The sequence below is a fragment of the Mus caroli genome, unplaced genomic scaffold (genome assembly GCF_978045245.1).
Source record: "Mus caroli unplaced genomic scaffold, Mus_caroli_1 scaffold_12, whole genome shotgun sequence".
Taxonomy (NCBI): Eukaryota; Metazoa; Chordata; class Mammalia; order Rodentia; family Muridae; genus Mus; species Mus caroli.
The window spans coordinates 54,066,909-54,197,754 of NW_028227267.1; the positions used below are offsets into that span (position 1 = coordinate 54,066,909).

Genomic DNA, 130,846 nt, shown 5'->3' on the forward strand with positions numbered 1-130,846 from the left:
CTTACTGACTCACTCAGTCTGCTTTCTTATAGAACCCAGGATCACCTGCCCAGGGACAGCACCACACACGTGGGCCTGACACTCCTCCATGATCATTAATTGACAAAACACCCTTAAAGCTGGATCTTAAGGAGGCATTTTCTCAATTGAGGCTCCCTTCTTTCAGGTGACTCAAGCTTGTGTCAAGTTAACATAAGACTAGCCCAGCATACCCTCTCACACTTTTAGTGGTCGCCAAGAACTCAATCATATAATCTACTTATCCCTTTTCATGGTGCTGGATATTTATGTGGCTTCCAGATTTTAGTCTCTGAAATGATGCTGCAATGATAGTTGATAAAATTATGACTCAATATATTTGAGGAGAAAATAGTCATAGTTTGTCTTTTTCTGGGCCTTAGAATTAGTGTTTTTCTCACCATCAAATACTTCTCACAAATACTCTGCAAACCTGAATGCTGTAAGCAAAGCTGTCATCTCTCACTTCACTCTCGCGGAAGGAGGATCGATTCCACCAAAACAAAGGCACACCGCGATCAGAAAAGCTCTGGTGCTGAAGACGGAAGGAACTGCCCCGGGCTTCATTTCCTTCCTCTTCAAATACAGCCCGTTGCCAGCCAACCGGCAGCAGGCGCACAGTCTTCTGAGCGCTGGTAAATACTCACCAGGGCGTGGCAGTCCATGCTGCCTGCAGTGTTTTCTTTCGGACTGGCCTTTGAGACAGACCTTGCCTTGCTCCTACGTTCTTCCATGCGGGTGCCTGGACATGGTTTTGGGATGCAAGGGCGCCATCTTGTGGGACTTTCGTGTTGAACTCTAGTTCTTTGAAAGCGACCTCACTGATACTGCGATCTTTTTGTCTCAATTATCCTACGGTGCTGACGAGGTTGTTCTGTCTTTTTTTTTTTTTTTTTTTTTTCCGAGACAGGGTTTCTCTGTATAGCCCTGGCTGTCCTGGAACTCACTCTGTAGACCAGGCTGGCCTTGAACTCAGAAATCCGCCTGCCTCTGCCTCTTGAGTGCAGAGGCCCGGCTGAGGTTGTACTATCAATTTGAACTCCACATTTTGAGAACATGCATTCTTTCTTATGATGATTCTTAATGTGCCTACATTAAAAAGTAATTTAAATTAAATATTTATTTATTTATTTTTACTTATTTTTACTTATTTATGGGTGCGAGGGCCATGTGAAGATTACAAGGCAACTTTTGGAAGTCAAGTCCTTTCTTTCCTGAGGACTGAAATCAGGTCATCAGCCTTGACAGCAAGTGCCTTTAGTCACTGAGCTAGCTCATAGGCTCTTGAAGTTTTATTTATTGGAGACAGGGTTTCTTTATGTAGCCCCGGCTGTCTTGGAGCTCTCTATGTAGGCCAGGATGGCCTTGAACTCAAAGAGATCCATAGTGCACATGTATGTAGCAGTCAGGGGACAACTTGTAGGACCATATTCTATCCTCCCATCAGGTGGGTTCCAGGGCTTGAACTCAGATGGTCAAGCTTGGTGGCAAGCACCTTTATCTGTTGGGCCACGTCAGTAGCTCTAGTTGCCGATTTACATAAACTGTGGTCAGTCTAGGTCTCACACCCTGTGTCTTCAGCTTACTACATGGACTCATCTTCCTGCTGTTCAGTCTAACTCAGTGCCATCTTCCTTGGCACAATTTATTTCCTTAGTGGTGGACACTGGTGCAGGCAGTCCTGACAGGAAGCCCTTGGAGCCACCCTCTGACCATTAGCATGTCTCTCTGGGGACATCTGGCCAGGAGGCAGGCTTGCTCTAAGTTTCCTTAAGATTGTCAGTGTGTAGGCAGCAGACACAGGGATCTTGTTTCCTGAGTCCACGCTAACACTCCTAGATCACATTCTACTTTTTGCCAATCTGGTAAGTATGGGTTGGTGTCTTGTCTTAATTTGTACACTGCTCAGAGCTTTCTTGGGGACTCAGGCCAATCTTTGTGCTCTCTCCCCTCTCAAGCGGAATGCAGTCATCAGCTGCTTCTTCCCTCTTCCCCCTCCTTCTGCTCCTCCCCTCCTTCTGCTCCTCCCCCTCCTTTTGCTCCTCCCCTCCTTCTGCTCCTCCCCTCCTTCTGCTCCTCCCCTCCTTCTGCTCCTCCCGTTTCCACCCCCCCCATTCCCTCTGCTTCTCCTTGTTTCTCCCCTCCCTTTTCCTTTCCCACCTAGAATCTCACTTTTGCCCAGGTTTGCCTCAAACCCTTGAACACAAGTGTATCTTCCCCCAGCTTCCCACATAGCTGGAGTTATAGAAGCCTCTGACTGCCCAGCCTCTTTGCTTGTTTTTCTACCAAGTTGTTACATAGTCTAAAGGTCAGTCACCCAAGAGTGTTTCAGAAATGTTAATTTATCCGGGGAAACGCTTCCAATAGGACTGTGCCTGAGCTACTGGTTACATGTTATTTTTTTATTATTATTATTATTATTTGGTTTTTTTGAGACAGGGTTTCTCTGTGTAGCCCTGGATGTCCTGGAACTCACCTTGTAGACCAGGCTGGCCTCAAACTCAGAAATCCCCCTGCCTCCGCCTCCCAAGTGCTGGGATTAAAGGCGTGCGCCACCACAGGTTATTACTATTATCATTGCAATTCATCTGCATTAGTTTTTTAAAAAAGCATTCTTAGCTATTTCATTTTATCTTTAGTATCCATTTTGTAGTGAGGTGTCAGATGCATTTTATCCTATGATATACTTATTCGAAGTGTTGCTTTTTTTTTTTTTTTAAGATTTATTTATTTCATTTTATGAGTACACTGTAGCTGTCTTCAGACACACCAGAAGAGAGCATTGGTTCTCATCACAGATGGTTGTGAGCCACCATGTGGTTGCTGGGAATTGAACTCAGGACCTTTGGAAGAACAGTCAATGCTCAGCAGAGCCATCTCTCCAACTCTGTATTAGAGTTTTATCTTAAAAGATAAATGTGTGGTATTAGCCTTTAATCCCAACACCTGGGAGGCAGCGGCAGGTGGATCTCTGTGAAATTGAAGCTAGCCTAGTTGGAATACTGAGTTCCAGGACAGCCAGAACTGCTTAATGAGACCTGTCTGGGGGGGGGGGGGAACCAAACAAATAAAACACATATGTAGGAGTCAGTTCTCTCCTTCACTTGGGGTGAGATTTGTCTCTCACTATGTTACAAGAGTGAAGTCCTGTCTTTGCCTCCTGTCTCATGGGGGGAATGGCTGGCATTAGAGATGAGCCACCATATCCCATCCTGTATGTGGGTTCCAGAGAGCAAACCCATGGTATCAAAAGCAAATGCTTTTACCTGCTAACTTGCCTCACTGGTTCCTGTCCATGGGATCATAAATGTCCCCCAAACATCCACATGTTTAAGGGTTTGGTCATCATCTAGGTGCTGTTAGGATGCAATGAAGCCTTTTGAAGCTACCTTCATGATGGACTGTGATCTACAGGACACATAAGCTGAATTCAACCCTTTCCCCTCCAAGTTGATTTCAGTCATGTTGTGTGAGACCCCGACTTAGAGCGTTTTTCCCTGGAAGGTAAAGCCCCAAGCTTGTTTTCCCTGATCTCTAAATATGCAGCCAGAAAGAAGCTCTTTGTTCTCTATAGCCAGCAAAAAACCTTTTTTGTTTCTGTGCCTTACAGCCAGAGATGTGATAATTGTAGGAAGACCTACAAGGACATGGAGATAGACACTGGAGAGGAGGCTGCAGCTCACTCCCCTCCCCCTCCTCCCTCGCCAGAAAAGAGATGTAACCAACTCTCTTCCCAACTCCTCCCAATTCCTCAGCTAGCTGTTAAAAGCCCCCTACTGTTACCACTCAGGGTCGAACTCCCCTGCCCTGCACGGTGGCAGAGGGACTTCATCCTCAGCTAACTGATAATAAAACCTCTTGCAGTTTGCATCAGGTGTGGTTTTCTCTCGAGTCATTGGGGTGCTGGCCAGCTCATCCCGGGACTTGAGCGGAGGCCCAGCTTTGGGGGTCTTACAGTTGTTTGTCACAGCACAGGAAACAAACTAGAAGAGAGGTTGGCACAGGATCATGGAGTACTGTTCTCACAGATCTGACCATGGTGTTTTTGGAAGGACTGTGGAAGATATTTGGGGTTTTGAGATAGAAAACAATTCTGTGCTCAGAGTTCAATGAGCTGTCACAGGAGCTTGGAAGACAGGAATATGGGAGGCAGTGCAGACAACAAAGGTCTGGTTTGGGGAGTTCCAGAGGGGAAGCAGAGACTTTATAGAGCCATCTTTGTGCTATTTTGAATTAAGAATCTGGGGTTTCAGCCGGGCGTGGTGGTGCACGCCTTTAATCCCAGCACTCGGGAGGCAGAGGCAGGCGGATTTCTGAGTTCGAGGACAGCCTGGTCTACAGAGTGAGTGCCAGGACAGCCAGAGCTACACAGAGAAACCCTGTCTCGAAAAAACCAAAAAAAAAAAAAAAAAAAAAAAAAAGAATCTGGGGTTTCTCATTAGCTGGGGCTGTGATTAGTAAGAGACCAGCACCACTGAGGTGTGGTCTGGGAAGTGTTTCCTCATGGTCAGCACCCCAAGAGGGACCAAAGCTGCATCTCAAGCCGGGTGCACAACTTCAGAGTGATCCACATAGCACTGGTTTTGGTGGCGTGAGAGCTGCAGGACAGGGATGTCTACAGAGAGGCATGGCACCAACCCTGAGAGACCAGGGTGCCACCATGCCTTCTCAGGTGCATGGTTCCACTTACACAACTTCAAAGAGTCATCCGTTCACATCTTTTCCATTTTGCCTGTGTGTGCATGAGAAGTTCTTGCTGCTCTCTAACTGGTGGTCTTCCTGCTTCTGCCTCCTGGGTTCTGGGGTTACAGGTATAAGCCAGCAAGCCTGCTTTAAACAGCTGTTACTAAGTTGTAGGAATGATATTTTCTAGATGTCAGTCCTCCTGGGCTCTATGATTTGTAACCGTTTCCTCTAATCTAAGAATTATGGTTCCTCTTTCTTGCTATGTAGTCCAGGATCTCCATTGAGTTCACAGAGATGTAGTCCACTGAGCTGAGCTCTAACTCCGAGGAAGATCCCTTTGCATACTCGTTGTCTTGCTTCTACCGTCTTTTCTTGTGCTTTGGGAATTGTAGCTAGGAAACCAGAAATAGTCCCAGTACCATGGAGCTTTGTGGCTTCTTCCATTCAGCCCATTGATGTGTTTGGAGTACATGTTTTTTTTTTTTTTTTTTGCATATGGTAAAAGGATTCAGCTTCACTCTTTTTCATGTGGATATCTAGTTTTCCTAGCACAATTGGTTGAAAAAAAAAACCCAGTAGTTTCTTTATTTAATATTCTGGGCAGTCTTGTTGAAAATTATTTGACACATCTGTGAGGGGTCTCTACTGTAGTCCTTCGGTCTTGCAGGTGTGGCCAACCCTTTGGTATTGAGATACTTTACTGTCATGTCTTTAGTCCCAGCACTTGGGAGACAGAGGCAGGTGGATCTCTGTGAACTCAATGGAGATCCTGGACTACATATTAAGGTGTAGGCCAGGCAGAGTAACATAGTGAGACCCTGTCTCAAAACAACCTAAGACCCCTACAACAAGCCCCCCAAAATCTCGTAATGTTTTGTGATTTTGTTGTTGCGCACTGTTTCCATGGAGACATGGACAAATGTTTCACCAGATAAAGGACAGAGTACTGGAGAGAGAGCTCAAAAACTTAAAGCACTTGCTATTCTTGCAAAGAAGCTGGGTTTGGTTCCTAGCACCACATGGTGTCTCACCATCTACAGGTACACACAAGGTATACATACGTACGTGTAGGTAAGACACTTGTACACATAAGATAAATAAATCTGAAAAAAAAAAAAAAAGAATGGATGAGAGACCAAACTAGCAATATCACCCAAGTCTAGCTTGGTGAGCTCATGGGTTTATTGGGATCACTTCAGAAACATGGGGGTATTTGCAGGAGCAGGAGCTTCCACATACACATGTATGTCCACCTGTATACATACACATACACATGTACATCTTCACATAACATCATTTCATATTTATTTTATTGCAAGCTACTTTATAGTGCCATATTTCCCACAACCCAAGATACTGTAGCTTAAGAAAACTTGCTATTATGATCACTGTATGTGTGTGATGTGTGTATCTGTGTGTGTATGAGTGGTTTTAGATGGAACTCTGTGTGCTGCTTGTTAGGAAAGCATGGTACACAGCTGTGTCCTTTGCTGGCTGAGCCCTCTCCCCTCTGTGTCTGGGAGAGGAGACTGTATTTATATTTCAAAAGCATAGAACATTTAAAAAAGAAAAATTTTTTTGTATCAATGTAAATACTTCATCCTGCTGCCAGACAGGACACTGCCATTATGTGCTATTTCAAGGCAGGGAGCAAAGAACACTGGAGCAAGCCTTTAACTGCACGTATTCCCTAAGCTACCATGGCTTCTGGGATCCGTACCTGTCTTGGGAATGAAGTTCCTCCCCTGACTTGTTTAGCCCTCCAGAAAGCACACTTTGTACATAAGTCTTTAATAGAGCAGTGTGGATTTCCATAAAGGAATACTTTGTGTAATGAAAAGTCACCAAGAAATGATGGAGTCGGAGCTGGTGAGATGGCTTATCAGGTAAAGGCACTTGATGTCAAAGCTCGTGACCTGAGTTCAATCTCTGGGACTCCCACGGTAGACAGAGAGAACCAGCTCCTACAGGCTGACCTCTGACTTCCCACTGTGGCACACACTTATTCACCTCCCCTTCATCCCTCCCAAATCCCCCAAATCAGAAAGTGAGTCTTCACATCTTCACACTCAAAAGAAACTCAATGAAGACACAGAAACAGTCAGCTCTTGGAAAAACCACTTTCTGGCTCCTGGAGCTCCATCAGCTTCCCCTTAGAAGGCGCCTTTGCCAGCTTGTTGTCTCCAGGCTTCCTTTACTCCCTTGATGCTTTCCTTCTTCACACACTTCCAGTATTCTTGCACACTCTGCTGCTGTGACACCTGTGCTCGGAAAGAAAGAGGAGCAGTCACTGGTGCTCTGGTGAGGCATGGCTCCATGCCCCTTACAGCCTTGTTTATCGCCTTCCCACACTGCTCTAAAGAAAGCTGAGGGTGGCCTATGCTGCCAAATGCATGAAATGAAAACCGTAGTTATTAATTTCCCTCAGATTATATGTGCTGTGGGAATTCTTGCAGATGAATTGTTTTCTAAGTTGTCATGAATACAAGCATCACATTCTCGATCACCACTCCTTCCTGTCTCTCATCCTAACTCCCTACCATCTGTGTAGACGCTAATGCAAACAAAATTCTGGGCTGTGCTTGTCCCTCAGTCAGAGCACTGACTGCGAGCAGCCATGATGGGTGCTGAGAGTTCTGTGTAGTTCCTAATGTAGCTATTGTTGGTTGAATTTATTAGTTTGCTTAATTATATAGATGAGGTATCTGAGGCACAGAAAAACTAAGTAGCTTTTCTTTTTTTTTTTTTTTTGCTTTTTTTTTTCAAGACAGGGTTTCTCTGTGTAGCCCTGGCTGAACTGGAACTCACTCTGTAGACCAGGCTGGCCTCTAACTCAGAAATCTGCCTGTCTCTGCCTCCCAAGTGCTGGGATTAAAGGCGTGTGCCACTACCGCCCGGCCTAAGTGGCTTTTCAAGATTCATTAGTTAATACACAGCAGAGCAGGACTTGAAACTGGAGATGGGTATTGAGTCCAAGGTCAGATCCAAAGTCAGATCCTAGGCTGATTTCTGAATTTAAATTCAGATTTTTGTATGTGTGTGTGTGCACATGAATATACAAGTTTGTGTGTATGCACATATGTCCAAAGTGTATGTGCATGCATGTGCGCAGTGACAGAAGTCGGAGGATAGCCTTGGGTGTCATTCTCTGGCCTGAAGTTCACAAAGCAGGCTAGTCAGTCTAGCGGCCCCACTGTCTGTCTCCCCAGAACTGAGACTCTCGGCACCTGCCACGGAGCACATGCTGACTAGCCTAGCATATGCATGGGGCCTGCGGTGGAACCCAGGTCCTCCTGATGTTTTCTCCAGACTCAGGTTATTTTTAAAGCAAAGAAAATACTAGCTGGGCATGGTGGCACACGCCTTTAATCCCAGCACTCGGGAGGCAGAGGCAGGCAGATTTCTGAGTTCGAGGCCAGCCTGGTCTACAAAGTGAGTGCCAGGACAGCCAGGGCTACACAGAGAAACCCTGTCTCGAAAAACCAAAAAAAAAAAAAAAAAAAACCAAAAAACAAAACAAAACAAAACCCAAGATGTTTTACCCATAAGCCTCGGTGCATCCTATTTTTCAGTACCCCAAGGAACTCGCCGTGGCTGAGGCACTCGTCCCCGTCCAGGTCAAAGATCTTGAAGACGGTGTCCAGAAGATTGTCCGAGAGCTCCTGTCCAGTCGCCACCTTCACGGCTCTCTTGAACTCTGCTAAAAAGCGAACGAGAAACTGCCAATCAACCAGGTGATTCAGTTCAAGTGGATCTAATCCATACTTCCATTGCTTGAGAAGTAAACACAAGCATACCCACGTGAGTGTATTCAAACCCCACATTTGGCTAAGACACATCAGGAAAGCCAAGGAAGTCATTTCACCTTAATCACGGCTCCCAGGAACATGGTCAACTCCCACTCCCTTCCCCCTTCTTGAGAACAAAAAAGTAAAGAAGCAAGTAAAGTAACTCTTGAGTGAGTGAACTGAGAACACCAGAGGCGTCATCACCGCCTGATCCGTGAAACTACTTACAGACAAGAGAAAGTAAAGGACACACATCTTACCCAGCCTCACAGGGCGATGAGCTAAACTAAACATTTGCATGGCGATAGCAAAATCTTCCAAATGCGTTGTAAAATGGCAAAAGGACTTGAACTCATCCAAACTAATGCTCTAATAAAAACAAAAGGGTTTTAAAGTTACAATTTTGTAGATACATCAAAATCGTATTAATGATAAGTCTTCTACCCTAAAGCCTCTGACCTTATCTCTAGGCAAGTTGATAAGTACTGAAGACAGAGAATACGATCTAGACTCTAGAGCTGCGGTGGGTCCATGCGCCTGTGTGGACCAGTCCTAGTTCCCTTCCTCATTCTCATGTTGAAGATGAGAATCTTCTAGCCCTCTTGTAAGGAGGCTGCGGAGTAAAGTGAGGTCATGGGTGGGCTGTATTCCTGAAAGGCTGATGTCTAAGGGAGTGCACATTAGTGTCCATTGCTGTTCTGTGGACGTGTGCACACACCCACAGAACAGCAGTCACAGAAGGACAGAGGACACACACCGTGTTAGCTGAGAGGCATTTCACTAAGAACAATGTAAACCCAGCTTTGCCAGCACTTGGATCTCAGGCCAGAGAGAAGGCAGGTTTCTGTGCTTTGTGACTGTGGCCAAGGAGCCTAACACACCCTGGCCAGTGGGCCTCTCTTCCTTATGCAGGTTGCAGGGCACGGAGCAAGAGGGCCTATGCTGAAACTTCAGCTCTGCCATCTATGAGGTGTACGATCTAACCCTAAATCTCAGAGAAGCAACACTTAGGTTCTTAGTCCAAGGTCTATGGATATGAACCTTGGTTTATCTGACTTTATTATCTATGTAGTTAAAAACAAACAAAACCCAGGTTAAAAAAGCTTTTTCCAGTAAAAAGAAATCAGAGAGAAAAATTTCCTCCTTCAGGTGATGTTGCCCGGACTGATTTCTACCTCATCACCCCTCTCTCCTCAGTCTCAGGAGTGGCTGGGTTCCAGATCCACACAGCCGCGTTCAAAGCTCTTAATCTGAAGGTAAGGTCTTCCAGGTTTTGTCTTTGCAGGGCCCTAGCGCCCTCCAGTTTGTGCGCATGCGTCTACTCAGGCTGCACTGCTCTCAGCCTCTGTGGGTCTTTGTGGAATAACCAAAGATTTATTTGTAAAACTGCAACAAATGAAAAAATTCTTTTCCCTATGTGTATGGTGTTGTCTGTGCACCACTTGCATGCCTGGTGTCCACCGAGGCCAGAAGGTATCAGATTCTCTGGATGATGTTGGCAGGAAGGGTGACCCCTCTTCTGATCTCACTGCAAAGGCACCGACAATGCCTCTGTGCTTCCTGAAATACACAGCTCCCACAAAAGCGGCCGTGCATCCACACCACACAAACTGCCAGGCTGAACTCGGGAACAAGCTCTTCACAGTTCTGCACGTTGCTTTCTTTTTTTTTCCACAGTGAATTTGTCAGCACAGTTGTGAAACAAGGAGAATTTCTTTGTGTATCATTCATGATCTTAAAACAGGCATGGAATACAACCCTTCTGATGTCTCCTTCATTTTGTTCACCACACTGAGGGCAAACTCAGGAGCTTGTGCACTGCGCTCTTCTGATCGGTAAAAATGGCGTCTCATTACCACTTGACCTTGGACCACCTCAAAATGAGGTTCGACACTGTTGATATGTGATTTCTCTCCTTGTGACTTCATGTCCTGCCCTGGCAAGGGTTACCCTTGCTGTGATGCAGCACTACGACCAAAGCAACTTCGGGAGGAAAGAAAGGGTTTACTGGCTTGGTTCTCATGGCTTGCTCAGCCTGCTCTCCTATAGAACCCAGGACCACCAGCCCAGGGATGGCACCACTCACAATGGGCTGGGCCCTTCCCCAACAATCACTGATGAAGTAAATGCCCTATGGACTTGCTTACAGCCTGATCTTATGGAGGCATTTTCTTACTTGAGGCTCTCTCCTCTCAGATGACTTTAGCTTGTGTCAAGCTGATATGAAACTATCCAGCACTGATACTTTCCTCACGTGTCTGGTGGGCTGCTGGGTGGTGCTGCTCCCTCTTGCTGTGGGAGACAACACTTCTTAATTATCTTTTCAACAGAGGCACAACTGCCTTGTTTGGTTCCTGAACATCTTTCCATAGATGGATGTATCATGGGCAGCCTTGAATACACAGTGTTTTCCCCAGACAGAGGACGGCTTTGTTTCCTGCCACACACTGAAAACAATGCTTCCTTCTGCAGCACAGGTCAGGACACCCTGCTTCCTGCCTCTTCTGAAAGACAGCGGGTTGGGCTGTGTATGACCACACAGAAGTTTTCCTCTGGGACTCACAGAGTAGCTGTTATGGGCAAGGGGAAACCTTCCCAAACAGGACGCTCATACTACTGTTGTGTTATGAGTATTAGTTTTTTTGTTGTGTTTTGTTTTGTTTGTTTTTGGTTTTTGGCTCTGACCCAATAATCCTGCATCTTCTGTAAGCATCCATTAAATTGTGCAGGGTGATTTGGAAACAGATGGAAGTTTCAGATACTTTATAGAGATCAACAGACTGGCCTGGAAAGCTCTCAGATACTGAACAGAGAAGTCTTGGGTCCTTTAAGTGTTTTGTAGTCACAGATTTAAAAGAATCCATTACATCCTAATTTGCCCCAGCTGTCAACCTGACACAGCCCAGGAGAAACATTTATATGTATAATATCTGAGTTCCTATTCTCCAAAATAGGAACATCTCTGAGATTACATAAGTTTTCTTTGTATCTAAGCAAAGTTGTAAAATTTCCTTGTTTTTAATTTTAAAATTTTTGTTTTTTGAGACAGGGTTTCTCTGTATAACCCTGGCTGTTCTGGAACTTGCTCTGTAGACCAGGCTGGCACTGAACTCAAGATCTATCTGCCTCTGCCACTGGAATGCTGGGATTAAAGAAATGCACCATCTTTGTAAACACTGTTGTTTTTTGTTTTTTGAGACAGGGTTTCTCTCTGTAGCCCTGGTTGTCCTGGAACTCACTTTGTAGACCAGGCTGGCCTCGAACTCAGAAATCCGCCTGCCTCTGCAGAAATCCGCCTGCCTCTGCCTCTCGAGTGCTGGGACTAAAGGTATGCACCACCACGCCCGGCCTTTGTAAACACTTTTTAATTTTAAAATTAAATTCATTTGTAATTATGTATTTCTGTTGCAATTATCAGTGGTATTACCTTTCTGGGTATGGTGGCACACTGGAGGCTGAGGCAGGAGAATTAGGAATTCAGGCCTGAGTGGACTACATCGTGAGACCGTGTCTCCAGAGGAGAAAAAAAGATCACTCATATTTTATCTTCTCCCTTTTGTTAGAAATAGCTTTTGAAGGCTAGAGAGATGGCCTAGGAGTTACTGATAATGGCTGCGAGTCATATGAGAGGAGTCATATTCGATTCCTAACACCTACATAAAGGGGTTGCATCTTCCTGAAACTCCAGTTCCAAGGGATCTGACACCATTCTCTGGCCTCTGTAAGCATTTACACACATGTGATTCAGACATATACACACTCACACACACATACATGGGCATACACATAAATAAATCAAAAACAAAGAAAAAGGGGTTCATAATTAAAAAAAATAGAAATAGTTTTAAAGACCTTATATAAACATAGTTGTTCACACAAAAACATTTTGCTTACATACAATTACAAAGGGGGAAAAGATAGTGTGGCAACACATGCCTGAGGTCCCAGCTGCTTTGGGAAGCTGAGCATAGTAGTATCTAATTAAATGTTTAAATTGATCTCAGGGGTGTTTCTTGCTATCCACCCTGTTCTGGGTTCTCAAATGAAAGACACACATAGACTTTATGTTTTGATATTGTTAAAACAGCTCAATGGGTGGGCCATTCCCTAACCTCTATGTGGCTAATCCACCTCCCTCTGATAATCCTGAGTTATTATTTATTAAATGTTATATTTCATCTTTGCTGCCCTGGACCCAGTTGGATAGCATTCCCCTCCACTTACATGGGCTACTGCCTCTGTCTGTGCTGTCCAGCCATTGGCTGCCAGCATCTTTATTTACCAATGAGAACCAATTTGGGGCAGGGTCCCTCAATGTCTCATGTGTGGATGTAAAAATTCCTATGCAAACAATTCTGGGGATCCAAGTTAACATAAGAATAGAAACAGCCACAGCTGAGGTGAAAGGTCACTTGAGCTCCCAAGTATAAGATCAGTCCACACAGTATGGCAAGGCACTTATTCAAAACAAACATAAATAAAACAAACACACACCACTTGAAATCCACACACAGTTTGTAGAACTATTTGAGAAGGGTTAGGAGGCGTGGCTTATTGGAGGAGGTGTGTCATACTTTGAGGTTTCAAAGACTGCAATGTCCTATGTGCTTCTCTGTCTCCTGCCTGTGGATTAAGATGTGAGCTCTCAGTTGTTCTTTACCCCATGCCTTTTCTTTGTTGTCAGGAGCCATTCTGCCTGCTTCTGTGAAAGCCTACCTGTCAGGCAGAGTTTCCTGGCAGATTTCCTGGTCTGCTGACCCATGGAATGATAAGAGGAGATGCACTTGAAGCTCAAGGCAAGGGGCTGAGCTCTGTTAATCTTGGAGGAAGGAACAGGGAGGAATAGGGAGGCCTCTGGATTGGTACAGATATCAAATGTACATCAGCCACCGTCTCTGCTGGCTTGTGACTTTGCTTCCCTCCATACTGTAAAGTATTTAAAGCCTAGGAGAATTAAACTCGAGGCTGCTGCAGTACTGACTGGACAGCCCTCCTAATTTCTAACCTTTGTCTCTGAGTCTTCTTTTCTGTTTTTTCCTGTAATCCTCCCTCCCCCCTCAGAGGACTGCTTGACTTTGTACATTTTGTCACCATGGACTCTAATTCTCGGAAACCATAAGCCCAAATCAAACGCTTTCCTTTATGAGTTGCCTTAGGCATGGTGTTTTATCACAGCAACAGAAAAGTAAGTAAGACACGTACAAAACCCAGAGTGCCAGCTTGGTCATGATCATTTTGCATCACACACATCATATTTTCTCACTTAAAATGGGCACACAGGGTAGTCTGAGTTCCTTTGGAAGTTAATTTACTTGGTTATTTGGAATTTCTAGTTTTTTTCATTTCTATCACATGTGTAAGAAAAGGAATACCAACCTCTCCGACTGACAACTTTTCTCTCACGTTTCTCCAGTAAATATCTTTATTTTCAGTGTTAGTGAAGAAAAGTAGCCACTCTGCAAAGTCTTCTTTTCTCATGAAATTCAGACCTTTAGAGAACTGAAGGAATTCCATTTCTTGAACTTCTGTTTGTAAATTTTCCATAAATCTAAATATTAAAATAAGAAATTAGTATAAGCAGCTAGTGTTATTCCATCTTAACATTGTAAGTGTGTCTGCAAGTCGGTTCCTTCTGCACCGAGCGGCAGCCTCTGCAGGGAGCAGAAGGATGAAGCCTCAGGACTGTGGGAGAGAGAGAAGCTGGCCGAGTCCAGTCCTGTCCACTCTGTCCAGCCTGCTTGTGCAGATCGTATCTGACAACCAAAGCTGTAATCACTGTGAGAAAAATCATGCAAACTGTCGCTTTAATAGAACCACAGAGAGTAACATCTTGTGGAAAGTATTTTTCCCAATGTAGCAATATATCAGTAACTGGGAAAATTGAAATACAGGAGAGAACACTACTTTTAGAATCTTAATAATTAATGGTTCCTACTGTTTATAGACACCAAATAGAAACAGTGACGTTGAATTGCAAGCTTAGATCTGCGTGACATTATCTGTAGTCTTTTGGGCAACAGTGTGAATCTATAGACTCAACATTCCCCTTTGCCTTTTAAAAATAAAGACAGCATAGTCCTTTGATTAAAGTCACAGCCATAGCTCCGTGGGAAGGTACGGTTGAACAGATGTGAGGCTGACTTTGACTTTCTTGAACAAGAATCTCAAAAGGTCGCCCCAGGGTTTATTGCCTGAGTCATGTGGAAGCATTATGAGAACCCAAAGTTTTCATGTGCTGCAATCTCCTTTAACACACACACACACACACACACACACACACACACACAGAGCAAATCTTAGTACAAATGCAGTGAGCTGAGGAAGGTACAGGTCCATGTTTGTGCTGTTCTCATCTTCTTTTTAGTACCTGTTTTAAGACTGTGTTTGAGAGTGCTACAGGGAGGCCCCCTCTTATAATCACAGTGAGTAAGGAGAGGACAAGCAGGGCTCCACTATGTTATTATCTACAATAATTAGATAACCCACGAATTACTGGCCCAATTTTACAAAGAAATGAGTGGAGGGCAGTTACCTGCCTAAGGTCCGTGTTAGCATCCAGCTTTACCTGCGACATGGAGCTGTCTGCTTCACTGGGCACTGCCCTGGTGCTGTCACAGGCCTGATGTGGGGATGTGCATATTTACTGCTGGGCCTCTGCACACCACAGCTGAGGCCCCACATCTCAGATTGGTTTCAATGCAGAGTAAATCCAGCTGAGATCAGCCAGTGCTGGCCCCAGCAGAGCTGTACTCGGGGAAACAGGGCATGACCCTTGTTGGGCTGGTTTGTTCTATATTGAGAACAATATGGCAGGGTGGTGGTAGTGGTGACACACACCTTTAATCCCAGCCCTCAGACAGGAAGCAGAGGCAGGTCTCTGTGAGTTCAAGGCTAGCCTGGTTTACAGAGTCAGTTCTAGGATTGCTAGGGTACACAAAGAAATCCTGTCTCAAAACAACCAACCAACCAACCAACAGCAAAGTGAAACCAACCAACCAACAGCAAAGTGAAACTTAGCTGATAGTATCAAATCACCAAAAGGAAACATTACATTTTATAAGTCAGACATTATATTTTAAAATAGGCTAGAATATTTTGAGAACAGGAATGTTACATTTTTAGGTTAACTTGGGAAATAAGTATATGCAGTTTCTTCACTTATTACATATAGAAATTTCCCAAATAAATATCTTTATGTTTACCTTCGAAATTCTTTATAATGGAGTTTTTTTTCTCCTCTTTTTCCAAAGAAACGCACTTGAAGGGTTGTGTTAACTCCAGGCTCTTTCACTGTTGGGTCCTATAAAAAAAAAAAAAACCAAAACAAAAAGGAACTTGTGGGCAGGGGCTTGGGGAAATAGTCACAAGTGTGTCCCGTAAGACAGATGGGAAAGAGGGCAGGCACTCTTTTTGCTTATTACTTTTGCCTAATAGGACACCTTCCCTCTCCCTCCCTTCCACTTAACATCCTTTGTCATTAAGCCCCGAAGAAATTGGGAACAGAAAGAACATGCCTAACAGGAAAAACCCATAGCAAACATTTTAAATGGATAAGAAAATAAAAAGTCTAGAAAGAGTCAAAGGTACCTACCCCTCTCCCTGCTTCACGACAGCTTAGATTACAGGTATGTGTTACCTCAGCTGGCTTTATGGAGTAAGCCCCTTCTAATGCTCCTTGAAATGCTTTGGACACAGCTGCCAGAGGTTCGCTCTGCAGCCCACAGCACACTGGTCTGGAGTCTAGTGCCTAACGCTGCTTCCATCTCTAACCCTGTCTAACGCTCCTTCCATCTCTAACCCTGTCTAACGCTCCTTCCATCTCTAACCCTGTCTAACGCTCTTTCCTTCCATCTCTCACCCTGTCTAACGCTCCTTCCTTCCATCTCTCACCCTGTCTAACGCTCCTTCCATCTCTCACCCTGTCTAATGCTCCCTCCATCTCTAACCCTGTCTAACGCTCCTTTCATCTCTCACCCTGTCTAACGCTCCTTCCATCTCTAACCCTGTCTAATGCTCCTTCTTTCTCTAACCCTGTCTAACGCTCCTTCCTTCCATCTCTCACCCTGTCTAACGCTCCTTCCTTCCATCTCTCACCCTGTCTAACGCTCCTTCCTTCCATCTCTCACCCTGTCTAACGCTCCTTCCATCTCTAACCCTGTCTTCTTCTTTTGCTGACTTTCCCTGAACTCAGTGGCCGTTCAGACAGGACTATTATTGGGCTCTGTCACCTCAGAAAACTTTTCTCCAGAGCCCACCTGTTTAAAACAGGGGCTGCCTGACTTAGGCAGGTGAAAACCTGTAGGGAACTCTCTGGTGCCTTCTTAGCAAAGGTCTGTATGTGCCCAGTGCCCAGAGACACCATTCTCTGCGAAAGTGTTTTTATTCTTTCTTTTACTCAATTTGGTTATGAACTAGAAATTTTAATTTTTAGATGCAAATTACCATAGTGTTAAGGTTCTACAGACCTAATGAAGCTAAGGGTATCTGCCTCAGGATTACAGAGGCAATCAACTAAATGCTAAATAGTGAGAGGCCAAATCAACTAAATAGCCAAATGTCCTCAAATTTAAGCTAAGAAAAAAAGCTGTCTTATTCCAAAATTAGATAGTATTTACTGATGAGCTATTTGGTAGTAGCTATTATGATTGTCCCAGGAATCTGAAATAATAATTCAACTTTATAAAAATATTATCGTTACTAATTTTGAAGTCTGTAAGCTGTCTATTTATTCAGACAGAATGTTATACTTCGACATTTCCTTTAGGATAGCTTTTATTTTTGGCATTTACTAAATATCAGACCAAATGTCAAAGCATAAATAATAAGTTTGTGGTAGCCAAAATATTTTTTTTTATTAATTCTTTGAGAATTTTTTTTTTCTTTTTTCCCTACTTTCCAAGACAGGGATTGTGTGTGTAACAGCCTGTCCTGGAACTTGCTTTGTAGACCAGGCTGGTCTCGAATTCAGAGACCTACCTGCCTCTGCTCCTAATGCTGAGACTAAATGTGTCTGCCACCACACCTGGCTTGAGAATTCCATGCGATGTATTTTGATCATATTTGCCAACTCCTCTCCTTGGCACTCTGGTAATGTTTTTCTAATTAGATTTAGATTTAAGTCACTTTGGCTCAATATCTGCTTAGAGTCCCCGATTTCAGTTTACAAGTCTATTTTAGCTTTTGCTCTTTTGAGAGAGGGTTTTCTATAGTGAGGGTAACCTCCCCGGTGTGGGAGTGCTATGCTTTCTACGCCTGCTCTCTGTGGGGCTTCGGACTGAAGCCAGGGTCCTGGGCATGCTCTGTTTGTCCCACCACTGAGCTGCATTTCCAGTCTCCTTGCTCATTCTCCTTCTTTTTTTTTTTTTTTTTTTTCCGAGACAGGGTTTCTCTGTATAGCCCTGGCTGTCCTGGAACTCACTTTGTAGTCCAGGCTGGCCTCGAACTCAGAAATCCGCCTGCCTCTGGCTCCCAAGTGCTGGGATTAAAGGCGTGCGCCACCACCGCCCGGCTTCATTCTCCTTCTTTAAAGATCTGTTTATGTATATGGGTGTTATGAATACATGTATGTATACCACAAGAGGGCATAACTCTCATAGGCCTATAGTTATGGTTATGAGCTGTCATGTGGGTGCTGGGAATTGAACTCAGGACTCTGGAAGAGCAGCCAGTGCTTTTAACTACTGAGCCATCTCTCAAGCACTCCTCCCCAACCCCTGTACCATCCTTGAGGTAAGGATCTCACCATAGCCCAAACTGGCCTTGAACTAACAAATCTACCCCAGAGTCCCAAATCTGAGATTTCTAGAGTGTAGCACTATTTTAACAATTAAATATATTTTCTTCTAAGCAAACAGTTATTTCTAAGTTTCCACTCCTGTTTCAAGGGGTTTCTTACTCATGTATTAATGCCTTTGGGTATATGTGGTGTGTGCATGTGTATATGCACATTCACATGTGTGGACATAGGTGAATCTGTTGTGCATGTGTGGAAGCCCAAGGCTGATGCATGACAGAAGTTCTTCTTGATTACTCTCCACTGCACTGAGGCAGGGTCTCTAACTGGGCCCTGAGCTGTCAGAACCCCTGTATCTGCAAAGCTTTGATCACTGAGGACTCTCCAGGTACCCAGTATTTATATAAGTTCAGTTCTCAGGTTTGCACAAAAGTGCTTTAGCACTGAGCCATTTCCCCAGCTGTTATTTTTAACAGTGAGTGTGTGTGTGTGTGTGTGTGTGTGTGAGTGTGTGTGTGTGTGTGTGTGTGTGTGTGTGTGTGTGTATGTGTGAGACATCCTATCGTCATCCTCAGGAACACGGTCCACCTCTTTGGAAACAAGTTCTCTCACTGGCCCAGAGTTTACCAACTAGGCTAGATTAGCTTGCCAGAGAACCCCAAGGACACCGCTGTCTGCCTTCCCATGCTAGGATTAGAGGCATGCACTACCGATTCTATATAGGTTCTGGGGACTCAGTTGATGTTCTTGAGCTTCCAATGCAAATGCTTTACCAAGTGAGCAATCCTCCAGTCTGAACTAACTTAATTAAAATAAAAATTTCTTCTTAAAAAGACAACTTTGGTATCAGGTATTAAATTTTCTTCCATGGACTGGAGAGATGGCTCAAAGATTAAGAGCTCTGGCTGCTCTTCCAGAAGACCTTAGTCCAATTCCCAGCAACCACATGGTGGCTCACAGCCACTGCAGACATACATGCAGGGCAGAACTCTGTATAGATAATAAATAATTTAAAAATCCTATTTTATTGTGCTGTCTAGACACACAATGCTCCACATGGTGCCTATGGAGGGGAGGTTGTTTTGGTTTTTGTGAGGATCGTATTAACTATCCCTGGCTGGCCCAGAACTTGCTTTGTAGACCAGGCTGGCCTTGAACTCACAGAGATCCACCTGCCTTTGCCTTCTCAGTGCTCTTGACAGAGGTTGTGAGTTTTACTAATGTACACAATTTGAAATAGATGTGTTCTAAAGATGGAGTGATTCAGAAGTTTAAGAAAGACTCATAAGTGCCGGGCGTGGTGGCGCACGCCTTTAATCCTAGCACTCGGGAGGAAGAGGCAGGCGGATTTCTGAGTTCGAGGCCAGCCTGGTCTACAAAGTGAGTTCCAGGATAGCCAGGGCCACACAGAGAAACCCTGTCTCAACACTCCCCCCCAACCCCCCAAAAAAAGAAAGACTCACAAGACAGAGGTATAATTAATAGAATGTTGTCAGTTGAAATCTATTGGTATACAGTACTGGCAGGACTGAAAATTCATTTGTGTCTTATATAACACACTGGTTAATATTTGTCAGTCTGATAACTTTATCAATAGTCACACTCTTTGATTCAGCAATTGAATTTCTGGTAGGTCATCCCTAAAACATAGTCATATGTATATAAAATAGTGTAATCTTAGTATTATTCCTTGCAGCCTTATGAACATGATAGACATCTGGTAAATATTTCCTAGAAGATGAATGACAGCATTAATGTCACAGCCATACAACAATGTACTTGAAGCCACGATGAGAATGGGATTCTGAGCTAGGGAGATGGCTTGGTGTGCAAAGCACTTGCCACATGAGTGTGAGGACCTGAGTTTAGATCCCCAGACCTACAGAGCCAGAAGCAGCAGCCCGTTTGTAATCTCAGTGTTCGCTGGGGAGGTGGGAGCTGGACAAGGAGACCTGAACCAAGGCCAGCAAGGACAGACACCTGAAGTTGTATCTGACGTCCACACCTGTGCTGTGTGCACACAACCCCCGCCCCCACTGCCCCACAAATTAAGAATGTGGTCTTGAGATACACTATGAAAATGAAAAATGTGGAATAATACAAAGCATACTATAGCTTATATAAGAACAAAAATCAATCTAGGTGTGTGGCTGTGACACAGATGTAAACCTCACACTAGGGAGGCTGACAGAGGATCGCTACAAGTTTGAGGGTGGCCTGAGCTACAGAGTGAGAGCTTGACTCAAAGAAACACAAAAGAAAACAGACCTCCACATATCCATAGGAACAGCACAGCACTCACTGCCCAGGGGCTGGGCTGGGAGTGGGGCACTGGCAGGACAGCCCTGTGCATCTGCATGTGCCTTTGTAGCTTAGTAAGTGTGTGCCCAGGTACCAAGTTCTTCATAAATCCCACCGTGAGCTGGGAAGATGGCAGCTATTTCCATCACCATGCGTTTGGAGATGTGTACTTACATACCTGGTATTCTGTCTCATTAGTCTTCACTGTCTTGAAGCCATCTTGTTTACTTATGATCTTCTGCAGCTGAAAAGATCACAGACACGACTTTACAAGTCTGTCTAATGGAGTTTTCAAAATAACCTGAGAACAGATGCTAGGCTGTAATTACAGGACATCTGCTAGTTGTCTGTGGGCTGACTGGACATGTAAGACTACAGGGGGAAGAGACGGAAAGGCCACTGTGGCCAGAGTCTCCTGCTCAGCAGCAGCTCCAACAGCCAGGCACTAAAGTCTGTGAGGCTCTGTCTTTCTCTCAGTGACTTTTATTCAGGCTTGTTTCTTAGACCACTGAGAGTTTACAGCCACAATGCAAAATACACACTGCATACACCCTTCCTTTTTTTTTTTTTTTTTTTTGTAACACTTTGAAAGACTTATGTTTTTATTATTATAAAACTGTAACAGTTTCTTAAAACTGAGTATGTTAAATAACCTACCTACCTTTCAGAGTCATTTGTACCAGTCTTCAGATGGAAAGCAAATTAAAAGAAAAGGATTTAAAAAAAAATGAGATGTGCACAAAATCTCAAACCATGGCTTAAACCAATTAGGAAACAAACCATCAGGACTTATTTTTTAAATGTAATTTGTTAGTAATTTACAAACTACTGACATTAAATCACAAAATATCAATCTATACTTGACGCCTCCTCCTGTGTTTGCTCATGGTGGGCTAACTCCCTCCCTCCCTCCTGCCCGCCTCACAGAGCTCAGGGTTCCTCCTGACTTAAGCCTCTACACTGGTTTGACCTTTTGGGCCTACCACTGCAAACCCAACGGCAGTGCCAGGCTCAGCACTCGAGTTTCCTATTCTTCCCTTTGCTCAACACCTTAACTTTTTTCGTGCGAGAATGAGCAAAATCCCAGGAAGAGAAAGAAGCACCTTCTACAGGACTACCCAGTAAGAGCACACACTAACACTAATGTGATTAGCTTATCTATGCGTCTCCTGGTGGTTCCTGCTTGGTTTCTGTTCACATAGTTAAATGCAGAGTGTAGCCTTGTCCACTTGGTAGCAGTTCTCACTGCATCCATCTGGTCTTCCTGAATGTCTATGGAAGCAGTCCTAGTTTTTCTTCTAAATTAAGCCCACCTCGTTTTTAAGTGGAACTGGATAATGCATATTGTTTTGCATGTGCCTTTTTTCTTTCAGCGTGCTGTCTCCAGATTCATCCCTGTGGCTTGTTTCTATTCACTGGTGAATTGTGTCACACTGTCTGACTACACTATTAAACTATTTATCTGACTTGTGGTCCTTGTCTGCTATTTTGGCTACTATAAATCAAACTGTCATGATCACTTTTTGTGCAGCTTAATTTAATGGACACTGGTTTAACTTTTCCTTGACTAGATATGCGGCAGGGGAACTGGACTGTTGAACTTTATTTAAAAACAAAACCAAAATGGTCAAAGTTTACTTTTCCAAAGTGAACTGAAGCTCTGGCTATCCCAAAACTTGCTCTGTAGACCAGGCTTGAAGTCACAGAGATCCATCTGGCTCTGCCTCCCAAATATGAGATAAAAGACGTGCATGCCTGACCTCTGGAGCACTGGCTGTCATGGGCCTCTTTAATAGCCGCTATTCTTCTGGGAGTGTGCTATATATCACTATAGCTTTTACACTTGCATTTCCTTAATGTAAGGATACCTTCTCCCATGCTTATGACTCATTTGTGTACTTTTTTTTTCTTGTAAAATGTCAACTATAGTCTTACCATAAAAAAAGTTACTAACCAGTAAAACTTCATTACATATTTTAGCTATAACAGTTCCTTTGTTAGACAAGTGTCTGGAAATATTCTATTCCCAATCTCTTTCCTGTCCATCTATTTTCTCACCATGTATCCTGGGCTGGCCTTGGACCTGAAGTCCTCTTGCCTTAGCCTCTGAAGCATCAGTGTTAGGGATGTGCACCCATATGCCTGGGTATAATCCCCATGGCATTCTTCAGCACAAATTCTTCATTGTGGGGAAGGAACCCATCATGACTGCCTTTTGTGGATGCCCTAAGAGACTGCCTTGGGCTGGGGCTGAAGTTCAGAGGTAGAGCATTTACCTATCATGGAGGAGACCTTGGGGCTGCATCCCCCAAGCTGTGAGCAAAACCACAAGGACCACACCACACCACACCACACCACACCACACCACACCACACCAAATGACTCTGCCGCCTCTAGATTCTGAAGATATCTGATAATATTCTCAACCTGGAAGTTTAACTATTTTTGTGTCCGGCTAATTTTCTTTATACACATCAGTTGTTCTAGCACAATTTGTTAATTAAAAAAGTTTCTTAGCCGGGCGTGGTGGCACAACAAAAACAAAAACAAAAAACAAAAAAGCTTCAAGTCAAGAAACTTTATTTTTAGCCGGGCGTGGTGGCGCACGCCTTTAATCCCAGCACTCGGGAGGCAGAGGCAGGCGGATTTCTGAGTTCGAGGCCAGCCTGGTCTACAGAGTGAGTTCCAGGACAGCCGTTTCTCTGTGTAGCCCTGGCTGTCCTGGAGCTCACTCTGTAGACCAGGCTGGCCTCGAACTCAGAAATCCGCCTGCCTCTGCCTCCCGAGTGCTGGGATTAAAGGCGTGCGCCACCACGCCTGGCTGACTTGAAGCTTTTAAGGAAAAGTAAGTGAATGCACAGTATGTACCCTGTCGTTTTCCACGGATCGACTCCACGTTAGTACCCACGGTGCACTGGGCCCTGATATCAGCTGCTGCCTCAGCCATCTTTGCGTGATTCTCAGAACCCACATGCCCTAGCTCTCTACGTTGACTTTTACATTTAATTATTTTTAATTTTTTAAATTAAACCTTCTTTTTGCAGAACTAGGGATCAGAACCCAGAGCTTTGTGCATGCTAGCTAACCCACACATGCATTTCAAAAATAATTTTGTCAGTTTCTATAAAAACATCTGCTTGTCATTTGCAACCTGAGGTTTGTCTTGACACATCCAAACTCATTAACATCTGTATCTCTACCTATATACCTTCTAGTGCTTTTATCAGCAACACTTTGCTTTTTTTTTTAAAAAAGATTTATTTATTTATTATATTTTAAGTACACTGTAGCTGTCTTCAGACACTCCAGAAGAGGGCACCAGATCTCATTACAGATGGTTGTGAGCCACCATGTGGTTGCTGGGAATTGAATTCAGGACCTTTGGAAGAGCAGTCAGTGCTCTTAACTGCTGAGCCATCTCTCCAGCCCCCTTTCTTTGCTTTTTAAAGAGATTTATTTAGAGTGCTTTGCCTATATGTTTCTATGTGTACCACATGGCTGACTGGTGCCCATGGAGGTCAGAAGGGGTTGGACCCCCTGGAACTGGAGTGGTGGGTGGTTGTGAACCATCATGTGGTTGCTGGGAACTGAACCCTAGCCCTCTTCAAGAGCAACAAGTGTTCTTAATGCTGAATCAGCTTTCCAGATCCTACAACAACACGTGAAGTTTCAGGGCAAGGTTTCTGTTAAACTTATTAGTTCATATTGTCCTAAGTAGAACTGACTTTCTATCTATTTCTACCACAGGAATCTACTTAATTTCTGCATACTGACCTTCTATCTGGGGCTCACTTTAACCTCACTTGTTTGAATGGGCTATGCTTTTGTTGATGGGACCTTTTTCTGTGGAGTTCTGTCAGCTGGCAATAAAAGCCAGATTTGACTTCTTCATTCTAACCTTTACATGTGTGTTTTATTTTTCTCTTCTTGAGTGGCTGCTATCACTGGAATGTCCAGCAAGATGCTGAACACAAGAGTTAAAAAGATGGAGAGATGGCTCAGTGGTTAAGAGCACTGTCTGCTCTTCCCAAAGTCCTGAGTTCAAATCCCAGCGACCACATGGTGGCTCACAACCATCTGCAATGAGATCTGACGCCCCCTTCTGGTGTGTCTGGAGACGGCTACAGTGAACGTACATTGCCTTGCTCCTGATTCTGCAGGGAAGCCCTCAGGATCCTTCACCTCTCCAGCAAGATGCTAGGTTTGCTTGTTAGTTTTTAGTGCCGAGGACTGAACTCAGAGTCGGATGTAGTTTAGCATGCGAGCTCCTGAGCTATCCTGTAGCCTCTAGGCATTTGTAAATGCTCTTTATCAGAATGAAGATATTATTTTCCTATTTCACTGACTTTTTTTTTTTTTTTTTTTTTTTTTTGGTTTTTCGAGACAGGGTTTCTCTGTATAGCCCTGGCTGTCCTGGAACTCACTTTGTAGACCAGGCTGGCCTCGAACTCAGAAATCTGCCTGCCTCTGCCTCCTGAGTCAGCACTCAGGATTAAAGGCGTGCGCCACCAACGCCCGGCTTTCACTGACTTTTAACCATGATTCATTTGGTTAAGGGCCTGGTGGTGCATGCACTTGGATCTGTGGCATTTGGAGGGAGAGGCAGAAGGATCATAGCCAGGCTGGGTGTTATATAAGAGCTGTGTCATAAAGCCAAAGGTCAGCACAGAGAACAGACAGCATGCGCACACATGGCCTCTTCTGCTCTGTGACCATGACATATGTTGGACTGCATGAACTGATTTCTTACCTATGGAACTCACTGTATTTATATCTCGACCTCATTCTGCACTTCACATAAAGATTGGTTTGCCCTTTCTGGGTAAGTGCTTCTGCATTTTGGCTTATGAGAATAGGACTAGAATTTACTTCTTGGCAGGCCTTCCCCTAGGCTTGCTTTCTTTTGTCTTGTGTTTCTGAAGGGTTTGCAGAAGTTTGGCACTACGTCCTTTTTAATCCCAGCTGCACTTGAATGTCTCTTTGTGGGAAGATTTTTGGGATAGTGATTTCTAGGCTTCTGATAGAAGCTGTTCAGTTAGATGCCATGTTTTGTTAGTTTTGTTTAAGAAATGTGTGCATTTCATCTGAACACACAGGAGCTGCTGTCAGAGCACCCCATGTCTGCACCTGGCTATGTGTGGCATCTGTGGTACTGTTTCCTTTGAGCCAAAGTATTGTTACTGTACCTTCCTTTACTTGTAGATTATTTATTAATACTGGTGGAAGCGTATCATGGGGTTAAGAGCACTTGCTGCTCTTGTAGATGCTGCATACAAGAGCAGTGGTTCTGAGCCTTCCTAATGCCGTGGCCCTTTAATACAGTTCCTCATGTTGTGGTGACCCCCAGCCATAAAATTATGTCATTGCTACTTCATAACTGTAGTTTTGGTACTGTTATGAATTGTAATGTAAATATCTGATATGCAAGATATCTGATATGTGGCTCCCAGGTTGAGAACCACTGTGAGAATCTGGATTTGGTTTGCTCACCCAAGTGATTCTAAGGGAGGTGAAGCTCTCTTCTGGCCTTCATGGGTAGTTATGCATGTGGTACACAGAAAATAGGACAAAACACCCATATGCAAAAATTTTTTTTCTCAGAAGTTATTGTATAAATAAGTAATTTTTAAAACACCATACAAAGGATGTTTTGCCCGAGTGTATGACTGTGCACTACTGTATTCCTGCTGCTTATAGAGATAAGAAGAGGGTGCTGGAGGCCTTGAAGCTATAGCTGCAGCCTGTTGTGAGCTGCCATGTGATGCTGGGGATTAGATATGGGTCCAGTGTGACACAGACACACAAACACACTAAATGTGACTTTGGAGTGCTTGTATTCAGCTTTGTATTGACACACTTTCATTTGAGAATATGAACCTAAACACCTCAGTTCAACACTTAGGCCAGAGGGTCTTTCTTTTCCTCTTGACTCTCTTTAACATAGTAGCAAAGGACTGGCTCATGTAACAAGCCCTATGTGCCTGCTTTATGAGAATGGCACTGCTGGACGAGCTAGGGAGACTGCAGTGAGGGACAGGAAGCACCCTAGCCATCACTGAACTTCCATTCTAACGAGCAGAAGAGAATAGACGAGAGAAGAGAAGAGAAGAGAAGAGAAGAGAAGAGAAGAGAAGAGAAGAGAAGAGAAGAGAAGAGAAGAGAGTAATGGCAGGTGCTGAGCTAACCCATTGGAGCAGGGGTGGGAGAGAGACTGCTGCGGTTTTGGGAGGCTTCCTCCAGGCAGCACTCCTTGATCACACTTGAGATAAGGAGATCCAAGCTCAGGGAAGAGCAAGGATTTGGGCATAGGGATGCTATGCCAAACAAACAGATAGGTAAAGCTAAAGCAAAGAAGCTGTAAAAGACCCTCCAGTGCCCAACTGCTGGGTATGAATTCTGAAAGATCAAGAATGAGTCAATTATCTGAACCTCCGCTCATCAACACCTTCAATGCCAGGCTGAAGTGAGTCATGCACGGTCAGTTTTGCCTCTCTTTGCTCCCAGGACAGTTTACACTCGGGAATGGGAGACTCACTCAAGACCACGGAGGATAAACTTTCCCCGAAGGCTTTCTTACTTAGTTAGCAGCAACTCTAGCAGGTGTATGTTAGCTGGACAAACTGCTAACACTCCTATTTTAAGAGCACAGTGCTTGCCACTGGTGTGAAAGCAATTCGGAATGAAAGGACCACCTAAGGAGTGGTTTCTCCCAGCGAACAGACTGGTCATTAATCTACCGTCTAGGAGCTGCTTCAAAACCCTGGCACTTAGCCCACAAGCAGATGTATCATCTATCAAGGTGAAGATTACACGGATTAACTATTACTGGCTTTGATCACTGTCTACACTGTTTATTTCACCTGACAGAGAACAAGTCATGTAGACTCTTTCACCAGCACTCAGGGGAAGGAGTGAGCGCAGCACTTCTAACACAGTGTTTTCATCCAGATGGTAATAAAACACAAACGGTCACAAACTGAGGCAATTTAAATTTTAGGACACTTTCAAAAGATATTACAGAAATCTTATCACTGCATCATCATACCTGGCTCTTTCAAGAAAAAATATATTTATATAAAATATCATATCTTTAATATCTATATATACAATACTATATTTATATAGGATTATTAATACAATGGAAATAAATAGATAAAATATAAATATAGTTTTCTTCCTTGAAATACTTTCGTCAAAAATTAACATACATATAAGTCTCCTTGACTATTAAGTTCTAGCACCAAGAACCCTTTACAAGGTTAGCTTAATATCCTCAACCTTTAACCAATTGGTGCTATTTTCTGTCCTCTCTGTCTCTCTCTCTCTGTGTACACACATGTAGAAGTCACAGACCACCTTGGGTATTCTGCCGATAGTCTTCACTGTCTTGAAGGCATCTTGAATATCTAAGATCTTCTGTAGCTGCAAAGATTCTATCTACAGCTTTGTGATCTTTGCCTCATGTTACCCCCAAACATTGCTGAAATGCAACCAATTCTGCAAGCCTGCTGGTGACATCTGCAGGGACTCCTGTTCAGTCTGTCTTAGAAAGTCACCTCTACTTCACTACTGTAAAGATACATACCTTATGACCACACAAAGGTTTTTCCAGGTTTTGAGAATCACACATGTGCAAATTCTAACAGCTTGATTAACCCGACAGCTCAACTCTATACCTCACAGCCTCTCCACCTGAATGTCTGTCATTAATCCATGTGGTTCTTGGCTCTGAGGTAGATGAGGTATCTTGTAAACTACAGTACTGACTCTCAGGTTCTATGTGTGCAACCATATTTCCTTCCTTAAGTTTAAGGCCCTTCTTTAGTTATCACTTGTCCCCCAAGCATCCATCCGCCACTCTACAGCCTACTCGGGGGTCACATCATCTACCCTGTCTCCTCATATGCATAGGTGGGTTTGTCTATTCTAGATCACTGCTAAGATTGTGAAGCATTGGCAAACCTACTTTTGGAGGGGTTCAACTGTTTTATAGTTCATTCTCTATTTAGGATCTTTTCGGCTCTTCCTCTGTTCCAAGGCTTTGTGATAGTTTCTTGTATAAAACAAACCATTTCCAAAGCTATGGTATTGAACAGTGTCAAAAAGATTTACTGGGTGAATTTTTATAGAGAACAACATACACCTTACAGAGCCACATAACCGTACTGATCAAGACTTGAAGTATTTTCAGTATTTCAGCCTTTTTTCTCTCTCCCTCCCTTTTCTCTTGGAGGCAATCAACCCTGCATTCCTCTCGGGCTCCAGACAACCAATGGCCTGCTTTCCTTTAGTACTAACACGAAGAACACACAATTTATACTTTTTTCATTTGGATTCATTCTTACTGTTGTGATTGCTTAACTCTTTGTCCCCTTCTGCTGCTGAGTAGAATTCTACTGCACACATAACATTTATTTACCTAATCTCTGTTGACAAACATTTTGGTTGCTCCCAGGTTGGAGTTATTATGGACAGAACTGTGATGCACATTCATATCCAGGCCCTAACATATGCTTTCTACCTTTGAGGCATTTGTTTGAGGCAGGGTCTCATTATGTAGCCTTGGCTGGCCAGGAACTCGATGTATAGACCAGGCTGGCCTTCAACTTACAGATATTCACTTGCCAGCTATTTTGTGTTTTTGAGATAGGGTTTCTCTCTGTGGCCCAGGCTAGCTTAGAACTCACTCTATAGCTTTGACTGGTCTAGAACTCAGGGCAATCCTCCAAAATGATACAAGTACTGGGATTACCAGCTTGAGCCAGCACACCTACCTATATATTCTCTTTTCTTTGACTACTAATCTTGGAATAAAATTCCCAAGTCATATGCAAAACATGTATTTAACTTTGAAAGCAGATAGAAATGTGTTTTTCAACTCAGCATCATCTTATTTCTAATGCGCGTGTGTGTGCATTAGAACACACACACACACTCTCGCTCATTAAAGAGAGTGTTATGTGTTTCACATCTCAAGGCTTAAGAAAAAAAGAACTGGGAAGAGAAAGGTAGGTGGCTCTCTGTGAGTTTGAGGCCAACCTGGTCTATATAGTGACTTCAGGATAGCCAGAGCTATATAAAGACACCCTGTCTTGGAAAACAAAAATCAAAATTCCACCAAACCTAAACCCCCAAACCCAACCAACCAACCAACCAACCAAAGTGCTACAAAATCAGTCATGTATGTACACAAATGCCAGTCACATATCCCCATTAGCTTACCAATGGTGCCCACAGTCAACTAAGTTATGGGCTGTGCATCCACATACCCTTCTGCATGTAACTACAGAGCACACCAAACAGTTTACACTGAAGTATTTCTTTCATATATTTACCTACTTTTAAGAAACAGAATGGGGGGGCTGGAGAGATGGCTCAGAGGTTAAGAGCACTGACTGTTCTTCCAGAGGTCCTGAGTTCAATTCCCAGCAACCACATGGTGGCTCACAACCATTTGTAGTGAGATCTGATGCCCTCTTCTGCTATGTCTGAAGACAGCTACAGTGTATATGCTAAATAGATAAACAATTAGAAATTAAAAAAAAAAAGAAACAGAATGGATTTCTTTGTTTGGAGATTTGGAAAACATTAAACACTTCAGATGTATTTGCATCTTTTCAAATATTAGCTGTATCTGGTTCCTAAAAAAGTTGCACCAATTTATTCTTTTTGGCTTTATTATTCTTCATGAAGGTTTACATTTCTATTCTTTTTTGATATGAGAGTAATTTAAAACATATGGTTAACAGGCATTCTTTAAAGCATATGGTTTATGAATCCCTTTTTACTTTATAATTATACATTGAAGTCATGAATAAAAATGCAGATGTTCAAAGCTCATTTCTCTTTTTAGAATTTTACGTTTTAGTCACTTGTCAATGTCCCCAAGACTGTATTTCAGAAAGTATCTTTAAAAATGTATTATTTTATTTATATGACTGTTTTGCATGCATGCAGGTTTGTGCACAATGTGCGTGTCTGAGGCTGCAGGGGTCAAAAGAGGGTATCAGATCTCTTGGAACTAGAGTCAGAGACAGTTGTAAGCTGTTACATGGATGCTGGGAACTAAACCCATGTCCTCTATAAGAGCTGCAAGTGCCCTGGACTGCTGAGCCATTAGAAAATAGTTTTGAATATGAAAGTGGTTTGATGTCGCATAGGTAAAGAGTGAAGATGGTTTTGATTTTTAAGGAAATGTACAATGACTACGCAAGCACCAGGTGCTTTACAATAACCCAACAACAAGTATGTGCTCACCTTAACAAACTCCTTTCTCTCAATCATCTCATTACCATCCACATCCAGCATTTTAAAAGCAACATGGAACCCAGAGTGAGGTTCTGCAAGGAGATGAACAAGGAACAATTATTTAGTTGTTAGGTGAAAGCTAAGTATTTGTAGCTAGAAAAACTTTCAAACTTGAAATAGAGGACCAGAAAGTATGTGAGCAAGAGCTGGACAGAGAAAAGAAGGATCAGGTTTCCTTTCTTTCCTTTTGTTTTTGAGACACTACTGTCTTTGATGTTAGAGCTCCTGAGTCGTGGCATCTCCCAGGAGCTGTGGCTGTGCTGCTCGCCCTTGCCAGGAAAGCACTGTGGGAACTTGTTTCCTCACCTCCACCCTGGCCTCTCTCTGTCCTCACAGCACTCCTGGCAGTTTCAGAGCAATTCTTCTTCTTCTTCTTCTTCTTCTTCTTCTTCTTCTTCTTCTTCTTCTTCTCATAATCATCATCATTATTTACTTTCTTAGTTTTTTTAACTTTTAATTTTGCCATTTTTTGGACATAATATAATAATGTATAGTGGCAGGCCAATATACCTCTAATAGAATATGTAAAACTTTACACATCTACAGAACACTTAGCAAGACTAAGATATTAACACTGGTACAGCATTATGAACTATGAACAGCAGATTCTATATTTTTCACTAACGCTGTGTTTTGTTTTAGAATGCAGCAAAGTATGCTGCATTAAGTCACCAAGTCTACTTAGTGTCACCTACATCTGGGATTCCCTTGGTCTTTTCCTAGTTTTCACCACTAGAAAACTTTTGAAGGACAAGAATATTGTTCAATGTGAATTAAGGTTGTTTTTTAAAAAAAAATCCCCAAGAGGCCAAACATGGTGGCCCATTCTTTAATCCCAGAGACAGAGGCACGTAGATCTCTGGGAGCTCAAGAGAACGCCAAGCCAGTCTGGGTCACACTGTGAGACTCTCTCTCAACAAAACAAAACCAAGGCCCCCAAAATAAAACAACAAAATTCTCTCTCTCTGAGGAGGCTTTCTCAGAAAACATTAACCACGATTTTTTTTCTCCCATTTTTTCAGATAATACTAGCCATGATCTTTCTCTCTAACTCTCTGAGAAAACTAGCCATGATTTCTCTCACCCCGTTCTGTCTCAGACACAAAATTTCTGGGTATGGAGAGAGAGGAGATCTCAGAACACACTTTAACATTATTTTGTTAAGGTTCCTGTGTGTGTGTGCGCGCGTGCGCATACGTGTGCACATGTGTGTGAGCACATGGAAGCCAGTACTTTGGATGGCTCCCGTATTGCTCTGTACCCTCCTGCCCTCACAGAATCTGGGGGTTTTCCGCTGTTTGACTAGCCTGCCTAGCCAGTGAGCTCCCGTCTCTCTCATCTCTCTCACCTTCATGCCTGGCTTTCCCTGAGTGCTGGGCACCTAAACTCATGCTCTCACGTTTGTATAGTAAGCACTTTACCTTAACCCACTGAGCCATCTCCTCAGCCCTATTGCCAACGTGTTTAGTGATAAAGAGGTAAATTCCAAATTTCAAAAGTCCTGTTTGTTAAGGACATGATGCCACATGCTGGCTGTAAAGAGAAGTGGCACGATATACTCACTTGTGAGGATTGTAAGCAAGAAAAGATACTCGGTATATGAAATTACCCCTGGAGGAGAAAAAGAAGAACAAATCAGGAGATACATTTTAGATGAGAACCACAAAATAATACTGAAACATCACCTCTGTAAAAATAGACATTTTAAAACTGCATCTCTCTGGTCCAGTGGAAACCACTGTATAACAAGAACTGAAATACAGCCTGGGTTTAAAAAAAAAAGACCCATGCTTCATCAAGTTTTAGGAGGGCATGACAGTGTAACTGGGCCATGGACTGGACATTATTTTTGGGTGTGTCTAGGAGGGTTCTCCAGTTGAAACCAGCCTGTGGATGGGTAGGTGCAGTATAGCGGGCTGATCTCTCACACATGGGCATCACCTCGTCTGTCCAGCAGGATGATGGAGAAGGTGGAATTCTCCCTTTCCTTGCCTGCTAGGCATCTCACTTCATCCTCTACCCTGACACTGGGGCTTCCAGTCCTGGCTCAGTTAAGATTCCCTTTTCTCCAATGAGTCTAGCTAGTGTCAAGTTGACAAAACACTGGCCAGCACAGACGGGCAGTGGCTTGAGCCCAGCTGGTGAACAGGCTGCAGGGGTGTGGCTCTAGGCACTGGTTCAGGGACAATTCATGACTGAAGTTGGGCTACTATGAATAGCACTACATGATTTCTACTGAGAATGCTGGGTCACTGACTTCTTTTGTGGGGAGGGTGTGTGTGGACTTGATGACTTGAGAGTTATACTTAGAAATATGAGGCCACAGGCAAGTGACTGGAGTTGACACAAGGTAGTATTCAGCGCCTGAGAGCCCATATTTAACTGCAGGGCTTGAAAAATGGGTCCTGGGTATGTCTGAGCTCCAAATCAAGCTAGCTTTGGAACTAGCTCTATATTTGGTCACTTAACAAACGTTCTTGTTGAGTTTTTTGCTGCTGTAATTAGAATGTCAACAGTAAACACACACTGTATCAACAATTCAGTGACAGACAAAAGCACACAGAATGACGCTCACTTATATATTCTTATGTTAGATGAGACTCAAGTTCACTGTCCACTCCTCAGTCTTACTTCTCCTTTGAGTCTCACCTCTCACTGTATTATTCTGAAACAAACCCTCCAGATCACATCACTCTTTGAAGCCTCCCAAGTAAATGCTCTGAATGTTGGGCACTGACTTCCTAGTCGGTCAGCAGCTCTCTGCTCCCTTGATTTTAGAGCGGCTGTGCTTTCTTAGACAAGTGAGGACATAGAGAAATCTTCAGGTGCCCTATGAGGACTATTCAGCGTTTATATGAAGGGAGAATCAATTCTATGTGTTTGTCATGTCTTGCTCCTGGCAGAGGTGATCTACTGCTAGCTTGAGGATCAAAGCATTTCAGCCCTTGGCAGCCTGAAAAAAAAAGGTGGAAAATAGTGTTTTTCTATATTTCAAAGGAATACAGCAAAGAAAAAAAAATGAAAGAAAAAAAGCCCAACTTGTAGATTGTACTGGGCTTGGTGCCAAAGGAGATCTCCTTTCTTTAAACACAGGTAAATGTCCTTTAAGCATAGACAATTTTTAAAAGGAAAATTCCAGTGTCTTTCTCTGAAACACTGAATTAAAGTAAAAGGTTTAAACAAACCCTGTGAGAAGGTAAAGACACAAGCCTGTGCTCACAACGTGTTACAACATCAGAGAGGCAGCAGTGGCCAGCATCTGCCTCAGAAAGTGGCTCTAAGAGCCCGACCTGGGGCACTCAGGAGAGCTGTGCAGTGCCCGTTTGTTCCCCTGGAAGGCACACGGAGCACTGCTAACTGGCAGTTTCAAAGCCGCACAATGAACAGGGAGATCTCTTCATTATTTACTTATTTAATATGTTTTGGTGGTTTGCCTGCATATGTCTTTGCGCCATATGAATGAGTTACAGACAGGTGTGAGCTGCCATGTGGGAATTGAACCTGGGTCCTCTGAAAGAATAGTCAGTGCTCTCAACCACAAAGTCATCTTTCCAGCCCAAATATGGAAATGTTTTTTAAAAAACATATTGTTAAAATTTTAATAAAGATTTTGAAAGGGGCATTTGGAGAGATAAGCCAACAATTCTTACACCTCCAGAAACATTTTGAAGTTGGAACCATGTTCAAACACGAGTATATTCAGATAACAGCAACAACATGTCTTAAAATTCATGGTCAGAAGATCCTTGAGCAAAGTGTGATATTGAGAACCTAGCTGAGTTAAAAAAAGCAGAATAATCATAACTTATAATTTACTTTTCTTTGTAATGCATAGTGAATTATTTTTATTTTATCTCAAGGACATTCTACCTTTTGCTGGTTATGCTATCAATTCTGATAAATCTTATATAGGGTGAAATGGAGCAATGTAAACTGTTATTTACACAGTTTTATTAACATTGATAATGTACACGTGAATAAAACAGCTGTTGAATCTTTCCTTTTTCCCTAGAAATTTATATTTCAATGGAAAACTAAAACCAACAAAAATTCCTGTTAAGTCCTTCCTTAAAGTTTTTTTATTTGTTAAAGTCCATTATGAATTAGCTTGGCTGACTTTGGAATCCCTGTTAAGATAAGGCCATGGTATGGCAGGAAGGCATCCGCAGAGAGGTGTAGCTGAGAGGGATGGCCCTGTCCAATGGCTGGGTCTAGACTGACTGAAAAGGGACCATGGAGAAGGCATGGATGCCAGAATTGATCTTTCTCTGCCTCCTCCTTGCCATAAATACAGGGAAATGTCTGAGTCTCTCGACTTCAGAACACATACATTCCTGCAAATCCCCAATATGAAAATTGTAGATTATCATCTCTTAAAGCACATAGGTTTAGTCTGGTGTTTTGGTTTGGAAGGATCCACTAGAGCAGAGGTTCTCAGCCTTCCTTATGCTGCAGCCCTTTAATACAGTTCCTCATGTTCTGGTGACCCCAACCATAGAATTATTTTGTTGTTACTTCATAACTGTAATTTGCTACTGTTATGAATCGTAACATAAATGTCTAATATGCAAGAAAGCGGATATGGGACTCATTTGTGAGGTACAGGTTGAGATCCCCTGCTACAGGGGTTACTGCAGTGTAAAGATCACTGGGTAATTTAGTATATGCAATATAGTGAAATTCTGTGCTCTCCACTGTATATTGACATACTGAGAGGTGAACAGAAACTGACAAAACAGCTACTGGTTAATATTTACTAATATACAGAATTATGTATATATATGTATTTATTTGGAATAGGCCCTGGAGATCAAACTCAGGACCTTACCTGTTAGCCAGGGGCTCTATACCACTGAGCCATTCCCCTAGAGCTTTTTTGAAGTTTCCTAAATGTTTATTTTTCTTTTTTTTATTAGGTATTTTCCTCATTTACATTTCCAATGCTATCCCAAAAGTCCCCCATACCCTCCCCCCCACCTCCCTACCCACCCACTCCCACTTTTTGGCCCTGGCGTTCCCCTGTACTGAGGCATATAAAGTTTGCAAGTCCAATGGGCCTCTTTCCAGTGATGGCCAACTAGGCCATCTTTTGATACATATGCAGCTAGAGACACAAGCTCCAGGGGGTACTGATTACTTCATATTGTTGTTCCACCTATAGGGTTGCAGATCCCTTTAGCTCCTTGGGTACTTTCTCTAGCTCCTCCATTGGGGGCCTTGTGATCCATCCAATAGCTGACTGTGAGCATCCACTTATGTGTTTGCTAGGCCCCGGCGTAGCCTCACTAGAGACAGCTATATCAGGGTCCTATCAGCAAAATCTTGCTAGTGTATGTAATGGTGATGTTTATTTTTCAAACGAACTCTTTCTCCACTGTGTTTACTTCCCAACTTCACTGGCAGCTTTCTCTTGACTTTCTATTTGTTTTCCTCTTTCATCCTATCTGACTTCCTTCTCTATTGTCCTGTTTAGGATCCATGAATAATTAATCAAACTTTTTCTAAGTAGTCAATATTCTTAGTGGCTTCCTCCAGGACTGTCCTCTACTTGCCCAACATAACCCCAGCTTAATTCAACTGCAGCATTCTACTGCTCCATGTGAGATGCAGGAGGATAGTCAACTGCTGACCATTGACTCTATGCTTCATGAACTATGTCTCTGCTTAAGGCTTCTCAAAATTCTTGCATTATTTCCTTACCATAGAAGTTTCTTCCAACCTCCTTCCTCTACACATAAGCCTTACTATTCTGTTTTGTCTAGGCTGTTCCCCAATACTTGCTACTAATTTGCAAACACAGTATGCCAGATGGGCATCATCTATTCATTCTTCCTCCTGGCACAACAGAAAACCTAGCAGCTGATGGCACGGCAGTCCTTTTGGCTTTCAAAGAACCCTCTTTCCCTACTTTCCAGGATTTTGTCTTGCTTAAACCCCAAACCCTTCTCTTTCATCAATAAGAAATATGCTCTCCACCCTAACGAAACTAACATGCCCTCAACTCTATGTCTTCACTCTCAGCTTCCTCCTCCTAACTCCTCTGCTTGTGTGTAGGTCTTTCAACCAGATTTCACATACTTTTCTCATGATGACACCCAGTTCTCAAAAATTTGCAACATGGCTACAGATCTCATTTCCTCACTAACCTATATCACTCCAAGAACCAAGTACTCAGGACAAAAATGGTAGCCTAGTAGCTGGTTTATGTGACTGATAGAGGCGAAGAGCCAGGATCAAATATGGCAGACGGGATTCCAGAGGGAGAAAGGGACCAGCAGTGGACACGACAAAGGAGTGACTGGAGAGCTTGTCCACTGGGGATTCAAAGCCATAGTTCTGGTGGTGCAGCTCCAGTGCGTGGGGGTGGGGAGCAGAGCCTATCCAAATGGAAACACAGGTGGCCACGGTGAAGAGCAATGCTGCTCAGCACACACGCTCACAGTTGTAGGAAACCTCAGGACCATTTGGGTTTGGTGAGAAAGCATGGTCCACAGTGCTGAGCAGTTCCATACTGTGTGTATGGACAGTAAAGACCTACATACAAGTATGTAAAGCATTCCTCATGACTTGGAGGGCTATAGCTGGGTGCCATCTTCACTAGGAACCTACTATTTAAGACTGATACCTTGGGGGCCTGAGAACAAAAGATAATTACAAATCAAGGACTCAGAAATCAACTGACCACAGACCCAGGGTGAGGCAGCTGTGAAGAATTTGCAGGTGTCTGGAGGCTGGGGTCAGGATTACAGGAGGAAGACACCCTGCTCTTTGTGGCTAGGGGCAGATCTCTTCAACCGAGAGGAAAATGGAGTCTGATAGCCCTAAGCTTGAGGCCAGTGGGTAGTTCATCCTCAAGAGGCATCTATTTGCCAGGAAATCCTTTTGTAAAGACTCAGAATTCTTAAGCTATAGGGAATGCTGTCTCCTCAGCTGCAGCCCTCCAGCAGGGTCACTTAGCGAGTTTTGAACATAAAGGGACAGACAGGCCTGTCTATAGAGATCTCTGCGCTGTGTTTTTCTTCCCTTACTCCCAACACACTTGGGAGACGCCCTCAAGTATGAGGCTCTTGTGGATAACAACTCCTAAGTCTCCAGAGGATGGGAAAACCTGTCAGGCCCACAGTCTGCAAAGCTAACTGTGGCCAACAGAGGGCCCCTACACTCAAAGAAGGGAAGTTACTCAAGTGAAAACTGCTCTGGCTGACTTCTAACCCGTGTCCAGTTCAGGCTCACAGCAGTGTAAATCATGGCAAGACATAAGTCTGCAAGTTCAACTGACAGTGCTCCTTATCGCCCACTGCAGAATTTAGTCCTAGAGAACTCAGAAAGAGCTTCTCTGATACTTCATCTGTTACTGCCATTTCTCTTTTTTCCTTTATACTACTTTTTATTAGTATTTTGCCTTTACTTTAAAATTTTTTATGTGTATGAGTGTTTTTTTCTGCATAGGTGAATACATGTGTACCACTTGGATGGCTGGGGCACTCAGAGGTCAGAAAAGGGCACTGGATCCTTGGAACTGGAGTTATGGATGGGTGCTGGGAATAGAAACCTGGTTATCTGCAAAAGCAAATTAATTCTGAAGATTCTTTAATGGATTTCAAGCCTCACAGATCAAATGGACTCAATAAGGCAGTTACAGAGTACTCTATCCAACTTTCTTCTGAGATCACATCACAGGCCAGAAAGCCAGTCTTAATACATATAGAAAGAAGTGAAATAATTCCTCTATCTCTTTAGATCACACTCAATAAAAGCAGAAATCAACAGCTAAAAAACCCATTGAAACAAAGCATGTATTTCTATATTGTGCAATGTAATCTTATATTGTGTGATGCACTTTAGGTAACCAATTAGTGGATCACTGCAGAAACTGACAACTTCCTCAAATCAAAGAAAAGTGGAAGCACAACTTACCAGAACCTCTGGGATACAGGTAAGACATCGGTTGAGTTTATAACTATGACTGCTGTGTTTAAAAACCACAGAGGGGCTGGTGTTGGAGAACCCTGCTATTAAGGTTGTAGTCTACCACGTCCAGAGGGCTCCCTTTCTCAGCAGGGCTTCCCTTTCTCTGCCTAACCATCCTTGGAGAGGGCCTCTGAGCACGGATGCCTGAGCTTTTCTCAAGACTGACCCTGTGCAGAGCTCTCTGACTCAGCACACAAGCACCTCTCTAGCTTTCCACGCTTCTGATAATTAGTGACTGTGTCATAACCAGTCACCCTTTCCACCCTTACCCCTAAGAGCCCTATATACCCGAACACTGGAACAATAAACTGGAGGTGTCTCACGGAAGCTGTCTCCGACTGTCCTTCCATCATACTCAGTTGTCTGAACTCTGCTTGCTGCTTCTGCTCCCTCTGACCTGGAGGGCCGGTGGCCAACAACAGCCAAGGAGAAGGAAGACCCACAGGTGGGATGGCTTGGTTAGTAAAGTACCTCCTTTGCAAGCACAAGGATGGGAGTTCAAACACTGCCAGCTACATACAAACCCAGCCTCCTCCAGAGCATGCTGTGAGCACAGCACTGGGCTTGGTGAAGAGGACCACTGGGATTCACAGACTAGTCTGGACTAACTGGTAAGATCCAGGCCCTCGAGAAGTCCTGTCTGAAGGGGGTGGACAGGGTTCCTGAGGACGGCACCATGGGCTGTTTTCAGGTCTTCCTACGGAACTGCACATATCAGCATATGCACATATACTGAAAAACACTGGTCTCATATCTGAGTAACTCAAAGGTGCATCTAAGTATTAGAAAAACAAGAACAAGGTGAACCTCAAAGCAGAAGACAGCAAGAAAAATGAGGGCAGAAATTATGAATTAATGAAATGGACATTAAAAGAACAATACAAAGACTTAATGAAACAAAGTAAGTTTTTAGAAAATGAACAAGACAGAAAAACTGTTAGTCAAACTAAAAGAGAGGGAGGATGCAATGAATCAAATAAAAGATAAAAATGGTGACAGTGATATCACAGCAGACCTCAATGGCATCCAGAGGATCATTAGGAGGACTGCCTTGAACATTTATATCCAATAAACCCAGACAATCCTAAAGAGGATTCACAGACACAGGTACCCCACCAAAGTTAAACCAAGAGGGTATCATTAATTTAGACATATCTACGATGATACTAAAGTTGTAAGGGTCTCACACTAACACCACCAAGACCAGATTCCTTCCCTCATTCTACTGAACCTACCCAGGAAGAGACAATGTTAATGTTCTTCAAACTGCTGCATAAAATAAAAAGGTGAGAAAACTACAAACTCATTGTGAGAAGCTGGTGTTAACCCTGATACCAAAACAACGTAAGAATATAGCAGCAACAGAAAGCTGCAGACTGGAGCTGGTGAGATGGCTCAGTGGTTAAGAGTGCCGACTGCTCTTCTGAAGGTCCTGAGTTCAAATCCCAGCAACCACATGGTGGCTTACAACCATCCATAACAAAATCTGATGCCCTCTTCTGGAGGTCTGAAGACAGATACAGTGTACTTACATATAATAAATAATAAATAAATAAATCTTAAAAAAAAAAAAGAGAGCTGCAGACTGATTTTCCTGATAAACAGACACAACTTCTCAGTAATTGGCAAATTAAATTTAAGAATGCATTAGGGAGCACAAGCACTGCGACCATGTTGGTTATGTTCCAGGGATGCAAAGACGGTTTAATCTATGTCAATCGAGAGATGTAATACAGACTTACATCACCATTTCAGTCTGTGCAGGAAAAGCCGCATAGACATTGGGGCACAGCCTTCCAAAGGCAAGGGTTCCAGGGTTCTGCCTGCATGCCCAGCCTAACTCGCCTCTTTAACATGTTCCTTCAGCCTCTGTGAAGCATTCTCTCTCTCATGGTTTCCCTCTGGCCATTCTGCCTGGCCTCTTTATGGGCTCTCCTCTCATCTACTTCTTTGCATGGTGATCTTCAGGGTTTTCTGACTCTTGCCAACTCCTCACTCCACAGGCTCCTCATTCCTTTTCTAGGGCTTCATCACTGAGGTGCTAGTGACTTATCTTTAATCCCTTAAAAAACTTGAGAAAGTTAACTCCTACACAATCAATCATTTATTATGCCATGAAACACCTATTGTATCACATGGTATAAGTATCCCAGTTTAGTTATCTAATACTGCTTAGTTAAAAATACACAGACACACACACACACACAGACAGAGACACACACACAGACACAGACACAGACACACAGACACACACACAGACACAGACACACACACACACAGACACACACACAGACACAGACACACAGACACACACACAGACACACACACACACAGACACACACACACACATACAGACACACACATACACACATACACAGACACACACATACACACACACAGACACACACATGAAATCTAACAATGACTGACAATTACCTTTATCACCCAGATCTCTAAAAAATGTTGATCCACAGCGTGCTGTTTGGATTCCTGACAGTACATCCTCGATATCCTTTGAATACACAAATTAAAATCTTTCAATTTAAGGTATACAAGACCATCTTCCATATCACTCTAAACAGACAAATGAAAGCCCCTGTAGGGGGAGATGCTGATATTAAAGTATGGTTCCCTAATTGGTTCTTGATTTGGTCAATAAAGGAGGCTGGGAGTCAATTGCTGGGTAGAAGGGATAGGTGGGGCTTCTGGGTCCCAGGACGAAAAGGAGACTAAGGGAAAGAGGGGAGGGGGTTGCGGGGGGGGGCTTTTTCAGTTAGGTTTTGGAATGAGAACCATGTAGCTATCATTTATGATCTCGGGGAAGCTAGAACTAGCAGATAGGCAATGAGGTTGGCGGAGGCTGGCTGAAACAGGCTAGCTGATAAGTTTAGGGCAGGAGATTCTATGCCCAGCAATTGTGTTAGTAGGCAAATTCTAAAATAATAAAACTGAGCAAAGGTGGGTAGAGAGAAGCCAGGTTGGTGATGGAGGCTTGGTGAAGCTAAGAGGGGAGGAACAAAAGGGAGGGGCCAGGTCGTAGACAGCAGCTCCAGGGTCAAAGCTCCCAGGCAAAGGCAGTAAGTAGCGGGAGGCTTGGGGAAGCCAAGCCAGAGGAACAAAAGAGAAGCCAGGCCTGGGGCTGGGGCTGGCAGCAGCTGATCTCCACCTCAGTGCTAGGTGCTACGGCTAAGCCAGGAGGGGCCTGAGCACAGGAGCACAGGCCACGCTCAGTGCTCACCCGCAAAGGCAAAGGCATGTTTGTAGAGATTACACACAGCAGCCCCCCACATCGCTTACCTTTTTTGCCAGCTTCTTGACCAGTGTTTTACCTGCAACAAAGAACCATGACTTAGGAGTCACATTCCTCTCAAAACTCAGAAGAAACTAAGGAAGAAAACCCTTTCTAAAACAAACACCTCAACTGAGGTAAGAAAGGAAGTTGGCAGTTTTAGTCAGTATCTTTAACCAGGAGCCAGAGTTCTGAATCTGAGCACCACGGTGCTACAGTGTCTGCAAGGTCATGAGCACCAGGGTGCTACAGTGTCTGCAAGGTCATGAGCATGAGGGTGCTACAGTGTCTGCAAGGTCATGAGCACGAGGGTGCTACAGTGTCTGCAAGGTCATGAGCATGAGGGTGCTACAGTGTCTGCAAGGTCATGAGCACCAGGGTGCTACAGTGTCTGCAAGGTCATGAGTACCAGGGTGCTACAGTGTCTGCAAGGTCATGAGCACCAGGGTGCTACAGTGTCTGTAAGGTCATGAGCACCAGGGTGCTACAGTGTCTGCAAGGTCATGAGCACCAGGGTGCTACAGTGTCTGCAAGGTCATGAGCACCAGGGTGCTACAGTGTCTGCAAGGTCATGAGCACCAGGGTGCTACAGTGTCTGCAAGGTCATGAGCACCAGGGTGCTACAGTGTCTGCAAGGTCATGAGCACCAGGGTGCTACAGTGTCTGCAAGGTCATGAGCACCAGGGTGCTACAGTGTCTGCAAGGTCATGAGCACCAGGGTGCTACAGTGTCTGCAAGGGCATGAGCACCACGGTGCTACAGTGTCTGCAAGGTCATGAGCACCAGGGTGCTACAGTGTCTGCAAGGTCATGAGCACCAGGGTGCTACAGTGTCTGCAAGGTCATGAGCACCAGGGTGCTACAGTGTCTGCAAGGTCAACTTTCAGTCATACACATCTGAATTCTTACAGTCTTTCTTCCCTGTGGGCACTGGACATTGGTTTGTTCTGCATGATTCCTGTCTAGTCTTGTTTGTTAAAATTAGTCTTGGTTTTACTGCAAGCAGCTCCACCCATGTTTTGGAAAGCTATGCTATTCTGAACCTAAAACACTGAGTTTGAGAGGCGATGGAGACTGTCCATTCTCAGGTGGTACTGCTCTTCATAATGCCTCATTAGAAAGCAGAGATCTGAACTTCTTTCAAGTTTGCAGACCCCTTTCTCTTAAAACCTTTTTATCCTTATTGTTACGTGCGTGCGTGTTGTCCTATGCAGGCCACAGCACGTGTAGGACCATCAACTTTCAAGAGCCCCTTCTCCTTTCCCTCTTGGTTAGGAGGCAGGTCTCTCATGATCTTACTAATGTGTTTTTGTTAAGGCCAGCTGGCCTGAAAGTTTCTGGGCAATTTTCCTGCCTCTGCCTCTCATCTGAAAGTAGAAGTGCTGGGATTACATACGTGTGCCACTGCATTTGTCTTCTTATGTGGGTTCGAGGGACTGAACTCAGATCCTCAGGCTTGTACAAGAGTGTTTTTTATCTCCCGAGCCATCTCACTGGCCCCTCAGCCTACTTTATCACTCACATGATTTTCTTACCGTTCACTATAATTCGAAAGCAATAACACTGCTTCCTTTGCTGGAGTTTATTCTGATGAATCAATCCTGAGCAGCACAGACTTTACTTCTTCCCTCTCATGAACTCCTTGTACAGCTACAGGCATGGTCTGTGCCACACTGAGAGGCCAAGTGCTTTCAGATAGGCTTTCTTGGACTCTGAGGCTCTTAAGTCAGGCTATAAGCCGACCACGGGCAAATTCTATTATTTGTTCATGAAATGTCAAGATTAAGAAGTATTAATGAAGCCGGGCGTGGTGGCGCACGCCTTTAGTCCCAGTACTTGGGAGGCAGAGGCAGGCGGATCTCTGAGTTCGAGGCCAGTCTGGTCTACAAAGTGAGTTCCAGGACAGCCAAGGCTACACAGAGAAACCCTGTCTTGAAAAAACCAAAAAAAAAAAAAAAAAAGAAGTATTAACGAAAGTTAATTGTGACTACTGATTTCTTACTTGCTTTGAGGACATTTTTGTTATCATTACTTTATAGCTGCAGTTCTCAAAAGTGACAGGACTTTAAAAATCTTTGCTTGAGCTCCATTCTAGAGATTCTCTTTAGCTATCTGAAAGGGGCTTTACACAGAACTTTTTAAAAGCACCGATTCTCCGCCTCTACCCTGTCCTGTGCAGAAAGGGTTGAGATCCACAAAACTAAGGAGATCACAAATTCAAGGCGAAGCAATGCTTGTTAATTAGTTTTGTTCTAATGTTATTATTGCCTTTGCCATAACAAAGTTATTGTGTTACTATTACTATTTTATTGTTCAAAAAAAGGAGGAAAATTTTTGAGTTGACACACAATTTTTGGCAGACAGTATGTTTGTGTTACATATCAATCACTAATTATTTTTGTATTGCAATGTTGGCTTTGAGCTGAATAATTTATTCTTAGATGTATATTTTTTAACATTAAACCTCAAATTTTAATGAACTTTTTCCCCAAAGATTTATTTATTATTATACATAAGAACATTGTAGCTGTCTTCAGATGCACCAGGAAGGGCACCCGATCTCATTTATGGGTGGTTGCTGGGATTTGAACTCAGGACCTTTGGAAGAACAGTCTTACCTGCTGAGCCATCTCACCAGCCCCAAACACCAAATTTAAAAAAGATAATAAATGTTAATGAGAATGCTGGGCAGTGGTGGTGTACGTCTTTAATCCCAGCACTCAGGAGGCAGAGGCAGGCAGACTTCTGAGTTCGAGGCCAGCCTGGTCTACAGAGTGAGTTCCAGGACAGCCAGGGCTACACAGAGAAACCCTGTCTCAAAAAACAAAACAAAACAAAACAAAATGTTAATGAAAGGGGAAAAGCCTAGAAGTACTAAAGAGTGCGCACTTCACAATTGGTGCTGAATGTCACTGTGCAGCTGGAGACGCTGCTGCGACCACGTCGGGGTTACAGGCTACTACCCTGATTTCCACCAAGTATTATGTGCCTGTAGTGACAGTTCTTGGTTATTGCTGCCGTCATAGGTGATACCAGCTAGGTAAGTGACTATATTATTTACAACTATAAGTGTCTGTAAAGTGTATAAAATATAGTCATCCAATGCTGACTACATACTCTAGAAAGCGATGTAATATGTACATTTTAACTTTTGGGTTGTTTCTGAGACAGGCTATGTTATATAGTCCAGACTGTCCTGACGCTTGCTTGGTAGTATAGGTACACCTGAGACCAGCCATCCATCTTCTGCCTTACTTCAGGAGTTTGTGTGGCAACATGCCCAGGAGTAGTTTAACTTTTTAATCTAACAGCTTAATTATGCATATAATTGTAGAGACAGTTTTATCACTTTTAATTAAAATTCAAAATATTAGGTTAAATGTTGATTTAAAAATTTTCATAATGCTTTTCATTTTTGTTTCTTGAGGGTAGTCTTGTTACGCATCGCAGGCTGGTCTGGGACTTGTGACTCCATCCCCTCGCCCCCACTTGGTGTGTGCCATCAAGCTTGGTCTCCTAATGGCTCTCTAAAGTTTATGCAAGATATCATTATTAGATATCATTAGACAGTAAGGTTACCCCTACCAGTTTCTGAAAGAGACTGTACACTATAAGAAAGCATGTGGTGTAGCATTAACAGAGTGTGAAGGTAGAAGAGGATCAAGAAGCTGAGGTGGCCTCTTATATGTCATGGTTACATCCTGTGTTTGGACTAAAAAAAAATCATGTGCTTTAAAAAAATCTACTTGAAACTGAATGAGTTAAAAGTAATGTCTGCTTGCTTGCAGCTAAAAGTTGGGAGGTGAACCAGGAACATTCAATACCAGAGAAGTGGCAATAAACAATAAACAGTGGAGCCATAACTATAAATATAAGCAGTATGCTACCAGAACTACAGGCAAGCAGCCCATTCTGAAGCCTCCTGAAGAAGGGGCGCCTCATGGCTTCTTAATTGTGTAGGTGAGTGATTACCATGGAAGTGCGGAATAATAACTGAGTACAAAGTTAGATTTCATACTATTTTTTTCTAGATCCTGGACTTTTGGATATAGTATTATTTTCCTCTTACATATAAAACTAACAAGTAAGAGGACTTAGGCCATAATACTGGTACTGGAAAATTTGTATTCTCAATCAGGTTTTTAAAAAATCAGGTACTGGACAACTTGAGCCAAGTGAAGAGAGCAGTGGGAACTGTGGACCCTTCCCAGAACTAATTCGTCATGTAGTGTATGGCTGTGAGGACAGTTTTGTTGTGAAGAAAAATTAAAACAGAAACACAGCTTATTTCATATTAATTGCAAAGTCTGTTGATTTGTAAATAGGAATCTAATCATGAAACGAGTGGGCGTTGTAAGTGTCAGACTGATCTGGTGGCTTATACGTCAGTCACAGGAGCATGGACGTGGGACCTGGTTCCAGCCTTAGCTTTATATACATGATAGAATTAACAAGGAACTCAATGAAATGCTTCAACTGTCAGAGGGGAGGTATGTTCTGAGCACTAAGCAAGTCTTGCAGACTAACGGTTCTTGCTGTCATTTTTCAAAACAACACAAACTCATGCTGAGAAATGAGCTTTAAAAATGAACAGTAGGGCCGGGCATGGTGGTGCATGCCTTTAATCTGAGCACTCGGGAGGCAGAGGCAGGCGGATTTCTGAGTTCAAGGCCAGCCTGGTCTATAGAGTGAGTTCTAGGACAGCCAGTGCTATACAGAGAAACCCTGTCTCGAAAAACAAAACAAACAAACAAACAAAAAAGAACAGTAAAACTCTGTTTTGTTTCCCATTAAAATAAACACAAGAGTGAAACAGAGATTATGTGTGTGTGCGCGTACACAGTAGCTTTTTATGCAGCCTGAAAGGCATCAGTGGGTGCAACAATGAGTAGATAGATGAGCAGAAGAAATGTCTCAGAATTTAGAGAGAAAGGTGGCAAGCTTTCTGCATCTGAGGGGTGCAGTCTGTCCCAAATTTTACAGTGGACAAGCAGGCAGTGCAGCCAGTCCCCAGTGGGGGTGGGGGAGGCTGGTGACGAGTCAGGGACAAGTAACTTTTCAGGTATTTGCTATCTTGCTGGGTGACAATTAAGAACATCCTTGTTGGTCTCCATGTCAAGTAAGTATGTGCTTGTGGGTGTTTGTGTGTGTGTGTGTGTGTGTGGTATGTATCTAGACTGGGTGATATAAACCTGGCTACTCTTGTACCATCTTCAAGTGCCCTGAGAATATTGATTTTTGGTTCAGCTGGAGTTCAACTTAGAGTCTTTGGAGTCTTCACAGCTTATATATTTTTGAATAGTGACTTTAGCATCCTGTGCTTTGAAAACGTTCACATTTCCATGTTCAACACTGCGTTACAGTACAGAATCAGCAGAGCTGTCCAGATACAAAGGGAAAGGAAATGTGCTCTGTCCATTCTATTCAGCCATAAAGAAGTTGTACGATCTGCAGGAAAATGGAAGGAACTGGACATCATATTAGGTCAGTAGAGCAGGTTCAGAAAGACAAACACATCTTCTCTCATATGTAGAACCTTAGTGAAGAGACATAAAAGAAAGGGGGGGAGGGAAAGCATGGGTGGGGAAGAGAGAAGGATGGGGCGAACATGCTCAAGCGCCATGACAGGAGGATATGGAAACACCATGCTGTAGCTCACTGCCCTGCACACTGAGTATGCTACACAGGAAGGAGAGGACAATGTTCTCCATCCATCTTGGTAACTTGAGCATAAAATTTTGCTCTTGAAATCTAAAAATAGTGCTTCCTGATAAATGTAATGAAATAGAACAATTTACTATTGAAAAGTTTATGAGAAAATTTTCAGTTAGGCAGGAAATCAAAATCATTAGGTCCTTTATTTCAGCAGATAATTTGATAATAGTCTTAAAAAGTCTTTGTGTTTACATTTCAGGACTACCAGTTCAGAAAATTATTTTAGAACCAGTTAAGCAAAGACTTATAAAAACCATACTCACTATGAAATTATTCATATTAGTAAAATAACTGTAGGAAATGTAAATGCTCCAATATAAGGGAACTCATTAAATTATAACATACTAACGAAACAATCAGAATATCTTCAGACAACGCCAGTGAAAGGGAACTACTCTGCACGGAACAGAAAATGCTAGGTTGTCAGGCACAGATTAGGCAGTGTGTGGTACAAAGCGTCTCACCTCTGGAAGGGTGCTTTAAAGGGCAAATGTATGGCATATGAATTATATCTCTGTAAAAAATTTACTGGCCAAAAAGAAAAAAAAAGGTGTGTGCTAATAATGCTCCCGAGTACTAGGTGGCGGCCACTGGCTCTAGCTGACTGTATTTTCTGCTCTACAGATTGTAATGCTTTAGTTTTTAAAATGTACGCCATCATCCCCACAACACTATTTTCTAATGATCTAGAAACAGTCAGGAGAGACTTTGGCACTAACCAGCGACTAATGGGATTAACTCCTGTTGCGGGATATTTGATCATGGTTCAGAGAAAACCCAACTGTTAGCAAAATATAAAAACTTAAATAGGTATTGTGTGTGTCAGATGCATTCAGACATGTCCTGTAGAGATGCAGCTTGGGTGTGCCTCTAAAAGCCTCCATAGGTAAGAATGCTAAAGAATGGAAAGCTCTTACCTGTTTTAAGGCAAGTTGCTTGGGAGAGGTCTTGTGGTCTTTGCTCTATGACCCAAGGAAAAGTCAGTTGGATGGCTCTGAGCTGCCTCACCACAAAGTTAAAATGGTTTGGCTCTCTACTGGTTTGGCTTATTGCTCTCCACCATGATGGTGACGTGGTTGAGCCTGCTAAGGGTGTAGGGGAAGACCTAGAGACTTCTTTTGCAGAAATGGACCTCTGAGGTCTCTCGATTTTTTTGGTCACTCTCTTTGGGCCTCTCTCTTTTGGCTTGGAAGAACTTCATGGAAGGAGCTCTGGGTATGAGACAAGGATTTTGTTTTTTATCTCAGGGCTTGCAGAAATCATAGAGAAGCAGCTGGCAGGACACAGGTAAAACACTATAGTAGGAAAGAGAGCTAAGGAGCCCTCTTGGGTTTGGAGGAGCTCAAGAGAAAGATAGACTAGCTTGGCAGACTGACACAGATAGGAAGATTTCTACAGAGCTAGCAGCTTAGTTGCTGAATCAGGCTTGTAATTAGATACTTTGCATATAGTTAAGACAATAAAGTTACTTTGCTGAGCTAGCAGGTTTTTACCACAGCTCCCTCCTCACATGTCATTATGGTATGAATATTAGATAAAAGGACAAATACAGACCCTAGGTCTGTGTGACTCACATGTACTACCCTGTGCCCTAGTATAATGACACGTGCCACGGTAAGTCACCTCACACATGTTCAAATATTTCTCAAACGTAACTGATCTTGATAAAAGTACAGAAGCATAAAGACTGGTACCCAGAGGGAAGGAAGTGATGGCCACTTCTGTGCCTCTAGCCCTGATCTCTTGAATGATGGATACCTGGAGCTCAAAGAGCCTAACCAGAAGCTGAGCACATTCCAGCAGGTGGGAGTGGCACCAGTTTCCTTTGCCCTGAGCTCCACCCACAGTGACTGAAGGTCAGCTGCATTCCCAGAGCTGCAGACACCAGCTTGCAGAAAAGTTAAGGCAGAACACGCTCCAGCACTGTGATTTCCAAAACTACCCCAGTAACCTCTTTCTCAGTTTCAGCCCCTGACACAAGCTGGGCTGATCTTAAAAATGCTTCTCCTATGTATCCTCCCTCACTGTAAGATCTTTTAAAACCATAGAAAACACTGAAAAATCCCTCTAAAATCATTAAAACAAACAAACAACAACAACAAAAACCCTGGAAGGTTCAAATGTAACAAGTGTCTATATTTTTGCCTTTCCCCTAACAGGAGCCAATATATGCAGAAGGAGCTACAGCTGCAGAGCTCCCACATGCTGGGCTCTCCATGCCCTACTCTTATATGCCTGACTCTTTACTACTAGTATTCTCAACTTACTGAGGTGGGAACAGAGGCCCATGGGGCTAGTGTTGAAGCCAATATTCAAAGTCAGGCATTGACTTACTCCTCCAGCATCCTGTGTGTGCTGCCTGTGGCTACCCTTCCGTTCTGGTGAGCCCTACAATCAGACTCCTCCACCTGTCTATCACATTCCTCATTTGCATAAGTGTGACTTCCCACCAGGCTCAGCATCCACCACCAACCATCATAGCCTGCCAGTCTGTCATACACAGCAGCCCCCTCTTCTTTTACTTTATCACAGGCTCGTGGTGACCCCCAGCCCTGGTTAGATCCGATTCTACCTAATCCACACCAGAACATGTAGGGTTCAATAGAGAAAAGTAGTCATAACATTTCTGCAAGACTCATCTCAAAAACTGGGCGTGGTGGCGCAAGCCTTTAATCCCAGCACTCGGGAGGCAGAGGCAGGCAGATTTCTGAGTTCTACAGCCTGGTCTACAAAGTGAGTTCCAGGACAGCTAGGGGTATACAGAGAAACCCTGTCTTGAAAAACAAAACAAAACAAAACAAAACAAAACAAGACTTATCTCAAATCCATTGTTAATACCCACTGGAATGACTTCATTCTCAAATGTTAAAAAGCTCATTTTATTCTGGGCTTTACATCTGAGCACATATGCAGGAAGGCTGGAGGACAACACTGGGGAGTCAGTTCTCTCCTCACAGCATGTAGGCTCAGGGGGTCCAAGGCACCCTTACCTGCTGACTCATGGCACTGCCTGCACACGGAACTCTATAAAGCCACTGGCATTTACACAGTCTTTCTTATTCCATTATCTCTTACTATTGAGGCTACTTCTGTAAGTCCCAATATCCCCCCTTTCTTACAGCCTGTAACTGCCTTCTTTTCCTGGAGAGCAGAGAGAGATAGTAACTATCCCTTTGCTGCTGTTACGGAAGGCCTTTCTAAGATCCCATCTTCCACTGTGCTCCTCACCCGTGCTCTCAGGATCTTAGTTCTAGAAGAATCCTCTGCTCTACCTCACTGTGCCTCAATCGTCCCCCTCAGCCCAAGGTGAAAGCTCTTCTATTGGGTACACTTCCACCCCACCTCTCACATCAGTCCTCTCCTTCCCTTAGGCAAAGACCTCAGTGTTTACTTCTCCTTTATGTACCCCACCTACTGTACTCAGACTCCCATGTTGACACTACTTCACCAACACCCCTCATGTTGCCAGCCAGTGATGAACTAATTCTTGGTCCTCATCTTGCTTGCTTCTCAATTGTACTTTCTGTGACTATTCCTTCTTCCTCAAAACCGCATTTGAATCTACTCCTGCTTTTCCTCCTTGTTCTGAACTGCTGTTCCCTCTCCTATGGGTTCCCATCTCTCCACCTCTAAATGCTGAAGTAGCCTGGAGTTCAGTTCTCTGACTTGTCTTTCTTGTTTGAATGTACATTTGAGATCGTCCAATAATCCTGCACACTCTTATTGCTGGTATCTCTAATGTCTAAGAATATATCATGGTGAACATGAGAATACCTGAAGGTTTTAAAAAGGAGACATCAGAGATCAAGAGCAACAGAGCACAAAGGGTGGAGGGACCAGCTAAAGGGAGACACACCCTTCCTGGCAAACAGGAGAGGGCGGGAAGAGGCTCCAGCTAGAGCAGTATCTGAGAAATCTAAAGGACTTTTAGCCTTCATTCCGTCAATTAAAAATGGGTACATACATCTTATCATCAGCAAGAAGGAAGGGTGTGACAAGAAGGAGAGAGAAGAAGGTGGGGATTTGGGCAGGTGGGTGAAGGAAGCTGGAGAATATGAACAGACACATGACAGGTGTGACTTGGAGGATTAGGCAAAGCTGAGGTTGAATTTAGGGGCTCCAACCTGTACAAGTGCCTGTCTTCCCAGCAGTTCAGGAGAGACAAAAGGGATATGGGCAAGTCGTTATCAGAGTGACAGTCACAAACCCCTGGCTACACGGAAAAGGAGAAGGGGACCTTGGGATGACAGGACACTGGACACTAGACATTTTTATGAGGTTTCAGAATAAACATACTGGGTAGCAGGTAAAGTGGAGGATAATGAATTAGTTGTCACAGATGGAGGTTCTGAAATCTGAGAAAATCTGTGAAATTGGGACAATTCTAGGTAGTAGTGTGGGTTGTGAATGGTGAAGCCAAAGTCACTGAAAGGAGTGCAGCAGGAAAGAATCTAGAAAGAGATGGTGTGTGTTGCAAGGGCACGCACAGCAGAGACCCAAGCTAGATACAGGGAGTTACTGGAGTCTATTTGGAAGTCCTATGATGCTTACATAAGTCTCATCAATTGTTATTAATAAAGTGTAGTATTTACCAAAAGGCCAAAAAGTTAATGCCAGGTAAATGAGATTAAAATCTAATAAGTCTTAGATTGCTTCATATCATTTCATTTACCCAGAGCACGGGTCAGTGGTTTTGCTTAGTTTTTCTTTGTTTTGCTGTTCATCACGATCTGTAGGAATGTAACCAAGATGATCTTATCCACGATGAAAAATGAGGATGAAGGACATCATATGCATAAAGGATGTATTATTTGGTCTGCAAAATTACTCAACTCTTGATTTGGCTCAGTGCCCTCTGATCATTTAACTGCATTCCAATGAATAATAAAAGTGGAAATGTCACAGTCTTTAATTATAGTTTACTGCAGCTCTTTGAACATATTTTAGGGGCTATTTTGATGTCTTTTCTGTTAAACCTGTTATCTGGTTGCAATTCACAAGCAATTTCTGTTGCTGATTTTGTCCAGTGATGCTACAGGCTCTTGCATTTTTGTAGTCTTTGACTTTTGCTGTTGGGCTCTGGATACTTTAGATAATATATTGCAGAGGTCTGGGTTCTAGTTCCTTCCCCACACTGAGAATCTGGGTACTAGCTCCCTTTGTCATCCATTGATTGTGAGCGTGCCCAGTGTCTGGCTGCACAGCACTTAGTAGAGACCATGTGTGCCCCTGCCCTCCCCGACAAGGCCTATTGGAAGTCAGTCACGGACAAGGTGCGGTTTGGGGGTCTGGAGCTCCTTTCTGACCTTGCAAGGTGCCGAGTGTGGACATTCTCATGCTGACCGATGAGAAATCTGGACACACACTGCTCTACAGGCCATCTTTCTAATTTACGCTGCCATGAAGGAACAACTCCCAGTGGGGTGATTAATATTTGTTAGGACCCCTGGAGGCTCCCCATTTTTTTCTCTTTCCTAAGTGTGCTTCGGCAAAGGAGCTAGCACATAGTTTAGCCTGTCTTCTTCACGGACTCTATCCCTCACCTCTCAACTTCCTACCACAACCTCTATCTATCTATCTATCTATCTATCTATCTATCTATCTATCTATCTATCTATCTATCTCTATTTGGAGACAGGATTTTGCTTGCTATGGAGTTCATCTGGCCTCACACTAGCAATCCTCCAGCCGCAGCCTCCAGCACGTTGAGATTACAAGCATGTGCTAGTATGCCTAGCTCACCCATTCTGTTTCTGGTGGTGCTTCAAAGTCTGCACTTTATGTTAAAGTCAGGTTACTATCATCAGAGAGACCAGACTACTTTTTTTTTTTCTTTTTTCTTTTTTGAGACAGGGTTTCTCTGTGTAGCCCTGGCTGTCCTGGAACTCACTCTGTAGACCAGGCTGTAGAACTCAGAAATCCACCTGCCTCTGCCTCCCGAGTGCTGGGATCAAAGGCGTGTGCCACCACGCCCGGCCAGAAGCTACTTTTTAAACCAGCTTCTGTCACCCAGGAAGAAACAACTTTGGAGGCCAGAGTTCTGCAGCCAACATAAGGACAATGGTGCTGCTCTTTCTGAGTAGTAATAGCCTGGTCCAGCAAGTGGACCTCAGGTCTTCCATCTCTTTTTCCTGGATACTCTCTCTGCCTTTCAAGCCAGAACAAGAGCAGCCAGGTCTCCCGTGTTCCCAGTGGAAGAGCATGCAAGGCATAAGGAGTGTGTGGGAGAGGATGCCCCACCCTTCATCCTCCCAGTAGTCAAGTACTAAAGTACAGCACCTTCCCACTAGTCCTCTGAGAACTAAAGTACAGCACCTTCCCACTAGTCCTCTGAGAACCGTGCTCCTGTTGGAGCAGTCTAGAATGAGTTTCTATCTCACTGAGTTGTAACAGGTAGGTGAAGGGGCCGGTGTTAAAGTACTCTAGATTTGAATATTTTCTTATTCATTTTAGTAGCTTTACTTGAATAGGTATTTCTATATTTCCTATAAAACCTCAGACTTATATCCAGACACTTTTTTCTATTAGTTTCAGTGAACCGTGGAGCTATGGGTTCTTTCCATTGCCATGACAGACACTGTACAGACACTGTTCATTCACTCTTATTGAATGGAATTCCCCAGTGTGAACATGCCCTGCTTTATCCGTTCTCTCCAGAAGGCGTGGGTGGTTTCCAGCTTTTCTGCTAACATAACACTACAGCTATAAATACTCTTTTGCATATATCCTATGGCACACCAGTAAATGCTCCTATCAGGTGTGTATGTATGTGTATATATGTATGTATGTGTGTGTGTATATATATATATATATATATATATACCTAGGAATGCAAATTTTGGTCAAATTATGTTTAATTTTCCAAAGCAATTAAAGTTGTTTTCCAAAGTAGTTGGAGTTTTCCATTTCCAATTCCAACCAAGAGTACATAAAGGTAAAGTCCTGGGAGCCCTCCACCTCTGATCTACAGCCTCCTCAACCTCTGTGAAGGGACTTGCCAATACAGCAAGTATAAACTTTTCTTTCACTACAGTTACAAACAAGGGAAGTACTTATATTCATTTTCTTGCTTCTTCCTCTGTGAATATCTATTCTTCCATTTTTAATAGCTGTACAGAGGGAGGAAGGGGGAGAGGAAAAGACCAAGAGGGAAAACTCTCTTCCCTGCCTAGTCTTCTTGTGGCAGCTCTAGGGATGGAAGCTGGGGCCTCACACAGCCTAGGTAAGTACACTGTCACCCTCAGCCCTGTGCAGGCTCTTCGTTGGATCTCCTGAGTGTTAAAGAGAGCCTGCTTTATTAAACTGTCCTGTGTGTGGAGAACCTCACCAGAAAGTGAAGCCAGAACAACCAACGGAAGATGCTTTGATAGTTAGACAACAGTCAATTTGTGAAGACAGACAGGACAGATGGATCTCTGGACTAAGGTAAATTCTAAGGACATCATTAAGAGATATCTGGGAGGCCGGGTGTGGTGGCACACGCCTTTATTCCCAGCATTTGGGAGGCAGAGGCAGGTGGATTTATGAGTTTGAGGCCAGCCTGGTCTACAGAGTGAGTTCCAGGACAGCCAGGGCTACACAGAGAAACCCTGTCTCGAAAAAAAAACCAAAAAAAAAAAAAAAAAAAAAAAAAAAAGATATCTGGAGCAGGGGTAGGGAGGGTAGGTAGAAGCTAATGGACACTAAAGGTTACTTCAAAGAACTTGTTAATTGGGGCTGTGATGAATTACTGCAGTCACCAGTCTGGTGATCAAGGCTGTTTTTCTGGCTTTGCTTTGTGAAGGATGTCCCTCTCAAAAGAATCTTTATGGCTTGCTGCATTCAGGAAGACAGGCCAAATGGCCCCTTCTGAAGTGACAGTTTCTCCAGTGATGCCACTTTGCAGTAATTACCATGTCACTTGGCACACCCGGAGATGACCCAGCCCTCACTCTTCCATGTGCAATCCTCCTTTAAAACTGTAACTTCCCATGTAAATACTGACTCTTGTCCTGTTTATGTGCTATAAATAAATTCTGCCAGCTTTTCGTCATGCCATTCAATTTCTTTAAGGTAACGTTTGAGAACAAAGTTCTATTTGAAGATGGCTGAATCTCATTCTTCTGGTTAGTACTTTTGTTTAAGATGTGTCTCTATCTTGGGGTAACGCACACAGACACACACCCTGTCATAAGGAGGAATGCTGCACATGTGCATCTCTGGAGTCTCAGATGCCCTGGCATCAGTTACTGATGGGCGATCAAGCAGGGTGCAGCTCGGCAGAACAGTGCCCTCATTGAAATCTACTAACTAACTCTCACAAGAAATCAATCCACTCTGAGAGCAAACCCTGTCTGGCTATAACAGTCTATTTAATAGAACTGGCACTGGCTGGGAGAGGCAGGCTCTTTTTTAAAAGCTGTATTTATTTTATGTTATGTGTGAGTATCCTGTCTACATGTATGTGTGCTTGGTGCCTGTGGCAGTCAGAAGAAGGCACTGAATTCCCTGAACAGGAATTATAGATAGCTGGTGAGCTGCCATGTAGGTGCTGGGACTTGAACCTGGGCCTTCTAAAAGCACGTCAAATGCTCTTAACTGCTAAGCCATTTCTTCAACCCTGAGTTTGGTTCCTAGCACCTATGCTGGGCAGCTCAAAACCATCTGTACTCAGGTGCACATACCCACACAGAGACATAGACACATAATCAAAGATAAATCTCTATTGATTGTGTGTGCCCACACATGCCATGGCACATGCCTTCAGGTATTGAAGAGCTGAGCACTCTTGCTTTTTTTTTTTTTTTTTTTTTTTTTTGGTTTTTCGAGACAGGGTTTCTCTGTGTAGTCGTGGCTGTCCTGGAACTCACTCTGTAGCCCAGGCTGGCCTCGAACTCAGAAATCCGCCTGCCTCTGCCTCCCGAGTGCTGGGATTAAAGGCGTGCGCCACCATGCCCGGCGCACTCTTGCTTTTTGAGCCACGTTACCCCTCCTCTTCAGGAGCTCTCATTCTTAAGCTGGTTTATACTCAGATTCTAGCAGGTAACAGATTATTCTTTAAAATATTTCTGACACAGGATCCTGGTAGCTGCTGGGAAGCTTCTGACCCAAGCAAGCCCTGACTGACCCTCTGCCTTTACTTGCCTCCAGGTTTTGGGTCAAGGTGTCCTGTGACCCCAATTCTGTGGTGACCCCTGATGGACCTGAATGGCTGATTTTATACTTTTCACCATTTTTTCTTTTTCCTTTTCCTGCTGTGAGGACAGGAGTGAGAATGTCCAAGTTATGCTCATGTCAGAGGTTAAACTACTCTATTTATTTCGAGTTTTTGAGGCTGGGTTTGAACTATATAGCCCTGACTGCCCTGGAACTATGTAGATCACAAATATTCCCCTGCCTCTGCCTCCTGTTTTTTGGGATTAAAAGTGTATGCCACTATATCTGGCCCAAACTACTGTACCAATGTAGGTCAACATTTTTAAAGTTTTGCCACATACTGCTAAATTTCCCTCCATAGATCTAGATTAAAGTAATCTAAACATGTTTTTATTACTTTATTTTTCTAATTCTGAAACCTTCATTGTTCCCTCAAGTTGAAGTCCACACAGCTCTGCCAGTTGTACCTTCTCGCTCTCATTTGTTCTTCAGTGATCCCCAAGTCCCCAGTCTCCAGTGTCCCGTGGATGTCCTGTCTCTGGGACGCTCCATCATGTTCACTCTGCTTTTGCCCTGCTCAGCTGTTCCCCGTGCACCCGATCCTGCTCTGACCACTTGCCTTGACCTCTGCCTTCTGTGGTACCAAAGTTACTTACAGTGAATCCAGCACTTTGTAGAGTGTCAGCATGACAGTCCTTACTGAACTATGGTGCATACACGCACAGTGAGAAGGGCTGGCTCAGGAGATAAACCTGGGGGTTCCTGCCACCATGGAATAATTATGAGTTTGCCATTTATAAAGTAATTGCACTTTGTTATTTTAATGTTTGGTTACATTGTTTCCTTCGGGATTTTTCTACTTACAACAAGATAACATAATAACATTGTGACTCTGATAAATGTTTCTCTTTAATAATTAGTCTACTATATTTTCTTCTCAATTTAAAACCTCAATTCCACTAAAAACTAATAGCCAGTTAAATAACATTTTTAGGTATCTGTACTGGCTGGTTTTGTGTGTCAACTTGACACAGGCTGGAGTTATCACTGAGAAAGGAGCTTCAGTTGGGGAAGTGCCTCCATGAGATCCAGCTGTGGGGCATTTTCTCAATTAGTGATCAAGCAGGGAGGTCCCCTTTGTGGGTGGTGCCATCTCTGGGCTGGTAGTCTTGGTTCTATAAGAAAGGAAGCTGAGCAAACCAGGGGAAGCAAGCCAGTAAGTAACATCCCTCTATGGCCTCTGCATCAGCTCCTGCTTCCTGACCAGCTTGAGTTCCAGGCCTGACTTCCTTTAGTGATAAACAGCAGTTTGAAGGTATAAGCTGAATAAACCCTTTCCTCTCCAACTTGCTTCTTGGTCATGATGTTTGTGCAGGAACAGAAACCCTGACTAAGAGTCACTGTTTTTTTTTTTTCTCATTTAGAAAAAGCCATATACAATAACTACTTTTAAGCGGATACACATGAAAGTTTATAACTGTCACATTACAACAAGAAGATGCCCAATACAAGGAATAGGGATCATTCAAATGCAAAAAAGCTGTCACAAATTTTTTTTTTTTTTTTTTTGGTTTTTCAAGACAGGGTTTCTCTGTATAGCCCTGGCTGTCCTGGAACTCACTCTGTAGACCAGGCTGGCCTTGAACTCAGAAATCCACCTGCCTCTGCCTCCTGAGTGCTGGGATTAAAGGTGTGCGCCACCACGCCTGGCTCAAGCTGTCACAAATTTTGAAAACAAGCTTCCCAACCCTCATGTTTAAGATTTGAAAACAAACCAAAACAAACAACATAAAATAGCACAGCACTCACGCTCCACTTGCTCAAACATGACTGAGAAGAGGAAGTCTCGGGGTGTCATGTAATACTCTCCGTCGTGCTCCAGGGATGAAAACTGCATGAACCGCTGTTTGCGGAGAGAAAGTTTCTCTATTGGTCCCAAATAATTTTTCTAAAAGAAAAAGAAATAATAATTTAAGTTTTTCAGTATGATTTCCAAACTTAAGTATCTCCAGAATTATCTTTAAAGGAAGTTAGGACTGACAACCACCAAAGTTTACATTACTCATGTAACAAGTATCAGCTAAGTCCCTACATTTGTAGGCACCAATTATGACTAATTGGAGCAAAGTTACTCTGAAGCATAAGAATGACACTCACAAGTATGTGAAGTCACAGAGACAGGGGGAACTGACACAGAGAGCACAGATGGGGGTGGGCAGTCTCCTAGGTGAGACAGGGCTGTTTTTTGAAGGGATGACATTCACAGAGGTCATGTAAGGGGTTAGTGAGTTGTGCTTTCCCAAGGAAGGAACAAGGAGGCGCAGAAAGCCACTGCCACCACAAGAGAGTGGCGGATGCTCACACCAGACAGATGTGGGTAGTAGGGCACGCACAGCTGCACTCTCATACAACTAAGAAAGGATGCGCATGGGCCAACATTACTGGTGCTGGAGTTTTCCAGGCTTTAGGACCCAGCTTTCCCAACAGCTGGATGACAGCGCTGACATCTCTAACTAAGCTTTCTGCTCCACTAAAGTCACAGTCTGTGACACCGCAGTAGACAACAACACTGAAGCCTAGGTGGAGCTCTTTCCATATGCTTTCGTCAACCTCCAACTCAGAACCACATTCTGAAGAGACAACTCTTGAGGAGGTGCCATTTTATGAAGCTGGATGGTTGATTGTGTTGTTTGCATGCATTTACATTTTGGCAAAGTATCTTAGTTTCTAGTGAACAACAACAAAAAGATAGAGGAAATAAGGATCCTTTTTACTAGTAATTTCTGAGCTTGACATTTGCATAGAATTGTAGGTTACTGCCACATAAATAACTCCTAAATGTGACTGAGCTACAGGCGTGACTCTCCACCAGCAGATGGTTTGAAACCCTTCAATACCCTCTACTAGCACCCTTGCAATTTAGTTTGCTATGGTAGCTTTCTAAATTTCTGTTACTCCCCAGGATAAACAAGTCCACTGTACTAGACCAAGGCCTTTAAATCCCCATTCTGAGCACCCATGCTCTATGCTCACCTCTCACTGAGGCTGAGTTCTCCGTCATCACTAGTCAGCAGCTCTTTTCTAGTTCCTTTATGAAGGATACAGTGGATGCTCCCACCCACAGCTTACTGCCAGGCCTCCCTTTCCTCATCGCTGCTTTACCTTCTCTGAAGTAAACACTTAATTGAGCCTGTGCTAATTTCAGAAAAGTCCTAGAAGAGTCAGAATACATATGAACCAAGTGCATGATTGTGTAGCAGAAAATATCTGCAGCAAGAAGCCCATTAAGCGAATGGTGTGTCTATGTCAGGCCGTGAGCACCATAAGCATGTCCTCTAACCCTCAGAATGCCCGGCTGTAACCTATTTTTAAAAAGAAGGAGTCTAGGCTTGTTAAGGTCAACAAGCTCGTTTAGATGAATGCAGTAGGCACTGATGGCACAGGCCATATGCCACCAACCTCTCAATGTCCAACACGTTCCCATAGCAGCTCCTATGAGAGAAAAATGCAGTATGATGATAAGACTTCACGAGAGAGAGGACAGAAGCCAGATTCTAGAGACTCACAAAGAAAAGGATTAGAATTAGCCATTCTCCAAGCCCCAGGCTAAATGCTGCCCATTTCCTAACTAGCATGCATTACTTTCCTGGTTGTATCAAATTTGAGTAGAATGTCCTGAATAGATCGGTTTGCTGTTACACATTTAAGCAGAGGGGAAAGAAGGCCTTTGAAATGATCACTTTGCAAGCTAATGTACCAACACAGTTTTGTTTGGGATATTTTTTTCCTATCAAACAGTAGTCAACTTTTAAAAGTACAGTTTGAAGGTTCACAGTGACACGTTTATCTTATATAAGGAGCCCTGGCTTGTAAACGCCAGCTCGAGGGCTTTAGTCTTTATTTGGTCGGCTTTACTTGCTTTACCTCACGTTCAAAACTATTTTGGCCAGATCTCAAACCTACTACAAGGTTTCAATGGTCAAGAAAGCATTATTAAGAGGAGAAAAATGCTTTACTGTGTGACTTTCTAAGGATGTACTATTGCAACTCCCAAGCTCTTTCTGCCTAGCTTTCAAGTAGACCATTGGGTCTGAAGTGATGCTTCAGCCTGTCTCACTCTGATGTGTAGCATATTAGCTGTGTATGCAGGAGTACAGTTGTGTATAAGCCATCTCTCCACCCCAAGACAAATGCCTTAAGTGCCTGTCAGTGACCCTCAGGGCCAGAGCCTCAGAAGAAGTTCATCCTCAAGACATAAAGGTCAGCTGAAAAACCAAGAGCAAACAAAAACCAACAACTTTGTGAGCGGTTCTGATTTCTTCCTCACATCTTCATTGGCTGAACTATGGGTGTCTTGAGGTCTGCTTCTGCTGATGAAAAGGTCTGTCTCAAGCAAGGCATACATGGTGGCATATGCCTGTGACCCCCGCTCTAGAAAGGCTGACACAAGACTATGAGCCTGTCTGAGGAACCATGGGTAGGAAACCATGCAAGAAAGTGATTGCTCACAGTTGTTCATATACAAACACTAGTGATGGTCAGGAGCAGCACATTCAGTTATAGAATTCAGACACACACACACACACACACACACACACACACACACACACACACAGTCTTGAACCACAGGGGATAGGAAGCCCAGAGTTCCCTAGTCACACAAAGCTTTCCACAATAGCTTTAATTTTCCAACATGGTAGGCAAAATTAGTGATAAAAAGTTGGCATTCTGTCTGCCTGTTTACTTTTGGGTAGCTACTGGCTACCCAAAACAGCTAGTCAGGCTGTTCGCACACTCTCATGTGCAGTGATAAAAAGATGTAAATTCTCAGTATTAAGTCTGTGTGATTATAACTGCCCCATATTTCTAGTTTTGTGCTATTCTGAATTCGGGTAGTTATTCTATATATAATTCCTAGACAAATATTCAATCTCTATGAAGTTCCCATAAGTGAGGTCCTGGGAAGATAAAAGGCAGACTGATGCTGAGACACTTAATTTTTACAAGAAGACAGACTAAGCCAGAGTGATAGCTGATACATCATATCTGAGGTAGATAAGGAACCAGTGGAAAATTTTAATTGTTCAGACTTTATACAAAGTCTAACTCCATACTTTTTATTTTGATAAGGGTGTGACATGGTTGTTAAATCCTTTTAAACTTCTAAATTCATTTAAAGGTATGGAATAGTTAAAAATTTCTTACACCAAGTTTGAACCATTTGCGAAGTATTCATTAATGTTATATATTATATACTCCATTTTAAGCTTCTTAAAATTTTTGTTTTTGTCTTTTTTACAACTAAATTAAATTAATTTTAATTAAAAACACTTCTGTAAATTTGTATTTTACTATAATTATTTTAAAACCTTATTATAAAAAACACTGTAAATAAAAAAATCATACAAAGACTAAACAATATATATGTAAATACCACAAACATCTATTGGGTCACAGGCTTATCAGCATGACAGTTCATTTTTACTAAGCACAATGCATGTGTAAATGGATCATTTCAAATGTTTTCTCTCTTGTTTGTTTTAATCAACTGTGTATTTTACACTGAAAAACCACATAAATGCTAGAGTTCAGTACACTAAACAGCTGTAGGGAGGCCAGTGAGGTAGGAAAGAATATAAAACACAGGGCTGAAAAGGTTTGGGCCAACCAAGGTTACCACAGCCAACCAATGGCCCCTATGTACATACATGAATAACTTTCAGAAGCCACTTAGAAAATGTTGCTCAAAATGAAGGCAGATGAAGTATTGCTTAAAAGCATTTAACACAAATCTTTTATGAGAAAAATACCTTCTAACAAATGCAACCTGAGTTATCTGGGAGATTCACTGACATGACAGACCTCACACTTTACTGTGCTGTATAAGCCAGCATCGCTGTCTGACTCACTAGACATCCAAAGCACTTTGTAGAATGTATGCTGTAGACAAATATCAGGGCTTTGTTTATATAAACTGCAAATGATTAGAGCTATGAGTGAAACCAGAGCGTCTTTTGGAAAAGTACAAGTAGACAGAGTTCTACATTGCCGTGAATACTGTTACACGTCAAATAAAACGAAATCACAAGGTTCTCATGCTTTCATCTTCCCAATAATGTCAACACACACGTTTTAGGAGCTCACTATTAGTTCATTCTTTGTCATAACGAGGCACCAGGAAAAGAATCTATGTGAGCAAAAAATTCAGTGCACTGACACATCGATTTGGGATTTCAAGACATTGAGAAAAATGTGTCCGAAGTCATATTCTAAGATTAAATCAATTGCTTACAAAAATAGTAAGTTATCCTAAGGCAAATGATTAAGGCTGCTGCTCATACCTAAAGTCCTTGTAAGCACCAGGGTCGCTTCAGTGCTAATGGCTCTGATCAGCACCTGAGGAAGCTGGAGGCACCGGGTGTACTGGTCCCACTTCCTATCCACGCTGGGTTCTGTGTTTTACTCTCATTTTATAGAAGAATCCAGGAAATAAAATCTGGAGTCACTGGATCCAAATGCTAGTTTTCTTCAACCCAAACAAAACAAAAAATCAGCGCAATGCACCTCCTGAAGACAACTCTTGCTTAAAGCCAAAGTCATCTAAAAAATTTACAAAGTCATGAGCTCAGGAAGCAAAAGTTCTTAGTTGTTTCTAACTTCCCAAAAAACCTAATACCCAAAGTTAAACAGCCATGCTAAAATGTAAGGTTTTAAGCTTGCCTTAAAGGATTTCCATACAGTACACTTGTGTCTGAAAGTGCAGGGTAACCCAGGCAGACCCGGTCTCCTCTTGCAGGGGGAACAGTGTGGTGCATGAATTCACCAGTGACCTCCTGAGCCACCGCAGATGATGGAGTTGCCAGGCACAGGCTACCGTTGCTTGACTTGGCGGGCCACCCCTCCTGCAGCTTGCACTTGTGAGGTGGTGAGGGGCAGATGAAGGGGTGTCTGCTTCTGGTTTGTACAAAGCCAAGGAAAGACAAGTACTTCCTATTCCTACATCATGTCCCCATCACTGTGCCCACCAAAGGCCCAAAGTCAGCCTTTTCCTCCCATGTCCTGTCCAGGCAAGGGCCAGCATCATTGTGGCCAGAATAATTGTGACCTAGGAACTATGAAGCTAAACTGGCAGGTACCCCAAAATGATGGAACAGATGAAACAAAAGGCACCCCCCAATACACTATGGATATAACTCCCAACCTGAGCACAGGGAGAACTTCCAAGCATATTTAGGCCATAGGTTATGTCCCAGTGTCGTCAGCTGCACTGTACATGTACTCAGGTACTATACAGCAGATGCCACCAACACTGCTGTGTTCTTCAACTGAGAGCATAATGCAAAGAGAAAAGTACTTAGGTCAGGGCGGATAGGATCAGGAAATACAGTCACATCATTTTTTGGTAAATAACATAATTAGCTAGAATGTCTGTTTAAAATCTAAGATAAGGCCTATATAAAATTCTGTGGGGGAAAAACTAAGGCAAAGGCAGCAGGGATCAATGAAAACCACATTTCAAAAGAAAATGGGAGATTCTGAAGTCAGTGAGGCAAATGGATGTCTAGAGAGCACAGCAGTCATACTGGAAAACAGATCTGTCTGGTCAAGCTAAATAAAAACAGAGAAAAAGACCACTACAAATCGAATGGAAAACTATTTGTTCTCACTGCCCTGTATGTGTGCATGCATGTTTTACATCTCATGAGAGACTGATCAATTTTAGTCTTTTAAAATAGGCTTTCAAATATGATATCCTTATTGCTGGATTCAACCTTGTAAAGCTTGTTTAAACACACACACACACACACACACCCCTCAAAAAGCTATAGTACAGGGTTAGATAGAATTAGCTCTAAGAATTCTTAAAATGGCCAGCAAGATGGCTGTGCAGGCAAAACTGCTTGCTGCCAACTCTTATGACCTGATTAAATCTGCAAAGCCTACACTGCAGAGGGAAAAAGCTGTCTCCTGCTAGCTCTCCTCTGGCCTCCATGAGAGTATATCCTTCTCAAGCCCATAGAACAAAATGTTAACCAAACAACCCAGAGCCATATTGTCCTTGTACTGTAATGTGTGGCACTGAGGGTGGCGGTGGCAGCAGCAGCAGCAGCAGGAGGAGGAGGAGGAGGTGGTGGTGGTGGTGTGGGCTCTGTCTGTACACCCACCCATTGTGTATCAGCACTAAACTTATTTAACCTGGGAGACTGGAAATTTTTGTCTCTTCTTACTTCAACCTGTTCGTTATAAACAGAACTATTCCAGAAGGAATGGATAAACACTACTAACCTTACCCTTTATCTGAACAAGGTTTCACAAGGTGCTTCTACAAATCGACTCTGTTGGCTAGTGTATACAGTTACATATAAATAGGAGGACTCTACTGCAAAGCAGCTGTCTGAGGAGCCAGCTCCTAGGGAAGGAAGAGGGAGGGATAGAATGCAGGGCTGAGATCAAAGGGCTGCTCAGGGCCTGCTGGAGGCTGCTACCCTAAACCTAGGGAGAACGTCAGAGACTTTCTAGGTGGGAGATGGTGAGTGGGGGAAACTCTTCCCATCACCCCCAGGACTGCTCCTCAAACCTGCATCTAAGACTAAATATGTGGGAAAGAAGGAACCAAAAAGAAAAAAAAAATGCTGGGATTTGGGGCAATACTGCCCATGTGAGAACTGCCCACATGGTTCTAGTTATATACAAAATGCGCCATGGATTTCAAGGATTACGTGTAATGCAGTAAAAAATGTGACAAAGGAATTAAGAGCAGTGAGTGATGGGAAGCGGATGAAAGAGATCTTTGAAAGCTGATGACTTCTGTTAAAACATTTCACTCATTTATTGCCTTTAAAGCAACAGGTGCTTCACCCTTCTGTCTCTACTTTTTATCCATGAAGTGACAAATTACAAAAAGTAAGTTCTCTGCTCTTTGTTGAACATTCTTTGGCCTCTGCTTTTCTCAAGAATAAAGTGGGAACAGGAAGGGCCTTTCTTACAGTATTACAGCTTTCAGAATGTCCAACACACACACACTGCGTTAGACAAAATATAGTAAGAAAGACCTATTCATTTGGGGCCCTTATTTTGGAATTGGTAATAATCTGGATGAAATAAAATTGCTTTGCCTCTGAACATTCTGTACCATGACTGAATGTCTTCTCTTAAAGAAAACTTTACGATTGGAAATTTTCACTCATTACAAATTTTCTACTTTGTTCCGGATGAAGGAGACTTTATTGTATATGAAACAAAATACTCCAGACTAAATTAGAAATCTTCACTGCATGAGTTATGTCTCATGGTAAATTCTACAGTGACAGAGCCTTGGCCAAGGAGACAAGGCTATTCTCAGAACCCTGGGGCATGGGGCGCCTCTGGTGCTTCGCTGCTGATTGTCTAGTGATGGCATTCCAGACTTCTCTTGAAGTAGGAGAGTGAAGGTGGCTTTCCGTAGACAGGCACAGTAAGAAGAAATGGCTATGTGTTATACATTGTTATATTTTATTCCTATTGGTGTAACACGCACATTCTCATGTACTTCATCCCCACCCCACCAAAAGGCGCTGATGAGAAAAGAAAACACACCTTCTCTTTTATTGTTTTTTCCTAGCACAGTACTCACTTTCCTTCTCCACTACTGCCTTCTAAGAGCCGCACTGTAACTTTTGTGATCTAAACAAAGAGTGCATGGCTTAGGTTAAAAATCTCAACATGACCCTAAAATATGACCAGTGTCATTCATTTCAATTTAATTAAATAACCTTTTCCTTAAGAAACAGTTGAATTACCTTGGCTTCTTCCCTATAGAACAGCAGGTAAACACTAATGTGTGAACGTTTCCTACAATTACTAACACCAACCTACTGAACAAGCCGCACGTCTCCTGCGACAGAGCACCAAGCAGAGATTCAGAAGGCTCTCCACTTCCTAGGGACTGCAGTGGACAGCAGCAGCAGCATCTACCTGGTGCGTGTACCGTAAGAATAACAGTTAACTCCAATCATTATTTTTACAGGTTAGTCAATTAATTAATTAATTAATTAATTAATCAATCAATCAATCAATCATGGCATTTTGGCTTTCTGTTTTTTATAAGATACACACTGGACTAGGACTAGTATATTTAAATATTTTTGCAAATAGATTTATGAATAAAGCTAGTAACAGGTTTGGTATCAGGACATTTGTGTGAGGTGTGGGCCCTTTTCCCTAGGCATCTAAGGAGATGCTGAGCAGTTAAGAAGAAACTTTTGTGACAGAGATTCTGATCTAATAGACGAACCACAGGTAGTCACACAAACAGCTCTTGGGAAGTAGAGCTTAGGGGAGCTGGGAATGTTGTGGGGACTAAGTCAGGAACAGAAGCCTCAGGTGGGGACCACAGCACTCGGGATAGTGTGTCCTGCAGTGTGTGACACAGTTTGGAGCAAGGAAGGGCTGGATTAAAGGATTCCCTCTTTGCTTCCCACCCCTTCCTGGAACAGCTGCAGTCTGGCCATGGCATCTCCTAGCTGGGGCTGCAGAAGGAGAGTGACTCATTCGGAGGTTATTTTGCCGTGTGTTCCCCGTGCTCCCACATTCTCAGTACTCCCTCATCCCTCACACCCTGTATCCTGACCCTTGGCCAACGGCTGTGGGCTTCATTTTCTCCCTCAGCTTAAGAGGAAACAGTGAGGTGGCTTTTCAGAGTTCACTGCTGACTAGTGACAGCGATCTCTCAGTACCCACACCTAATTCCATAAAACCCTGAAATTATTAAAAAACAACAAGCAACCTGGTATGTACGTTGACTGCATATAAATGAGCACCCATTCAAAACAAAACAAGAGTAGAAGTTCTAAAACACTTCCAGGTAAATGGCAAGATTATGAAAGCTTAAATGTATTCAGTCTAAGTTTCACTAAAGAAGTACACACATGAAGAAAAAGAGAAAAAACAAAGACAAAGCCCACGTTTTCACTGATAGTGCATTCTTTAATGAGTTGGCTTCCATGTAAGAAGCTAACCTATAAGGCACTGTGGGTCGCAGTTCTGACTGCTGCTGTCAGGACTGCTGGATAACTGATCTGGATTGCTGGCGTGTCCTTTGCCAACACTCAAACCACTGCCTTTGATCGACTGCAGTGATCCTTTCCAGAAGACACATTGACCATTTATTTGCTTCTGACTGTAATGAAATGCGTGACAAAGTTAGTTAGGCACGCAATACAGTCTCTTGTTCCTCGTCTTTCCCCCACACTGGGTAACTTCCTTGTTAGGAATTAATTTACTTCCTCCAAGAGTCCTTCCTGGGGTAAGCACCTGGGCTAGGTGTCCTTGTGAGGACATTTTTTTTTTTTTATGTAAATCAGTGCTCCAATGCCCTATATTGGAACTGTCTGCCCTTACTGGAGTACTCCAAGAACAGGAAATGCCTTGTTTCTCTTGCCCCCACTGTCCAGTACACAGTTAACACTGTTTGTGCTATGACGATACATACCACGAACCAATGGATCTTTGTGAATTGTAACCAGTTAAATTTAAAGTTGCTATTAAAAATAACTTTAAGAAAGAGTTTAGTTGGGCTGGAGAGATGGCTCAGTGGTTAAGAGCACTGACTGCTCTTCCAGAGGTCTCGAGTTCATTTCCCAGCAACCACATGGTGGCTCACAACCATCTGTAACGAGATCTGACACCCTCTTCTGCAGTGTCAGAAGACAGCTACAGTGTACTTAACATATAATAAATTAAATCTTAAAAAAAGAGAGTTTAGTTTCAGAACCAATATAGTAAAATCTGTTTTTATGTATAATTCTTAACATTTATAATGTATTAAATTTATAATGTATTAAAAGTTTTAGCTACCTGTGTGTTCTGCCACGTGGAATTTCACTAAATATCCACACAGAAATAAAGGCTCTTTGTATTCATTTTATTACAAACACAAATTATGCATTCTTAGTACTGCAGATTTTCAAATGCTTTCATAAAAGGAAAAGAGGAAAGGCAGCCATGGACAGGTGGTGGCTGTGCTGACGACCCCAGAGGGTACCGCCTTGGTTCTGTTTAGCATAGGGGCCATGAAATGACCCTCTCGGAAACAGGGCACTTGGAACCTGGATTACACCAGCTGTCTCACACCCCCGTAAATCTCAATGAATGATCTGATGGATTTCAGGCCTGCTACCATGCTTAGTTTAGGCCTTAATGGATTTTTCCCACTGCTTCATCTTTGAGTCTTCGGTAGCCTGAAATACAATTTTCCTGAAACAGCTCTATGAGGACACATCTGCAGGAAATGCTGAGCAGAGGAGCAGCACCAGCAGTACCGAGACGCTGTTCACATTCTGTGGACTCATAGCAGAGTCCCCAGCCATGCAAAGGCTACATGAACCACAGGCTACACGTGTGCAATGCAAATAGCAAAGAACAGGATTTTACCGCACATTGGTGAATTATTTCTTGTTCAGGCAAAGACTTCTCGGGACCTGCTGTGCACAAATGCAGTAAAGTCTCCTAAGTCTACCAATACTCCCTTTCTGCTTCCCATCACCTTTTCAACAGAGTTCATGATGACATATGAATGCTTTTAGTAATTTTGAAGATACTTTGATAAGGATTGTTTTAAAACTCTGTAATAGAATTTGCTGTATAATCCCTGAAAAGAAAAAAAAAACCTTTTTGGTTTTAAGCAAAACAAAAATAAAACTGCTCAGCAAGTGAGCCAGCTTCCTTTAACAGGCACTACCACAGCTAGGATTCAGTCTCTGCAGCTTTTATAAATGAGGTCACATGGGCATATGTGAGCTCTTTACCTTAAGTGCAAACACAAGGAAGCAGCAGCATAAAATTGCCAGAGAAGCTGAGCTATGTCTCACAACTGCATCTTAGTACTTGGGATACTGAGGTAGCTGGTCAGCTATGAGTTCCAGACCAACCTGGGCTACAGTGGGATTCTGTTTCAAATAACTGTTTCAAACCAAAGTAATCCCAAACAACACACACACACACACACACACACAGATACACACACCAAAACAAAACAAAACAAAACAACAAACATCTGCCAGTGATTCAAGAACCAAGTTTGGGGAGTTGGTCACATGCAGTCAGGAGCCTGGGCCAAATGAAGCTCTTCAGAGGTATGCCAATCACAAGAAAACCAAGAACAATTCCCCGAAATGCTTCAAAATTAAAAACAAAACTATTTCTTTCCTTTCTTTCTGGAGACAGGGTTTCTTTGTGTAACAGCCCTGACTGTCCTGGAATTCGATTTATAGTCCAGGCTGGCCTCGAACTCACAGAGACCTGCCTGTCTCTGTTTCTGCCTTCCAAATGCTGGCAGACATGCCAGCACGTACCACAACTGCCTGGCTAAAGCCTATATTTTTTAACAGTTTATTTTTAATTACATACGCGCATGTGTGTGTGTGTGTGTGTGTGTGTGTGTGTGAACATGTAACCTGAGTCAGGTGTAGGCTCCTGAACTCTTACATTAGAAACAAAGCCAGTGGGGTGGAAAGATGCCCAGTGGTTAAGAGCTCTTGCTGTCTCAAAAAACCAACAATAAAAAGCAAAAGCAAACATGTAAGTTGTTACAAACTGAAAGGGTAGAATGTGGACAGAGCCGGCATGTGGGTCATCTTTCTCAAGTGTTGTGAGTATAGAGTTGCATTACTACCCCTGGCTTTCTTCTACAATAACAGGCAATAATTCATTTGTTATCATTTTTTCCAATCTTTCGACTATTTGTGAAGTCTCTGGAAAAAAAAAAAAAAGCAAACCCTTTCCACATGATCTCATGGACTCAGAACATGGTCCAGTCTGCATACAGTAACACACTTGAGGTTCACGGTTTCTGCTCTGAAGTCTTAGGACATATCTTTGCTCCTTCCTGGTTCTTAAAAGTCTTGTCAGGTTTTAAATAAATTAAAAGAAACCTTTCTATTTAAGGTATAGTTCCTAAAGTTTAAGAGTAACTAGTCTTTTCAAGTTATGGCTGGAGGTGGAATTTATTTTTTCATTCCTCCTAAATTCTCTATAATATACACATATGCCAATCAAAGAGGAGATGTAAGGAATTTTTAAGGAAAGAATCCAACATCTCTAGATCTTTTCCTAACATATTTCAAGAATTGTCAGTAATTATAATATTATTTTAGTGTTCCAAAAAATAACTGTCATGGCTGTAACATAAATTTGCCTAATCACTGCTAATGGTCAAATCTACTGACAAAACACCAAGCCCTAATTTAAAAAGGAAAAAAGTTGTAGTGTTGAATATGAAGTTTCTATCACTGATAGGATAGGATTAGTCAGCACAGAGTTTCTGAGAAAGTGTCTTTCTGGAACGTATTATCCTGATTGTCCTTGCCACCCCAACCCATGTTGTTTCTTTTACGTGTAAGAGTGTCTCCATCTACTGTAACTGGAGTTACAGGTGGCTCTGAGCTGAGCTGTGGGTGCTGAGAACTAAGCCCAGTTCCTCTGTAAGAGCAGTGAGTACTCTTGACTGCTGACCCATCTCTCTAGCCTCTTGACTGTTCTCTCTTGATCCCAGTGTCTAAATTCCAATGCTTCCTTCTTACTTTTTCTGCTTGTCACTAAACTATCTTTTACACCTAGTACATCTGTGTGAGACCTACCAGAGGGGCTAAGGAAGCCTTTCCACACAGGTAGGATGCTGGCCTGGCTAACCACATGATGCTAATCAGATGAGCCTTTTGGCACTCAGCTGGTTACTGCTTTCCCTTGGCAGTATAGCAGTTACAGCTCCACCTCTGGGGCACCCACTATGCTACCCATAGACAGAGGAGTGCTGCTATACCACCAAATAGCGGTACACGGATCAGACTTCAATCCTGGAGCAATTCCTAGAACCATGTAAACCCCAGGGCTGTAGGTTTAAACATAGCAGAGATGCCTTCCTAAGAATCTGTTTTGATTTAAGCAGGACTCTTAATTCAGTGATTATGGTTAAGTGAAACTGAAAAAGACTCTGCTTTAAAAATACAAAGATGTGACTTAATCTCTTGATATCTGTACTGCATAAAGCACAGAAAGCAACCCATGTGCAGTTTCTGGTACATAATCCCAGAGTAGACAGCCAAGCTTTAGGTTGTGCCTGGCATACCTGGAGCAATGTGTTGACATACCCCTATTCTTTCCACTTAGATTTACCTAACTTAAAAGCTGATTTCCATTTCCTAGGCACATAGCAACTAAGAGATTGAGGACAAAGACACCTGGAATCTTAAGGCATGACACTCCTAGTATATAACATTATGAAGCATATAATGTGGGTAAAGGTAAGATTGGATAAGGCCTTATTCATAGGAATTCCAACTTTTACTCTACCTATCATAGACTTATGGAACTTTCATAGATGGAAATGAACATTTTTGTATCACCAGATGTACTAAAATAAGATTCACAAAATATTAAAGTTGTACTGAAATCCAGACACATTAATAATGTTACATATAGAACTGGGTTATTATAGACTTGTTGCTCCTGATATGACAAGCATCTGAGCCTTAAGCGCCTACACTGTCACATTAGTGGTTCAGGATGTGTCTATGCACTGGAAGCCCTGACATACGCAGTCCGTGAAACGCGCTACAGCAAAGCAGGAACAACTTCTTTCTTGGGCTCAGTGAGACAAACTGAGCTGTGAAAGGAAAGGGGATACCTTCTGCTTTTATCACTATCATTTGCTCTTCTCTTTTCCTTGGTCCCACAGGAAATATCCTCCAGAGACGTACAGTAAGACAAACCAGCATGGCTCTATAACGATGCAGGGAAGACAGGCTTTGATTCATGCAGGACGACCAGCTATGCCAAATCACAGATTGCCTCTAATTACAGGACGAGCTGTGCCATCTTTCTTTTCATAGTCTAGCCATTTACACTCTGATTTTTTTGACTTTCATTTGGGCTTATTAACATCAAAGGTTGTCAGCATTTATCTGTTTCCAGTCATTCTTACCTGAGGCAGTAAGATAAAAACAAAAACCCAAAGCCGCCCCAAACTTCTCTGCACTCATTAGAAAGATTTATACATTCTCTGGCCTTGTAATGTTTCATGGTTATCAAGCTTCTATATGTTGCTGTAAATTTTGTTACCAGTGGCACAGTAGTTTAAATGAACACAAATACACCCCAGCCAGGGCAGCAAGTCTCAGTTCTACTCACTGTTAATGTCTTACCATCTTTTTACTCCTTTGCACAAAAGCACATACTACAAATATAAGCACTCCTTCACTCTTGCTGTCCTGTGCTCCTGTCCTCTGCTGACTGCACATGTCTGTGGCCCTGACCTTATGCTTTTTGGTGAGACAAGCATTCTGCTTCAGCAAAGACGAGAGACTGTCACTCAGGGGACCACCGTATTTATTAGAGGAACCCGACAGTAAACTCCAGTCACAGGATCAGTTATGTTTCTACGTGAAGTGTATACCAAGCCTGTTTCCCTCTCACCTTGCTGAGTTGTGGCTCACTTGAAGCACAACCCAGGGTCTCATAGCATTAGCCGTTTTGACCTGTATTTCTTCTCCCTTAGAGCCCATACCCAGCAACAGTACTTTTCTAAGTCACTGCAGATCCTTCCAGGATCAAGTCAGCATAAGCAATATCTAAACTTAGCATCAGCACCCGTGGGATGATGCTTAGTACTGCCTTCTGAGATAGGGAGGGATCTTTGGCTTATGACAAAAGTAAATTGGACTTTCTCTTTATTTTAATGCCCAATGAAGCCTTGAAGTAGCTCCCCATAGAACTTTACTATTTAATGAGAATGTAACACTTTTTAACTCTACAGTGAAGAAACCTGACAGATACTACCTCACCATATGACGAATATTACCAGGAGACAGCTAGATTCTGTACATCCTGATCTGAGGCACTGTAAGGACAGTGTGGTTTACAGGTATTCCTGACAAAAGTACATAAACCAAAGGAAACAGTGACCAATTCTAATAGTGACATTCTAAGCATTAGCCACCACTCAGTGACAGGAGAAAATGTTTTAAGAACAGAGGAGGTCTGAAGCTAGACGGCTAGCCCACTAACTCTGAACTAAGTATAGCCTTTTTTGTTCTTTTTGTTTGCTTTTCAAGACAGGTTCCTGGTTGTTCTCAAACTCACTCTGTAGACCAGGCTATCCTCAAACTCAAGGATCCACCTGCCTCTGTGTCCTGAGTGCTGGGATTACAAGAGTGCACCGCCATGCCCGGCTGAAGTTCAGCTATTTAAGTACAGGGTAAGCAAGGCCTCTACTTATCTAGCTACTCATTTATCTATTTAACAAGTACTAAAAACAAAACAAAACAAAACAAAACAAGTACTTACTGAGCTGGGCGTGGTGGCGCACGCCTTTAATCCCAGCACTCGGGAGGCAGAGGCAGGCGGATTTCTGGGTTCGAGGCCAGCCTGGTCTACAGAGTGAGTTCCAGGACAGTCAGGGCTACACAGAGAAACCCTGTCTCGAAAAAAACAAAACAAAACAAAAGTACTTATTGAATTCCTACTATTAATCAGGATCCCCTCTAAGTACTGTTAGTAAGATGATGAATGAAAGTAAGGCAGTTATATGTAAATACTGCTGTGGTATGGCTATCAAGTATTCTGTCATAAGGCTCATATGCTAAAGGCTTCATTGTCAGCTGATGGGCTTTGAGAAGGGATTGGGTGGCTCCACTGATGAGTTCATAGGAAACTGGGGTATTAGAAAGTGGAGCCTAGGTAGAGGAAGTAGGTTACTGGAGGTGTGACTTTAGTTTTTCTTTTGCTATCAATTCCAGTCTGTATTGCCCAGCTAGTTTTGGGAGTGGGGTGTGCTCTGACATGTGGTCAGCCTACCAGAGGTCACAGGATAAAAGAAAAATGACTGTGTATAAATTGTCAATAGCTCCTAGATGGGGTGGGATTTTGTCTAGAGGCAGCCCTGCCCTCCTAACCCCCCACTGGGCTTTTGTGTAGGTGGAGCTTGCAGAGGTCTTGTGTACGCTGTCATAACTGCTGTAAAGCCACTTGTGCAATTGACCTATTGTTTGAGAAAACACTGATTCTGATATTTTCCACCATTTCTGGCCATTACAATCGTTTGAACCCCTCTTCTGAGAAGATCCCTTAGCCTTATGGGGAGGGATGTGTCAGTCATGCCCAATAAAGGTCTTAGAACTTCACAATCTCTTACTCTTTGTACATTGACCAGTCAAAGGTCTCTGCAATCTACTGCAAGAGGCTTCTTTGACGAGAGCTGAGAAAGGCTGACTTATGGGTATGACAATAAATCATCAGGAGTCATTTTAGTACTATCCATACAGCAGAACAATAGTATTGGGTTCTCCCCTAGAACCTATTTAGCCAGAGATTCTCGGTCCTTTTCAGGGCCAGGTATGAGTTTCATCCATGGAGTGGACTTCAGACCCAACCAGAAAAGAGGTGGTCACTCCCATAACCCTTGTACACTATTGCACCAGTGGGCATATCCAGTCAGGCTGGTTGGAAGAAAAACTTAAAGGGGAAATCCTGTCATCACACTGACCTAGACTGGCAGGTCATTCTTCAGGGACAGATTCCTGAGGGTGGACCAGGTGATGAGAAACAAAGAAGACAGGAAAGAAGGTCTTGTACAAGCTATGACTTAGCCAAGCAAGTTAATTAAGAAGAACAGGATCTTATACTTTCCACAGGGAGAAATGGAACAGAATCAGCAGAAAGCTACCATACAATGGGATGGAGTGAGCAGGAATCGAATCAAGCAATGTTGCATAAAGGGAACACAGGGCATCTTAAGCACATCACAGACAAAGTGCTCAGTGACCTTGGGACTGAGAACCATAGCATTTAAAGGGGGAGAAAATCAAGTTCTCAGGAGTCAAAACTGCAGTTTCCTCAAGGCCCTGGCGCCAGGCCAATACTAGCTTTTCTAAGCACACTCCCAGTTTTAGACAAGATTCTTTCTCCATAGATCAGGGCCTCAGGAAAGGCCTTGGATCCTAACATCAAACTTGCTCTTGTCCCATGAACCTACTACTACAATGCTCTGCCTCACTATAGGCCCATGGCAATGGGCTCAATGACCAGAGTGAAACCTCTGAAACTGTAAGCCAAGATAAGGCCATTCTCCTTTGCTTTTTCCTGGTGACAAAAACTGATGGACACACTTTGGAAGACACTAATAACTAAATGAGAGTGTAGGCTGGATAGAATTTTAGCAAGTATTGGATCTTGACTTTCTTTTTTAGCAAAGTCTTGCTATATAACCTAGACTGACTTGGAATCTGAGATCCTCCTAAGTTCTCTGCCTCCCAATCCTGGTATTAGTAGACTCCTCCTGCCTGTGCCTCTTGAGTGCTGGGCAAGAGACCCTTCTGACAGACAACAGTGAGAAGGACTGACACAACAGAAACTAAGTGTCACTGTGGGTGCCAACATTTTAAAATTAAAAGTCAGGTGGTGGGGGTTAATATCTTTAATCCCAGCACTCTCAAGAAAGAGGCAGGAGGATCTCTGAGTTCAAGGCCAACATGGTCTACAAAGAGAGTTCCAGGACAGCCAGGACTATACGAATTAATCCTGTCTTGAAAAAAAAACAAAACAAAAAAATCAAGAGTAATTCAAGCGTCCTACTACTGCTGCAGCCCATCTTGATGCCACTAAAATGCTCAATCATAGTAAAGAGAGAAGTGATACTGAAAATTAAAATATATGTCTAAAGATATGAGTCATGGAGGTGGCTGTAGGGGCACAGATGCAAAGATCATACTAGTACATCATTGGTAAGGGATGCTGACATTGGGTAATTTTATTATGCCTGCCAGATATTTACAAAGGTCTACCTTAAAGGTGTTTGTTGCAGGACGTAAGAGGGCAATTGCACATACGAACTCACAGCAACTCTACAGTATGCATAAGAACCAGGCAAGCTCAAGCCAGACCAAATCCCCGAAGAGATGGGGAAAAGGGCATGGAGGGAGCTGCTGGCATCTGGCTGCTGCTGAAGAGGGAGAGTCAGTTTTCTTTCCTGTTTTTGTCTTTTTTAGACAGAGTCTCTTTACATAACCCTGCCTATTCTGGAACTATGTAGAACAGCCTGTCTAGAACTCAGAGAAGCCTCTGCCTTCTGTGTGCCACTATGCCTAGTGACAGTCAGTTTTCTTTAATGGTGTGACACCTTGTCTATCAACTACACTCCAATCCAGGCCCCATAGTGCAGCCATCTCTATCTGAAGCAGAGCAGCTGTGACTACCTGTCTTAGGAGACCCTCAGAATATTGAGACCGTTGAGTTCTCTCACGGGGAAGGAAGATCACCAGATTGCCCTGGGACTCCAGGCACACCCTCCCATAGCCTCACACACTAGCTATATTTGATTCTGCCCCAGCTGCGCCTGGCCTTGGGAGATGCTCAGAGTATATACAGAAGGTAGGAAGTTAAGTGAAGTAGGAAACTCCATCTGCAGCCTTTAGGAGGTTGATGTCCATGCTAAGGTAGGACTTTTCAGCTATATGACTATTCTGTCACCACCAGTGCTTCTGCAACTGAGCAAAACAAATTTACTAACTCATTAGGCTGGACTGATGGAACTCTTCCTTTGGTTTTCTGTGCTCTATCTAGGGTGAATAGGCACTTGTTCACATCCCTCCATAAGCTCACATATTAAATCCTTTGCTATATGTAGTCAACTAAGAGCTTGGTCTCCTGAACTCTGGGGAGCTGTCTTCATTCTACACCAGTTATTTATGCATTGTTTCTCAGCTCCTCAGCCACTCTTCCCAGGTCTGGTTCATGACACTGGGGCTGGACTTAGTGAATTCTTCTCCTTTGCCATCTGGAAAAACTTTAGTCTGTCAACAGAGGACAGTTGACAGACTGAAAGACACCAGAAATAGAAAGGCATTTGTTCCTATGTCCCAGTCTATCTTATTTATTCAGAGATGGAGCCCAAAGGCCCACATCAAAGGTCAAGGCCACTTCCGATGGGTAGGTGGCTTTGGCTACACCTTCAGGAAAACATCCTTTGCACCCTGGGATTTCCAAACAGCTGTACCGAGCATCTTCTACAGCAAATCCAGAGACACCTTATGTTACACACAATTCAACTGTAGTGATTATGAAACACTGTGGAGCTAAATGACTGTATAGATCAGTTAGCCCACTCACCCTTTCTGGACATGGCAGGTGCCTATTGGTAGAAGGCTTACTATCCATGTGGTATCTATCCATGACTGCTGCAGAGGCTGACTTTCAGCTTTACGTGCCCCAACACCTTCTTCCTCTAGTGTCCACTCTTCCTTGCCTAAAGGTAGATAGTTATTTTTCAGCCCTGCTACTTTTCTGGGCTTCTTTCTCCTAACAAATTTTTAAGGGCATTGCAAAGATACAGATTTTATTCTATAACCTTCAGTTGAGGTGAGCAGTGTCACACAAACATAAGCATTTAACAAGAAATTAGACAAAAACTCCATTCATTGATTGTGTTCTGTGTGTATATGTGTGTATGTCTGTGGGGGTCAGAGAATAACTTGTAGGAACCCCATTCATTGATTGTGTTCTGTGTGTATATGTGTGCATGTCTGTGGGGGTCAGAGAATAACTTGTAGGAACTGGTTGTCTTCTTTTGCCATGTCTGTTGCAGGAATTGAGCTTAGGTTGTTAGGCTTAGTAAATGCTCCTTTACCTAGAGCCATCTTGCCAGTTCCCAGATTTAACCATTATACGACACCAAAATCTATTATCCAGCTGGCTTTTGCCATATGCCAGGACTATTTAAATGAAAAAGTGCCGGTTGTGGTGGAGGTTTGCTGAAGGAGGCAGAGGCAGGAGGATAACGAGTTCAAGGCCAGTTTAGGCTACACATGGACTGGGGAGATGGCTCATCAGTTAAGAGCACTGACTGTTCTTCCAGAGGTCCTGAGTTCAATTCCCAGCAACCACATGGTGGCTCACAACCATCTGTAATGGGATCTGGTGCCCTCTTCTGGTGTATCTGAAGATAGCTACAATGTACTTACATATAATAATAAATAAATCTTTTTAAAAAGTTAAAAAGTAATCTAATCGGTCTGAGGTTTATCAGTGGAAGCCTCTCAATTTAGTTAGAGTGAAGTCACTGACTTTACTTGAATTCTTTAGTTGGTATTTGCTATATTAAATGTGATAGCAAAAGACAGAATCTTGTAAAAAGACACATATAAATGCTAATAATATGATGTTAAAATCTCAAGAGATGAATTTTAGACTTTTGAGAAATTACATATTTATTAGGAGTGAGGCCTTATCAATTTATCTGCATATTCAGTTAAGTATTTGTAGTATTTCTATTCCAGTCACAATACACTGAGGACAACAGCAGAAAAGGGCACAGTGTCCTCCTTATTGTTTTCTAGTGTAAACATGGCATGGCACGTCTGTGGAGCTCCAAGAGTGTAACTGAGTCTATATGGGGACAATGGGGGAATTGCTCTATGCTGCTGTCTGACTTTTCTATCAATGCTAGCCCAACCAAAGCCCTTTATTAAGCAGCGCAGTTCAGTTCATTCCATCACTGTTCTATGTATCAATATGCAGAGATGAAACAGACAAATGGCCATTCCACTAGAAGACAAAATACATGCATAAGGGAAGAAAAGAAAATACTGATTCATGGAGCAGAAGTTTGTAAGGATTCATAAATAGAAATACAACTAAATCTACTAAGGGGAATAAAACACCAATGAATCTATATAATAAGGGATGTGGACTTACCCTTACTTAGAATATAGAAATACAGTAATGTCCACTGTTAAACCAAATAACTTGACTATTTAAATAGTAGAAGGCAAGTGTTTTCATTGAAAACCAAATAAAACAAAACAATACAAAAAACTGAAATGAAGCCAAGGAAACATCTAGTATCTAATATTCTATATAACCTGACAAAATTTAGAAGCAACTCACATACTGAAGAACCCTAAAGCAAATTCTACCACAAACTTCTGGCAGGAGCAGCACTGTTAGCCTATGGTACTCACTGTATGTTTTGAAACAGCAGACCCACACTTAGATAACACACATGGAGTTCAGACTCTGCACAGCTTCTTCTGTACCTCAGTCTCCTGATTAAGGTGCCACCATTCCCCAGTTACTGTGAGAACGCTGTAACTCGCTTTCAGTTCACTCATTTTCCTAAGGTCTCGATACTCTTCGCACAGAGGCCACCAAACAATATACAGCTTGAGAGGATGGCGGGCAGGGCAGGAATTGCAAGGTAACACTCTGAGATGCTGTAACGCTTATAATAGGAAAGGAACATGTCTATCATGACAGAGTTGGAGACTGTAAAAGGCTCCTGATAGGCTTCTTAAACCTTTCCAGTCCTGATCCTTTTTCACTGAAACTGTTTTTTACAAGACCCTACCTAGGTATAGAGGTATGTAAAACAGGTAGATAAACCATCTACTGACAATGTTATCAAACTGTCTTATAACAACTATCTTTTTTTTAAAGGGTTTATTTGTTTTGCTTTTTTAAGATCTATTTATTTAATGTATGTGAGTACACTGTGGCTTTCTTCACAGATACCAGAAGAGGCACAGATCCCATTACAGATGGTTGTGAGCCACCATGTGGTTGCTGGGAATTAAACTCAGAACCTCTGGAAGAGCAGTCAGTGCTCTTAACCACTGAGCCATCTCTCCAGCCTCTAACAACTGTTTTTTATACATTTTTATGATTTATTCAAGAGGAAAGCGAATCTTTGGGTAGGGATGGGAAGATGGCTCGGTTGTTAGAAGTACTTGCAGCAAGCAAGAGGACCGAAGTTCAGATCCCCCGAGTCCATCCAGATGCCATAAATGTCAGGTCAATTGGATGTGGCAGCCTGTACTTCCAGATAGAAAGGCAGATGGGTTTCTCAGAGCAATCTGGCTAGCAAGATCAGACAGAGACCCTGCTTCAAAGAATAAGGTGCAAGAGTGACTGAGGAAGATTCCTGAAATCACTTCAGACTTCTACATACACACCCATAAACACATGCACACATAAATGCAAACTACACACACACACACACACACACACACACACACACACACACACGGGGGAGGGCGGGGGGAGAGGCACAGAGAGAGACAGAGAGAGAAAACAAGAAAAATAACTTAAAACAATGGACCTTCGATATGGCGCACTGGGTAAGGGCACTTGCTACTCAGACTGAAGACCAGAGTTTCAATCACTAGACTCCCATGATGAAGGAAAGAACAGACTACAACATAACTCTATACACGCAGAGCAGTTGGACTCACACATATGAACACAAATGAATGGAATAAAAAAATTTAAAAGTAGTTAATAAGATAGATGTGGTCCTTAAATCTTGGCTGGAGATCTGGCCCTGCAGGGTGTAGTCTATTTCCAATGTTTTTCTGAAGCTGACTGATAGATACTTTGCTTTTTTAGTTATCAATGCAAACATACAACACACACACGCACACACACACACACAAGTATTTAGGGATGCTTCAGAAATTGTTGGAAATTATGTCCTAATTACAAGCAAGATTCATGTAAAGACTTTCTAAGATCAGTAACTTAAAAATTTCAAATCAAATATTTAAACACAATACAATGAACAATATAGTAATTTGATACACAATGAAAAATGATGGTAGAAACACAGTAGGTTTGTTTGTTTGTTTTTTGTTTTTGGTTCTTAAACCACTATGTTTCTGTAAGAGCAGAAATCTTTGTATGTATAGTAAAAAAAGCCACTGCAATTCATTATACACAATTGTCTGGAATCAAAGCCAGAGTGTTCAGGCCCTGGATACTGTGTGTTTAGAACAAGGTTCCAGGGAAGTTACAGATAACACCAGCGAGTACTGCTACAAACACCTGCGATGCAGTGTGTTTTATGTTTGGTTTCCCCCTCATTGGGTGCTTAGGAACCTTTTATTCTTGGCTTTTGCTTTTCTTTTCTATAATCGCACACCCAGTTATGGCCTCATATGCAAGCCAGTATGAGGGCGCCACCCGCCGTTAAACAGCTGCTCTAGTGTGCCTTGTTTGTACTCCTAATTAGATAAGTTTAAATCACTGGGTACTGGAAACAAAGTTACCTCTTCTACCTAGAATGCTTTCTGTGGGACTGGGGGTGAGGGTGAGGGTGAGAGTGAGGGTGGAGGTTCCAGTGGAAGCTGTCCAAGACTACAGAACTCCTGCAATGGCTTTTTATAGTCCTTAAGAAGTCCCACTAATATGGCTTAGGTGATTTAATGACACTCCAGGTCCCTGCACACACTGGTCTCATAGCTCACGCTTTTGCTGAATTAAACTTCCTTGTAGATCTCTGAGCAGATATTCCAATTATCTACATTCTCTTTCTGCCAAACGACTCCCACGCCGCTCCAGGATGACATTTATTTCTCATCCCTTCAGGAAACCAGGAGTGTGTTGGGTGCTCTTCTAGGACCCTCCAACGGCAGCCAGCAGTACAATATTGGATTAAAATTGCCCTCTGCTGTTAGACTTAAGTAAGCTGCCTTTCTAACACTCCCTGCACATGCCTTGGTATACAGGACTTCAATAGTTATGATGGAAAGATGGGTTACAACCTGTCAGCTGCCCTATGATCTGGATGTCTACTGCTGACCCACACAAACCACCACAGGGGGAAACAGAAAAGAGCAGGGCACCATTAACACAAGCTCTCCATGTTTACTGGAAAAGTCATTTCATGTGATGAAAGAAAATGAAAGCTAGTCTCATTATTATACTAGATCCACATATATGCAGTAAAATAAACATAAAATAAAGCTGTGTGCACTCATGTGACCAAATGGTGTCAAAGGATTAATAGGTGCCCCCTTTTGGGAAAATACATTCAAATTACTGCCCTAGAGGGGGAGATTTCAAAACACAGTAATGCTGACTGCAGTAGTTCTCAGCCACTGTAGAGGAAGGGATGCTCACTATAGGAGAGAAAGCAGAAAAGCCCGGGGTTTCAATTAGTCCAAAGAGCAGACCAAGCAGACTTGTGCCAGCAGAACTTAGAAAACAAGTGATAACGAGTCTGGGTTTCTTTAGTTAGGTGGAAGGTTACAAAGAAAATGAGCAGGCTAAGTGAGGAAAGACTCAAAATGCCACATTGGTGTGAATGATAAGCTGAAGTTCCTAATTTAAAGGGAAACAGGCTAGAAGGGAGCCAGAACACAAAGGAAACCAGAGAAAAATCTTAGAACTCAAAGGAGGTGAAATCAGCTTATAAACTGTGGAGGGAACATGGGTGGGAAGTAAATTTGGTTCCTAGACAGTGAGTGAGTCACTGGCTGAAGTTTTTTGAGTTAATAACAAGTCATGGAATGTGATTAAGGTGGCTCTATATTACAAAAATTTAAATGTGGAGGGCTGGGATGTAGTTCAGTAGTAGAGCACTTGCCTACTATATTGAAAACTCAACACCAGCAAAAAACAAAACAAAACAAAACGTGAGTTTATTATCCTAGGCACTAGTAGTTTTGGATGTTAAAGTAAAATACCACAGGGGGACTAACCTAAGGTTCTGAATAGGATGGAATTGAATATGCAAACAGAAAAACCAATAATGAACAATAAATTTGGCTGACATAGAATGAACAAAAATGTTGGGGCTGGAATGATGGCTCAGTGGTTAAGGGCACTGGCTGCTCTTATAGAGGGCCCAGGTTCAGTTCCCAGCACTCATGTGGTCCCTTAGGATCACCTGTAACTCTAGTTCTAGGGGCCCAATGCAGACTTATGGCATTTGGGCATCAGGTCTGCATTCAGTGTGCACACATACACACAGGCAAAACACTTATACATATAAAATGAAAATAAATCATAGAAAACATTAAAAAGAAGTCTATAATGCTTGTGTAGTTTTGTCCACCTCTGATGTGGTATGAGGCTGGAGTCAATGTTTGTATAAACTGTTCAATAATCAAACACTTGCCAACCTTTAATCTGTAAGGTATGCTTTTCTTTTTGTTGTATTTTAATGCTTGAGTTTTCCCACTAGAACTAGGTAACAGAAACCTAGCAAATAAGGAAAATAAAACACTGCTTTTAATTTTAAAAGCCTTAAAACCCAAAATACTGAAATGCTTCTCTCTATAAAAATCTTAGAGAGTACATTCAAACTTTCCAAGGTTTTACAAGACCAGGTTCATCTTGAAGTAGGGTACTTAACATTTGCATCCTGACAGCTCAGGTTTAAGAAAACTTGTTTTGCCGCGTAGGCGGGGTCCATTAAAACATTACGGTTTCGACTTATGTAACAGCTGTCATTGGAATTGATAAAATCTGCAACTATCAGCTGTTTAACTTTTAGAGTTGATATTCTCTAGACTGGGGGGTGTGTGTGGATCACACAGTAGGGCGACGCCACCCTTTTCAACAAAGAAGCGACCAGGGAACCCTTTAACGATGCAGGTTAACTAAGGAATGCCCAGCCCCCGCAGACGTCAAGGACCCTTCTCCATCCACCAGGTGGGCAGAGGCGTGCCCCAGCCACGCCCACACGCATCCCGGGCGGGGCCTCCCGCCGCCTCCTCCCCGACCCCCCAACCCCAGGCCCTCCAGGCTCGCGCTAGGCGCCTGGGGTCTCCCGTGCCTCCGCCTCCCTCCCAGGGGCGCCTGAGGGCGGGGCCGGGCTGAGCCGTACCTGCGCCGACACCGTAAGGGAGCCCTCGCGCTCGGCTGCTTTCACGCGGCCGTGATGCCATGCCGCTCCTGCGCCTGCCAGGGCTACCCCGGCCACAGCCGCTGCGAGAGGGCCGCGAGTCGGCACAGTTCGTCGTCCGGCCGCGAGCCCGCGCCGCAGCCTTTCGCCCCAGGCCGCCAGCCGAGCGCTTCTTCCCGCAGCCGCCGCCATCTTTGCGGAAGCGCCCGAGTGTCGCGCCCCGCCCTCACTGTCTGTTGCCCGAGAACAGAGTTGGGCTCTCGCGAGAGCTCATCAGCCTCCACCGTGCTCTGCGCGTGTGTTGCTAGGTGTGGCTGCTTCCTCGACGTTCAAGCGTGGTTTTGAGGTGACCCTCGGCTCGGGTGACAGTTTCCAAGGCAAAAGATATGAGTTAGCTGGTTAACTGTCCAAACAGGTCAGGGCACCACTGTGGTCCAAGAAGGGGCTGCAGGGATGGCTCAGGGGTGAAGGGTGCTTGATGCCCTTCCAGAGTACTACAGCTGGATTCCGGAGACTTAATGCCACAGATAAGTCCAGCTCCAGGGCATCCAGCGCCCCCTTCTGGCCTCTAACATCGCCCCTCATGAAATTAAACTAAAGGAAGGATAATAGGTTCTGGGTGGAATATATCGGACAAACTAGATTAAGAATAGGGACTAAGTCAGAAGGGTGTTGATGATAAATGAGGAATCAAATTAGATTTAGCATGTTTTTTTCAGTCGATAGACTTAAACACAGCATCTTTAGCTCTCTAGGGAAAGCCTATGTCAGTTGTAAGTGGGCACATTTAGAGCTGGAGAGGGAAACACTTGGGTGCTGGGTATAACCACTGTGGGTGTGATGCAACAGTAGAATTTCATCCTCAAAGAGACTGGGGTAAGGGGCTGAAAATATTGACGATATTATATTTGCCCCAATTGTCACATGCCTGGTTATAGTGAGCCACTTGAGACAGTTGGTTCAGTGGATAAAGGCACTTCATGCCAAGCCTGCCTACCTGAGTTGGAAGTCAGAGAAGAGAGTCGTATAAGTTGTTTTCTGACCTCTGGTCTGTGCAGTGAGTTCCAGGCCACCCATAACTACATAGCGAAATCCTGTATCAAAAGGAAAAAAAAATATGTGTACATGCTCATCCTTACAGATCTCCGTTTTTTATAGTTAAGTGCCCTTTATATTTATTTATCGAGACTTATTTTTTTATGTGTATGCCTCTGTGTATTTATACCACATATGGGTGGGTGCCCCGAGAGTCCAGAAGAGGGTGTTGTAGCTGGAAATAGAGGCAGTTGTGATCAGCCTGATGTGGGTGCTGAGAATGGACCTCTGGTGCTCTGGTAGAGCAGAGAACACTCTTAACTGATGAGCTGTCTACTCAGCCCCTAAAATTTGGTGTTTGAATGAAGTAAAATGTACAGGACGCTAGCATTTTGACATTTGCATGTAAAGGTCAGTGCTGTCAGGCCCTATGCATGTCATTTAGCAACAGCCATTATTTTTCTTTGGATTTTTTTTTTTTTTTTGTAATCTTGCAAAGCTGGCCAACACTTTTCAAGGGCCTATCTCTGTTTGTCTGCTCCTCCCGAGCGCCTGGTCTTTCATTTCTGTTAAACAATATCTGATCCAGACTTCTGACAATGATTTTCTTCAGATCTCCCAGACAAAGCCACTGTATTGTAAACAATTGCTATTTACTGTATGTTTCCTTTACATTTTGTTCTTACAAAACATTGACTGGTAGCTGTGATCCCACATGGGACTAACAGTAGGTGCACACCTGCTCCATGCCCCTGTCACCAGCCCCCTCTCCCCACCCCCCGCTTGTCTTCTCTATGGCAGATGTGGAACAGGACCTCAGGGCTGGTTGTTCTTTTGGTGGTAGAAAGGATTTCATCCTGGCAGGAAGCTTGGCTTCCTTCTGTAGCCTGGGGTCCTCAATTCTTCCTTACCCCTACTGAGTAAACTTAACCTTCCTCCTGTTCAACCTCTGAACTGGCCTCAGACTTAGAACCTTTACTTGGGTGTTTATCAGTCTGATGCCCACGTCAGAGGTGCCAGAACTCCTGATGTACAACAATGGCCATTTTGATGGGTTAACAAAATAAAAATAAAGAAATAGTGAAAGCTGCCATACCAAATCTAATTTGAGAAGTTAGAGGAAGCCACCTGGGTTGTTGTTATCCTTTCCTAGTCTGTGCTTGCTCCACCCCAGCCAGTATGTTCTAACGTGAAGTCAGAACCTTCTCACTTTGTCTCAGGTACCGAAACCTTTCCACCGTGCCTTCCTAGCAGGGAAGTAAGCGGACTTACTGTGCATAGACCTCTCAGCCAGGCCTCACTGTGTTCTGGCCCTGCCAGTGACATCACTGTGATTTAGGGCACCGAGGCTCAGTTTCCCATCTGTAAACAGCCCTCTCAGCTTCAGATGGGAAATGAAATGGGATAACTTAGAGGAAGTGATTAGCCAAATGCCTGGCACATGGTGCACTCTCGACAGATGGGAATTCATCTTCCTTAAGATTTGGCTTCCTCTGCTCCGTCATCACAAATGAGCTTGACTGCATGCCCATGATCCCAGATCACTAACCCATGTTAATCCGCCCAGACTTCCTGCCTTTCTGTATCTCACCTGATGTGTTTCTGCAGGCTTATTCGCATGGCTGCTAGATTTACTGGATCTTGACATGCATACTGTTGTTCTGGATTGCTGATGTGTGGCTGGTTTCTGACTCTTATGTGTTGAGACACAGTGGATATCTTATCTTATAGCTTAGTCTCACTTTCCAGAAGCTGCTGCTTTATCTGCTTCAAGCTGTCTAATTTGCATAGTTCCACCACCTACTTATTGGAGTCCATATCTATTACTCTGTCATGGCCCCAAGTCCGAGATAGGTGCATACTCCTGATACATCACTCAACATATTTAAAATATCCTTCCCCCCCACATTTTGACATCCTCATAGCCGAGAATGTCTTTTGTTTTTCTGGAACCTAACAGTGTCCAGCACACACTAGACATTCAGTTAACAGACGTGGATAAATGAGTGGGTACGAAAGCCACTGATGAGATGTTGGGGAACTCATTTCTCAGTCTGGGAGACATGCAGACAGTCTATTGCTCTTTTGCTCTAATTATTTTTTCAAAACAAAAGCCTGGTTAGATTTGCAGATTTTACTTTAAGGTGGAAATCTTTGACCTTACTTGGAAAACTGCTTTGTTATTAATTTGTTTTCATGTTATAGGTCCAGCTCTCTAAAGCTTCTAGTTAAGAATTAATGGATTCAAACTTTACTTTTGCAGAGGAAACCAAGTCTTTTAATAGACCCGATCTCTAGCCAGCTAACCATTCTAAGTATGAAACTGTCCCTGGCAGCTGCTGACTATATTGGTCTTTTGGGGCCCTGGCTTTGTTCATTTCTTCATCCCCAGCTATAGAAAAAGCCCTGAGCTGGGGTGTATTTTCAACCCTGCAGTTTATAAACCAGTCCCCAAATAAGGAACTGCTGCTGCTTCAGCTGTAACACCCAGTCTGTTTTAAAATGATAATTGGAGAGAAACAGAATGGTACCATGGATGGTTTGAAAATATTGTTCTCAACTCACTCACTCAGGGCTCTTTCTCTGGGGGAGGGACAAAAGTGATATGGCAGAATAGACTATCATGGGTACCCTTTGCTTCTGCCACTGGCAAGGCTAGGCAGATTCTACAATAGTGCCAGATGGTCCTTTACCATTGGGCTGCATGCAGAGGAAGGGTGAGGGGTAAAATGTAAGGTGACTACATACAGTGTGTGTTTATGAGGCTTGCAGTAGAAGGGCTGGGTTGGAGTTGACCTAAGTGGGTGGGGTGGGTGGACAGGATGCAACAGTTTCCACAGTGTGTACATTCATGTGCTACTTAAAAATTCCACAGATCTGACTGAGGACTGGAGAGAGAGCTAAGTGATGAAGAGCACTGGACGCTTTTGCAAACGACCTGGGTTCAATTTGCAGCACCTGCATGATGGCTCACACATTTCTATCATGGCAGTCCTTCTGACCTCTGCAGGCACAGCATACATGTGATACCCAGACATACATACAAGCAAAACACCCATAAACAAAAATACACCCCCAAGTTAAAAATATGACACATTCCTAAAGGCAGTTCCACTGTCTGAGTCTCCTGAATACTGGCAGTACAGACTTGTGCCACCATGCTCAATGCCATTACCAGCTTAAATGACCATGGTTGTACATGTGGCCTCCGAAGTCCGCAGTGTTTTCATGCTGCACATGGCCCTCTTGGAAACAGTTGTCAGCCCTCTTGACCTTGAGCACCTTGGACTGTGCCTTCATGTCCTCTCACCTGCCCTGAGGCTGACCTCTGCAGCTCACACTTTTCACCCCATGCCTGTCTGTTGCCTGCCCAGGCCACATTGACTTTTCTCACCAATGACTTTCTGTAAATTATCTTCCTAACTCCTGACAGCTGGTAATGTAACTTCCTATGAATTGCTGGTCCTGAACAGAGAAACCAACCAGTTCTAACTGAGGAGGGCATTGTACTTGTGTAACATCTTAAAAGGAACTATGAATTCAAGTTTTGCTTTGATCTTAGCATGCTCGGGATAAATAAAGATTATGATCTGATTCTGCAAGACTGTTTACTGTTACATTACAGAAGAATGTGCATTAAGATTGATTATCTTTGGTGGAGGAGAAAAATACGGGGGATTCTTAAAAGATAAGTAAAGAGGTCGGGCTCAGTCCAATGTTAATGGAGAAACCAGTCCTTGAATGGACGTTATAAAGAACCATTGCTTAGAATAGTTGGAGGTTGAACTATGTTTATGGTAGATAATTGGGTGGTGGAGGGTATGATTCACTCCCAGAGGCCCTAGATGAGTCAAAAGGATTGCTAATTATGTCTTCTGTGCAGTTTGGGGCATGGGTAAAAATATCTGGGGATCATGATTGATACCAGCATGTGTAGAAATAGGTCAAGATGACATCTCACTGACAGCAAGACAGCCCTGCGGAGAGGAGCCTTTTCTGTGTCTTTCAGGCCCTCCCCTGGTTCTCATTCCACTCCCTTCATCCCAGTTTACGCTCTCATTACCTCGTCGTGCTGTGATGATTGCAAGCGTCTCTTAACGCATGCCTTTGCTCCCAGTCTCTCTCTCCTCCCCAGCATTCCATAGATGGATGTCAGCTCAATCTCCCTAAAACATTTCTTTCAGCATGCATCCATTAGCCGTGTGCTTTAACCTCCTAGGCCTCCATCTCCTTGTCAGAAAGTGAGAAGATGGTTTTCAGTTTATTTTTCCAGTTTGAAAATTTGTGTTCTGTGCTACTCCAAAGGGCTATTTGTTTTTCATTTGACAAGTTGTATTGAGTGTGAAATATGTGCCAGGCATGGTACCATGCCCCCAGGGGTGAAAAGAGAATGAAGGCTGAGCTCCCACTGTGGTGCCCAGGCCTCTTACAGTGGGCTGTGTCTTCTCTGCTCAATACCGTAAACGTATCACTCCCATCTATGTGTGTTTATTTGTTTCTGAAGTCTTCACATTTATAACTTAAAGTTTAAAAATACACAGAAAAATTTAAGTTTGGGTGCTGAGGAGAAGACTGTATTAGAAAATGAGATTGAGGACTTGAGTCTGGTACCCAGAACCAATATTTTTATTGCAGCATGCAACTGAATCAACATGGTAAGCTTTAGGGAGCAGATCTCTGAGGCTTATTGGCCAGCCAGCCTAGCCAATCAGTGACTTCCGGGTTTAGTGAGACACCCTGTCTTGGGTAAGGTGCATAGGGACTGACTGAGAAACACACTTTAGCCTCCATACATACATATGTATACATACATATATACATATATATATATATGTATATATGAGCATACATATATATATTCCCATATGCAAACTTGCACACTCACATGAACATATATACCACACACATGTTAAAAGATTAAAAATTTAAAATTTTGATACATAGATGAAGTCATTTTTACTAAATAAAATTTAAATTTTATTCAGAGGTTCAACAAATGTTTGTTTTGTCTAAAAATAGTAATACTATTTAGTGAAACGAATTTGGCTTGAGGTTTTTTTAGTATGTGTGTGTGTGAATTGTATGTGCATGTTTATGTGTGTTAGTTCAGATGTGTTCATGCCACAGTGCATATGTGTTGTAGGTCAGAGGAAAACTTCAGGTCCTAGATTTTAACCTTGTTATGCCAGGTGTGGTGGTCTGAATGGGAATGGGCCCCATAGGCTTATATGCTTGAATACTTGGTCCCCAGTTTGTGGAACTATTTGGGAAGGATTAGGAGGTGTGGCCTTGCTGGAGGAGGTGGTGTGGCACTGCAGGAAGGCTTTGGGGTTCCATAGGCTTGTGCCATTGCTCATGCCCTCCCTCTCTGCCTCGTGCTGTGGGTCAAGGTGTGAACTCTCAGCTGTTCCTGTTGCCACGTGTTTGCTCCACCGTTATGGACTCCTAACCTTTTGTAACCAAAAGTCCGGTTATATGCTTTCTTATATAAGTTTTCTTGGTCATGGAGGAAAGTAGTAACTAAGAGACCAGGCTAGCTGATCAAGAACCTTCTAAAGAGTCCTGGGATTACAGATACATTGAATGGTATCTGGCTTTACATGGCTTTTGGGGATCTCAACTCAGGCCTTCATATTTGTGCAGTAAGTGCTGTAAAACTGACCCATCTTCTAAGCCCAGCTTGGAAGTTTTCAGTTTAAGCTTTCTGTGATAAAGACACAAATTCTGATATGATGCTCAATTAATTTAGATATTGCTTTTGAATCACTGTCATAGCTCAAGAAAGAATCATACAGAAATACCTTAATTCAAAAAGAAGGGGTGACTATTGTTAGCCAAAGTAGCAAAGTCATGATATTGTGTCTTTTCAGCCTTCTATAGTGGAATGAAATCTAAATATGGACAAAATTAGAGATAATAAGGTGTTGAGTGTCTGTGTATAATACATCTTACCCTTTGTCAATTGGTAACTCATTGCCAATGTTGTTTTGTCTTCTTTTTCTTGGATTAGATTATATTTACACAATCATCAGGCTCACTGTATTCATTATTTATTTGTTGTTGCAGCAAAATACTTGACAAAAGCAACTTAAGGAATGGTTTCATTTGCCTCCTGGTAGTGGGGAAGTCCCGGAGGCAGGCGCTTGAGGCAGCTGATCCTCACAGTGTGTTAGCAGCCAGGGTTCAAGAAGTCAGTGCTACTGCTTGGCTTGCTTGTCCTTTCTATGAGGTTCTGGACCCCAGCCCAGGGAATGGTGCTGCCCACAGCCACTGTAGCTCTTCCTGCCTCAGTGACCAAATCTACACAATCTACACAAAAGGTGTGTCCAGAGGCTCATCTCCTAGGTGATTAATGATCCTGCTCAGTTGGTTATATTAACCATCACACACACATAACCTTTTCTTTGAGACAAGGTCTCATGTAGGTGGTCTGAACTAGCTTTGTAGCTGAGGATGGCCTTGAACTTATGGTCCTTATTCTTCCCCCTCTCCAGTGCTTGGATTGTGGGCATGTGCCTCCTTGTCAGGTTTATGAAGTACTAAGGATAAAACCCAGGGACTGTGCATGTCAGGCAAACAGTTTTATCACTGAGCTACAGTCCCAGTTTCAAATAATCTTTGACATATTTCATCAGATGAGAAGATGAAGTCTCAGAAAGAAAAATTCATATGGCATTTCTTTCCTTTATGTTTCTTAATAGCACTTTGTAATCCAATGGGCACATATGATTTCTTTTGGGAAAACAGTTTTATAAATTGTATTAAGTGCTAGGAAGGTGGAGAGAAACCAAAGGTTAGAAAGTCCAGTTTGGGGGCTGGAGAGATAGCTCAGTGGTTAAGAACATTTGCTGCTCCTGCAGAGACCCAGGTTTGGTTCTCAGAATCCACAAGGTGACTCTCAACCCTCCATGGTTCAGTGACCCAGTGCCACCTTCTGACTCCTCCTCTCCTCTCATTTTCTACCATTATGTCCTCTTTCCTTTTTCCATCTCTCTCTTCTTTTCTCCTTCCCTTCCTTTTTGGTTTCTTTCCTAAAGACTGTCTGTACTGCAGTGTGCCCAGCCAAATCCCTGAATTTTATATCATAGATGCTTGATGCTAATAGTAAGCCACCTTACTCTGGCTGTGAAAAGCAAAAATACTTCCAGATTGTTGCAAAATGGCCCTCAGGGATGGAACCACTGCCCTTGAATGCTAGAGCCTTGAGGGCAGGGACCTTTGTCTATTCTGTGCAGACAGTCCTAGGTTTGTATAACAATGCCTAGCTCATAGTAGGCACTCTACAGCTACTTCTCATATGAGTGAGCAAACCGATGAACAAGCAGATGAGCATCGTCTTCCTAAATTCTATTATTACAAGAAAGAGTAGATGGAGAGATGGCTCACAGGCAAAGAACACGGGTGGCTTTGCTCTTCCAGAGGTCCTGAGTTCAATTCCCAGCAACCATATATGGTGGCTCACAACCATATGTAATAGAATCTGATGCCCTCTTCTGGTGTCTGAAGACATAAAGACAGTGATATTGTACTCACATAAATGAAATAAATAAATCTTAAAAAAAAAAAAGAAAGAGCAAGACATTGAAACTTTGTCCTTGTGATTCAGTCACACATCTCAGGGAAGATGGTGACATTGCGAGTTCATCACAGGCATGTAGCACCAGCTCAGCTAAGACATGATCATCGCCCCCCTCCCTCCTCTCTCCCCAGTACCACCCTTATAAATCTCTCACTCCATTGCCCCCTCCCCTTCTTCTTAGAAAAGGACAGCCTCTCCTTGGGTACCACCCCACCTGGGACATCTAGTCCCAGCAGGTCTAGGCACATTCTCTCCCACTGAAGCCTAACCAGGCAGTCCAGCTAGGGGGAAGGGGATCCAATAGCAAGGAACAGAGACAGAGACAGAGACAGAGACAGAGACAGCCCCCTGCAATTGTTAGGGGATCCACATGAAGACCAAGCCACACATCTGATACAAATGTGTAGGGAGTCTAGGTTCAGCTTCTGCACGCTCCCTGGTTGGTGGCCCACACTGTCTTGCCCCATGTTTTTAGGTTAGTAGACTGTAGGCCTTCTTGTGGTGACCTTAACCCCTCTAATTTTCTCAATTCTATCCTCAACTCTTTTACAAGACTCCTCAGGCTCTGACAGATGTTTGGCTGTGGGTCTACCTATACATCTGCCTCCATCCGCTGCTGTATGAAGCTTCTCGGGAGACAGTTAAGCTAGGTTTCTGTCTGCAAGCATAGCAGAGTATAGTTAACAGTGACAGGGGGTTGGCTGTATGGCATTTTCTTGATTAGTGATTGATGTTGGAGGGCCCAGCTCACTGTAGGTGGTGTGCCACCTCTGAGTAAGTGTCCTGAATGGCATAAGAAAGCAGACCAAAGCAAGCCACAGGGAGAAAACCAGTGAATTGCATTCTTTCCAGCATCTGCTTCACTTCCTGCCTTCTGATGCCTACCTATAACTCCTTCCCTGACTTTCTTCAATGGTGAGCTAAAATATGGAAGTGTAAGGAAGATAAACCCTTTCTTCTCCACAGTGTTTTATCACAGCATAAAAATCAAGACACTTATTGTAACTAAGTCGTGCTGTGTCCTAAGTGCCAGCCCAGAGGGGAGCTGACTTTTAGTTGTAGTAGAAATAGGGATTTCATACCTGAGTATGTACTTTACCCTTGACTTTCATTACATGGTAAGCCTTTCTGTATTTCAGTTAAGAGGACAAATGTTCATATTGCATTGTTCTGTCAGAAACAATAATTGTTTTTTTAAAAATTATTTGAGAGTATTTTGCCTTTATGTATATCTGCATACTACATGCATGCTGAGTGTTCTTGGAGGTCTGAAGTGCTGGAGTCTATGATACTAGAGTTATAGATGTTTGTGAGCTACTGTGTGGGTGCTGGGAACCAAAACTAGATTCTCTGCAAGAGCAATACGTACTCTTAACCACTAAGCCATCTCTTCAACTCCTTCTTTCAAGTTTTGTTTAAATTTAGATTTATTCATTTTATTTTATGTGTGAGTGTTTTTTCTAGAAACACTTTTTAAAAGATAAGGTCCTACTCATTATCCATGCCGGGCTCTAACTCCTGTGCTCAAGTGTTCTTTAGTCTTGGCCTTGCAGGCAGCTGGGACTACGCCCATGCACTACTATGCTCTGCTGTAAACAAACTACCAGAAGATTGTGGTTTTTATTTAAATATAGGTATGGAAAAATATAATTATTGATCATTTAGGTAGAAAACAATTACAATCGGTGTTCTCTGTCCTGGTTCTGAATCTACATATACATTTCCAACTATAAGTCTAAAATATTTGAGAGGTGGGGAAATGGCTCATTCAGGAAATCAGGGTGAGGACCTGAGTTTGGGTCCCTCGTACCTGTGTAAAAACCAGATGTGGAGGCACAGGCTTGCAATTCTAGTGCAGGGTAGACAGAGACAGGGAGTCTCCTGGGACATCTAGCTTGTACTCTTAGTAAGCCCCAGGTTCACTGAGAGACCTTGTGTCAAAAACCAAGGTGGAGAGTGATTAAGGAAAACATCAGATGTTGACTTGTGGCCTCCACATTTGTGCACACACATCTCCACGCATACATGCACACACACACACACAAACACACACACATATACACACACACACACAGACTCCAAGAAAATATTTGAAGTATGTCTCTTAATGAACATGTACAGACTTTTGGGGGATATTCTTCCTTAACAATACAGTATCACACACACACATATATAACATTAAGTAATTTAAAGTGTATAGGGAGATGTGTACAGATTTTATGGAAATAATGTGCCATTTTATACAGGAGACTTGAGCAGCTTCATAGTTTGGTACCCATGGTGAAATTAAGACCTGGAACCAAGCCACTGTGGAGGGTTGTAGAGTGTTTATAAATTTCATTGAAAGTCTTATGATCAATTCAAAATAGGAAAAAAAATCCCAGTTAAGATAGCAATGAGACCTAAAAAATAAATAAAAGAATTATTTGTCTTGAGTCTGAAGAGATGGCCTAGTGGGCAGGTTTGCTTGCTCTGCAAGCTCCAGGACCTCAGTTAGAATCTCTAGCACCCATGTAAAAAGTTGAGCATAGATGCACATATCTGTAACCCCAGCACTGGGCGATAGATTGACAGATGGATCTCAGGAGCTCACTGGCCAGCCAGCCTTGCCAAAGCAGTCACCTGACATCCTCCACTAGCATATGCCTGCATACACAGAGCACACACACCTACACACCCACATTCATGTATCACATACAGAGATATAACAACTTATTTTTCATTAATGCAGAAACCAAAATTATCAAGGCTGCGGAAAAAGATGCCACATTCTGTACTGCAGTTTTCTTGAGAAATGATGGCAATGATGAGTTACACCTCCTCATAAATGCAGATAAAACTGTGGCCTTAGCCCGTTTGGAAGCTCGACTGTGGTAGAGGGGAAGGCAGCTATCTGTTCTATGTGCCACCACTCCAGAACGGACTATTATTTGCATACTCCTATGGGTACCTGTGATAGGCCTTGGGATAGACCTTGAAAAATCACAGTGCCCTGGGTCCTGATTAGTTAAACACTTCAAAGAGATGGACCCAACTTGAGAAAGATACAATGTGTTTGCAAGCCCTGGTATTATGGGTGAGAAAGATACAATGTGTTTGCAAGCCCTGGTATTATGGGTGACTAGTCAGAAAACAGAAACATATGTGACCAAGCATATCTCTATGCGTGATATTATATACGAAAAGGTAAGAGTTCACTTGAGTCTATAAAAGGTTTCTTTTGTCTACCGTAAAATTATATGCCTGGGAGGATGTGGGAATAAAATGCCACTAATCCATATAGTTATACGAAGTAGATTGCGTAGTGTAGATCTGAAGCATTCTTTTGTTACAATTTCACAATGTTTCTTGTTTGTTGAAACTTTAGCAAAGGTTTAAGTTCTTTTATTTTTAGCAGGTGTGAGACTCTTCCAAAACTTGTGCTTTCCAAATGTTTTCTTCAGAGATCAAAATTCCAAATTTCAGATTGGGTTAAATACATTTTATAATTCATCCCACAGCTGTTGGAGCTATAACGGAGTAAAATGAGAATTGCTTTGTAGGGCCTGAGTCTCCAAGAGCAGTTTTGCAAATGAAACCAAATCTTCATGCTCCACTTGACATGGGGATTTCAAGTCATTTTTACAGGCTCCACTGTAGTTGCCATGTGTAACACCGAAAGTGTATCAGGATACAGCAAGTTCATAGTTAAAACAGACTTTCTCCCAATAGTTTGTTCAGTAAATAATTGGTAATACAAATTGCATCTTCTCACCCCCTTTTATGAATTTCGTATTTATGCTTTAACCAAAGGATACGTTTTCTTGTACAAAGTGTCTCTTCTCTTAGTTGCAGCCAGGTCTGCTTCCAGGGCTAGCAGAGCTTTTATGATACAGGAAAGCATGTTTGGTGTAAGCAGGGGATGGGTGGGCAGCAAGCTCTTAAACGGGAATCAGATTTTCTTTAAGACGTGTTTGGTATTTAAAGTCCACTAAGTCCTCAGAATGTTGAGAGACTGGAAAACTCTCAGGTGTCCCTCATAAGGACAGATCTGCTCTATTTTTACAAAGGAGCGACTGTTTGAAGTCTCGAAAGGCAGACAGAAAATAAGCCGGGTGATGGGGGAATAGAGGGCCAAACTTAAAACCCGGGGTTCCGGTCCCAGGACTGAAAAAAGGCAAGCATCGTGCTCATAACTGACAGAAGGAAGGAGCTGAGCAGAAATGTGAGCACAAGACCCATCTTTTGGCCCTAGAATGGGAGGTGGATTGCCTAGTGAAATTATCTTTCCTTCCTCGCTCCATCCCCCTCCACATTCCTGGGACAACTTTATTAGCCAATCTCCACAGAGTCTACAGACAAGTCTCTTCAGAAATTGCTGACTAGCTGTCCTTAAGCCACCAGGCTATTGAGGGCTTAGGTTCATTTTCAGTCAAGGCTGCTAACTATCAGTTCCACGTTAATTCCGGAAGTTATGAGAGATTTTCTCTATGCTTGAAACAGCTTAGTCCACCACTGTAATTTGAGGACACAATGAAGATACAGTAGCTAAAATGGACATCCTAAGTAGTATTTTTGTGGTTAAGTGGCTAATTCTGATGTTAAGCTTTTTAAAAAAATTTTTTTGAATTCTTATTGTCATCCCTTTGTGAAATTCTAATGAGCCCCGGTTTGGGAGAAACAGGTGGAAAACATCCACTTGATGTATTTAGATGACTAGCAATATAAAAGGAAAAAACAAAACAGCAGAAAAACAAAGCCAATGATTCGCCCAAAGACCTATCAATAGTAACAGATGAAAAATGTAGAAAATGCAGGGTTTCCAATCTCAATGTCTTCCTACAATACTACGGAATAATTTCTCAAATTTAAACCATTGGAGAGCTGGAAAATCCCTTTGCTCAGCTAATGAGGGAGCCTAGGGTTATGGACTCTGCTCCTTGACTACCTTCCCAGAGAACCACAATTGATGGGAAGGGTTAGGGGCCCTCAGTGAAAGCAGGGTACAGGGAAGGACATCTTGAAAGAGGAGGGAAGGCAGCTAAACCTGCAAAGCCAAAAACCAACCAACCAATCCACCAGGCTCATGGAGTCTTTGTCCATTAAAGCTTTCATTGAGGTTGGAGTGAAAATTGCATTGTGCTTAGGATGATGTTTTAACCCCTGGGCACAGACCTGCCCTCTGCCTCCTTAGGCCAACTGAAGAAAAAAACCAACCCCAAGAACTTCACATGGTTTTAACTTTGTAGACTCTCTGTTATCTGTGACTCCAAAACTCAAGATGGACATTTGACATAGGAAGTAGCTAACTTGAGTTTAATATTGTAAGTTTACTTTTTTGTTAGCTTTGACCCAGGAAAATATAGCTAACTATATTTGCTATGATAAGTTTACCCTTTAGACCTGTGGCCAGCTTAGGGCCCCAAACTGTTTCTGATTCATTTTTTCACCAAGTAGTGATGCTCAATTTGAGGACTGCTTCCTGAAATGTTAGCACATGAAGGTTTCGAGTTGTCTCCTCTCCTGCTTCCTCTAATTCCTTAGCATCTAGCCTACCCTACCAATTAGTTAGATAATTGGTGAGCTTTCTGCAAAAAAATCTAAATATCCCATAAAATATAATACTATCAAGACCAGTCTATTATATTTCTCACTGAAGTCAGAGTGGACAACTTTGTTTAGATTAGTGCTTTTCAACACTATGAATCTATAAACACAAGTCCTGGGAATCTTGTTCAAAGGCAAGTTCAGGGTTGGTAGGGACCAAGTAGGGGTCTGTTTCTAAGATTCCCCAAGAGCCCTTGATGTAACTCACTAAGAACCATGTTAGTAGCAAGGTCCAAGACTGAGATGAAATGGTCTTTGTATCCTAGGAAAGGCACAGAACCATCTTCTAAGAAGCCTAGAGTTTGGGAGCTAGAGAGACGGCTCAGCAGTTAAGAACACTTGCTATTTTTCCAGAGGCCTGGGATTCAGTTTTCAGTATCCACAAGGCATATCATCTTCTTTGGTCTTCAAGGTCACTAGACACACAGCAGAGTCAAAACACTCAAACATACAAAAAAAAAAAAGTCTTAAAAAAAAAGAAGCTTCCACTTTGTACCAGGACATGAAGTAAATATGCAAAAACTAGACAACAAACATATCCTGAATATCTAATTTTAATATCACCAATTAGAGGGCAGTCACTGTATTTCAATTAAGCACCTGTCTGGGCAGCCAGAATACTTAGCCATTTCAGAAGTTCAATTGTGCAGTGCCACTTAGAGAACACAGAGGAAATGGGAGCTTGGTTCCTGTGCTGCCTAGAGGTCTTCAGGCATGTGGAGCCAGACAGCAATTGCTCTGAGGACTGCATTTAAACCCAAGGAAAAGGGATGTGGGATGCTGGTGCAGCTGGGGTGGTGTGGGGCTTTGGGTGCTTGGGTAGGAGAGAGTCCCAGGGATTTTCAAGGAGTGGGGAACGTGGCCAGCATCTCACAGAGAACTTTCGGCAGTTTCTCCTACTCTCTGCAAGAGACAATGCATTGATGCTGAAGTGGTAACTATGGTGGCAAAGAAAGATGAAGCACACTTTGCTTGTATCATGACCAATTATTTTGCCTCACTACATGTTTTATGAGCCATGAATATATGCTCCACTACCTCTCAGATCTATCTTACAATCCATCCATCCTGTTTACCAGATTGTACAGATCTTTCTGTGATGCTTTAGCTTACTGCTCTATACACATTTTGGGGCTCTCCTGTGGCTCTTGAGTTTCTCGGCTCAGACCATGAAAACTCCATCTTCTTGGGGGGGGGTCAGGATTAGAAGTTCTGCTTTTATGTCCTTTTGATATTTTCTAATTCCATTTCCATGTATTCATTCACAAGTATTTATTAAACACCTACTGGATGCCAAGAGTTGGCTAACTCCTTTGTTTTCTTCTCCTCAGCGGCAGCTTCTTTGTTCTGGTTGAGATTTCAGATCTTAATAAAGTGAAATTGCCAGGCCAGAACTTAATGTTACAAAATATTTTCTAAGTAGTGCAGACCACACTGTTTAGTAACACAAGCCAAATGGACTAGCTGCTTCTTGGGAGGGGAGAACTTTCATAGCTTTCTTCTTGCTCTAAGGTCTCTGATTACTCAATTTTCTCAGTCCTTGTATCGGTTTCCTAGGGGTACTGCGCAAATGCCCACAAACTAGATGGCTTGAAACAACAGAAGTGCTTTCTGTCACAGGCGTGGAGGCTTGAATTAAGCACCAGCAAAGCCATGCCTGTTCTGAAGGCTCTGGGGAGAATCCCTCCTTCCTCCTCTAGCTTCTGGGGTGAGGATGGGTTGGGGGAGGGCTGGCGTCCGTGTTCCATGGCTTGCAGCTGTATTGTTCTGATCCTTGTTTCCATGGTCACACAGCTGCTGCTGGTGGTATGTGTATGGTATACTGTGCTGCAATCATCGCCATTTTCTTATAAAGATACTGTGGGATTGGGGCCCACTTTAATCCAGCAAGACCTCATGTTCACTTAATTGCACCTGCAAATTCAGTGTTATCCGACCATTTTCACATAGGGCCACATTCATTGGTATCTGGGGGTCATTATTCAAACATATCATCTTGGGGAACATAAGTTGACCAGACAATAACCCCCCTCCAATCTAGTCCATAGTCTGGGGCTTTGCTTATGCTAGGCAAGTTCTGAGTCCCCTCAAATCTAGATAATGTGTATGTGCACGCAGGCCACTGACGAGCCACAACTCCAGGCATAAGGAAGTGAAACTGCAGATGGAGATTGCAGTTGAGTAAAGGAAGAACTAGCAGCATCCCCACTCTTGATTCTTCCAACAGGAGGCAGATGGGATGAATTGAGAGGAAGATCAAAGCCAGCGGAGGCCTGAGGGCAGAGTGAGGTACCAGTCATACACCCCGGAGGTTATCAATCACCTCCAGCCCTTTTAACTTGTTCCTTGGACCTTTCATTTTTCTTGATCCACTCTTTTCTGCCACTTGCTTCTTCTCTGCTCCTCTGTCATCCTCATTCTCTGAGCCCCAAAGCAAGGAAGAAATATAATGTGATCAAAGGACTTCCAAGGGGTATTGGCATGTTCCCATTAGGTTATCAGTACTTTATGAAATGTTATGTTCATGATCAGGGCACCCTCCATGCAGCACTCTGAGGAGCTGGGGTTTGTAAAGTCTCTTCTGCTCAATGTCCTCAGATCCTTTCGCACTGTCTCATCCATTCCATAGCACACAGCAGAGCGTCTAACATGTTACTAGTGGCAAGGAGACCTACAGCAAATGAGGAGAGCAGGGAGGGGGGGGCATCTCCATATCCTAAAGTTTTCTCACACGGTGGGTTAACCCGTTCTGATTTCAAGGAAACACTTGGTCATCCCTATTACAAATATTTATAAAGTGCCCACCAGGAATGAATATGTGGAAATGATTCAGACTCACAGTCCTTGCCCTGGAGAAGTTTATAATTTAGGGGGAGAAACATTGCATGCAAGTAACTCCTGTATGTGCTGCAAAGGTCCCAGAAGAAGTGTGCAGTGTTTGGGGAGGACGGTGATGGGATTGTCACCAGAAGACATACACGAGATTGTTCAGGAATGGGAACTGCTCACTAACAGCTTTTCTGTGGAGGACTCGCCTGCCACTTGAACCAAGGCCTTGTCATTTAATAAAGTGAGACACATTTGGGAGGAACCCCACATGGGCAAGATATGGGGAGTATGGTGGAAATGAGGCTGAAAAAGTTTATGAACCCAAGAATGATGGGGTTCACTTCAGATACTGGGGGTTGGGGGATCAAGTGGAGGTAAACTCAAGAGAATCTGGCAGATGAGAGATTGCTGCTGCCGATAAACATGGAGCAGCTAAAATCTTGGCATCATGAAAAGGGCAGGGCAGACCAAGGGGAGATTAGGTAGGGAGATGAGGTAAGTACAAAATGGGGCTTGTGGTGTCTGCAGTCCAACACAGAGTAGACACACGTGTGGGATTGGAGGGCAGGCAGGCAGGCCTAGGTTATTGAGCTCTGAGGTGAAGGGTATTAATCATAGGGTGGGTTCAAAAGAGGAAAGGACACTCAGTCCTTTCTGCATATTAAAAATACCATATTGTCCTATATAACATTTACATTACATTAGGCATTCTGTCATCTAAAGGCAACTGAGGGGATAAGTTTTAGAATCCAAGGATTGGGATATGTGTGTGTGCTGGAAGCAATCCTCTGGATATGGAGGGACAACTAGGTTGGTTGGAAGATTCTTGTTAGGTGTCTGAGGGGGCTGCAGAGATGGCTTAGCTGCTAGGAGTTTGGGTCCTATCACCTACATCTGGCTGCTCACAAGAATCTGTAACTCAAGCTTCAGGAGATCCAGTACCATCTCCTGGCTTCTGCAGGCCCCTGCATTCATGTGCACACACCAAAAATTAAATCTTTTTTAAAATTGAAGATGATTTTCCCAACAGTGATAGATGGACCAATAGTTAGGTACTCAAGATGTCTCAGCAGGTAAAGTGCTTGCCCAAAAAGGCTTACAACCTGAGTTCTATCTCCTGAGTTCACAAAGATGTGGATGGATAAAACAGATCACACACACACCCACACACACACACACACACTCCAAAATTGTACTAATGATCAGTAATGGAATCCTTTAGAGCAATGGTCATCCTATGGTTGTCAACCCCTTTGGGGGTCAAATGAGCGCCTCACAGGGGTCACCCAAGACCACTGGAAAACACAGATATTTACTTTGTGATCTGTTACAGCAGCAAAATTATAGTTATGAAGTAGCAATGAATAATTCTATGGTTGGGGTCACCACAACATGAGGAACTGTATTAAAGGGTTGTAGTGTTAGGAAGGCTGAGAACCACTGCTTTAGAGGAAGTAAGCTTCCTGCTTTAATTTGGGCTGAAGTTGACTGAAAGCTAATGCTGTAGATGGGGAGAGATGACCTCTCCCCAGTTTCCTTCAATCTCAACCCCAGCAACAGTCTTGGTTCTTGACGCCCTTGCAGTGCAGGTGGAATGAACAGTCATAGAAGGTTTATTCTACGACAAGAAAGCAAAGACACCATGGGGAGTTTCAAACGACTGTTTTACAGGGGTCCCCTTAAGACCATCTGCAGATAAGATTTATATTATGATTCATAACAGTAGCAAAATTACAGTTAGGAAGTAGCAATACAAATAATTTTGTTGTTGGGGGTTAACACAACATGAGGAGGTTATTAAGGGGTCACAACATTAGGAAGGTTGAGAACTTAATTAATCATAACTGAAACTTAATACTCTCTGACCAACATCTTTCCATTTCTCCCATTTCCTAGGTGCCACAGTCACTGCTCTCTGATTCTGAGAGCTTGGCTTTTTTAGGTTCCACACATGACGAGACTTTGCAGTACTTTGTGCAGAGGATAATTCTGGTCCTCTGGTCCAAGGGTCATCTGTGGTCGACTTTCTGAGAACTCAGGGTCTAACAGACTTAGTGCTGCCCCTCTCTCCCTGCGATTCTGATTTTCCAGACGCAGTACACTTCCAGCTTCTGGGTGGGTAAAATAGAAATGGATATAATATTTGAATTTTGAAGACAATTTTGGAGAGAAGTTTTATGTAGAAATTGGACCTTTAAAATTTTATTGTAAGCCAATTCTTGAATTTTTAATGGTAAACGTATTAAGCTATGTTTATGTTACCATAGTTGAAGACTTGGTATCAATATAAAATGCATTAATTAATAGTTTCATTTTCAACGGAACCATAAAGACACAAAAAGTCTTTGTGCACACATCAATGTGTGCCATAGAATGCTTCCGTATGTGTGCATATGCGTTTTCATTTCTTTGTGCTCTGTGATATGGGTTCATGTGGTCCTGACTATTCTTTACCTACTGTGTAGCTAAGGATGACCTTGAACTCTTAATCCTACTGCCTGGAATTACAAATTTGCTTTACCACACCTAGCTTTATAGTTTAAACTTTGAATTGACAAAACTTAACAATTTTGCCTATATTTTTGTTACAATTCAGTATTTAACTTACTTTTAAAAATTTGAATGTCAATCTCTCTCTGTGTTTGGAATATGTCTTTATGCTTGCCTATTTTTAAAAATAACTTATATTTTATGTGCATTGGTGTTTTGCCTGCATGTATGTCTGTGTGAGGGTGTCAGATCTTGGAGTTACAGACAGTTGTGAGCTGCCATGTGGGTGCTGAGAATTGAACCTGCGTCCTCTGAAAGAGCAGTCAGTGCTCTTAACAGCTGAAACATCTCTCCAGCCTCCCATGCTTCCCCCTTTTTTTCCATAAAATTACTCCAATGGAATGGTACAAAAATGAAAATAGTCTTTGTAAGTCATGAATAAATTGAAGGAAAAGTGCAATTTCTTGGTATGCTTTCCTGCCGTGGTGCTCCTGCTATAGTTAAAATGGTAGTTCTATCTTAAAGCCAACACCAGTCCAATTTGTAGTTCCAAGTCACAGTCATGTCAGCTTTTCAACAACAGGTGGAGCTAGCACACAGCACCTCATCCTATAGATCCATTAGCAGCGCTCCCAGGTGGCAGGGAGGTGGCAGAGACTCAAGTTGCTTGGATTCAGAGAATTCCTTCTAAGGCATTGATATGCTGGGGAGCCATGTGACATGAAGGTTCTGGGGCAAGAAGATACTTCAATCCTTGTGCCTACATTACTAAATATACAATGTAGCATGTTGTAGATAATAGTAAAAGAATGCTAGGTTGAGCCTGTGCAGTCCACTGTGGTCCCCTGGCACAGGGAGACTTGGGAGTGTGAGGAAGGGGTAGGATGAGCGCTAGGATGATAGTCGAAGGTTGGGCATTTGAAGCATCAAGAAAAGGTGCCTGGCACTTCTGTTTATTTCTTTTTAAGAAGTATATAACATGAAGTATTCACGTAGATGTCTAAGAAAATGTCCTTTGGGGAGAATAACACCCATAAAAATGAAGGATGGATGCTATTGCCATATGACACCAGTTGTCGCTCGCAGCTCCGCAGCTCAGAGTCTGCAAGGCTTGCACAGGTGGAAAGTTACTCTCATTAAATTCTATTTCAGGAGCATTGCAAATTGTGTGTTTGTCCCTAGATTGCTGCCAATTATGATCAAACAAAGACTTCTTTCTAAATAAGCCAAGTTTAATTTTATACCACCGTATAAAATTCTAATTGCCGTTAAATGTTTTCTTTAAAACTAAAAATCTTTATTAGAAGAACAGAAGGCTGAGGAGATGGTTCAGTGGGTAAGGCATGGGCTGTGTGAGCATGAGGAACTGAGTTCAGATCTTCAGGACCCACATAAAGCTGAGCACACCTCTAACCCCAGTATTCTCACTGAGAAATGGGAAGTGGAGGCAGGAGAATACCCCAGAGTTTGCTGGCAGGCTAGCCTCCTGTACGCTGGAACACTACCAGAAACCTTGTCTCAAAGAACCCAGCATTGTCTTCTGACCTGTGTATGTGCACCTACATGTACACACATGCTTATTGTCCCCTGAACTGTGTGTGCACCTACATGTATACGCATGCATGTGCCCAGGCCCACTGATGAATTAAAAAGGAAGAGCTTGATTAATGGATTAATTAATATTGTTGCATCTCCTTTACCTTGTTTACAAAATGCAGAAGACAGAATACTCAAATTATCCCTTGACTATTCTACAATATTTAAAGAATCATAAACACTTCGATTATAACTATCTTATTATTTAAAAGGTAATCCTTTTAGATTTCATCTCTACTTTTGACTTTTTCCTAATGTCAAACATCTACTGGAGACTGGAATATAGGTCAAGTGTTTCTGGACTTCATGGCCTTTGGAGTAACACTATATTTCTTTGAACACACACACACACACACACACACACACACACACACACTCGGATATCTTTTCTGATGAAACTTATGGTTATCTGTCCTCCTCCTCTTCCATGAAGGGGATCAAACCCAGGGCTTCGAGCATGTAAGGCAAACATTCACCAATTGAGCTATAACTTCATTCTGTCACCCACGTCTGCTTGTCCACTGAAGCTATGGATATATGTAAAATGCTGGTTTCTTTTTCAAATCAGGAACTTAAAGTTAGTAATCCCTCTTAGCAATTTAATAGGCTTTGCAATGGCTTAGTTTCTATTGATGATAAAAAATGTGTTGGAAGAGAAAGCATTAAAAAATTGCTTCAACAGAAAACCCGGCCTGAGTAGGACCACAGGCCTCTTCCGGCCGGACCAGCACCAGGGTAGCTAGAGCGCAGGGTCGGCTGACACCCGCCAGCTACCCAGGACCCCCGCCACAGGATTTTGAGACTGCTGGTGAGTGGAACACAGCTTCTGCTCCAGTCCAATCACGCGGGACCTGAGACTGCTTTGGTTGGGGAGGCAGAAATCCGCCCTCAGTAGGGCCACAAGCCTCTCCGGTCAGAAAAGCGCTGGGGTAGCTAGGGCGCAGGGTCGGCTGACACTCGCCAGCTACCCACAACACCCGCCACAGGATCTTAAGACTTCTGGTGAGTGGAACACAGCTTCTGCTCCAATCCAATAGCGCGCGGGACCTGAGACTGCATTAGTTAGGGAAGCAGAAAAACGGCCTGAGTAGGACCACAGGCCTCTTCCGGCTGGACCAGCACCAGGGTAGCTAGAGCGCAGGGTCGGCTGACACCCGCCAGCTACCCAGGACCCCCGCCACAGGATTTTGAGACTGCTGGTGAGTGGAACACAGCTTCTGCTCCAATCTTTAAACAGTGACAACAACAACAACTAACCCCAGAGATTACCAGATGGTGAAAGGTAAACGTAATAATCTTACTAACAGAAACCAAGACTACTCACCATCATCAGAACCCAGCACTCCCACTTTGCCCAGTCCAGGGCACCCCAACACACCGGAAAAGCTAGACACGGATCTAAAAGCATATCTCATGATGATGGTAGAAGACTTCAAGAAGGACTTTAATAACAGACTTAAAGAAATACAAAGGAACACTGGTAAACAGGTAGAAGACAGTAAAGAGGAAGCACAAAAATCCCTTAAAGAATTGCAGGAGAACACTGCTAAAGAGTTACAAATCCTTAAAGAAAAACAGGATAACATAATCAAACAGGTAGAAGTCCTTACAGAAAAACAGGAAAACACATCCAAACAGATGATGGAAGTGAACAAAACCATACTAGACCTAAAAAGGGAAGTAGACACAATAAAGAAAACCCAAAATGAGGCAAGACTGGAGATAGAAACCCTAGGAAAGAAATCTGGAACCATAGATACGAGCATCAGCAACAGAATACAAGAGATGGAAGAGAGAATCTCAGGTGCAGAAGATTCCATAGAGAACATTGGCACAACAATCAAGGAAAATGTAAAATGCAAAAAGATCCTAACTCAAAACATCCAAGAAATACAGGACACAATGAGAAGACCAAACCTACGGATAATAGGAGTGGATGAGAATGAAGATTTTCAACTCAAAGGACCAGCAAACATCTTCAACAAAATTATAGAAGAAAACTTCCCAAATCTAAAGAAAGAGATGCCCATGAACATACAAGAAGCCTACAGAACTCCAAATAGACTGGACCAGAAAAGAAATACCTCCCGACACATAATAATCAGAACAACAAATGCTCTAAATAAAGACAGAATACTAAAAGCAGTAAGAGAAAAAGGCCAAGTAACATATAAAGGCAAGCCTATCAGAATTACACCAGATTTTTCACCAGAGACTATGAAAGCCAGAAGATCCTGGACGGATGTTATACAGACACTAAAAGAACACAAACTCCAGCCAAGGCTACTATACCCAGCCAAACTCTCAATTAACATAGATGGAGAAACCAAAGTATTCCACGACAAAACCAAATTCACACATTATCTCTCCACGAATCCAGCCCTTCAAAGGATAATAACAGAAAAAAACCAATACAAGGACAGGAACCATGCCCTAGAAACAACAGGAAGGTAATCCCTCAACAAACCTAAAAGAAGACAGCCACAAGAACAGAATGCCAACTTTAACAACAAAAATAACAGGAAACAACAATTACTTTTCCTTAATATCTCTTAATATCAATGGACTCAACTCCCTGATAAAAAGACATAGACTAACAAACTGGCTAAACAAACAAGACCCAACATTTTGCTGCTTACAGGAAACTCATCTCAGAGAAAAAGATAGACACTACCTCAGAATGAAAGGCTGGAAAACAATTTTCCAAGCAAATGGTATGAAGAAACAAGCTGGAGTAGCCATTCTAATATCTGATAAGATTGACTTCCAACCCAAAGTCATTAAAAAAGACAGGGAGGGACACTTCATACTCATCAAAGGTAAAATCCTCCAAGAGGAACTATCAATCCTGAATATCTATGCTCCAAATACAAAGGCAGCCACATTCATTAAAGAAACTTTAGTAAATCTCAAAGCACACATTGCATCTCATACAATAATAGTGGGAGACTTCAACACACCACTTTCACCAATGGACAGATCATGGAAACAGAAACTAAACAGGGACACAGTGAAACTAACAGAAATTATGAATCAAATGGATCTGGCAGATATCTACAGAACATTCTATCCTAAAACAAAAGGATATACCTTCTTTTCAGCACCTCATGGTACCTTCTCCAAAATTGACCACATAATTGGTCACAAAACAGGCCTCAACAGATACAAAAATATTGAAATTGTCCCATGCATCCTATCAGATCACCATGGACTAAGGATGATCTTCAATAACAAAATAAATAATAGAAAGCCAACCTTCACGTGGAAACTGAACAACACTCTTCTCAATGATACCTTGGTCAAGGAAGGAATAAAGAAAGAAATTAAGGACTTTTTAGAGTTCAATGAAAATGAAGCCACAACATACCCAAACTTATGGGACACAATGAAAGCATTTCTAAGAGGAAAACTCATAGCTCTGAGTGCCTCCAAAAGGAAACTAGAGAGAGCACACATTAGCAGCTTGACAACATACCTAAAAGCACTAGAACAAAAGGAAGTAAATTCACCCAAGAGGAGTAGACGGCAGGAAATAATCAAACTCAGGGGCGAATCAACCAAGTGGAAACAAGAAGAACTATTCAAAGAATCAACCAATCAAGGAGCTGGTTCTTTGAGAAAATCAACAAGATAGATAAACCCTTAGCCAGACTCACTAGAGGGCACAGGGAAAGCATCCTAATTAACAAAATCAGAAATGAAAAAGGAGACATAACAACAGATCCTGAAGACATCCAAAACACCATCAGATCCTTCTACCAAAGGCTATACTCAACAAAACTCGAGAACCTGGATGAAATGGAGAAGTTCCTAGACAGATACCAGGTACCAAAGTTGAATCAAGATCAGGTTAATGATCTAAACAGCCCTATATCCCCCAAAGAAATAGAAGCAGTCATTAATAGTCTCCCAACTAAAAAAAGCCCAGGACCAGATGGGTTTAGTGCAGAGTTCTATCAGACCTTCAAAGAAGATCTAATCCCAGTTCTTCACAAACTATTCCACAAAATAGAAACAGAAGGTACTCTACCCAACTCATTCTATGAAGCCACAATTACTCTGATACCTAAACCACAAAAAGACCCAACAAAGATAGAAAACTTCAGACCAATATCCCTTATGAATATTGATGCAAAAATCCTCAATAAAGTTCTTGCTAACCGAATCCAAGAACACATCAAAACAATCATCCATCCTGACCAAGTAGGTTTCATCCCAGGGATGCAGGGATGGTTCAATATACGGAAATCCATCAACGTAATCCAGTATATAAACAAACTCAAAGACAAAAACCACATGGTCATCTCGTTAGATGCGGAAAAAGCATTTGACAAGATCCAACACCCATTCATGATAAAAGTCTTGGAAAGATCAAGAATTCAAGGCCCATACCTAAACATGATAAAAGCAATCTACAGCAAACCAGTAGCCAACATCAAAGTAAACGGTGAGAAGCTTGAAGCAATCCCTCTAAAATCAGGGACTAGACAAGGCTGTCCACTTTCTCCATACCTATTCAACATAGTACTTGAAGTCCTAGCCAGAGCAATTCGACAACAAAAGGAGATCAAAGGGATACAAATTGGAAAAGATGAAGTCAAAATATCACTTTTTGCAGATGATATGATAGTATATATAAGTGACCCTAAAAATTCCACCAGAGAACTCCTAAGCCTGATAAACAGCTTCGGTGAAGTAGCTGGATATAAAATTAACTCAAACAAATCAATGGCCTTTCTCTACACAAAGAATAAACAGGCTGAGAAAGAAATTAGGGAAACAACACCCTTCTCAATAGTCACAAATAATATAAAATATCTTGGCGTGACTCTAACTAAGGAAGTGAAAGATCTGTATAATAAAAACTTCAAGTCTCTGAAGAAAGAAATTATAGAAGATCTCAGAAGATGGAAAGATCTCCCATGCTCATGGATTGGCAGGATCAACATTGTAAAAATGGCTATCTTGCCAAAAGCAATCTACAGATTCAATGCAATCCCCATCAAAATTCCAAATCAATTCTTCAACGAATTAGAAAGTGCAATCTGCAAATTCATCTGGAATAACAAAAAACCTAGGATAGCAAAAACTCTTCTCAAGGATAAAAGAACCTCTGGTGGAATCACCATGCCGGACCTAAAGCTCTACTACAGAGCAATTGTGATAAAAACTGCATGGTACTGGTATAGTGACAGACAAATAGACCAATGGAATAGAATTGAAGACCCAGAAATGAACCCACACACCTACGGTCACTTGATCTTCGACAAGGGAGCTAAAAACATCCAGTGGAAGAAAGACAGCATTTTCAACAAATGGTGCTGGCACAACTGGTTGTTAACATGTAGAAGAATGCGAATCGATCCATTCCTATCTCCTTGTACTAAGGTCAAGTCTAAGTGGATCAAGGAACTTCACATAAAACCAGAGACACTGAAACTTATAGAGGAGAAAGTGGGGAAAAGCCTTGAAGATATGGGCACAGGGGAAAAATTCTTGAATAGAACAGTAATGGCTTGTGCTGTAAGATTGAGAGTTGACAAGTGGGACCTCATGAAACTGCAAAGCTTCTGCAAGCCTAAAGACACCATCAATAAGACAAAAAAACCACCAACAGATTGGGAAAGGATCTTCACCTATCCTAAATCAGATAAGGGGCTAATATCCAATATATATAAAGAACTCAAGAAGGTGGACACCAGAAAGTCAAATAACCCCATTAAAAAATGGGGCTCAGAACTGAACAAAGAATTCTCACCTGAGGAATACCGAATGGCAGAGAAACACCTGAAAAAATGTTCAACATCCTTAATCATCAGGGAAATGCAAATCAAAACAACCCTGAGATTCCACCTCACACCAGTCAGAATGGCTAAGATCAAAAATTCAGGTGACAGCAGATGCTGGCGAGGATGTGGAGAAAGAGGAACACTCCTCCATTGTTGGTGGGATTGCAAGCTTGTACAACCACTCTGGAAATCAGTCTGGCGGTTCCTCAGAAAATTGGACATAGTACTACCGGAGGATCCAGCAATACCTCTCCTGGGCATATATCCAGAAGATGTCCCAACCGGTAAAAAGGACACATGCTCCACTATGTTCATAGCAGCCCTATTTATTTATTTATTTATTTATTTATTGCAACTGCAAGAGGATTTTTATTCGAGAGCGTTCTCGGGCCCATGGTCATACACCACGCAGGGGTAGAGGACCATGGAGCGCCGAGTAGCTGAGTAAGGGGGTATTTAAAGGAAGAAACCACAACTCAAGGAAGTGGGGAGGGCGTTGTTGGAAAAATACCAAAGATAGCAGTTAAGAGTCACAAGGAAGTGTAAAGTCACAAGAGTCACAGAGAATACCTGGTAATTGTTCTGGTTAACTCTCAGTTTCTAAGAGCCCCTAACAATAGCACATTTGCATGGCAGTTTCTGGCATTGGTCAGGGTGACTTTCTTTGAATGAACACTCTTTGAACCCAGGAAGCAGGTAGGTGGAGGAAGGAATGTCGCTATCAAGGTATGATTAGCATACCTTGGAGCAATGAGTCACAAAGGTCACATTCCCAAAGCAGCCCTATTTATAATAGCCAGAAGCCGGAAAGAACCCAGATGTCCCTCAACAGAGGAATGGATACAGAAATTATGGTACATTTACACAATGGAGTACTACTCAGCTATTAAAAAGAATGAATTTATGAAATTCCTAGCCAAATGGATGGACCTGGAGGACATCATCTTGAGTGAGGTAACACAATCACAAAAGAACTCACACAATATGTATTCACTGATAAGTGGATATTAGCCCAAAACTTAGGATACCCAAGATATAAGATACAATTTACTAAACGCATGAAACTCAAGAAGAATGAAGACCAAAGTGTGGACACTGTGCCCCTTCTTAGAATTGGGAACAAAACACCCAGGGAAGGAGTTACAGAGACAAAGTTCGTAGCTGTGATGAAAGGATGGACCATTTAGAGACTGCCGTATCCAGGGATCCTTCCCATAAGCAGCTTCTAAACGATGACACCATTGCATACACTAGCAAGATTTTGCTGAAAGGACCCAAATATAGCTGTCTCTTGTGAGACGATGCCGGGGCCTAGCAAACACAGGAGTGGATGTTCACAGTCAGCTATTGGATGGATCACAGGGCTCCCAATGGAGAAGCTAGAGAAAGTATCCAAGGAGCTAAAGGGATCTGCAACCCTATTGTCGGAACAACATGATGTACTAACCAGAACCCCGGAGCTCTTGTCTCTAGCTGCATATGTATCGAAAGATGGCCTAGTCGGCCATCATTGGAAAGAGAGGCCCATTGGACTTGCAAACTTTATATGCCCCAATATAGGGGAATGCCAGGGCCAAAAGAATGGGAATGGGTGGGTAGGGAAGTGGGGGGCGCTATGGGGGACTTTTGGGATAGCATTGGAAATGTAACTGAGGAAAATATGTAATAAAAATATTAAAAGTTAAAAAAAAGATATATTTAAAAAATTGCTTCAAGAAACACATACAACATATAAAATATAGTGGTTTAAAGGACGAGGTCAAATTCTACTTCTTTTGTAAAATCTCTCTCACCATCCCGAATCATCCAGTTTAACTGACCTTGATAATTATGTCTGTTTGTATATATCTAGAAGACCTGAGGTTACTTGAAGCCAAATTGTTTTCTTGTGCATTTTGCTGATACAGTTTTGCTCTGTTTTTTCTCTTTCTCTTTCATTACTTTCCTTTAGTCTGCTATTAACAGATTTTTATTGGCTTTGATTCTATGTGGGTTCTGTTAGCCTGGAATCCCTTCTGGTCTCGAAGAAAGCTATGTTTGCCTTTCACCTTTTCTGCTGCCAGATTAGTCTAATGGTTTTCTCTCAAAGCTTTATTATGATGCTCACCTGCGGATGGATTTTCCCATATTTTCTTATTTTTACCTGGGTTTGCATTCATAGGTATAAGAAAGGAATGAAGAAAAATGTGCATATGTAGTATACTTTCTGTAACTTGGACTAAAAAGAGATATGGTTATGTTGGTTAGAATTTTAAAACATTAACTTTACATTGGTGGTTCTTAAAATTTGGTCTTCAGTCTACCACGACAAGCAGCATCACGTAGGGGTGAGTTATAAATGCAGAACGGTAGGCATTTCCTGTACCCACTGAACAAGAAGCTCTTGTGGGATAGAACTAGCCAGTCCACACTTTACTCCATCTCGATGATTCTGTGCAAGATAAAGCTTGGTTGAGCTGCCTAGCAAAATGTGCTCACTGGTACACTTTCTGCTTGGATACGGGGCCTACTCAACAGGGGGAATTTCATGCCTGGATCTCTAAACCTGGTCAAAAGCCGATAACTGGAGAGATCAGAGGCCTCGGGAAGGGCATATTGCTGCTGTTATATGAAATAGTCATGCTATCAAACTGCATTCTAAATATTTAGAGCCATAGATTTGTGTTGCTCTCAACTTTTGTCAGAGGTGCTTTTTTTGGCAGTGGGCAACAGTTAATAGAGAACTCTACCTGGTCAAGTCTAATTAACTGTGAGCACTCAGCTGTGAGTGAATTCTGCCATCCAAAGCTCAGAGACCACAATGGAAGAGTGGGCAGAAGGAATGTAGGAGCTGATAAGGAAAGAAAGCTGTGAAATGCTGGCATCTGGACATGACATGGCTGGTGGACACACCAAGTCATACTCCTTGCAATTTACAAGCACAGGACCTGTACAAGAACAAGCCAGACAAAGTTCCAGCACAAATCATGGAGGGGAGCCCGAGGCCCCATCCTTGGTGGCAGAGTCTTTGGCCCTTGATGATTGCTGAGTGAGAGAGAGTCATTAGGTTACCTATGCCCCAGTGGATGAAACCACACCCATGTGCATATGGGAAGCAGTAATTGGATTCAGGTTTATTAATAACAAAAAAAGAAGACATGAAGTTGAGAAGGAGGTGGGATGGGGGAACTCTAGAAGGAGCTGGAGGGAGGGTGATGGATATGACCAAATACATTGTATAAATATATGCAATTCCCAACAAATCAGTAAAAATATAATCATGCTACAAATAAAATAAATAAAGATAAAGGTTATGAGCTGCCAGCTCAGAAAACTGGACGTCCTTAGGACACTCTTTCCTTTATTTCCTCTTTGTTTTTATGCTGATCTATATCCTTCTATTTATTGTTTCCATCTTACAAGCCTTTATTATTTTTTTCTCTTACTAACTTCTTAAACACAACGTTATATTTTAATATTCATTTTCTCCATTTTTCTTTGAAGTAAAATTGGGTTTTAAGTCAGAAGAGTAACGAGACAGTCTAGTGGGGAAAATGTCTGACAGCTATTGATCTGTCAAGGAATTACTGTCTATAAAGAACTAAATAAAGTTAAACCCTTCTCCTAAATCATCCAGCCAGTAAATTGGGTGTGAGGTGAGTACAAACTTCTCAGACAGAGTACAAACGGCCAATAAATAGTTCTTAAAATTTTATTAAAATGTTCAATATCCTTAGCCATTATGAAAATGCAAATTAAAAGTCCATTGAGAATCTGCTTCACCCCACTCAGAGTGACTATCAAGAGAGCAAACAATGACTTTTAGCAAGAATGTGGGTAGAAGAAAAGCCCAGAAAAATGGGTTGTGTGAATGCAAACTGGTACAACAGTGGGGAAATAGAACAGCAGCCTTTTGAAAGCAGTCATTCGGAGCCCACCGCATGACGTTCAAGGTATAGTCTTTTTTTTTTTTTCTTTTTTTTTTTTTTTGGTTTTTCGAGACAGGGTTTCTCTGTGTAGCCCTGGCTATCCTGGAACTCACTCTGTAGACCAGGCTGGCCTCGAACTCAGAAATCCGCCTGCCTCTGCCTCCCGAGTGCTGGGATTAAAGGCGTGCGCCACCACACCCGGCCAAGGTATATTCTTGAAGGTTGTCTTAGTCAGGGTTTCTATTCCTGCACAGACATCATGACCAAGAAGCAGTTGGGGAGGAAAGGGTTTATTCAGCTTACACTTCCATACTGCTGTTCATCACCAAAGTAAGTCAGGACTGGAACTCAAGCAGGTCAGGGAGCAGGAGCTAATGCAGAAGACATGGAGGCATGTTCCTTACTTGCTCAGCCTGCTCTCTTATAGAACCATGATTACCAGACCAGAGATGGTCCCCACCCACAAGGGACCTTTCCCCCTTGATCACTAATTGAGAAAATGCCTTACAGTTGGATCTCATGGAGACATTTCCTCAACTGAAGCTCCTTTCTCTGTGCTAACTCCAGCTGTGTCCAGTTGACACAAAACTAGCCAGTACAAAGGTCAAGGGAAATAACCCAAACTCAGAGAGATAAGTGTTCTAGATTTTCCTGTATTTATAGAATTGAGTGCTGGGCATGGTGGCACATGCATTTAATCCCAACACTCAGGAGGCAGAGGCAGACATCTCTGACTTCAAGACCATCCTGGTCTACAGAGTGAGTTCCAGGTCAGACAGGGATACCTAGAGAAACCTTATTTCAGAAAACAAAACAAACAAATTTAAAATTAGAATTGAGATATTAATTTATATATACATGTATATATGTAACATGAAAGTCCAAGAGGGACTAAAATGGGAGAAATATCTAAAGGGGGGGATGGGAAAACAAGAGATGGTAATAAAGCACCTGTGACATAAAAGACAGGGACCAGGTGGTGGTGGCCAGCAAAGGGTAATGAGCATGGGACAGGTGAGAACCATGGCTTCCCCACTGTGAGGGACTGAAGCCCTTTGACATTATGAGGGAAAACAAACCCTTCCTCCCTCGATTGTTTCTGGCCAGCATCGGGGTTACCACAAACAATTATAATACAGAGATGTGACTCCCAATCTAATTGCTGGCTTTGTGATCTGTCTTTTAATTTTCAACTCTTTTTTTTTTCTGAATCTGTAAATAGCAATTTAAAAGATGTCTAGATGTGGAGTTAGGAAGTAAAGTACTCTTTTCCTCTCAAATTAACTTTTTACACTTATTGGATAAAAATAAATAAATTTATTGTGGCATATGTGTTGCATGTGATGTTTGGCATGTATATTGTGTGTGTGTTGTGCGTGTGTGTGATGTGTATGGTGTGTGTGGCATATGTGTGTGATGTGTGTGATATGTGTATGGTGTGGAGTGTACGTGTGTGGTGTGTGTGGTGAGTGTATGATGTGTGTATAGTGGTGTGTGTAAAATGTGTGTATAGTGTAGTGTGTGTGTGTGTATGTGTGTGTGTGTGTGTGACTGTATACATTCCATCACATACATGTGGAGATGAGAGAACAAGTAGGAGTTAGTTCTTGCCTTCTACTATGTAGGTTCTGGGGATCAAACTAAGGCCACCAGGCTTAGCAGTGAGTGCCTTACCCACTAAGCTATCCCATCAGCCCTGATTAGTATATTTGTATCACGTAGTGGTTCTCAAAATCTAGTGCAACGTAAGAACCACCTAGGAACTGACTAAGAAAAAGGAGAGACTAGATAGGTCCCCTCACTGAGGAACAATTGCATTCTTTGTAAGATAGAACTTAAAACATTGCTTGTCCAAATAATGTACTGCTTCCAATTTCTGAGAATTCACGTGTTTAGTTCTGTAAAATTATGTCACTATCTATTCAACTGTTGCCTCCTCTCCATTTTATTTTAGAGGTTCTATTTATTTGTTTTTGAGACAGGATCTCACGATGTAGTCTGGCTGTCCTGGAACTCACTAAGTAGTGCACACTGGCCTTGAACTCACAGAGATCCACCTGACTCTGCCTCTGGAGTGCTGGGATTAAAGGCATGTACCACCCCACATGGCCTATTGTTACAAGTTTTTATTTCTATTTATTTTTCTATTTTCTATTTTCTATTCTATTGATCAGTTAATATTTTAGTTGTCCCTCTGAATGCTGAATAATTTCTTCAGATCAGACTTCCAATTTGTTGATTTTACTTTTACCTGTGTTTTCTGATTTTTAATCTTTGGCTTTTAATGTAACAATTTCTTTTTGTTTACAGATTATATATGTTTTACTTTTGACAGCTTCCTGCTGATGATATATTTTTTTGTGCTTCAGTTTATATGTCACATCTGAGCATTTTGTAGTCTGTAGGTAGAACTTTAAATATCTGAAAATTCTAAGTGTCCAGTTCTGCTTATATCTGCTGACTCTTACTCATGGTGATTTGCCTTTTTATTTTGTATGTTTGGATCTGAACCTCAAATTTAGTTGATTTTGATGCCTAGAAAACCTAGAGAACTATTAACTAAAGATGTTTTGTTGATGGAGGCAGCCATAGTTTGCACTGGACTTCTGTAGTTTCTGGTGATATTCTTACCTTGTAGAATTAATGACGCTCTTAGTCATGGCTGGATTGATATTAACATGTGTCCCCAGAGCAATGTCTCCCCTCCTTCCTTTCTTCCCTCCTCCCCTCCTCCCCTCCTCCACATTTACAGCTCACTGCTGATTTTTCCTCCTTGTACGTTTCCACCATGAACCAATTAGTATAGGCTAAGTCCCATGATTTTAATCTAAGTGGTTTAAAAATAGTAAAAGTTGGATTCTCAATCTGTGCTAGGCCTTGCAGTAGTCCACAGTTCCTACATGCACTGGCTCAGCTGTCTTACTCTAGCACATTAATCTTAAGGGAGTGTGGTGGAAGGCAAACACACAGTCTTTAGTCTCTCCACTCAAGGGTGATCCTCGTCATCCTGTTTACTACTTGCCAGAGGTAGTTCTTGACTTGCAGCTGGGAAGCTGGGAAGTCCAGCCTTCTACATCCCAGGAAGAAGAGGAGAAGCAGGTTTAGTGAGTCCTAGTAATGTCCAACATGGCCAACCACTGAAAGCCCAGTGCAGATGTTGCCACGACCTAGTGACTTCTGCGGCAGCAGAAGCTTCCAGATAGCTTACTAATATTACACAGGATTCTGATAACCAATAAATGTCACCAGTGCAGCTTTGGGTCCTTAAACCTTAAGTGACTGCTTTTTATGAGCTGTTAGAAGGAAGAAGATAATGCCTAAGTGTTTTTTAAAGCATACTTTCTGTAAGTTTAATGGAATGGAAGGGAGTGGATATGAGTTTCATAGAGACAGCACACCACAGTGCACATAGACACAAGGGAAGCTACTTGAAAGAAATCAGATAAACGCAGAAAGGTAACAATACCTACTGTCATTCTCTACTTGTCCTTCAGAACAGCTAAACTTCTTCAGATTCTTCTCTGATAAATGTCTGTAGTGAGGCTCACGTGAAGTTATTAGCTCTGGATGATTTGGGATATATGACAGTGGACTTAGCTCTCCTAGGTTCTGATTAAAATAATAATTATTTTTTTGCTTCTTTTATTGGTTTTGAAATTTCAGTTACATTTATTTGTTATTGTGTGTTCATGCACACTTGTGGTGGTCATTGGATAACTTATGGAAGTCTGTTCTCTCCCTCCACTGTGTAAGTCCTGGGCATCAAACCCAGGTGGTGAAGCTTAGCAGCCAGAATACCTACCTACCTACCTACCTACCTACCTACCGAGCCACCTTGCCAGCTCAAGATTACAAAAGCCAACCAATTGTTCTACTCCAGACCATAGTGAATTTTCTGTTAAATGTGAGTTACAGGGGTGTGAATAGCTGTTACCTGTATAGCTGGAAGCAACAGGTTCAATAGGAAAGAGTCTCTTACATCACAACACTATTAAGGAAACAAATATAGAATTACTAGTGTTCAAATCTATTCTCAGGATTTTAAATTATACATTGCATGAAAACCTCAAACGTGAAGAGGCTTATTGATCCCCTCATTCCTCTGTCTGAGCAGCTGATGATTGTAATTAGTGTTATTATTGTTAATAATAATAATTAATAGGAAAGCCTGCTTTAGAATGTGATGCTTTTAAAAATAATATTGAAGATGACAGAGCCTATATCATTTTTTCCCTCAATAAAGTTCCAGGTTGTAAAAACACATCATAATTATTATTCCCTGTAAAACATAACTTAGTTTAACTGGGATCATTTCCTCTAGCCACGAAAGTTAAAGAAAATAGCTCTGAAAAAAAATACATTCAAATCTTTGGGAGAAATGTTACCTAAGTAGAGGGTGGTTATTGTTAGTCTAACACTTGCATGAGTAACAAACAAGAAAGCCTGCGCACCCATCAGGCACCTCAATCTTCACATTCTCTAGAACATTCATTTTATTTTTGAATGACTATTTAATTTACCTCAAAAATTTAAAACACTTTTTCAGTGATAAATTTTGGCATAGGATCCTGCAAAGTCCTGAAATACTGACCAAGAAAAAGAAAGATTTTTCCCCTTAGCACTTAACTACAAAAATAGAATAGCTAACTTAAGTATGCCCAGCACTGGTACTGTGCAGTGTGTGCCATGTGCATGCCCAGCAATTGTACTGTGCAGTGTGTGCCATGCACATGCCCAGCACTGGTACTGTGCAGTGTGTGCCATGTGCATGCCCAGCACTGGTACTGTGCAGTGTGTGCCATGTGCATGCCCAGCACTGGTACTGTGCAGTGTGTGCCATGTGCATGCCCAGCACTGGTACTGTGCAGTGTGTGCCATGTGCATGCCCAGCACTGGTACTGTGCAGTGTGTGCCATGCACATGCCCAGCAATGGTACTGTGTGTGCAGTGTGTGCCATGCACATGCCCAGCACTGGTACTGTGCAGTGTATGCTATGAGCAGGCCCAGCACTGGTACTGTATGCACATGGGCAGTACTGATACTGCAGAGTACAATGTGCAGGACTCATTCAGTCTCCCCAATATTCATGCCAGAAAGTAATCTTGTTTAACTATAGGAGTAAGTGATATTCAAATCACACACACACACACACACACACACACACACACACACACACACACACACTGCTGTGAGTTCTCATGCTCGAATGCTCGAAAACAGCAGCACTGGCTTATGTGTGCATTGTGTATGTGTGTGTTGGGAGGGGTGGAAATCTGGGCATCATTCATACTAGGCAGCCACTCTTCCTCGGACTCTAACCCCAGCTCGAGATGGACTTCTTGATCCCAGTGTTGCTGCCTCTCAGGGAGGCAATCACTGAGCCATATTTTAATATATGTTTCTGTTAAAAAGCCAGACCCCAAGACCCAACTAATGAATTTTTAGTGGAATAAGACACAATTTGTAATTTCTTTTTCAATTCAATTCTTTTCCAGAAAAAAAAAATCTTTATAATTGTAGGTCTAAAAGAAACCTTTAAAGTTACTTGCTAACTCTGATTTTAAGAAGGAAAAAACAAACAAACAAAAAAAATTAGAGATTTTGGTTGGATCCAGCAGGAGAATTGAGTGAAGCATTTTCTTCTAAAGATTTTACTTTTAAATGACATTTATTTTTATTTAAATATTTATGTGTATGGGTGTCTTGCCTGCTCGCAAGTCTGTGTAGCACATGCCTGTGAGGGCTTTATGAGAATCTTGGAGTCCCTGAAATTGGACTTACAGATGGTTATAGGCCTCCGTGTAGCTGCTGAGAATTGAATCCAGGTCCCTTGAAATAACAGCAAGTGCTTGTAACCACTGAGCCATCTCTCTACTGCCTCCCAAAGCACCAACTTGTTATTGGGCTTTAATAATTCTGTTTCCTATCAAATAGTCTAATAAGAAACAAATCTTGCCACACAAGGTTATTAATGAAGTCTTGCTAAGTTCTTACCAAGTCATCACAAAACCATATTTTATACCTCTGCTTTCTTTTTTCTTCCCTAACCCGCCCTCATCATCTCTCCCTTGCCCCCCTCCCCCCTCTCCTCCTCTCCCACTTTTTGTGGTTCTGGGAACTGTACCTCACTCATGCTGCCCTGTGCTCTACCCCTAACTCACAGCCCCATTCTCATTTACTTTTTAAAAAGTGCCTTTATTTATTATTACATGCGTGTGTTTGTCCATGCCAATGTACATGTGTCGCAGTGCATAGTGGAAGTCAAAGGAGACATTTAGGGAGTTAGTTCTGCCCCTCCATCACCATACTCAGGGTTCCAGTGCAGGTCACCAGGCTTGCCAGGCAAGCATTTTTGTCCATGGAGCCATCTCACTAACTCTTTCTTTTCATTTTTTATTTTGAAATAGGGATTTGCTTAGTTATCCGGGATGCTTTTTAACTCATTCTATAGCTCAGGCTGGTCTCGAGCTTGTGATTCTCTTGCCTCAGTTTCCCTGGTAGCTGGGATCACAGGTCAATGCCACCAGATCTGACTCATTCTTTTCTCTTTTCTGTTGCAATGTTTTTTTCTTTCTTTCTTTCTTTTAATAGATCAATTCTTGTATGAGGTGCATTCGGTTTCTTCCAATTGAAGGTGATCAGAAGATGAATATACTGTTTCTGATTGAAAATAAAAAATAATGATGTAAAAATAAGTACCCCACGTGTGCCTGAAAATACCCTGGGAAAAATGTTTTACCTTTTCCACATTCTAGTCGAGGTCAGAAGCTGGTGAATCCTACAGCATGTAGCCACCATTCCAATGGCATTGTAATATTTGGGATCCTGTTTGCACCTCACACCTCTGTGACATCGACAGCAGTGACTTTGAATCTGTGCAACAGGCTCCGCAGTGACCTGTGCTCACCCTAGCAAAGGCTGGCAATAGGATTTGATAATATCCTATTTTGCAACAGCAGCAACAAGGACTTATGGGAAAATGTGTAGTTCTGATCATGGGAATGGTGGCATTGCTGATGCATGAATCCATCATTCCCTAGAATTTTTATCACTTAGAGGAGAGCAGAAAGGCCAAATTCCTTGGTAGCAGAGGACCAAAGAAAAGGGGAGACAAGTGAGGTGCTTGCTTGAGGCAATGGAGAACTAGACTGGTGGAACTCAGCCACTGAATCCAGACCCGTGGTGATTTCCATTGGATTGATTAGAACATTGCATTTGTAAGAAGTGGGGTGACTTGCCCAAGGAGTCACCCCATGGGGTCAGTTTTGATCTTCATGTTGTTATCCAGTTTCCATTGTGCTGCTGAGCTGAGCAAGCTGCATTCCCCAAATTCCCAGGTCACATGGCTTCTTCGTTGGATGGTTTAGAAGGCTCTGGTTGGAGGTTGCCAGGAAGAGAGAAGACAGGTTCTCTCTATCTCTGTCACTCTCTCTCTCTCTCTTTCTCCTCCATTTCCCCTCTTTCCCCTCCTTATACCTTCCATCTCTCTTCCTCCTCCCTCCTTCCCATCTCCTGCCATCCTGCCCTGCCTTTCCTTTCCCCATCACCAAGCCCACAGTCCACCACAGCTTCTCCCATGATTCCTTACTGGACCCTGGTTTCAGGAATGCTGCCTGACTTTGAGTTTTGGATAGTGGCAGATTGGTGTTGTTGCTACTCCATGCTACTCTTCATGGTTTCTATCACCAAGTGGTACATTTTGTTTTTCAAGATATGCCTCTGGTTTTCCAGGTGGATCTTGCATCTATTCCAAGTTTGACTCAAAAGTTGATATGGCCCAAAACAAAACAAACAACAAACAAACAACAACAACAGAAAACCAAACCAACCAACCCACCAATCAACCAAACACACAAACACCCCCAAAACAAAAAAACAAAAGCAAAATAAAACAAAACAAACAAGCAAACAGAAAAAGAAAAGACTGAAGCCCAAGAACTCTCACTTGCCACATGACTCTTTTAAAACGGAGGATACTTTGTTTCTTCTTTTTTCTTATTCCAAGGATTGTTTGAGGATGTGTGGAGTCACAGAGGAGAATTCTTTGTAGTTGGAGGCATGCACTTTAGTACGCGTTCCTGTTACAGAGCCATGCGTGGCCGGTGCTTGTTAAAGCTCCTCTCCCCACCGAAGCTTCTGCCTGGGGGAGGGGGCGGGGCGGAGGGGTAGAGGCTTAGACACCATGGCCAGGCCCTCACTGAGTTTGGCTTCCTTTGGTGTGTTCTGGAAAATCCAAAATTTCAGAAGTCTTCCAGTGGTTTCTGAATGTAGTCTGGGTGAGAATTAAACCATTGCATCAGCTGCTCTCAAGGTGTGTTCCTCAGACCAACAGCCTCAACATGGCTTGGTAGCAGGGGAGAGGTGCAAGCCCTTAGGACTCCAGGACCACTGACTCAGAGTCCCATGGTGGATCAGCCTTTAACAGCTTGATGTCTCCTGAAACTTGGGTGAAGATGCACTGGGCAAGCAGCCGATCAGTGTCTAAGAGGTTGGGTTGCCCATTCATTCAGCTGGCAAAGAGGATCTGCGTTTACCACCTCTTGCTATGTGCTGCTCCAATGTGCACATTAACCCCTGTGTGTCTGTGTCAGTTGTTCCTTCTAGCAAGCCTTATGTGGGGGTAGAATTGACACATAGGCGACACCTTGTTATGAAGCGTGCCGCACATGTCAGAAACTGCAAGGACAGTCATCGTCCTCAGAGCACCTAGAGCTGAACCAAGTTCAGATGAGATGGAAGCAATTCAGCCGCATCGGACTGAATGCTGTGGAGGAGTTCTTGGCCTGGCATGTCTTCAAGGCGTAAGAACAGCAGTATTGCGGCTCTGAGGATCACCGTGGTCATAGACCTGCTTTCCTGTAAGCTAACATTCATGTAGTGTTGAAAAGGGCAAGAATCAATTCATCAGATGTGGGCGAATAAGTCTATGATGGCCTTAGTATCTTCCCAAACGGGCAGGTCCTAAGGGACTTAGCCTCTCTCCAACCCACAGTGGTCTCCACACCAGGAATCACCCTTCAGGAAGTTTCTGCAATGGTAACCTGCAGATGGGCCTGCTGAGCTAGGCCAGGAACAGGATATTTGGAGAAAGGATCTCTTGACTGTAGGCTGAAAGAAATTATTATGGTATTGTCGAGGAAGATATATACTCACTAGAGCAACAATGAATGGCCTTAAATATATTCACAGGATTTGGGACACTGGTTCAGGAAAGAGGGTAAATTAGGTTGGGTAGTACCGGCTCTCTCCACACGAGGGAGCCTAGATTCCTCGTTTATATTTTCTATCTGTGAACACAATTTGTATTTCCATCTTGCCACAAATTAAACGAGTGACTTCTGTTTTATCATTTCAGGGTTTATTTCATGTAGTTTTGATGGTTCCATGACGTTCCAAACAGTTACGTCTTTTTCTTTTGGGATGCCAGGCTAAGGCACTAGAAAAACATGGACTGTGTTTCTGCTAACAGTATCCTTTTATGAGCCTGATGCTATTTGGATTATCTGCAAAAACATCTTCTTCATTAGTGCCTATGAACAAGATCTGTCAATGAAATCGTCTCTAAAATATGCCTGTGCATATTTGAAAGAGTATTTACATAACACAGAAAACAACTCGTTGATTCATTTAAAGTCGTGAAACAATTGTGTGGTATATTTTCTTATTACGGCACTTTGGAGACCTTGCTGGCAACAAGTTGGGACCTGAGTGGCTTGGCTCCTTTTCAGATGGCATTTGGGAATAAGAAAGGGGCTGTCTGTCCCAGAGGAGGGCCTGTGTGGGGTGGGGGTGGGTACACTGCAGCTAAGAGTGGGTGAAGCAAGTGGAAACTCCCCAAAACTGGGGTGTAAAATTGCAAAATAATATTGAACCAGGCAAAAGAGAGCAAAGGAAAGGAGAAACTTTAATGACATTGGGTTAAAGTATCAAAAATCAGGCCTCGAGGCCAGGGCTCGGCGATGCTTCAGTGTTCGGGTACACTGGCACACAAAGCAGTGTTTTTTCTTTTTTCTTTTTCTTCTTCTGCTTTTCTAGATAATTCCATTTTTTTCCTCACCATAATTCTCTCCCACCATAACTTTTTCTTGCTAAATAAATATGTCACGGGCTGAGGGGACAGGTGGGCTAATTTTCCAATTCTGTATGGTTTTCTGCAGAGACTAGAGGATCTGGGAGGATGGCTCAGTGAGGATACAGGAATGCGAGTCCTGGGGGTGGGGCAAGTGCACAAGATTGTCAGCGTGCACAAGAAAATCCAGGTGGGGCTATATGAGCCTGAGATCTCAGTGTGGAGATGGGAAGATTTCTACAGTTCACTGGCCGGCTGATCTGGCAGAACTGGTGAGCTCCAGGCTCAGTGAGGTACTCTGTTTTAACAGAGATAAACACACATGCATACTTGAGCATGTATACACACATGTACACACTTGAGCATGTATACACACATGTACAGGCATAAAGAAAGGAAAGTTAGAAATATCAGCACCTCCGAAACTATTGATTTTTGCCCTGCCTTGCTGCAAAGTCTGTTCCTCGTCAGAGGGACAGGGATTGGGGTTGGGAAAGCACAACAGAACAGTGTGCTAGGCTATCCTCTTACGCAGACAGAGTGTAAGCATTTTCTCTAAGACACATGCTAAAATGCTCAGTCTTTAAATTAACATGACCCCATGTTCACATGACTGACCATGTCACCCAACCTGGCTGTGAGATGCGAGGGCCTGGTTTATTTATGTCTGTAGCTGTCATCAGCAGAGATCATGAATGAGAGAGGGATGTGTGAAGTCTCAAGAGTTCCCAGGGTGCTCTACGTTGGGTCATTATCCTGGGGTAATTGGCGTTGAAAGGGTAGGACCTCTAACGAGCTGTTTCTGTCCCTAATGGCTGGGAGCCTGGAAATTAGCACAGTGCCTGTTGTTCTACATGAGTGACCTGGCCTCTGGAGAGTCCTAGTCCCTCCAGGAAGGTTCTGTGACCACCTCATGGTCACTGCAGTAATGGCAACAATTACAGAATGGCCCTTTCAGTGAGACCCGTGTGCATCAGTTAGGGACTAATCTCATTTGAGCAACAACAGGCCTGCCAGTAATGTCCATTGACTGACCAGCACCTCAGCATGGTGGGCTGGATGTGGCTTGCACATCTTGTGGAAGGAGAAAGATGCAGAGGGAGATGTGATGCTGTGCCTGGCTGCAGAAATGAGGTTTGGGATGGCAAGTGAATAAACATCACAGCCATAGGTCCTTTCGAGCTTCTGACTTGACCTTTACAATCTACAAATACTTGAGGAGAAACACAAAGGGACAAAAGACGGGAGAGCATAGAAGAGCTGCGAATCCACAGGAAGGTTGGTGAGTAAGGCTTAAACACAATTCTTGGGTCTGGAGGTGTATCTCAGTGTTAGAGTGTTTGCCCAGCTCATGCAATGCCCCAGATTCTATTGCCAGCACTACAAAAAATAAAGCAAGATGAAAACTATCACAGGGAAGTGATGGATAGGGCAGTGACCTTGATCTGATACATGGCATGCATATCTCTAAATGTCACACTGGATCCCCTGACTATGCACAATTATCATGACCCAATTTCAAATAAAAATACTTAAAAAATAATAACAGTTTGTTATCACAGGTCTCAACACACATTCGGCAGTGTGGGTGTGGTTAGTCCTTACCTAGGAAACCCCCATATTTTAAAGGTGCAGGAGAATTCCTGGTGACTCCTTCACCATGACTTGGCTTTATCTCATGTGTTAGAATGGCCAGTCCTGTCCGCTCATGACAACAGTAACTTCACCCTAGAAGGGTGTGACTCAGGTGACTGAAGAGGTGACCCATGTGTGAAGATTGAGGGCCTCTCTTAGAGATAGAGGTGGGTACACATGGTGAATCCCCGAGAGGGAGGCCTCTTTATCCTGGACCTAGTTTGGACATCCTAGTTTGGACACTGAGTATAGCTCTGTACTATTTATCCACCAGAATTGTTTCATTAACCATGTGGTTAGATTATTTTTCACTGAATTTAACACACTACTAAATTTAGTGTAATATGGATTCACAGACTATTCTCTGTGTGGAAAGACAGAGGTGGTGAATGAACTGCAAAGCATTCCTTTGTGTTTCTCTCTCTCTCTCTCTCTCTCTCTCTCTCTCTCTCTCTCTCTCTCTCTCTCTCTGTGTGTGTGTGTGTGTGTGTGTGTATTTTATTTTCTGTGCTAGGATTGATCCAAGGGTCTTTTGCATGCCAAGTAAGTGTTCTACTACTGAGTATCTGGGCATGCAAAAATATTTCTGAGTATAAAACTACATAAGGAAACACAGGTGGAAAATTAGGTGGATTCAAAAGTAAACCGTCTTTAGTTTAATTTATTATTTTTAGTTTTGATATTTCACTCTGTATTTACATCATTTCTACTCCCCTCTCCTTCTCTTCAGCTCTTCCCCAACTCACTTCCAAACTCATTATCTCTTCTATCATTATTGTCACAAGTGCCTCCTTAGACAACATAGTGTTATTCAAATGTACAAGTGCTTAAGGCTGACTAATTACGATTGGATAGTTTGGGTGTGTGTGTGGGTGTGTTGGGGGGCTCATCCCTGAAGAAGACTGATTCTCTCTCAGCATCCACTGATTGCCTGTAGTCTGTGAGCTAGGGGTCGGGGACTCATGTGAAATCTCCCCCATCCATGTTGGCATATCAACTGATGCTGTCACTATACAAGTCTGGCTTACGTAACTGTATTGCTGAGATTTAATGGGTGCAGCAGTCTTGCTGTATGCAGAAGATACTATATTGCAGCTGGCACCCTGACCGTCTGGCTCCTACAGTCTTTTACTCCTTCTGTAGTGCTCTCAGAGCCTTAGGTGTTGGGATTCCAATGTGGGCATACCGGATGCAGCTGGCTACCCCGTGGCTATTTATTCCTCTTCATTCCAACCAGTTTTGAATCTCTGTAAGAGCCTCTATCTGCTGCAAAAAGAAGCTTTCCTGATGAGGGCACACTAAGTCTTGCTCACCATCATAGTGTTTTTCTTTGAGAACCTTTGGTTGACTCAAACGATTTACAGTTGGAAGAAGAAACAAAGATAAGCTGTTTGGAATTTGTATAATGGTTCATGTTGATTTACAGTCTTAGGAGAGTAAAGATTAAAGATGGAAGGTGAAGAACCAGATGCACTTAGTGACCTCAATTTATTTTGGGTTTTCCACAGTGTGTGGGATCCAACCTAGGGCTGCATTTACTAGGTCAGCACTCTGCCACTGAGCTACATCCCCAACACTGTCCCGGAGTGTTAAAGAAAGCTTTTGCTGTCATTTGTAGTGTTAAGTGTTTGTCTCAGCTAAGGTATGCAGACACAGAAATTGCTTGTAAAATATAATTTCGCTAGAAAATGATCCCTTATTCGGTCAAAATAAGGAGCCAGTGCTGAATTCAGCTCACAAATGACCAATTTAATGTATATTATTAGTGCATGAAAATAATTGTAGGTGCAAAAGGGAGTTTCCCTTTTCAGCAGCTGCCTTAGGTATGCTGGGCTAACAGTGCCCAGTCAAGTTGGGTCCTGTCACATTTGCCCTCTGCTTTGGCTGCCCTCACTGCGGTGTGGAGCTGTAAGAGGAGGAAAGGAAACCATCAGCTTTGCTTTGCTTTCCTTCTTCCCTTCCTTCTTTCCTTCTTTCTGTCTGTCTGTCTGTTTGTCTGTCTGTCTGTCTTCCTTCCTCCCTCCCTCCCTCCCCCCTCTCTCTCTCTCTTTCTTTCTTTCTTTCTTTCTTTCTTTCTTTCTTTCTTTCTTTCTTTCTTTCTTTCTTTCTTTCTTTCTTGCTCTCTCTTTCTTGCTCTCTCTCTTTCTTTCTTTCTTTCCTCCTTTCCTTCTAAAATTTTTAATTACTTGTTTTATTTACTTACATTCCAAATGTTGCCCTGCTTCTGGTACTCCCTCCCAGAGTTATTCACCCCCTCTCCTTTGCCTTTAAGAGGCTGCTCTCCCACCTCCCAGGCATCCCTCTTCCCTGGGGCATCAAATCTCCATAAGATTTTTCCCCCCAACTTGAATGAGAGTTTGCTTAAGGTAGTCCAGGATGACTTTGGTGATACATCAGCCACAAATAGATGCAGGAAGCCAAGTCTGTCCTAGGTTAAGAAGCAGATTGTGGGGCTGCAGAGATGGCTGAGTGGTTGAGAGCACTGGTTGCTCTTTCGGAGGACCTGGGTTCTGTTCCCAGCACCCACATGGCAGCTCACAACTGTCACTCACACACTTACAGGGAATCTCACACCCTCTCCTGTCCTCTAGGATCTTGCATGTACACGGTACACCTACATGCCTGCAGGCAAAACATTCATACACAAAGTATAAGTAAAAATAAATATTTTAAAAAGGAAACAAATTGCTTACTTTGGAACCTCAAATAGAAACCTTTCTTTTGGAAAAAATACTAGACAATTCAATGGATTTGGTAAACGATTCTAACCCACCTCCACTCAGAGAATAGAATTTATCTTTAATTTAATGGCAAGAGGGTGAAGTGGCTCAGTGACTCACTATGGTCCATTGGAAGCATCAGCATTTGAGTTGGACCGTGACTCCTGGCAGCCACAATCTATGAGGACATCGAGCCAGTTACCGGGACAAACAAACAGCCAGCAGTTTCTATACCCCATCAGGAGATAGGAAAAACAACAGAGAGTATACATTTTTAATTTAGTGCATTTTTTGGTACTCAATAAATGTATAATAATAATAACCATCACATTTTTATTAGACACTGCACGTTTATGAGCAAGCGTGGTGGTCTCCTTGGGCCTCTGCCAAGGTCTAATGGAGCCTTCTTAGTTGTTCAGATTTCTCTTCTAGGTTTCTCTCATTTTTGCATAATTTAAAGAACAATAGCAAACTTACTAAGAATCCTGGGGAAAAGGGAAGAGGTGACATGCATCTTATCTGAGAGTCAATCTGCTCCAGTGTCTCCAAGCCACGGATATTCTTCTGAAGACCTCAGTGCTGTGCAGCAAAGTGGAGCAGGAGATAACCACTCGCAGAGAAAAATAAAAACATTAGCTTAGCCTTTAGTTCAAAAATTGGTTTCTGGTCCAAGGCTCAACAGTCATTGACTTATGAAGCCAAAGAGTATGCTTACTCATCAATAATAGCCCAGCTGGGAATTGGCACAAAAATGGTGCCTAGCCTTTTAGAAACCAGAAATGAAGTGTGGCTGAAAGCAGAATTATTGCCATAACATCAAGGCCCAGGAATATGTCTTGAGAGTGAGAAAAATTTGAAAAATAGCCACACAAATTGTTTTATAGAACTTGACATTTTTCTCCGTGTACTCCAGCAGAAAGCTGTGAGGATAGCTATCAAAATGATGATTGGGGGGGGGCGGGGCCGGGGCTCTTAACCTTAATTGGCACACTTGTCAGGTAGTCTGATTTGTGG

General features: G+C 42.7%; 1 protein-coding gene and 2 pseudogenes across 1 annotated transcript; 1 reads left to right on the forward strand and 2 right to left on the reverse strand.

Annotated features, from left to right (window-relative positions):
• Positions 1–5,864: 5,864 nt before the first annotated feature.
• Positions 5,865–84,826, reverse strand: Micu2 (mitochondrial calcium uptake 2). Its single transcript, XM_021182414.2, has 12 exons — positions 84,578–84,826; positions 58,753–58,891; positions 42,103–42,134; positions 41,242–41,317; positions 32,398–32,445; positions 30,784–30,866; positions 20,705–20,770; positions 15,695–15,792; positions 13,869–14,040; positions 8,753–8,861; positions 8,247–8,404; positions 5,865–6,965 (listed from the first exon to the last, which is right to left on the reverse strand). Exons 1-12 carry the CDS (start codon positions 84,785–84,787, stop codon positions 6,858–6,860), a joined length of 1,299 nt encoding a protein of 432 aa, XP_021038073.1. The 5' UTR covers positions 84,788–84,826; the 3' UTR covers positions 5,865–6,857.
• On the forward strand, positions 23,115–23,304 carry LOC147001889 (signal recognition particle RNA; annotated as a pseudogene).
• LOC147001890 (signal recognition particle RNA) lies at positions 23,159–23,348 on the reverse strand (annotated as a pseudogene).
• Positions 84,827–130,846: the final 46,020 nt, after the last annotated feature.

Excerpts from the sequence above, each read along its gene's own strand:
- Micu2 (XM_021182414.2), bottom strand. The coding sequence starts at position 84,787 with ATGGCGGCGGCTGCGGGAAGAAGCGCTCGGCTGGCGGCCTGGGGCGAA. Across the intron at positions 58,892-84,577 it reads CCCTTACGGTGTCGGCGCAG|AAAAATTATTTGGGACCAAT; the intron begins GTACGGCTCAGC and ends TTTTTCTTTTAG. Across the intron at positions 8,862-13,868 it reads AAAAGTTGTCAGTCGGAGAG|AGCATTAGTTTGGATGAGTT; the intron begins GTTGGTATTCCT and ends TGTTTTTATTAG.